Source organism: Mugil cephalus, chromosome 2 (genome assembly GCF_022458985.1).
Source record: "Mugil cephalus isolate CIBA_MC_2020 chromosome 2, CIBA_Mcephalus_1.1, whole genome shotgun sequence".
NCBI lineage: Eukaryota > Metazoa > Chordata > Actinopteri > Mugiliformes > Mugilidae > Mugil > Mugil cephalus.
In genome coordinates, this window is record NC_061771.1 from 31,535,849 (window position 1) to 31,680,027 (window position 144,179).

At 40.7% G+C, this 144,179-nt stretch overlaps 4 protein-coding genes across 9 annotated transcripts; all 4 read left to right on the forward strand.

The window, feature by feature from the left end:
- The first annotated feature begins 10,486 nt into the window (after positions 1–10,486).
- On the forward strand, positions 10,487–18,875 carry LOC125000740 (CD48 antigen-like). 3 transcript variants are annotated; one of them, XM_047576372.1, is made up of 6 exons: positions 10,487–10,714; positions 11,251–11,553; positions 14,602–14,892; positions 14,973–15,083; positions 15,435–15,496; positions 16,251–18,606. In XM_047576372.1, exons 1-6 carry the CDS (start codon positions 10,666–10,668, stop codon positions 16,350–16,352), a joined length of 918 nt encoding a protein of 305 aa, XP_047432328.1. In that variant the 5' UTR covers positions 10,487–10,665; the 3' UTR covers positions 16,353–18,606. The 3 variants fall into 3 exon arrangements, with proteins under 3 accessions (XP_047432328.1, XP_047432336.1, XP_047432345.1); XM_047576380.1 differs by lacking the exon at positions 14,973–15,083 and having other exon boundaries at positions 10,494–10,714; positions 16,251–18,604; XM_047576389.1 differs by lacking the exon at positions 11,251–11,553 and having other exon boundaries at positions 10,613–10,714; positions 16,251–18,875.
- Positions 18,876–31,285: 12,410 nt separating this feature from the next.
- Positions 31,286–50,705, forward strand: LOC125001155 (NACHT, LRR and PYD domains-containing protein 12-like). Of its 2 annotated transcripts, XM_047577044.1 has the most exons (13): positions 31,286–31,337; positions 31,833–31,949; positions 33,071–33,190; positions 33,466–33,579; positions 34,440–34,570; positions 34,923–36,720; positions 39,873–40,046; positions 40,230–40,418; positions 43,009–43,182; positions 44,541–44,714; positions 46,499–46,672; positions 49,136–49,309; positions 49,910–50,705. In XM_047577044.1, the coding sequence occupies exons 2-13, from the start codon at positions 31,837–31,839 to the stop codon at positions 50,088–50,090; spliced, it is 3,516 nt and encodes a 1,171-aa protein (XP_047433000.1). In that variant the 5' UTR covers positions 31,286–31,337; positions 31,833–31,836; the 3' UTR covers positions 50,091–50,705. The 2 variants fall into 2 exon arrangements, with proteins under 2 accessions (XP_047433000.1, XP_047433008.1); XM_047577052.1 differs by lacking the exons at positions 46,499–46,672; positions 49,136–49,309; positions 49,910–50,705 and adding an exon at positions 45,050–46,400.
- A 3,921-nt stretch (positions 50,706–54,626) lies between these two features.
- On the forward strand, positions 54,627–72,395 carry LOC125001168 (NACHT, LRR and PYD domains-containing protein 1-like). 3 transcript variants are annotated; one of them, XM_047577073.1, is made up of 11 exons: positions 54,627–55,360; positions 57,485–57,745; positions 58,663–58,836; positions 62,947–63,120; positions 67,773–67,816; positions 67,887–68,034; positions 68,337–68,551; positions 68,657–68,916; positions 70,048–70,164; positions 70,250–70,391; positions 71,172–72,395. In XM_047577073.1, the coding sequence occupies exons 2-11, from the start codon at positions 57,633–57,635 to the stop codon at positions 71,501–71,503; spliced, it is 1,719 nt and encodes a 572-aa protein (XP_047433029.1). In that variant the 5' UTR covers positions 54,627–55,360; positions 57,485–57,632; the 3' UTR covers positions 71,504–72,395. The 3 variants fall into 3 exon arrangements, with proteins under 3 accessions (XP_047433029.1, XP_047433038.1, XP_047433020.1); XM_047577082.1 differs by having other exon boundaries at positions 57,642–57,745; XM_047577064.1 differs by lacking the exon at positions 54,627–55,360 and adding an exon at positions 56,336–56,373 and having other exon boundaries at positions 57,642–57,745.
- Positions 72,396–95,482: 23,087 nt separating this feature from the next.
- Positions 95,483–122,853, forward strand: LOC125003933. The gene is made up of 26 exons (XM_047578201.1): positions 95,483–95,566; positions 95,930–96,034; positions 96,235–96,360; positions 97,008–97,171; positions 97,960–99,316; positions 99,389–99,856; positions 100,694–100,867; positions 100,967–101,140; positions 101,610–101,783; positions 105,926–106,096; positions 106,935–106,984; positions 107,055–107,202; positions 107,806–108,020; positions 108,125–108,384; positions 108,941–109,057; positions 109,142–109,283; positions 109,412–109,731; positions 111,237–111,343; positions 113,551–113,661; positions 113,845–113,952; positions 114,689–114,808; positions 115,714–115,907; positions 116,481–118,359; positions 119,476–119,649; positions 119,839–120,012; positions 121,169–122,853. Exons 2-26 carry the CDS (start codon positions 95,934–95,936, stop codon positions 121,368–121,370), a joined length of 7,230 nt encoding a protein of 2,409 aa, XP_047434157.1. The 5' UTR covers positions 95,483–95,566; positions 95,930–95,933; the 3' UTR covers positions 121,371–122,853.
- Positions 122,854–144,179: the final 21,326 nt, after the last annotated feature.

Below are 144,179 nucleotides of genomic sequence, written 5' to 3' on the forward strand. Positions count from 1 at the left end.
GACACTGCAGCACTGCTTTCATCCGCCATGTACTGGTTTAAATGGAACAGGAAGACCTATGTGGTTTTCCTCCTCTAACACAGACAGACGTCTATCAACCAGAACATTACAAAAAGCAAAAACAAGTTTATTTTCAGCCTTTTGTTTTCAAAAGACGACCTCAACTTTCGGCATATTTCTCTCTGTGTGAAGTCACTATTCTCCAGCAAAGCTGTTGTTAGCTCTCAACTGATTCAGTTACTTCCACTCCTTCCTACTTGTGCCACTGTTTTGACAGATGAGACAGGAGTAGAATAGTTTGGTTTAAATGTTTGGGCATCGTCATGTTTGGAGATGAACCAACACTGCATTCCAGTATCAGAACCTCATCCCTCCATGAAACATGGGGGCGCTAATGTCCTGGTTTGGGCCTGTTCTGCTGCATCTGCTCATCATTGATGGACCAATGAACTGTGTATTCTACCAGTGAACTCTAAAAGAAAATGTCAGGACATGAGTCCATGAGCTGAATGTGAAGAGAAACTGGGTCATGGAGGAAGACAAGGAGCCCAAGAACACCAGTAGTTCTCCATTAGAACGGTTAAAGAAGAACATGACACTGATCAGCTGTTACCACAAACATGTAGTTACAAGGAGCTCACATAGTTTACACCTCACAGATATGATCAAATCATTACTTTTCTTGAGTAATTAAATTAAAATAAATCATTTATTATATTTCTGAAAATTGTTTGAAGGGTCCATAACTTCTAAGCAGCACATATGTACAGTAAATTTTTGACAACCTTTGTGATCTAGTAACTTCTGATGGCAGCACGTAATAAGAAATGTAACTCTGCTCCTGCAGCTGATGTCATGCATCCCCTCGCCTCAATGTATATATATATCAGTTACTGTCAAACAATAACCCTAACCTAATGCTAGCCATACATTACGTGAATCTGCCCTTAACCCTAACGTAACCAACCATAACCATACTTAAAAGATGCAACACAAAGTGCTTTGCATTAAAAACAAACACCCCTAACTCTGATGCTGAGACAACGGTACCTGCCTCAATGGATTTGGTGGTGTTTGTCTTTCAGGGTTTAGACTGGGCCCACTGCTAGCCCAGTGAAGGACAACAGTTTTCAGAAGAACCATTTGTCTTCCAACACGACTGTGCCCCAGGGAACAAAGCAAGAACCATAAAGACATGGATCCATGAGTTGGTGTGTTAGATCTTGGCCTTGACCTACACAGAGTCCCAAACTCAACCCCAGTCAACACGTCTGGGATGAACTGGAACAGAGATTGTGATGCAGGACTTCTTCTCAACATCCAGTAGTTGTATCATCAGTGGATATATGTAAGTGCTCACAACTGAAAGTCCTCACCAGCCTCAATTAGCTTTTGAAAGACTTCTCATTAAACTGTGTCTGACTGTAGGTTTCCTGTTGCTGTGTAACCTCTGCACTTCTGTTCACTCTTCTGGGAAACAGCGGTCATGAACCACACGTGTCCTGTGACGGATACGTTGCAGACGTATTTGATCAACTCAGGTTTGTCAACATTTCTGCAGAAAGAATGACTCAAGCATCAGGTTTTCCTAAAATAACAAAAAGAACCCATTCAAACTCATGGAAGAGAATATTAGGCTTTTAATCGTTGGTTCATATCAGTGAGGGAGTCAAACTATGTGAAGCCTTGTTTCCATTATGAGCTGAAATAAGCTAATTCAGCTGCTAAGTACGTCTGCTTTGGATAAAATAACAGAGGAAACAGAGAAATGATGAGAACAACAAAGAGAAGTGGAAGAGACATTCTGGTCTAATGTCACCAACTTCCTACTTTGCTGTTTCATGAAAGATGTGAACAATTAAGAAGGAACCAGTTAAAAACAAAACCCAGTGAGATAAGAGGAGAAAAGAAGAAGTGGAAGACACCAAAACACGAGGACGCTCCATGTAACAGTCTGAATTAAAAGGCTTTTCATAACTCATACATAACTGCTTACTGAATAAAAATTATAGATTTTTGTTTTTTTAAATTTAAAATAGAATGTTTCAAAAGCCAGAAGTAAACCCCCCGCCCACAATGATCTAATGGTTCAGTCCTGTCTCTAAACCTGAGACCAGAGTCGTCCTCTACTGACTCCACGGATCAGCTTCACTTCACCATGTCTGTCTCCATTTAATGGTGCTTATGTCTCCAGTGATGGAGCCACGAGGACCATCATCTTCCTCTTCTTAAGTAAGTCTTCACGGAGATCTGAGACTTTCCCTGAGCTTGATGGAAGAAAACAGAGTAGAAACCCTGAGGAGCTTCTCTGGCTTTAGGATAAATATCATCACAGATCATTATCTGCTTCTCTTTACTGGGATTTGAGATCAATGACACAACTTTTCTTCATTCCAAATTTCTTCCTCTACATGTGAATGAAACATGAAGCCAGTGACTGTTAAATCTCATCAGATGATCACTGAATAAAGTTAGAGAACTTCTCTCTTTAGTCTCATCAGTTGTTTTGTTTTTAATCTTAAAGACAAAGTAACAACAAGCAACAAGACACTAGACTGATTATTAGAGGGAAGAGGCTGAAAGTAGCTCAGACTTGTCAGACCTAACAAGGACGTAGCTAAAGACAGAACCTGACAGCGCTGCAGCAGACTTCCTGTTCATGTTGATCAGAGGCTGAGACGTGATGTTTACTGTCATGTCGCTTTATGTTTTACAGTGATTAGATTGTCTGAAACTGAGGAGGTGAAGAAGAACCTGACAGGAACTGTGGGAGGAAACATCACAATACCTGACCCTGTGGTGGAGAGAGGATTTCTGTCATATGGAGGAAAGCCTATTGCTTCAGTGAGAGAAAGGAAATATGAGATAGAAGAGGACATTTACATGAACAGACTTCACTGGGACCAAACCACTGGACTCTTTACACTCACAGGTCTGAAGACTATCGACTCAGGAGTTTATTATGTTACCTCTAAGAAAGGAAGAGTTTTATCTAAATCTTATAAACTCTCAGTGTTTGGTAAGTTCCATTTCTTCTTCCAGTTTGTGTGTCTTGGTGCTGTCATTGTTCTAATAATATCCATATCCAGTTCATATGCTGCTGCTTGATCTGAGAATCCTCCACTTAGAGTCAACACTTCAGTCCTGGTTGGTTTGGTGACACCTGTAGTTTCTGGTTCTGGTTGATTGTAAAGGGCAAGTTCTACTGTGTTCTTAATAATGACTGCTGCAGAGATCTGTCTGTCTATTGTTTTTTAATCTGTGTGTTTAATGCTTTAATGATTGACAGACTTTTATTCAAATGAAATTTACTGAGAGTTTAATGTCAGTGAACACATTCAGACCAACAACAAGCGTCACTAATGAAAAACAGATGAAAACAAGAGCAACTGGACTTGTAGAGTTTCTAGAAGATGTTTCATATCCTGGACCATGAATTTAAAAATCTTTCCTCTAAAACATGTCCTGAACCAATGAACCACTGTAAAGAGAAGAGAGAAGCCACTCTGGGACAACTGTATGTAATGAAATTCTTAAGAAATAAGTGTAGTTTGGGCTCATGTCTGTCTGCTGTTTAGTCCTGAGTGTCAGTGTTGTGTTCTGTCCACTTCTCTGAATGAAACAGTGGATAAATTAGAGATAACAGTTGTTACTATGTAAATTTTTCACATTTTGTAAATTCCTGCTGTGGGCCAGATCAGATCCTCTGGAGGGCCACGTTTGGCTCGTGGGTCATTTGTTTGACATAAATTCATGCTGAATTATCAGCCAGTCTGCTGCTCACTATGTTCCCAAAGTGACTCTAAAAAGACCTTTGGAGAAAGACCAGCTCAAAACAGTCTCCTCCAACTACAGGTCAAATAAGTTTCTCTTCATATCTTAACCCAAACTCCCACCAGTCTAAGAACTGAAAACTTGGATTAAACATTTTCAAGAAACTCTCCAAATCCAGTTTGTCTTGTTTTCTGCTTGTTCTGGATAAACCACGTGTACAAAAGGCTGTGTTAGTTTCTGTATGTGTTCTGCACCACATCCCGTTGGGGCACTGTGATCACGTGATCACGCGTCCGCAGCATGTTCTATATAACGCGCGGCCGCATGGTCACGTGTCAGCGCGCGGTCATGTTCCTACAGTGTTGTGCACCCGCAGCAATCACAAATTCTGATATAAACAGTTCGTTCGTCTACGTTCATTCCCGGAACCGCTGCTTTAAAGAGTGTGTGTCTGTGTAACACGGTGATGTTACATTGAATTAGCAGCTGTATGATAAGCATGCTAAGTTAGCGGCGGCTCGTTAGCCTCATATACGCTTTGCTTCTGTAGAAGGTCTTGAGGAGTCTAGTACAGACGCCAAATGACCTCAGTCTCCTCAGGAACAACATCCTGCTTTGTCATTTACTGTAGAGGGCGTCACTATTATGAGACCAGTCCAGTTTATTGTTGATGTGGACCCCAAGGAACTTGTACGTGTCCACAATCTCCACCTCCTCACCCTGGATGGTGACTGGGACAGGACTCCTCCGGTTCCTCCTGTAGTCCACCACCACCTCCTTAGTCTTGCTGATGTTGAGTTGTAGGTGGTTCCAGGCACTCCACTCAACAAAGCTCTCGATCAGTCCTCTGTCCTCCTCCTCGTCGTCATTGGTGATACATCCGACTATGGAAGAGTCATTGGAAAACTTTTGGAGGTGGCTGGTGCCGGAGTTGTAGAAGTCGGAGGTGTAGAGGGTGAAGAAGAATGGTGCCAGTACCGTTCCTTGGGGCACCCCCGTGTTTCTCGTCAGGACCTCTGATGTGCAGCCATCCACCCTGACATACTACGGTCGTCCTGTGAGGTCGTCCAGAATCCAGGCAGCCATGTCAGGGTGAAGATGCATGTCCAGTAGCTTGTCTCTCAGGAGGATGGGTTGGTTGCTGTTGAAGGCACTGGAGAAGTCAAACAAAGTGACTCTCACAGTGCTTCCAGCACTCTCCAGATGATACAGGGCCTTATGAGTGAGGAAGATAATGGCATCCTCAACACCCATGTGTTGCCGGTTAGTAAACTGCAGAGGGTCCAGGAAAACAGACAGCAGATCCCTCAGGTGCAGGAGAACCAACCTCTCAAATGACTTCATGACGTGGGATGTTAATGCCACTGGCCTGTAGTCATTGGGAGCACTGGGACGTCCCTTCTTTGGTACTGGAACAATGCAGGAGGTCCAAAGGTCGGGTACCTTCATCAACCTCAGGGAGAGGTTAAAGAGGTGCTGAAAGATTCCAGCCAGCTGCCCAGCACACACCCTGAGGAGCCTGGGGCTGATGAAAAACTCTGTCTGTACCTGGAAAGAGGTGAGGGTGAGGCCATTGGTGGTGGGTGATGTGGGGACTGTGGTGATATGCAAGGGGGTAGGGGGACTGTCCGCTGAGACTGCTGATGGTTGGAGGGGGGGGTGTTGATGGGGAGGGAAGCAGAACCCACCGTGGTGGGAGACGGAGACATAGATCCAGATATGTTATGTTGTAGCCGTGTGCTCATTGTTATCAACTCCCTTTGTTTTCAGAACCACACAAACAAATCCTGAAAGAACCCATCATCTCTCTTCCCTGTTATTGACACCCGATCTTTTTTTAAGCATTACTACATCACCTCCAGCATTCTTCCCTCCTGCCTGAACATCCTGGCCTTGAAACGGTGTCCTGGCCGACATTCCTGATTGCATGTGGTGATAAATTTAGAACTGCCCTCCTACCGTTTCTCCCTTTGTGCCACTTACCCATCAACACTCACCCACACCATGACCTGGATGACTGAGAACCTCCAGACAACAAACATCCAGTCCAATCTGAACATACTGACATGATTCACATGTGTTTATACTCCCTGTCATTTAGAAGAAAATGCTCCTTTTAACTCAGAGCGTACCTGAGAATCATCACAGTTTGATGGTTTGTTCAGTGTCACAATAACCTGCTGATAGTTGACTGCACATCCACTTTAAAAACAGGAACCACTAAAATCTGATTCTGTTGAGTAAAGACAACTGGACTTGTAGGATTTCTTGAAGACGTTTGGACACTTACCCGAGTAGCTTCTTCAGTTTGGATAGACTAGTTGGAAATTGAGGTTTAAATATGAAAAAAAACTCTGTGGGTACAACCCACCATGAACTTGTTTGACCAGAAACTGGGGTCACTATTTCCATAATGGCTGGTACTTACCTGTCGTGAAAGGGGGGCTGTGTGCTTAGGCTAACTTATCCTATGAATAGAGCTCTAACGAGGCTATTGTCAATAGGAGCCTGGAGGCTCGAGGTGTGAATGGTGTTGAAACTTCTTGGGGATAGAAGTCAAAACTGAATTATAAATTCAAATAGATTGCAATTAGTTGCAAATACATGGTAAATTGAATCTCAGTCCACCTCCTCTGTTTGGAGAAGGTTTTTCCACTTTGACATAGATGGCCTCCTTTACTCCTCTCTCAAACTATCCGCCCTCTCTGGCCAGGACTTTGATGTTGGTATCTTCAAAGGAGTGTCCTTTGTCCTTCAGGTGAAGGTGGACTGCTGAATCATTCCCTGATGAGCTGGCTCTCCTGTGTTGGGCCATGCGTTTGTGGATAGGTTGTTTTGTTTCCCCAATGTACAAGTCTGTACATTCCTCACTGCACTGAGTAGCATACACCACATTACTCTGTTTTTGTCTGGGTGTTTTGTCTTTGGGGTGGACCAATTTCTGTCTTAGTGTGTTGCCAGTTCTGAAATAAACTGGGATGCAGTGTTTTCCGAAAATTCTCCTCAGTTTACTCAGTTTCTCTGATACACCAGCTATGTAGGGGATCCACCATGCCTTGGCTCTCAACGAAGGTGGTCGCATTTGGTCGCATCCCTCTCCTCTCCCTTATCTTCCCTGCTTTGCTACTCTCGTCTCGTCTGTCTACTGTCTATACTTTTGAGAGACTCTCTCTGCACTGCTCTCCAAACTACAAAGAATATGGATTTGATCAGCTGGTCTCACAACGCTATTGACACAATTTTTTCGACGAGAAGCCTGGGTTCGGGGGAGCCGGACTGCCCTGCCGGAATGTTCGCAGCTGGCTACACGATGGACGCGTGGGAGAGGTGGCGGGTCGTGTGTCTGGCGGCTCTTTCCGTGGAGGACATTGAAGACATCTTCCTATTCGGAACCATGATTTCAGGTCTTTTGCTGATTGGATTAGGCATTGCCCTGATGTATTGAGGAATTCAAAAAATGGTGACAGCTGTCCAAAGCCCCATAAAGCTGCCTGAAATGATTGGAGCGATGGGCAGGGCTGTTGGCGCTCAGACTGTGGCTATTCAGAACTTGAACCACAACATATATAACATTTTGGAGAAGCTTTTGGCTTTGCAAAGGGAAATGGAACGATTCAGAGGCCAGAATGGACAAATAGTGTAGTTGTGCAAAAGAATGCGTCTACTCGCACCAAAACCAACCAATCCCAATCTTATCTGGTTTTGGCGCCCTCACACAGCACTGGCCTTGGCCAAGGCCGCTGCTTGGAACCACAACTCCCCTGAAGATCATTGCAGTGAGACGCTCTTGCTTTCCTCAACTCCCACGGACACCTGCTGATAGTTGACTCTGCTTGGGACCCGATCAAGGTTGTCTCTGGACTGAGGCACCAAGATTATGATTCTAGGCGAAACGGCTCTCCAGGCCTACACAGACACACACATATGGACAGATATGCAATCACATCCCCTACCCCCACATCCAATGCCTTTGTGCTTTTACCGTCCACGGCCAGCACTCGGTGGGCTGCAGGAACGGATGGCTGCTTGGCTGCACTTGGTTTTACCTCTACCCCTACCCCGCTCCCTGATGCAAGTCCTGAGTTTTCCATGTTTGTAAAGTGTACTTATGTTGCTGAGGTTTTTTTCATGTTCCCACACTGTACTCGTCACAGGAGTATAGTATGGGGGTTGTTGTTTTTTCTCCTCCCCTCTTCTCATGTGACTCTGTATTTCTATTTACCATCTCTGTCTTCCTGTCCTGTCTACCCCCATTTTTTCAAAATGTATGTATGTTTTGTATATGTATAGACGGGTTGATGGCTAATTTCGCTGGTACTTGTACTAGTGACAATAAAAGGATCATATCATATCATGATGTTCTTCCTCCTGCGGTGCTCCTCTTCCCTGTCCTACCTGGGAGATATTTTTTTAAGCCTTTGACAAAGGCCCAGTTGGGATATCCACATGTTTTGATGTGTTGTCCCTCCTTGTCTTTGCCATCCTGTCTAGTGGGTACAGTCTGTGCTTGGTGCTGGAGGGTTCTGATGTGTCACAGAGGGTGATGTAAATCCAATAATAAGTGCTGGTCTGTGTGCTTGGGTTTGCTATTGACTTCGAGGCTTTGGTCTTCTTCAACGTGCACCCAAAAGTTCAAAAAGGCCAGACTGTCCCCGCTGATGTCCTCCATGGTGAACTTGATGTTGCTGTCCACTGCATTGATGTGTTGTGTGAAGGGTTCCACGTCCTCTGTCCTGTTTTTGACCCAGGTGTCGTCCACATACCTGTACCAGTGGGTGGGGTGTAACCTGTAAACTTGTCCAGGGCTCAGGTCTCTACTTCCTCCACGTAGAGATTGGCCACGATTGGTGTAACTGGGGACCCCATCGCACAGCCCGATTTCTGCCTGTAGAAACCTCCATTAAACTGAAAGTAGGTGGTGGTCAGGCACAGGTCGGTTCCACCAGGAACAACTGGAATGTTTTGTTGGGATGAAGGACGCCTGGACTTCTTTACTTGGCCTGTAGCCACCGAGACCAGACCTCAGATAAACAGATGGAGAATGAATGAATGAATGAATGAATGAATGTAGGAGTTTGATGAGCATTGGACCGTCTCTTACTTCCTGTGTTTTGTGTTTCTTCCTCTGCAGGGGGAGAATTTCTCAGGTTCATCTTGGACCAGTTGCTGTTATCTGACAACAGTCTATTATATGAACCCAAGGCTCCTTCAGGAACCTCTAATGATCAACTGAGTGAGTCCATTAATCTGAGTTGATTAGATTGAAACCAAGTGATCAGCTGTTGGGTGTTAAAGTACCAGCTGTTAAATATCAGATGTAAGGAGAGTGTTGGAGCTGAATGAGAGGAGATTCTACAGTCGGCACCTGAAGCTCCTTCAAGAGTTTTTGACATTGTTGTTTCATGCAATAAACTTTTTTTTAAATGTAAGAGAAGACTTGTCAGTGGTGATCACTTCTTTACATCAACACATCAACATACAACACTTTCTACAAGGTTCACTTCTATTTTTGTCTCTGTGCTGTGTTATTGAGTCACTATTTTTAAATCAATCATTGTGTTTACTTCCTGTTATAACACTGAATGAATTACAGCTCTGTAATAAAGTCCACAGCATTGTGATGTAATGTAAAATGTCTTCTCTACTTTATGTGTGTGAACCACTCAAACAAACAGGAGCTGAATAATTAAAGACCAGTCACATACAATTAAACCGGTTGTTGAACATGTTTGCTTTCGTCTTCTTTCCACGGGTGGAGGAGTGGATGCTCAAAGGTTAAAATGCACAGAGAACACGTCCTGTAAGAAAGTGACCTCTGTGGTTGGTTTCTATAGAAATATAAGACAGTTTCTAGGTCTTGTCATGAGCTAATCATGTCTCTTATAGATGCTGAGCTGTGGTCGACCAGACAGACGGACAGAGACACTGCAGCGCTGCTTTCATCCTCCATCTACTGGTTTAAATGGAACAGGAAGACCTATGTGGTTTTCCTCCTCCAACACAGACAGAAGTCTGTCAACCAGAACATTACAAAAAGCAAAAACAAGTTTATTTTCAGCCTTTTGTTTTCAAAAGACGACCTCAACTTTCAGCATATTTCTCTCTGTGCACAGTCACTATTCTCCAGCCAAGCTGTTGTTAGCTCTCAGCTGATTCAGTTACTCCCACTCCTTCCTACTTGTGCCACTGTTTTGACAGATGAGACCAGAGTAGAATAGTTTGGTTTAAATGTTTGGGCATCGTCATGTTTGGAGATGAACCAACACTGCATTCCAGCATCAGAACCTCATCCCTCCATGAAACATGGGGGCGCTAATGTCCTGGTTTGGGCCTGTTCTGCTGCATCTGCTCATCATTGATGGACCAATGAACTGTGAATTCTACCAGTGAACTCTAAAAGAAAATGTCAGGACACGAGTCCATGAGCTGCATGTGAAGAGAAACTGGGTCATGGAGGAAGACAAGGAGCCCAAGAACACCAGTGGTTCTCCAGTAGAACGGTTAAAGAAGAACAAGACACTGATCAGCTGTTACCACAAACATTTAGTTACAAGGAGCTCACATAGTTTTACACCTCACAGATATGAGCAAATCATTACTTTTCTTGAATAATTAAATACATTAAAGTCTAATATTTTCTGAAGGATCCATAAACTTCTAAGCAGCACGTATGTACAGTAAATATCTGTTGATCAAGTCTTTGTGGTATCAGCAACATTCTGATGGAGAGAAATAAGAAAATAACTCCTTCCTGCAGCTGAAGTAAACCCCCCCGCCCACAATGATCTAATGGTTCAGTCCTGTCTCTAAACCTGAGACCAGAGTCGGTCCTCTACTGTCTCCACGGATCAGCTTCACTTCACCATGTCTGTCTCCATTTAATGGTGCTTTATGTCTCCAGTGATGGAGCCACGGAGGACCATCATCTTCCTCTTCTTAGGTAAGTCTTCACGGAGGATCTGAGACTTTTCCCTGAGCTGATGGAAGAAAACAGAGTAGAAACATGAGGAGCTTCTCTGGCTTTAGAATAAATATCATCACAGATCATTCTGCTGCTTCTCTTTACTGGGGATTTGAGATCAATGATCAACTTTTCTCTTCTTCACATTTCTTCCTCTACATGTGAATGAAACATGAAGCCAGTGTCTGTTAAGTCTCATCAGATGATCACTGAATAAAATGAGAGAACTTATCTCTTTAGTCTCATCAGTTGTTTAATATTAAAGACGGAGTAACAAGAAGCAACAAGACACTAGACTGATTATTAGAACCTGGAGCTGTGCTTGTTGCTGCAGACATCGTACATCATGGTGAAATAAATAGATTCAGGAAGAGGCTGAAAGTAGCTCAGACTGGTCAGACCTAACGATGACGTAGCTAAAGACAGAACCTGACAACGCTGCAGCAGACTTCCTGTTCATGTTGATCAGAGGCTGAGACTTGATGTTTACTGTCGTGTCTCTTTATGTTTTACAGTGATTAGATTGTCTGAAACTGAGGAGGTGAAGAAGAACCTGACAGGAACTGTGGGAGGAAACATCACAATACCTGACCCTGTGGTGGAGAGAGGATTTCTGTCATATGGAGGAAAGCCTATTGCTTCAGTGAGAGAAAGGAAATATGAGATAGAAGATGAGATTTACATGAACAGACTTCACTGGGACCAAACCACTGGACTCTTTACACTCACACGTCTGAAGAAGAACGACTCAGGAGTTTATTATGTTAACTCTAAAAAAGGAAGAGTTTTATCTACATCTTATAAACTCTCAGTGTTTGGTAAGTTCCATTTCTTCTTCCACTTTGTGTGTCTTAGTGCTGTCATTGTTCTAATAACATCCATATCCAGTTCATATGCTGCTGCTTGATCTGGGAATCCTCCACTTAGAGTCAACACTTCAGTCCTGGTTGGTTTGGTGACACCTGTAGTTTCTGGTTCTGGTTGATTGTAAAGGTCACGTTCTACTGTGTTCTCAATAATGACTGCTGCAGAGATCTGTCTGTCTATTGTTTTTTAATCTGTGTGTTTAATGCTTTAATGATTCACAGACTTTTATTCAAATGAAAATCTTTGAGACTTTAATGTCAGTGATCACATTAAGACCAACAACAAGCGTCACTAATGAAAAACAGATGAAAACAAGAGCAACTGGACTTGTAGAGTTTCTAGAAGATGTTTCATATCCTGGACCATAAATTAAAAATCTTTCCTCTAAAACATGTCCTGAACCAATGAACCACTGTAAAGAGAAGAGAGGAGCCACTCTGGGACAACTGAACCAGGAGTCTCTTCAGTTTGACGTCCTGTTTTATGAACTATATGTGCCCCATGCACCACTCTCCACTGGAGATCCACACTTTGTTTCTCTAACCTGTAACTTACATTGATTAACTTAAGCACAAAAAAGAACAAGTAAATACAGAGAATGTTTGTATTTAATAAGCTGCACTATAAAAATGAAATTCTTAAGAAATAAGTGTAGTAGTCTTGGCTCATGTCTGTCTGGTGTTTAGTCCTGAGTCTCAGTGATGTGTTCTGTTCATTTCTCTGAATGAAACGGTGGATAAATTAGAGATAACAGTTGTTACTATGTAAATTTTACACATTTTGTAAATTTCTGCTGTGGGCCAGATCAGATCCTCTGGAGGGCCACGTTTGGCTCGTGGGTCGTTTGTTTGACATAAATTCATGCTGGATTATCAGCCAGTCTGCTGCTCACTATGTTCCCAAAGTGGCTCTAAAAAGACCTTTGGAGAAAGACCAGATCAAAACAGTCTCCTCCAACTACAGGTCAAATAAGTTTCTCTTCATATTTAAACCCAAACTCCCACCAGACTAAGACCTGAAGACGTGGATGAAACATTTTCAAGAAACTCTCCAAGTCCAGTTTGTCTTGTTTTCTGCTTGTTCTGGATAAACCATGTGTACAAAAGGCTGTGTTATTTTCTGTATGTGTTCTGCACCACATCCCGTTGGGGCACTGTGATCACGTGATCACGCGTCCGCAGCATGTTGAATATAACGCGCGGCCGCGTGGTCACGTGTCAGCGTGCGGTCATGTTCCCACAGTGTTGTGCACCCGCAGCAATCACAAACTCTGATATACACAGTTCGTTCGTCTACGTTCATTCGCGGAACCGGTGCTTTAAAGAGTGTGCGTCTGTGAAAGAGGTGAGTGTTTGTGTCTGTTAAAATGCATCGGTTCGCTTGTTAATGTTTATCTGTGGAAAACGGTGATGTTACATTGAATTAGCAGCTGTATGATAAGCATGCTAAGTTAACGGTGGCTCGTTAGCCTCATATACGCTTTGCTTCTCTAGAAGGTCTTGAGGAGTCTAGTACAGACGCCAAATGACCTCAGTCTCCTCAGGAACAACATCCTGCTTTGTCATTTACTGTAGAGGGCGTCACTATTATGAGACCAGTCCAGTTTATTGTTGATGTGGACCCCAAGGAACTTGTACGTGTCCACAATCTCCACCTCCTCACCCTGGATGGTGACTGGGACAGGACTCCTCCGGTTCCTCCTGTAGTCCACCACCACCTCCTTAGTCTTGCTGATGTTGAGTTGTAGGTGGTTCCAGGCACTCCACTCAACAAAGCTCTCGATTAGTCCTCTGTCCTCCTCCTCATCGACATTGGTGATACATCCAACTATGGAAGAGTCATCAGAAAACTTTTGGAGGTGGCTGGTGCCGGAGTTGTAGAAATCGGAGGTGTAGAGGGTGAAGAAGAATGGTGCCAGTACTGTTCCTTGGGGCACCCCTGTGTTGCTCGTCAGGACCTCTGATGTGCATCCATCCACCCTGACATACTACGGTCGTCCTGTGAGGTCGTCCAAAATCCAGGCAGCCATGTCAGGGTGAAGATGCATGTCCAGTAGCTTGTCTCTCAGGAGGATGGGTTGGATGCTGTTGAAGGCACTGGAGAAGTCAAACAAAGTGACTCTCACAGTGCTTCCAGCACTCTCCAGATGATACAGGGCCTTATGAGTGAGAAAGATGATGGCATCCTCATCACCCATGTGCTGCCGGTAAGAAAACTGCAGAGGGTCCAGGAAAACAGACAGCAGATCCCTCAGGTGTAGGAGAACCAATCTCTCAAATGACTTCATGACGTGGGATGTTAATGCCACTGGCCTGTAGTCATTGGGAGCACTGGGACGTCCCTTCTTTGGTACTGGAACGATGCAGGATGTCTTCCAGAGGTCGGGTACCTTCATCAACCTCAGGGAGAGGTTAAAGAGGTGCTGAAAGATTCCCGCCAGCTGCCCAGCACACACCCTGAGGAGCCTGGGGTTGATGGAAAACTCTCTCTGTACCTGGCAGGAGGTGAGGGTGAGGCCATGGGTGGTGGATGATGGGGGGACTGTGGTGATATCCAAGGGGATGGGCTGGTGGGGTGAGGGGGGACTGTTCGCTGAGACTGCTGATGGTTGGAGGCAGGGGAGGGGGAGGTGGGGTGTTGATGGGGAGGGAAGCAGAACCCACAGCAGAGGTGTGACTGGGCACCGTGGTGCATGACTGCATCACCTCCAGCTTTCTTCCTTCCTTGCCTGAACATCTTGGCCTTGAAGCGGTGTCCAGGCCGATATTCCTGATCGTGTATGGTGATACATTTCAAACTGCCCTCCTACCGTTTCCCCCTTTGTGCCACTTACCCATCAACACTCACCCACACCATGACCTGGATGACTGAGAACCTCCAGACAACAAACATCAATGTGAAAATGTTTCCTCTTGACTTTCCCTGATGAACCTGAGTAAAGGCAGTGAGTGAAGTGTAGTTTGTAAAGTCAGTAGTCTTCATGTCTCTTTCCTCTGCAGACCCTGTCCCATCTCCTGCAGTGGAAAAACTAAATTTGAGCTCTGAGAGCTGCTCCCTGCTGTGTTCTGTGGCTGAAGAGACCACACTGTCCTGGTACAAAGACGAGGAGATCATGAACCAGAGCAGCTCTGCTGTCTCTCTGCTTCTCTCTGTACACGAGCAGGACTTCAGCTCTTCATTCAGATGTGTGGCTTCCAACCCTGCAGAGAAGAAGACTCTTCCAGTCGATGTGACCATGTTCTGTGGAGGAAAGAAGAGCCAAGGATCAGACAACCCAGACCAAAGACATCGTAAGAGTCATTCTAACAAATGAAATCTCATCTTTTAATGGTTGTTGTGGTTGTGACATATTTTATTTCTTTATCAACAGATGTGATTCTCATTATAATCTGTGTTGTCGTTGCTGGTGTTGTTGGACTGGCTGCCTGGTTCATCAAATGCAAGTATCTTAACCCAAAGAAGACAATGAGTCAAACACAAGGCAGGTTTCAGCTCTGTTTCTATTTAATGCCACTGATTAGATTTTAAATGAATATGTTTGATCACGTTTTAATAACATTTCACAGTAAGATAATGCAGTTATAACTCTGGTGTCCAGACTACATTTATTCTCTGAATTTCTAAATCTTGTCACATTTATGATCTTTGTTAAACCCATCATACATGTTCACCTTTTATTACGACGTTCTTGCCTCATAGAGTCTCATTCTTCTAAATGTTTTATTGTCTTTATTGTAACTGTCAAACTCTGAGTAATCCTGATACTGAACCTACAGAAACTGCTTCATAAATAAAGTTGTACTTGTCTGACTTTATCTCTGTATCTTCACAGATTGGGCGGACATGAAGACATACGTACAGTATACCGACGTCAACGTATGCAGACGCAGTCAGGTCAGTGCCTCCTCTGGATAATCAGTCCAGTCTGAACATACTGACATGATTCACATGTGTTTACACTCAGTCATTTAGGAGAAAACATTCCTTTTAACTTAGAGCATACATGAGAATCATCAGTTTGATGGTTTGTTCAGTGTCACAATAACCTGCTGATAGTTGACTGCACATCTACTTTATAAACAAGAACCACTCAAATCTGAGTCTGTGGGAATTTGATCATTTTTTGAAGAATTTCCAGTCGTCACCTTTGATCATGACCTGTGGGTAGTGACTGATAGAATGACATCAAGGTTACAAGCAGCTGAAATGAGGCTCCTCTGAAGGGTGACTGGGCTCAGCCTTAGAGACAGGGTGAGGAGCTTGGACTTTCAGAGGGAGCTCAGAGTAGAACCACTGCTCCTTCACATTGAAAGGGTCCAGCTGAGGTGGTTCAGGCTTCTTGTTTGGATGCCTCCATGGCTGCTTCCCTTTGTTGGTTTACCAGGCAGGTCAGTCAAGAGGAGACCCCGGATCAGACCCAGAACTCAGTGGAGGGATTATATATCTCTGGCCTGGGAACGCCTCGGATCCACCAGGAACAACTGGAAGGTTTTGTTGGGATGAAAGACGTCTGGAGTTTTTTACTTGGTCTGTAGCCACCGAGACCAGACCTCAGATAAACAGATGGAGAATGAATGAGTGAATGTAGGAGTTTGAGGAGCATTGGATCGTCTCTTACTTCCTGTGTTTTGTTTTTCTTTCTCTGCAGGGGGAGAATTTCTCAGGTTCATCTTGGACCAGTTGCTGTTATCTGACAACAGTCTATTATATGAACCCAAGCCTCCTTCAGGAACCTCTAATGAGCAACTGAGTGAGTCCATTAATCTGAGCTGATTAGATTGAAACCAAGTGTTGACAACGTCATCATTACACATTTAGTTGCGCCAGCACAGTGTGACATAAACAATGGACAGCATGGATGTCAGCGAGTCGAATGTTAGAGTTGCTGTTTCATGTATTGCAATTTTGTCCCTTTTGCAAAGTATACAAACTCAGAGCAGACGGGAACAGAAAGGTCTGCCATGTCACTAGACAAGCTGTGTATATAAACACATGCGCAGTTCACATCATTATTCCTAGATCAGTGGGATTTCCGAGATCCATGACGACCCAGGAAAATGCAGGATTTTCATACACTGTGAAAGGCTTTAGCCTGTAGTGAGTCCACAGTGAACTCATAGATGCTAATATCTGCAGTTGCCATTGTACACACAAACATGTGTTGTGAAGATCAGACTGAGACAAATCCCTGATTTATTACAACCAAACCAGGAACTGAGTTTCATCACATGGACTCTAAATTTAATCCTAGAAGTTCACCTCTCTGATATGTAATATTGGCTCATTTTCTTGAGGAAACAAACACACGAGTATAATAATTCTATTCTGTTTCATGTGTTTGATTGGATTCTCTTTGTCCACTTTCAAGACCATTGATGTTTCGAGACATTTTTATGCAGAAATTTAGTAAATTCTGAAGTAGTCAGCCTTCAGATTATAAAATAATCAGCATAGTCAATATATACTTTTTTTTAATGAACTCCACAGACTCCTCAGATCTCTGTAAAAGTTTAATTAAATGGTGTTGCTTTTGAAGTATATTGTCCTCCTCCAAAGTTCATCTCATATGTTCATTGTCTGAAGGTGTTAGGGTTTGTTGGGTAGTACAAGCTGTTAAATATTAGATGTGAGGAGAGTGTTGGAGCTGAACGAGAGGAGATTCTGCAGTCGGCACCTGAAGCTCCTTCAAGAGTTTTTGACATTATTGTTTCATGCAATAAACATTTTTTAAATGTAAGAGAAGACTTGTCAGCGGTGATCACTTCTTTATATCAACGCATCAACATACAACACTTTGTACAAGATTCGCTTATATTTTAGTCTCTGTGCTGTGAAGTCATTCCTTATCAAAGTTATTAAGTCACCATTTTTAAACCAATCACCAAGTTTACTTCCTGTTAAAAGAAAAGAAAAGAAAAGAAAAGAAAAGAAAAGAAAAGAAAAGAAAAGAAAAGAAAAGAAAAGAAAAGAAAAGAAAAGATTCATACTGGACAAAAACCCATGGTTTGGCTGTCTTAATAAAGGACACAACTCAAAGGACTGCAGATACAAAGCAACCTGCAGCATATGTAAAAACAATACAAAACACCACATTCATCTTCACTTTCTTGCTCTGTAGACAAAGGTGATGGTGGGAGTACATCCATGATAGTACCTGTGTGGCTCTCATCAGTCACAACCCCTGAAACAGAGACATTAATATATGCTTTGTTAGATACTCAAAGTAGCACCACAGTAGCAAAGTAGCAGAGGTATGTGAGAAGATGGGTGCAGGTTTAGAGCCAGTCAAGTTAAGCTTACCACTATGATGGGAAAAGATTCCATCTTTCAGAGTGACAAGGTTAGTAGTCTTAGAGGGTTTTCCTCACATAGCTTTATTAACTTGCCACCTACATATACCACAGATTTCATCCCACTTGAGCACTCACACATACCTACATACATAAACACCTGAATGCTATAGCACAGGAAATACCAGAGTTGTTAGATTGTGAAGTTGGACTCATAATAGGCTATGACTGTTGTAGAGCATTATTTGCATTATTAAGTGTAAGTGCCTAATATAAGCGCAGTGGCATGCTGCGCTGCTGCTCACTCGTCTCTGCAGCAGGATGCAGCATGTGACATCTGTGGCAAAACTGTGAAGAGTTGGTACAGGTACAGAGAGAGAAAATGCAGAGCTTTAAGCACCGCTAAGCACTGTTGCTGTTGTAGTTGTAATGAGATAAGGTTAGCACTTAAACGCATCACAGAAGAATGGAGCATAACTGACAAGGTTGCTGCAGTAGTGACAGACAATGGCGCAAACATAGTTGCTGTAGTGCACAAGACTGGATGGAGGCACCATCCATGATTTGCACATACACTGAATTTGATTGTAAAGAACAGTTTAAAAACTGTCCCAGAAGTAGTGAAAGTGCTGAAAAAATGCAGTGTGATCGTGTCTTTTTTTCACCACAGTACACAGGCCACCAAGAAGCTCAGGGATTTTTAATGATTAAATCGCCGCTGAACTCTGACCTTTTGATCGATACGTCTTCGAAAGAATAAGGAGCAAGTATGTGCCGACACCAGCCTTCAGAAGCCAATGACAGTCATTGTCGGAAAGAAGTCCCTTCCCCATTCTTTCAGCCACAGACTGAGCCAATTGCAGAGAACTTGATGCCGATGATGTGTGTTTCGTGTAGCCAATAAACTGCTCTAAACAACGGTATATGGCACGCCCCGGCTGAGTAGTGTTCAGGGGGGCTCGGAGGAAGCTCAAAGAGAAAAAACTTAAGAGGATCATTTCAAATGAGAAGCAATGCAAAAAAAAAAAAAATTAGAGGGTTTCTGACTTTTGTGATATAAACTTCAGAGTCTTAGGTTTCAAAAGAGACCAAAATCATGCATGAGCTCTAAACTGTTCATGAACAGCATACAATTTACTTTGGGTATGTCCTAAATAGGCGTTTTTCTGAAAAAAAGCCGGAATGTTAAGGGACATGGTTTTAATGTAAAGATAAAGTGAAAATATCTTCATAGTGTGGCGTTCATAAACACAATTTGTACAGTCTGATCTACAGATTAACTTATTTCCTGTAAATGGGGAGAGGAGGAGCTCACCTGAGCAGTTGATCAAGTTTCATGAGAACAGCAAGATGTCATTTTGACACAACAGAGTAAGGTTGAAGAAGGAGGAAGGGTGAGTGTTAACACAATATTATTCTCATATTATTGTCAATGTATCAGAGTCAGTTTTTCCTTTCTGAACTTTTTCTTTATTTAACATTTTTATTTAGTGCATTTCTACCTATTGGTACTCAAAGCGCTTTACAGTCACAAACACATCTACCTGTTCACACACACACTGACCAGTGTCTTGCTCAAGGACACTTCAGCATGTTGCGCATTTGGAGATCGAACTGTTAACCCTCTGGTTCGTGGACAACAACCTCAAAAAAAGTTTAGGTTTACATTCTGATGAGACAAAGACATTGAAGAATTTGTGGTGTTTTCTTGCTGTTTCTGTGCGTGTCACTTGAAAGTTGTCCAGATTCATGTGTCCTGAAGTCACAGTCAGTGTTACTGGTTTATCTCTCAGACTGACGGCAGATCCAGTCAAACATGAAGGAGTGTCTTGTTTTTTATAATCTGGAGAACATTTTATTGACATGATTTTAATGGGTGGGAGTGTCAACGAATTTGTCCAGACTTTATTTTAAGTCACATAGCAGAAGAAGAGAAACTGGAGGCTGAAGTAAGGTGAATTTAATTTCCAATCTTTCAGTCATTTTGTAAACATGAAAACATAGACTTTAACAGTACGGTTTTAAAAATGTCATAAAAGTCTCAATAACTGAAATCGTGTTTCTCTGATTCTCTCCTTGTATTATGGTCACCAGGTTTCTGGTTAAATGTCAGGAAATCATCTGACTGTAACTGAAGTTCATGTAAACTCACTGAATGTTTTTGCCTGATGGAAGTCCAGAAGATGGAAGAAGAGGAGGACACATGTCCGTCTAAGAGCAACAAGTCCAGATAAATAAATCCAGACTTCAGTGAAGAACCAGGACAATCAGACGCAAAGTAAGAGAACTGCTACTGACTTGTTTATTTCACTCATTTTGAAAATACTTTGAATTGCTTTTGCAACAGCAGTTTGTGTATTTACATCTGCTTAAAGGTTTTTTATCTCAGAGTTGATCAGTGACTGATGACACTAAAAATACAGTCTTTTCTCCAGAGGCCAGTACCACAGACAGAGAGCAGAGTTTTCGGTATCCAGTGGCTTTGAGTCTATGAAGAATGATTGGTCTAAAGATCATATTCCTCCAGACTTCAGTGAAGAACCTGGACCTTCAGACACAAAGTAAGAGACAGTTTCTATTGACCTGACGAAAGAATTTAGAAAGAAGCAAAATCCTCTTCTAACAGTTTTATAGTCGAGATGCTGATGTTTTGTGCAGGTTAATAAGATTTTAGTCCAGATTTTATGACTAAGAAGGACTGATGGCACAACACTGGGGAACCTCCATTTGAGAATGTGTGTTGATGAACGCAGGAGAACCGAAATCAAAGAAAGTGGATATAAAAAAGTAGAGACTCTTTTCTGTCCTCTGTGAGAGCCTGGGCTTCTGAGCAGTTTTACCAAATGGGTCCTGAAGTATCCAGTCTCTACCAGCTGTAGACACTGGCTCTGTAGACAGTGCATCGCCTCATACTGGGACCAGTCGTTTTCAGACTCCTCCAGGAGACTCCTCCTGTCCCGAGTGTGGACAAAGATCCAGAACAAGTAAGACTGTACCTGGTGGACTCTTTACTGGAAACTGGTTGTTTTAATCCAGACATACTGTGTTAAACATCATGGCGATTTAAAACCATTATAAATATCTTTCCAAATGAACTCTCATTGAAGTTTCATTGACTTGGTTCTACTCTAGTAAATTAGCTTTTATTGGACTGGGCAGAGGGTTTGGAAAACCAAGATGTCAGTGTGGTGATTGTGCTTTCGTTCAGGGAGCTGAACTTGATCAACGATGAGCAGTACAGTCTTCTCAGGCTGCTCCATGTTTTCCATCCAACGTTACAGAAGGTCACAGCAGAGCAGCTGACTGTCTGGAAACTTTTGTTCATCTTTGACGGCCTGGATGAAAGCAGACTTTCACTGGACTTCAACAACAGTGAGGTTATGTCTGATATCACACAGAAGGCATCAGTCAACGTGCTGCTGACAAACCTCATCAAGGGGAACCTGCTTCCCTCTGCTCTGGTCTGGATCACTTCCAGACCTGCAGCAGCCAGTCAGATCCCTCCTATATGTGTCGACAGGGTAACAGAAGTACGAGGCTTCACTGACGCCCAGAAGGAGGAGTACTTCAGGAGGAGGTTCAGTGATGAAGAGCTGTCCAGCAGAATCATCACCTCCAGGAGCCTCCACATCCTGTGTGCAGTCCCAGTCTTCTGCTGGATCACTGCTGCAGTTCTGGAGCACATATTGACTACAGAGCAGAGAGGAGAGCTGCCCAAGACCCTGACTGACATGTACTCACACTTTGTGATGGTTCAGACAAAGAGGGAGAAGAACAAGTACCATGAGGGACATGAGACGAGTCCACAGGAGCTGAACGAGGCTGACAGGGAAGTTCTTCTGAAGCTGGGGAGGTCTACCAAGAAGACCTGGAGCGCTGTGGTCTGGAAGTGACAGAGGCCTCAGTGTACTCAGGAGTTTTACAGAGATCTTCAGAAGAGAGAGTGTGATCTTCCAGAAATCAGTCTACTGCTTTGTTCATCTGAGTGTTCAGGAGTTTCTGGCTGCAGTCTACATGATGCACTGTTACATCAACAGGAAGAAAGAGGTACTGGACGACTTCCTGGGGAAAGGCTTGGATGATCAAAATTAAAATTATGATGATATCGGATTATCATTATGAATAAGATTATGATTATGATGATGATGATGATTATGATGATGATGATGATGATGATGATGATGATGATGATGATGATGACAGCCTTTCTCTGGATAACTTCTTGTGTGCAGTCATGATTAAATCCCGGCAGAGTGAAAATCGCTTCCTTCATGGCCTCTCTCTGGAGTCCAACCAGAGACTCTTAGGAGGTCTGCTGGGTCAGACAGAGAACAGTCCAACAACCTGAAGGAGATGAACACTGGCAAAACCTCTCCTGACAGAAGCATCAACATCTTCCACTGTCTGATGGAGATGAACGACCACTCAGTTCATCAGGAGATCCAGGAGTTCCTGAAGTCAGAGAACAGATCAGAGAAGAAACTCTCTGTGATCCACTGTTCAGCTCTGGCCTACATGCTGCAGATGCCAGAGGAAGTTCTGGATGAGTTGGACCTGGAGATGTACAACACATCAGAGGAGGGACGATGGAGACTGATCCCAGCTGTGAGGAACTGCAGAAAGGCTCAGTGAGTCCAGATAAGAGAGAGAGATAAAGATAGACACTTTATTAATCCTGAAATAAACAGTAATTGTCGGCTTTGATCTGAATCTAAATGGAGAGAGTATTTAAGGGTATCTCGGTAAAGTCCTTACAGGTCACTTGCCACTCGACAGTCATCTTGGTCGCGCTGCAGTGATTTCTTGCTCACAATACCAGGCCCCTATTTAAATGAACAGGGAAGGAATCATACATGTAATTTCAATGTCAAGTGTCTGTACAACGCCATGGCTTTGCTTGACAAAGGAAGGACTTGACTCGAGTCAGGATTTCCCTCATTCAGTTCATTTAGTTTGGTAATCAGGAATGAAATAAGGAAGGTGAAAAGAATTAAATCAATGTAAATAAAATCCAGTATTTTCCATTACAATTTTAACTACTCATTTTTAACTTGCATGAAATAAAGTATTTTATCCAACATTTTACTGTAAATTTTAATGATTTTTAAATAGAAACATTCTGTATATTATACGCAAATTAAATAGTTTAAATTTGCATTTCAAAGTAAAATTTGCCATATCATTATACTAACTATCAATTTAACTCAAAGAAATTCAACTCAAAAATGTATTCATTATGTGCTTTTTTAAACATCAGTGAACTCAGTCTGACCACTGCTTTATTTCACATTTAAACTAAGCACAAGTTGCATGACATAAAGTTGTAACGGTAACACTTTCTATGAAGGTTGTATTTATAATGCCCTATGAATGCACTCATAATATTTTATAAGGTGTCTATAAAGCATTATAATGGTCATTATTACCATCTATACATATTCACAAGTCGTTATAACCAACTTCATGATGCACTATGACAACTGGTTATGAATGATTATAATTTTATTCTGAATAGTGCATTATAAATATGTCAATATCTGCCTAGTCGCTTGTTAATGTTATGATGCATCATAACTACTTTGCTTTGCTAAATGTGTTAGTGATGCATAATGAGTTTTGACTTCGCCTATAGTGCTTTATATCTGTAGTTATAATTTATGTAATAAAGTTATAATAATGTATACATCTCCCTACAGCACACTGTTATAAACATCTATGCAATATCATAAGTGCTATTTGTCAGCGCTAAGTAAAGTGACAAGAATACGACACTATTATTAACAGATATAAGTTACTATGAGTAATTAAAAGGTGCAATGAACTAAGTCCTGAGTCTGGCATCTTTACCCCATATGCACAATGTTAATATCAAAGGTGTTATTTGTCAGCTTTAGGTAAATTAGTGCAAATGAGGTGTTGTGGATATAAGACTATTATAAACAAATATGAGGCACAATGAAATGAGAGCCTGGACAGTAAAGACAAAAGGAATGCATTTAGTTCACTTTTTTTCATTTAAACCACCACACATAATCAGAATGATTATCAATGCTCTGAGCACATTACACAAACACATGAAACACGTGAAACAGGCCACAAAAGTGGCACGGCGTGGTCCTAGAGATGTGGATCTTAAAAGTGTCTTTGGGTTGGTGAGGTGATTCAGGGTCAGAGGTCAGGAAATGGTTTGACAGCAACTACAAGAAGAACAGAGGCAAATCTTTAGTGCTCTAGCTGGGTTTGTTTTTATGCAGAAAGTTTTGATTGAAAACACATAAGCAGATCACGTTTTTTTGTTTAAAGCAGCCTAATGAGACATTATGTTACCGCATATCATGCAGACAGCGCAGATTACCCGTAGATGGCTTAAGCTAGCTACACGAAAGTTACCAGACACGGCTAGTTTTAATTCACAAATTAGACCGTTTTCAAATTCTTGCGTTTAATGATTGAAACCATTCGAAACCATTGCTTTAATACGTAAACCATGTGCTTCATGTAAGCAAAGTAAGGCATTAGCTCACAAAACACTAGCTGGACAGAGAGACAACATACGTGTCCTGGAGAGTAGTTGCTGTCAAACCATCTCCTGACCTCTAACCCTGAATTACCTCACCAACCCAAAGGCACTTTTAAGAGCCACATCTCTAGGACCACGCCGTGCCACTTTTGTGGCCTGTTTCACGTGTTTCATGTGTTTGTGTAATGTGCTCAGAGCATTGATAATCATTCTGATTATGTGTGGTGGTTTAAATGAAAATAAAGTGAACTAAATGCATTCCTTTTGTCTTTACTGTCCAGGCTCTCATTTCATTGTGCCTCATATTTGTTTATAATAGTCTTATATCCACAACACCTCATTTGCACTAATTTACCTAAAGCTGACAAATAACACCTTTGATATTAACATTGTGCATATGGGGTAAAGATGCCAGACTCAGGACTTAGTTCATTGCACCTTTTAATTACTCATAGTAACTTATATCTGTTAATAATAATGTCATATTCTTGTCACTTTACTTAGCGCTGACAAATAGCACTTATGATATTGCATAGATGTTTATAACTGTGTGCTGTAGGGAGATATATACATTATTATAACTTTATTACATATACTTATAACTACAGATATAAAGCACTATAGGCGAAGTCAAAACTCATTATGCATCACTATACACATTTAGCAAAGCAAAGCAGTTATGATGCATCATAAAACTAACAAGTGACTAGGCAGATATTGACATATTTATAATGCACTATTCAGATTAAAATTATAATCATTCATAACCAGTTGTCATAGTGCATCATGAAGTTGGTTATAACGACTTGTGAATATGTATAGATGGTAATAATGACCATTATAATGCTTTATAGACACCTTATAAAATATTATGAGTGCATTCATAGGGCATTATAAATACAACCTTCATAGAAAGTGTTACCGTTGTAACCTCAAACAGAAGATTAGCCTGAGTTTATATTTTAAATGAGAGTCCAGTGAGGAGACCAATGACTGGTGTGTTACTTATATTGTCTTTGTTTGGAAGGTGCTGATTTCAATCAGTTGTGTCAATTAGCTGTCACTGCTGCTACCACATGCATGGAGCAGTGCACCCACTATGTGTGCAAATCACACCCCTCGGACAGATCGCCGCAACATTCAATGTCACCAGAACATGAAAGCTGCATGTATAGAATCACCAGTCAAATCACTACACATGTGCAAAGTGTAATGACACCAACTTTAATTAGGACTCTTTCAAGAGTGCCGTTATGCAACCAACGTCTCTGACTCAACAGAACACTTGGACAAATATCAGGTTAATAACATATACCAATAGACACAATAAGACAAAAATACAATAAATACATCAGCTCTTATTGTTCACTGTCCATCTGCACCAGGAAGAGTCCTGAACCTCAACCTAGATCATATGACATCAGAGGAATCTTTATTGTCCAGTGACTAGTTTCATTTCTGCAGATGTTTCCTTCACATGGACATGAACAGTTGTATCTGACAGTAATAAGGAGCAAGGAGAGTTCATCTTTACAGCTGTAACAGAGTTCATCTCTTTCTTAATGTTCTGACAGACTGTGGACAGTATGGAAGCCTAAATATAGCTTCATCTGCAAGATGGAAGTAGAACAGAGATTGTTGTTAATAGTCTGCAGCTATAAGACTGAAGAGAGTCCAGATGAGATGAGCTGTAAACTGACTCATTTTAATACAGTTTTTACATGTTTATGTTTCTAATCACAGACTTACTGGATGTGGACTCTCAGAGGCTGATTGTGAAGTTGTGGCCTCAGCTCTAAAGTCCAACCCTTCCTATCTGACAGAGCTGGACCTGAGTGATAATGACCTGAATGATTCAGGAGTGAAGCTGCTCTCTGCTGTACTGGAGAGTCCAAACTGTAGACTGGAGACTCTGAGGTCAGTTCACTGACTGTAGCTGTTATGGGTTTTCAGTATATATCCAGTTTAAATCACTAATTGTGTTAAATGTTCTTAAGTTTATAAATGTTCAATTTAAAGGTCTTTTGTGCATGATGGAAGAGACTCATAGATATATACATTAGATGCCACCTCCGCCATTTCTGTCCATTGGAACACTGAGACAAAAGGACACAGCATTAAACACAGTATTTTATCCCCGTCTTTTATTCTTTATTCAGATTGAGTTTCTGCAAGTTGTCAGAGATCAGCTGTGATTCTCTGGTCTCAGCTCTGAAGTCCAACCCCTCCCATCTGAAACATCTGGACCTGACTGAAAATGACCTGAAGGATTCAGGAGTGAAGCAGCTGTGTGGTTTTCTGGAGAGTCCAGACTGGAGACTGGAGACTCTGAGGTCAGTTCACTGACTGTCTGTTACTATTGTAGATCTGATGTGTTTAATGACCAACTAAACCTCATTTAAGTTCATCCAGAACTTTCATCCATACGATCTAAATCTGCATGGGATCAAGATCATGCCATAATCTAAAACTGTGAAAAAATGTTTTGAAAGAAAGAACTCAGTGAAAGCTTGGATAATGTTTTTAAAATGATTTTACTCTGTTTCCGTATCACATGTTCAGACTTTTGGATTCATCACTGTTCTCCTGATGTATTAGTTTGTTTCCAGGTTTTAATCTGTGATATGTAAACTGCTTTAAAATGTTTAAATGATAAGCAGTTTTCAGACCAGCATTTACAATGATTCAGACCTGGAAAACAAACTGATGCAGCAGGAGAACAGAGACACTCTGAAAACATGTTGAAGAAACACTAGAAAAAGAGTTTGCAGCAGAAACTGTAGAAAATGTCCACTGTTAGTTGTTAAAGTCAATGAAGCTGACACAGTAACGTTGAGCTGTATTTAAAACCTGAACACATCTGGCTATTCATGATTTATCTTTTATTGTCTATATAGACTGAGGAGATGCAGTTTGTCAGAGATCAGCTGTGATTCTCTGGTCTCAGCTCTGAAGTCCAACCCCTCCTATCTCAAACATCTGGACCTGAGTTACAACATCCTGAAAGATTCAGAAGTGAAGCAGCTGCATTATCTTAAGAAGAGTCTCTGTAGACTGGAGACTCTGAGGTGAGTTTCCATTTTTTGTGGTTTAGTCTATTGTAGCAGAGTCATGTTGAGTTACATGATAAACTAACATTATATTTCTTAGAAGAAGTAAAAGCCTCCAAACTTGACTTATTACTTATAGAAACTTTAAAGTCTGACTGACATTTAAGAACTAAAATCTTCATCAATAAATCTTGTGGAGTCTGATTATACTGACTGAAAGATTCTTCTCAGTTCGTCTCTGGTAAAGTAGTTTCATGCAGCTCGATGCTGCCTCATCATTCTCCTGGATGATCTCTGCTCCTCTGGGATGTTTCAGCTCCACAGCAGCACTCTGTAAACAGACATTACAACCCAACTCTGGTGGAACATCCAAAGATCTCAGATTCTACGTCAACATTCTTCTCTTTTGTCTTTGTTCTGACTTCAACACCGAATCAGTCTCAGTATTTGTTTATTGACAGCAGTACTGGAGCTGCATGGACTCCAGCAGGAAGTTAGAAGCTAATGAGCCACTGATCTGGTCATTTTGATGATGAACCAGAAATATTTCTTCTGTTATACATGTCAGATGTTGTTGTCAAACTTTGTGATAACTTCCAGTTTTATATGAAAACATGACACATTTTGATTTGATGACACTGTGCACATCTAAAGTACATTTACTATCCTGTTAACACTGTCCAAAAAGAAAAACTGCAAGTGTGAGAAAATGTCACCTCATAAAGTGCAACATGACAGTTGCATGTAGCATATATTTCTCATGCGTGGTGATTATGTTCATGTAAATGCATTAATGTCTTATTTTAAAGCTGACAACACTTTGTCACTGTATGTTCCTATACCTCAGTGTGTACCCTTCAGCAGTCAATCCACAGCTTCCTGTCAGTGGTAAGTGTCATTGAATTTCCACTCTGAAATGGTAAAAGCAATCAGAATCAGAAAAAAGCTTAATTTATCCCTGGGGTGCAATTAGGCAAAAAGAAAAACGCTCAGCACTCCAACCGGTTGACCGCAGGAGCAGTGAACCGGAACTGGAACCAGAATAAAAAAAAAAAAGAAAAAGAAACTGAACCCTTGTCATTTCTTGTCATTTCTGTCACAGATGAGACTTGAAGCTGAGTGTCACAGACAGCCTGAGAAGTAGCTTGACTTGAAGTTTTTTTATTCATTCAAAACTTTCTTATTTCTTCCCCCAGATGTATCACAATCTTCTTCAGGAGGAAATCAGCTGCTAGTGGAGAACAACTCATTGCCAGAGGAGAATGTTACAACCCTTGGCACCAATAAACACAGCGTTGAGTTCGACTGGTACGACTTTATCCGTTCAGCACCCAGTACCGTGAAACTAAAACAAATTTAAGCAAACAAAACAGTCAATTAGCACACAATAATATTTAAATATTAACATTCGATGCATCTTAACACACAACATGACATTTATAAATCACAAAAACTACTATAGTAGGCCATTTAATAGATTATCACATTTCCTTAAAACACACACACTCCGAATAACAATCAATACCACGCACCCATAGCTCTTTTACAAAAACAATAGCACACCACTAATATCTTAATAACATACATCTCTTGCCTACCAAGGGTGCAATTTTAATTCAAACAGCCTCATCAAGCGGCGACATGTACCCAACCTGGACCAATTTATTGCTTTAGTTGTCTGCGCTCCTGACGATCACCTGCTAGAGCCATGCCAACAAACTAGCGTGTGACGTCAAGTAAATGTTGACAAAGAAAAACACTTATTACATCAACCTCTTATCTCTGAGCCATGATTTTTCCACTGACTGCACAAGAGGACAGATTCCACACCACAGTAATAATGACCGCTGTGAATACAGATTCAAATCCATTCAGTGGACGATGACATTCTCATGTAAACTGTAACATCTAACAACTAACTGTGAATACACCAATACTGTGGAAGTAGCAGCAATGAAAGTTCATTGTACATTCCAAGTTTGCAAGTTTGCATTGTAATGTGTTCAGAAATAGACTCACTGCTCCTGCAAATGATTGATTTCATTCTTTCAGTTATAAACGTGTTGTTTCTTCCAGTGGTTTTTCTATCGGAGCTGATCACAATCTTTCATTTATATTGGATCAGCAGTTACCAGCAGTTACTGTTAATTATTTCTACTCTTTATAAGACAGCTGCGATGCTACATCACAAGTAACTGCTGTGTCCTTAAAATGTTATTGGAGTGAGCAAGGTTCTCCTGTTAACTGTTTCTTCTGCTATATATCTGCTATTAGATTGGTCTCATTCAGAAAAACGTCAACTGCTTGTTGACCCTGGAATTCAGCCATTTCTATTGTATCATAAGATTGTGCACTTTGTTTTCAGTAATTCCTTTAATCATTTACTTTAATGACAGCTTGATACCAGCACTGAAGGATAGAAATTGCTTTGTTGTATTGCCAGAAACAAGTTGGTTCTAGTGCCGGCACAGATCGGAAAGACTGTACGTTTTTTGCTATGTGCTATTGTGGTGAATTGTGTACACAACAGCAACAGTGGTGTCAAAGTTTCTAGATCTTTCTAGAAACCAGCTGTGGACACCGTTGTTCTTACTGTGGACCAATGTTAAACAAAGCTCTGTAATATCATTAATACTTATATAGAATTTTAGAAAGTAATTACATCCAGTTTTGGTGACAAAATATACATTTATAGCTTTTATATTCAAATTAATCTTCTTTGAGGACGAGCTATAAAGAAACTTTTCCAGGGTCAATCCTGCACACTCAGACCCATGATAAATTTAAGGCTCTGCTTACCTTTAATATTTGTTGTCAGTGTGAGTGGAAGATTTTGCGATCCGTTACTCCAGGCTGGAGTTTGTGCTCCAGGCTGGCTCACCAAATCAATGAGGTGGCAGAATTTGGTTAGAGTAAGTCAGCAATGATCCTAAGCTCTACATGATTTTGCAGTCCAAAACTTTTCAAACAATCCACAAATACCCCAAAAACTGTCTGGAGACTGAACAACTTAATGTAAAGGGTTAAATTCTGTATGCAGACAGTACAAGTAAAAACCTTGACCTGACTCTAGGAAACAACTGAAAAAATTACTGTGAGGATCTCCTGTCTTTGTAAATCCTCTCTACTCTTCTTCAGTTCTAAGAGACTGGTGGGAAGTTGCGGTTTAAATACGAACCTCTGTGGCTAAACACTCATCAGAATCTTTCACTGAAGCAGGATACTGCTGCCTGCTGGTGTACAAGCACAATGTTTTATGGCTAGGTAAACTTTGATAGGAGCTTATTAAAGATATTCTCCACTAGACACGTCTCTTTTCAAGTCTACATTGTACTTCTGTTTGTTGTGTAAACCAGAGTGAAACGCCCCATTGCAGCCCTTTAACAGGAATCCTACATCACTTGTAATGCATGACTGTTTATGGTAAAATGTCGGTACCGCTTTTTTATAAATCATATAATTTTATAAACTATAAAACAGTATCAACGAATACAGTCAGGTCAGTTTTACTGAAGTAGTCCTGGAGCTTCTTAGATGCTTCTTCCTGTCCATATCTGTATGTCTCTGCTAACTGTTTTGAAAGTGTGCATGAGGTAAAAACCAGGAGATATGGCAAACTCTGTTTTTAGACACAAAGAGCACAAGAGCGACAAAAGAAATGTATCACTGACAATCATTTACCTGGTGAGTCAGCCCTTGTGTGCAAACACACACACACACACACACACACACACACACACACACACACACACACACACACACACACACACACACACACACACGTGACATCCAGGAAATGGAGAGGGGAGGAGCAGCTGAGGACAACGTGTTCAGTGAATATGTGTCGATGGAGGAAAACTGAAAGCTGAAGCAAGGTGAGTGTTAATATTCTTCTTCTTTGTGTGAAAGGACGATAATGTCAGTCCTGTATTGTGTTGCACATGTCAGAATTGACAATGAAGTTGACTCGACTTGAAGAGGAGAACTCAATAGTTTAATTCACACATTCACATTAATTGGTGCTTGATCACTTTAATTTCCAGCTGCTTTTATTAAACTGTGTAGTAACTGTGCTTCACTTCCTGCTTTCAGTCAGATTTACTCTGATCAAACTAGTATGTTACCAGCCAATCCTCCACTTCCAGATATATATTTATATACACCTTATGTTAGAGATCACAGATAAGTATCTTCTATCAAATGAGCACATTAGGATCAGGTTTAATTTAGATTTTAATCTTTGATATTTTGATTCAATCATATATTTTGTGAATGTGAGCTCTTATATTTAAATTGTAAGATTTTATTCCTCCTGATATTAACAAAGAACTGAAGTTCATGTAAATGAATGCGTCTGGTTTACCTCTCAGCCTGATGGAAGTCCAGAAGATGGAAGAAGAGGAGGACATCTGTCTGTCTAAGAAGAGCGACAATTCTAAAGATATAATTCCAGACTTCAGCGAAGAACCTGGACCCTCAGACACAAAGTAAGAGAACTGCTACTGACTTGTTTATTTCACTCATTTTGAATGATCAGCTGTATTGGCCAAATACGGATGTAGCTCAGTGGTAGAGCGCATGCTTTCCATGTATGAGGCCCCAGGTTCAATCCCTGGCATCTTCGGCTGTAGCACACAGGTTCACCTCCCGCCCTGTCCGTGGCTGTGTTACCCCAATCAGGTGCACCCCAATATGCACCCCCTGGTGGGGCTGCAGCCCAATGCTCCAACTGTACACATTACTGTGTGTGAACAAATGGATGTGTCAAACAGCAGTACAGAAGCAGTACAGAATTTAGTACAAAGTGACCAAGACATAAAAAAAAGCGTGAAAAACAGGAAAACTGTACAACATAAATTAGATTAAATAATAAAGTAATAAAAATGTAGAAGCAGATATATACAATGGATTCGAACATTACTTATTTACAACTAATAAACACTCCTGGGTCCTGGGTAGAAGGAATGTCAGTACCAATTATCTTCTCCGCAGACCTGATTGTTATCTGCAGTCGGTCGCGTCTTGTGGCACATTCAAACCAGACCATGATGGATGTGGTCAGGACAGACTGAATTATTGCTTTGTAGAAAATGATTAGCAGCTCCTAAGGCAGGTTGAACTTATTGAGCTGATCTAACTCTGCTGGACCGTCTTTCTCACAGAGTCAGCGTGGGAGGTCCATTTCAAGTCTTGTGAGATTGTTGACCTTAGGAACCTGAAAGAGTCCATGGTAGGGATGGTCCAGTTAAGGATTGTCAGAGGAGGGGTTGATGGGGGGGCTCTTTCTGAAGTCCACTGTCATCTCCACAGTCTTGAGTGGGTTTAGCTCCAGGTGGTTCTGACTGCTCCAGAGCACCAGGCATTCCACTCCCCCCCCTGTATGCAGACTTCTTGCCATTCTGGATGAGGTGGTCATGGTGATGGTGGTGTCATCTGCAAACTTCAGGAGTTTCAAAGAAGGGTCCCACGAGGTGCAGTCATTGGTGTAAAGGGAGGAGGGTGGTGGGGTAGCTGCAGCTGTAGTTTGTGTATTTAAATCTACTTAACTTACTTCTATCTCAGAGCTAATCAGTGTTTGATGAGACTAAAAACTAATTTCTTTCTACAGAGGTCAGTACCACAGACAGAGAGCAGAGTCTCCAGTATCCAGCTGTGAGTCTATGAAGAGTGATTGGTCTAAAGAACGTTCTCCAGACTTCAGTGAAGAACCTGGACCCTCAAACGCAAAGTAAGAGAACTGCTACTAACATGTTTATTGGACTTATTTTGAACCACAATAGATTAGATCTGTCCCTGATGGTTGATTCATTTTTATTCTAATGTATTTCCTAAAGTAGTTGAGTTGTCAGTCACCTATCAAAGTTGTGAGCAAGTTGTGAGGATTGTACAACATACAAACATGACACCATCTCATTATCTACAGCTGCTGTAGTCTGTGTATTTACATCTACATAAATGAATTTATCAGAAATCAATGAGACTAAAACATATTTCTTTCTGCAGAGGTCAGTACCACGGAGCAGAGTCCACAGTATCCAGCTGTCTGTCTATGAAGAGTGACTGGTCTAAAGAACGTCCTCCAGACTTCAGTGAAGAACCTGGGCCCTCAGACACAAAGTAAGACTGTTTCTACTGTAAACTGATGTTCCCTGGTGATCGTGCAATGGCGCACTGACCCTCACTCTCTTTGTCTGGTGCAAGTCCATGACAACACCATCATTTCCCATAGACTTTGTTATTTTAGTTTGATGCAAGGTTGCAGTTTTCAGTTTTTGTTCATTTTATTGAGATTTAGTTTCTTTCTTTATGTAGGTAGTAATTTAGTAGAATGATGTCAGGGTCCTATGGCCCCAACATCTCCCTTTTTTATTTATTTATTTTTTGTTTGGCTGCTACCTGTGGTCCCTTTTGGCTCTTTAAGTTTGGTTTAACTTTTACCCTGCTCTCTTCAAGTTTAAATAAAACCATGCATCGTTTGAATCTCCTGAATTGTGGTCCGGCGTCTGTTTATATGTTATGGCTCTCTTTCTTAAGCCATTATGAATAGTTCATAAAAACTGACCTGATAAAAAAATTTTGTATGTAGAAAAAAAAGTTCCTGGTCTGGGTTTTATAACCAGGAAGTACTCAAGCGCAAAGTTTTTTTTTATTATTTAATTAACGGCTATGTATTAAACCAGTTGAAACTTTATTAACTAGAACTGCACCTCTTTGGCTGTAACTAAGCCTTTACTTAAAACTTTTATACCCGGATTCTATTTTTTGAGTTCATCATAGAACAGAAACCACACTGGTTAAAATTAAAGTCAATTGATCACGATATTTTATTACACAGTCTTGATAGTGTGATCAAGATGAAAACAAATGCAGTTCTTTTAGAGCATCCGGGCAGTTATACAAAACATAGATATTTCTCACCAACAATCAAAAATCAATCAAAAACAAATTATTTTAATGATCAAGAAATGTTTTGACAGAGAAAGGAAGGATCCAGTCTCCAGCAGCTGTGGACACTGGTTCTGTAAACAGTACATCACCCCATACTGGGACCAGTCATCTTCATCAGGACACTCCTCCTTTCCCCAGTGTGGTCAAAGATCCAGAACAAGTAAGACTGTACATCTGTCTGGTGATGGACACTTTTCTGGAAACTGGTTGATTTAATCCAAACACATTGTTGTGTTCTACATCATGGAGGATCAGTGGATAGCTGAATTTCATGGTTGGTGCTGTTAAAAAAAAGAAGAGATGAACGTATTGTAGTATGAGTCTAAAATATTCCAGCGAGAAAGGAACTCATTGAGCTATTAGGTGAAAAGCTGCAGATCAAACCCTCAAAAGTTGTTTCGTTATGAGAAGAAACAACTCTTGGCAAGGCATTTAAGTCAGTTTTCTGTGATTTCTAACATCGATGACTGAATCTTTATTTTTTTTCTTCTCATGTTTGTTCTTGTTTCCAGCTGATGTTAGTCTGCGGGATGTTTTAGATGAACATAAGATTGGTCTGAGGATCAGATGTGAACATGTGACTGAAGGAACTGATGTAAAAGGAAGAGGAACCCTCCTCAACAGGATCTACACTGAGCTCTACATCACAGAGGGACAGAGTGAAGAGGTTAATACCCAACATGAGGTGAAGCAGCTTGAGACAGCTTCCAAAATGAAGGCCCTCCATGACATTCCAATCAAGTGCCACAACATCTTTAAAGCCTTACCTGACCAACAGAAACACATCAGACTGGTTCTGACTAATGGTGTCGCTGGCGTTGGAAAAACCTTCTCAGTGCAGAAGTTCACTCTGGACTGGGCAGAGGGTTTGGAAAACCAAGATGTCAGTGTGGTGATTGTGCTTTCGTTCAGGGAGCTGAACTTGATCAAAGATGAGCAGTACAGTCTTCTCAGGCTGCTCCATGTTTTCCATCCAACGTTACAGAAGGTCACAGCAGAGCAGCTGGCTGTCTGTAAACTTTTGTTCATCTTTGACGGCTTGGATGAAAGCAGACTTCCACTGGACTTCAACAACAGTGAGGTTGTGTCTGATGTCACACAGAAGGCATCAGTCAGCGTGCTGCTGACAAACCTCATCAAGGGGAACCTGCTTCCCTCTGCTCTGGTCTGGATCACTTCCAGACCTGCAGTAGCCAGTCAGATCCCTCCTATATGTGTCGACAGGGTAACAGAAGTACGAGGCTTCACTGACGCCCAGAAGGAGGAGTACTTCAGGAGGAGGTTCAGTGATGAAGAGCTGTCCAGCAGAATCATCTCCCACATCAAGACCTCCAGGAGCCTCCACATCCTGTGTGCAATCCCAGCCTTCTGCTGGATCACTGCTACAGTTCTGGAGCACATGTTGACTACAGAGCAGAGAGGAGAGCTGCCCAAGACCCTGACTGACATGTACTCACACTTTGTGATGGTTCAGACGAAGAGGAAGAAGAACAAGTATCAAAAGGGACATGAGACGAGTCCACAGGAGCTGATGGAGGCTGACAGGGAAGTTCTTCTGAAGCTGGGGAGGCTGGCATTTGAAGAACTGGAGAAAGTAAACATCATGTTCTACCAAGAAGACCTGGAGCGCTGTGGTCTGGATGTGACAGAGGCCTCAGTGCACTCAGGAGTTTGTACAGAGATCTTCAGAAGAGAGAGTGTGATCTTCCAGAAATCAGTCTACTGCTTTGTTCATCTGAGTGTTCAGGAGTTTCTGGCTGCAGTCTACATGTTCCACTGTTACACCAACAGGAATACAAAGGCACTGATGGACTTCCTTGGGAAAGACCTCCAGTATCCCAATAAATCTCTTGATGACTTCCTGTATGGAGCCATGAAGAAATCCCTGCAGATTAAAAGTGGTCACCTTGACCTGTTTGTTCGCTTCCTTCATGGCCTCTCTCAGGAGTCCAACCAGAGACTCTTAGGAGGTCTGCTGGGTCAGACGAAAAACAGTCCAGAAATGATCCAAAGAACCATCAACAAGCTGAAGGAGATGAACACTGGCAAAATCTCTCCTGACAGAAGCATCAACATCTTCCACTGTCTGATGGAGATGAACGACCACTCAGTTCACCAGGAGATCCAAGAGTTCCTGAAGTCAGAGAACAGATCAGAGAAGAAACTCTCTGTGATCCACTGCTCAGCTCTGGCCTACATGCTGCAGATGTCAGAGGAGGTTCTGGATGAGTTGGACCTGGAGAAGTACAACACATCAGAGGAGGGAAGACGGAGACTGATCCCAGCTGTGAGGAACTGCAGAAAGGCTCGGTATGTCCAGATGTGATGTTCGACATAATAAATCAGTGGAGATTAGTATCTTAAATTCTTCAGATTAAAATGTCCATCAGTGGTATTATTTTTTGAAGTTGTTTAAAATGCATTTAGTAGATTAAGACAAGGTCTGTATAATTTTCTAAAGATCACTAGCCTGGAGGTTTGGAGAGCATCAATTTTATTGTAATTACATTACACGGAAGTCTTCCCTGGTGATTCATAAAAGGTTTTCTTGTTTTACTTGTATTTTCCCAGACCATGTGTATTAATACAGTTAATACCAAAATCACTTCAAAGTAGGTCTGTTTAGTGAAACTTGAATTAGGAAAAAAATAAAATACCTTCAAGCAACACTTGAATAGAACCTGACACCTAAATGTCCTTAGACTGCGAGACAGGCAGTTTCGCTGATAGACCCTCATTCTCCGAGGAGATCTCTTCCTCCTCAGGGAGTCCTCCCAAAGGGCTGGTGCAGAAGAAGGGCCATGTCCTCCAGTGAGGTGAGGGCAGATGATGTTGATGAAAGTTTAGAATGAGATGGAGGTCCAGGTTGTATGCAGCACAAACCCAAGATCTCTCCTCTGGGCCATAGCCAGCATCTTGGAGACATGAAAAAATTAGGTGCACCCTTGTGAACTGCAGGCTTGAACCACTGAAAGAGAGTCTTGGCGGACATCTGGGTGGTAAGAGGAGCAGCAATGGAGCTGTTGTTCTGGATAAAGCATTTGTAAAATGACAAAGCCCAGAAAATGTTGCAGCTGCTTATGTTTTCAGGCAAACAATATACCCCAAGAATGAGTTCTGCACAATACGCTGCAGGGCAATTTGGCCATGGTGGGTGTGGTCCTCAAGGGACCTGAAGTAAATGAGGATGTCATCGTGGTAGACAAAAACATATTTATCCATCATGTCCCTGAGAATGTTGCTGACCAGGTCTGAAATACTTCCATGGTATTGGTGAGGCCAAATGCCATCACCAAATTTTCATAATGTCTTGTGGGAATGTTGAACGGGAACAGAAGCCTTAGATAGTTGGCAGATGGAGCATATAGGTCAAATGCATGCAAAGTCGGAAACATGAAGACAGGCAAATGAATGGTTGAATGTCTCGCATGGCAAAGAACAATCTGGCAGAGAAGTGAGTGTGGTACTGAAGAATATATACAAACGTGTGTCTAAGTCACGTTAATAGCTGATCTTTAATTCAAAAATGGTTTGCAGTTCGTCCCTATTACTGTGTTATCCTTCACACAAAGATAATGTGTCTGTTAGGGTTATTTACTGGGCATAAGTTCCTTAGGGGTAAGAAGAGATACTGTCTAGGTGTTTGATGTCATAGAAAGGGGACTTTCCTATTTGTAAGTTGTTACAGGAATGCGATTTAGTTATGGATGTACAGTTATGACCATCTTCATGAGCATTTGTGCCAAGTGTATTCTTAATTTTGGGAAGCCAGCCAATCACATGATAAACTCTGTCTTTGAAAACACTATAAGCGATGAATGTTTCTCCATTATGTCATTTTGAGATCGTCCTTGGTCTCCTGTTGTAATTACGATATACACTCACTTGCCACTTTATTAGGTAGACCTGTTCAATTGCTTGTTAACACCAATAACTAATCAGCCGGTTACGTGGCTGCAATTCAGTGCATTTAGGCATGTAGAGGTGATGAAGACAACTTACTTAAGTTGAACGTTATATGGTTGTTGGTGCCAAGGCTGGTCTGAGTATTTCAGAAACTGCTGATCTACTGGGATTTTAACGCACAACCATCTCTAGGGTTTACAGAGAATGGTCCAAAAAGAGAAAATATCCAGTGAGCAGCAGTTGTGTGGATGAAAATGCCTCGTTGATGTGAGAGGTCATGGGAGAATGGACAGACTGGTTGGAGACAATACAAATTCAAGGAATCTAGAATACTATCTCTGAACACAGTCCAACCTTGAAGAAAATGGGTTACAGCAGCAGAAGACCACATTGGATGCCACTCCTGTCAGTTAAAAAACTGAGACTACAAGTACACACAGGCTTGCCAAAATTGGAAAATAGAAGATTGGAAAAACGTTGCCTGGTCTGACGAGTCTCGATTTTAGCTGCAACATTCGGACGGCAGCATCACAATTTGGCGTAAACAACATGAAAGCATGTAATGGTGTGGGGGATATTTTCTTGACTGGTTTCCAGAACATGACAGTGAGTTCACTGTACTCCAATGGCCTCTACAGTCACCAGATCTCAATCCAATAGAGCACCTTTGGGATGGGAGATTCTCATCATAGATGTGCAGCCGACAAATCTGCAGCACTGCATAATGCTATCATGTCAATATGGACAAAAATCTCTGAGGAATATTTCTAACACCTTGTTGAAATATGCCATGAAGCAATTAAAGCAATCTTTCAGTTTTGTGTGATTATTATTATTGTCCAGAGTGCTATCTGTCAGACAGTTTCCACCACTCCTGATTAGAGGATGAGAAACAGCTGTGTGCACAGGTGCGCTGAGTTGACTAATGAGGTTGGAGTAGCTGGAGCAGAGGTGGGATCAATGGAAAACTATTGAGAGGGATATCGATGACTGAGCTGTGACAAAATCACCCATATTCAATTTTTAAAAAATTCTTCCCACTGTTTCTGCTTCAACTGAACAAGTGCAAAATGTAATGACATCAACTTTACTCAGTCAGGAGTGTTGTAATGTGAGCAACGTCTCTGACTCATCAGAACACTTGAACAAATACCATGTTAACTAATGTTATAGACACAGCAAGCCAATAAAAAAGTACACCAAAACTGACTGTTCATAGTCCATCTGCACCAGAAAGAGCCAACTTCAGCCTAGATCTGTGACAAATATTTATTGTCTAGTGACTAGTTTAATTTCAGGAGATTTTTCCTGTGTATGAACATAAACAGTTGTATGAGGCAGTCATAAGGAGCAAAGAGAGATCATCTTTACATATGTAACTGAGTTTAACTCTCACTAAATATTCTGACAGACTGTGGAGAGCATAAATGTAACTTTGTGTTCCCCCCTGCATCTGCAAGATGAAAGTAGAACAAAGATTGTTGTTAATAGTCTGCAGTTATTATGACATAAAGTGATAGATTTTAATACAAATTTTATATGTTTTCTAAACACAGACTTTCTGGATGTGGATTCTCAGAGAATCACTGTGAAATTGTTGCCTCAGCTTTGAAGTCCAAGCCTTCCTATCTGACAGAGCTGGACCTGAGTATGAATAATCTGCAGGATTCAGGAGTGAAACTGCTGTCTGCTGGACTGGAGAGTCCACATTGTAGACTGGAGACTCTGAGGTCAGTTCACTGCCTGTAGCTGTTGTAGATTTTCTTTCTTTATCCAGTTTAAATCAATGAGTGATGTGACAAAAGTTCTTTGGTTGATAAATGTTAAGTATTTTCAAGTGTGTGAGAAAAAGTACAAAGTCGGTCTACTCATTGTAGCAAGAATTTCATCTACATCTTTTATTCTTTATTAAGATTGAATGGCTGCAGATTTGGCTGCTCCACAGAATCAAAGATCAGCTTTGATTCTCTGGTCTCAGCCCTGAAGTCCAACTCCTCCCATCTGAAATATCTGGATGTGAGTAGGAACAAGCTGCAGGATTCAGGAGTGAAGCAGCTGAGTGATCTTCTGGAGAGTCCACTCTGTAGACTGGAGACTCTGAGGTCAATTCACTGTCTATTATGGAGAAGTATTAGGGCCACCCGTGAGAAAATAAAATGCAAGGAGGTAGAGTTTTTTCCAACATGCACTTCAATCACACATGAGAAAAAAGTCCAAAATACAATGTTGAGGAAAGTGGCAAACTTTTGAGACTACCAGAGCATATGACTGTTTCTATAAAATGTTGTGCCGGCAGATAGGTGAACTTGAAAGTGCGATCAAAATAAAAGGAACCACATAGACCGCTTTGAATACTATCTGTCAGACAGATTTTAGTTTGTCAACAATGATAGTGCTAGATTACAAAAATAGATTTTGGAGTTTCTCAGGATCCTCACCCAGTTACATTTATCCATGAAACCAGATCAAAGCAACTGGTTAAACTCCAAGCACGGCTTAAAGACATAAGGCTTGGATGCCCTATAATTTTCTACTTTCAATCTCAGACCAAATAGAAGTCATTGTATTTGGCCCTAAACATTGCAGAGATTCATTATCTTAATCACCTTTGGATGGCATTTCCTTAGCCTCTAGTACTACTGTGAAAAAACGTGGTGTTATATTTGACTAAGATATGTCTTTTAATCCTTACATAAAGCAGGTGACCAGGACTGCTTTCTTTCATCTCCGTAATATCGTCAAAATTAGGAGCGTCGATCGAGCTGCATTTTTCTTATTTAAGGCAAAACTTAGGGAAGGAAGACTAATAAACAAGCAACAAGTAAAGACAGCTGCAGTAAAAGCCTGGCAAGCATCACAAAGGAGGAAACCCAGCGTATGGAGATTCAAGGGTTCCAGACTTCAGGCAGTCATTCCCTGCAAATGATTCTTAACGGAGTATTAATTAAAAATTAACATTAAGTTTATGGAAATGTTCATTTGTCCAGTAACTTTAAGCCTCTGCAATGGAGATGGTATAAAAATGGCTGTTATTCCTAAAAATTTCATAAGATATTTTTGCTCATCCCCTTGTATTAAACCTGAGAGTCTGCACTTCAGCTGTATCTTAATTGTTCAATTTATAATCTAATATGGTAGCACATAGAATTGAAATCTTGTGTCACTGTCCAAACAGACAGAGTATTTATTTGGTTCCTTCTACTCCACCTCTCCCTCTCCTCTCTCAAGGTTTCTTGCTGCTTAAGACAGTGTTAAGACAATTTGTATTGTTATTGACATTATTGCATTGAAAGTCAATGAAGCTGACACACTGATGTTGAGCTATGCCTATAAAACATGAACACATTTGACTAGACATGATTTATCAACACGTTTCACTCTTTTTTAGATTGGAGTGCTGCAATTTGTCAAAGATCAGCTGTTACTCCCTGGTCTCAGCTCTGAAGTCCAACCCCTCTCATCGCAAACATTTGGACCTGAGTAACAACATCCTGAAGGATTCAGTAGTGAAGCAGCTGTGTGGTTTTCTGGAGAGTCCACTCTGTAGACTGGAGACTCTGAGGTCAGTTCACTAACTGTCTGTTACTATTGTAGATCTGATATGTTTAATGACCAACTGAACCTCATTTATGTTCATCCAGAATGTTCATCCATAAAGCTGTAAATATCTATGGAATCAATATCGTGTCATAATCTGAAACTGTGAAAAAGGTTTGAAAATTTGAAACTAGTGTTTCTTTAGACTTCTTGAAAGATTGCATGATGTTTTAAAAAGTCTGTAAAATATTCACGTTCCTGTACATATTATTTTATATCAGAATTTTGCATTTTCTACGTGTTACACCCTGAGGTCTTATGAATGCCACATGAATCAGACACAGGAATATCCCATGGAATAAATTAACCAAAAACGCCACCACACATAGAGGGAAAAACTAGAATGAGAAATAAACACTTTTATTAACAAGGAACAGAACAGAGACACTTTGAAAACATGTTGAAGAAACACTAGAGTTATACAGCCATGGAGAAAGATGACTCAAACACAAAATAACATTAACAGACATTTGATTTTTCTCTTTCACTGCATTCTGCGAGCTTTCTGAACTTTTCACTCTTGCAAACAATTTTGAATTGATTTTAAGCTTTTTAAACATTCATGTCAGTTAATATCATGATGCTGATCGCTTAATATCATCAGCTATATCTTGTATCTGTTTCAAATTCTGCCTTTTTCTTTAGTCAGATGCATGTATTTATGACAGATGTATGATTATCTTGTTTGTCCTGCTCTTCTTTTCTCTCTTCTCTGTTTCTACCCGACTGGCCTTCGGTAAATGGGTTCCTCCATATGAGCTGGGTTATACTCAAAGTTTCTTCCTCTTAAAAGGGAGTTTTTCCTGCTACTGTCACTTTCTTGCTGGCTGCTCTGGGTGTTTCAGGCCAGATTTTGCAAAGAGTCTTGAAAAAATTTGTATTATTACTAATGCTATATGAAAAAATATTGAATTCAGTTGAACAGAACAAATGTCCTTTTGTTCAAGACGAGTGTTTGTAGCAGAATCTGTAGAAAATGTCCACTGTTTGTTGTTAAGGTCAGTGAAGCTGATACAGTAATGTTGAGCTGCACATTTAAAACCTGAACACATCTGACTATTCACAATTTATCTATATCTTTTATTCTTTATTCAGACTGACTGACTGCAGTTTATCAGAGATCAGCTGTGATTCTCTGGTCTCAGCTCTGAAGTCCAACCCCTCCCATCTCAAACATCTGGACCCGAGTAACAACAAACTTCATGTTTCAGTAGTGAATCAGCTGTGTGGTTTTCTGGAGAGTCCACTCTGTAGACTGGAGACTCTAAGGTCAGTTCACTATCTGTTTCTATTGTAGAGCTGATGACCAACCTTGAAACATCCATTTTGCAAGTGTGATTATACTGGTATGAACAGAGTCGGACAAATTCTAGTTTGTCTGAATCTTCTACTCATGCAAATGCGAGTCATCATGGTTCTGTGCTTGGACCAATACTCTTCACATCCTGAAAGATTCATTTAGACAATTTTATTAGGAAATATTACGCAATCCTCCATCACTATGCAACTAAGATTCAGTTATATTTAGCCATGAAACCAGATTAAACTAATCAACCCTAAATATCTCAGAGATTCATCATCACTTTTATCACTATTATCACTTAGTTTCTTTTGATGGCGTTACCTTGGCCTCCAGTACTACTGTGAAAGCCCTTGGTGTTATATTTGACAAGAATATGTCCTTTAATTCTCACATAAATCAAGACTTCTTTCACCTGCATAATATCATTAAAATTAGGAACATCAAGTTTCAGAGTGACGCTGAACAACAAGTTCATGCATTTGTGTCTTCCAGGCTGGATTATTACTGTTAACTCATAACTGTCTGACTACAAATAGCTCTTTAAGAAGCCTCCAATTGATTCAAAATGCTGCAGCAAGAGCACTGACAGGAATTAGCAAGAAAAATCATATTACTACAGTATTAACTTCTATTCACTATCTCCCTTTAAAATTTAGAATTGAATCTAAAATCATATTGTTTACAAGGCGCTTTCTCAGATCTCAAAGTTCAGGACAACGTGCAGTTCCTAGAGTTTCTAAAAGTAGAATGGGAGGTAGAGTCTTCAGCTACCAGGCTCCTCTCCTATGGAACCAGCTCCCAGTTTGGGTTCAGGAGGCAGACACTGTCTCTCCGTTTAAGGTCAGGCTTAAGACTTTCCTTTTTGACAAAGCTTATTGTTAGAGCTGGACTAAACCATCCCAGCGTTATGCTGCTGTAGGCCAAGGCTGCAGGGGGGACGATGCTCTGAGTACCTGTACTCATTTTTTAAATAACTTCTTCTCTATTTACTATTCATGCAATTGTTTACCACTACTGCAATGTTATGTGTCCTTATCTCGAACAACCCCAAGCACACACCCTAAAATCTTCTTGTGAGTTTCCCTGGCCTGGACTTGTGCTTCAGACCTGTTTAGCTTCACACTATATATGTTGTTATATTATGTATCTTGTCATGATATTGATTCCACGAATGTCTTTTTTGTTCACGACCAGTGTTTGTAGCAGAATCTGTAGAAAATGTCCACTGTTTCAGTGCAGCTGAAAGCAATGTTATGTTGCACATTTAAAATCTGAACACATCTGGCTATTTGTAATGTATCACCATCTTTTATTCTTTATTCAGACTGACTGGCTGCAGTTTGTCAGAGATCAGCTGTGATTCTCTGGTCTCAGCTCTGAAGTCCAACCCCTCCCACCTGAAACACCTAGACCTGAGTAACAACATCCTGCAGGATTTAGGAAAGACTCAGCTGTGTGGTTTTCTGGAGAATCCACTCTCTAGACTGGAGTCTCTGAGGTCAGTTCACTGACTGTCTGTTACTCTTGCAGATCTGATGAACTCATTTTGAAAGTTTGCATAATGTTTTAAAGTCTGTTAAACTTTCAGTTCTGTGTAAATATTATTTTCTCAGTCTCATCTCATCTTCTGTAGCCACTCTTCCTCTGGAGGTTTGTGGGGGGCTGGAGCCTATTCCAGCTTAAATATCATTCTGTGTCAGAGTTTTCCTTCTGCTTCCTGCAGTGTTTCTTCAACACATTATCAGAGTTTCAAGTTCATCACTGTTCTCATGGTGTATTAGTTTGTTTCCAGATTTTAAATTGAGATCTGAATACTGCCATTGTTATGAACAGAACCGGTGACAAAGGGCCGCCCTGGAGGAGTTCAACCCTCACTGGGAACGAGTCTGACTTACAACCGGCTACACGGACCAAACTCGTGCTCCTTTGGCCGTCCACCCCATACAACCGGTGCACCCACCACAGGATGTCCCTGGGGACACAATAGTAGGCCTTCTCCAAATCCACAAAACCCATGTGAACAGGTTGGGCAAACTCTCATTTGCCCTCCAGCGGGGTTAAGAGCTGGCCCATGGTTCCATGCCGGAATGAAAACCACATTGTCCCTCCTCGATTTGCATAGAGTGAGGAGTGTGATCCCCCTATAGTTGGAACACACTTTCTTAAAGCTGGAGACCACCCAGATAGATACCCAGAGTGGATCTTATTCTCTCATGGAGCTCTGCCACCAAGGTTCTGTTTCACCACCTCAACAACTTCTGCCCCAGAGACTGGAAGGCCCAACCCCAGGCCTTCTGGCTCTATTTCCTCTGAGGAAATCATATTGGTGAGATTAAGTAGTTCAGATCAGGCAGGCCGTTCCTCCAAATCACGCCCCTCCAGGTCACTCTGACATTGCCCATGTGAGTGTTGAAGTCCCCTAGAAGGGCAATGGAGTCCCCAGTCGGGGCGCAATCCATCATCTTACCTAGGGCCTCCAAAACGGGTGGGTACTCTGAACTGCTGTTTGGCACAACAGCATCAGGACCCATTCCCCTACCCAAAGGCACAGGGATGCAACCCTTTCATCCACCCTCCTTCTTACAGTGTTTCTTCAACACATTTTCATAGTTTCAAGTTTGTGACTGTTCTATTGGTGTATTAGCTCCTCAAACTATTCCTTACATCGCCGGGCAACAGCAGCAGGTAACGTCAGCCGCTCCCCGTCCCCACTGAAAAAGTTGTGGGCGAGTTGCCGCCTGACAACCCTGAGGTGCCAGGTGGCTTGCCAGAACCTCTTTGGAACTGATCAGTAGTGCACGAGCCCCAGGCCTGGCTCCTGGGTGGGCCCCGGTAGCCCTCTGTTCTCACGTTTATACTAGTCATTCAGGATCTTCTGAACCGTTCTTTGTCTGACCCTTCACCTAGGAGCTATCTGCCTTGGAAGACCCTACCAGGGGCAAAATTCCCCAGACAGCATAGCCCCTAGTGTCATTAGGGCGCTCAAACTTCTCCACCATGGTGAGATGACAGTTCAAGGAGGAGAAACACACAGTGTATCTTTTTCATAATAAAATGTCACTGTTTAGAAGAGGAAGATTCAAGCTCTCCAGACTGTTTTGATTGACATTTTCTCAGCACTTTTCAGGACAACATTTACGAGGATTCAGACCTGGAAAACAAAGATACCCTGAAAACATGTTAAAAGTCAGTGAAGCTGACAGAGTCATTTTGAGCTCTACATTTAAAACCTGAAAACATCTGACTGATCATCAATCATTTCATCTTTTATTCTTTACTCAGGTTGATGGACTGCAGGTTGACAGAGATCAGCTGTGATTCTCTGGTCTCAGCTCTGAAGTCCAATCCCTCCCATCTGAAACATCTGGACCTGAGTCACAACAGACTGCAGGATTCAGGAGTGAAGCGGCTATGTGATTTTCTGGAAAGTCCACTCTGTAGACTGGAGTCTCTGAGGTCAGTTCCCTAACTGTATGTTATTATTATTATAGATCCGATATGTTTAATGACCAACAACATATATATTCATCCAGAGCTTTCATCCCTAAAGCTGTAAATATCTCTGGGATTAAGATCATGCCATTATCTGAAACTATGAAAAAATACTTGGAAAGTTTGAAATTCAGTGAAATCTTGCGAAGTTTTTTAGAAGTCTGTTTTTAGAAGTGAGTTTTCCTTCTTCTTACAGTGTTTCTTGAACACATTTTCAAAGTTTCAAATTTGTCACTGTTCTCCTGGTGTATTAGTTTGTTTCCAGGTTTTAAACTCTGATCTGAATACTGCTGTGAGCGAGTGTAAAAAGGTCTGAAACTTTCAAACTTCTATTTTAATAGTGTGAGAGTTTATTTTGAAACCCTGAAACCTGAAATATAATATAATATAATCTCATCAGTTTTCAGGCCCCCTGAACATATCTGACTATTCATGATTTATAGTTTGTTTTCAGTTGGACTGGGCTTCTCAATGTGTCTTGCCTCAAATCTTGTCACTAGGGAATTGTAACATCTTATGCTGTGTATAATGAATGCTAAAGCCTAGGCTAGTGACTGCTGTGAACAGTGCAGCTGACGACTAGAAAAACTTAGTAACAGCATGGAAAGACACCTGACAGAAGGGAACATTCCCTGCCGGGGCTATAGCTGCTTAGCACCTCACTGTAGCAGTAAGACTTTGCTAAGCCATTGACTACATCCTATGTAGCTACAAATCTGAACAAATACCTACAGAGTCGGCAAGAGCAGGGACAGAAAATTACTTACTACTAGCTAATATGGTTTTTGACACTGGATTGGACTTGACAATGAGTAGGTAAAACTTGTTAGTGGAAGCTAGTAGTTTAGATGGAGATGGGAAGAAGCAGCTGATTTGTGCATGTGGCTGGCACAACAACAGTTAAGGGCCTCAGAATCCATCAATGGAAGAAAAAAGTGGTTGGTAGAGGGAATACAGGCACCCCGCATTCATAGCTGATAGTGTCAAAGGCCTAGTCAAAGGCTATTTTGCAGATATACGGCTCTGCTTTACCACAGCAGAGTACACTACAGCATGGCAGTAACTGGAGGTAGGCATCATGGCAGGGTGTACGATCTCTCCACTAGCTTTTACAATGGCAATGGAGGTGATCATTAGGGCCTCGAAATGGGTGGCAGGTGGAGAAAAGCTGTAGGGAGGGCATCACCTCTCCCCAGTTAGGGCCTACATGGATGACATGATGACTGCAACGTCAACTGCTCCATCTACGAGCAGACTGCTGGATAAGCTAAACAGCAACCTACAGTGGGCTAAAATGAAAGTGAAGTTGAGTAAATCTAGGAATATTTCAGTTAAAGGAAATGTACTAGATAATAGGTTTGTTATAAATAAAGAGGTGGAGAAGTCAGTTAAAAGGTCAGGAAGGTTGTATGATGCAAGTCTTAGTGATAAATTGCAGTTCAAATGATCGAGGCAGGAAAGTTTTCAAGACATTTCAAGTATAGACCAGTCAGGGGTCCCAGGAACCTTAAGGTTATGGTTTTTGGAGTTTGGTTTATTGCCCTGGCTAATGTGGCCACTGACAGTGTATGAGATTCCTCTTTCAAGGGTGGAGAAACTTGAGAGGATGATTAATTCATCTATCAGGAGATGGCTTGGTGTCCTACACTGCTTAAGTAGTGCAGCCTGGCATTGGAAAAGCATACTGGAACTCCCAGTAACTAGTCTAACAGAGGAGTTTAAATGTGCTAAGGCTAGACTGGAGTTGACTCTCACTCAGTTGGAAGATCCAGTAGTTAGGTGTGGAGCAGTGGCCACCAGGATTTGAATTATGATAAGAGCTGTTTGCGTACTGTGTTCTTGTGTATGTACACTTAATCAAATTCTGACAGGTTGCAGGGATAGTCTCTCCCAAGGGCGATATACCTGGCATCACAACCAGGTGCTGAAATGCTTTGCAGCTATAATTGAGGAAAACAGGTAGAATTAAATTGCTTATCTGCTAGAAAGTAGAATAGGCATATTATGTTTGTACATGAGGGGCAGTCCGGTGAGGATCAGATATAACGTAGGACAGCTAAGGGTAGGCTGAGCCTGGGAGATGAGGGCCAACTTAACCAGGTAACTGATTATCCCAGCGCAGATATTAAGCACCCAGGTGAGACTGGTCCTGCTGTTGTGGTTGGAAGTAGAGAAGGCAGTGTATTTTATCGAGCTTACTGTCCCATGGGAAAACAGTGTTGAGGAGGCTAATGAGTGCCAGAGAGCTAGATATTCAGAGATTGCTTTTAGTAGTCAGTAGTAGGGCTAATCTTATCTCTCAGTTGAAAGTCACACAGTTGTGTGGTGGCAGCATGGAGGGGGAGTGTCTCCAGGACGCTTGAACTCAGTGTTAAGTCTTCTTAAGTCTTAATCTTATGTCTGTAATAAATGTTATTCTTTATACAGGTTGGAGTGTTGCAGTTTTTCAGAGATCAGCTGTGATTCTCTGGTCTCAGCTCTGAAGTCCAACCCCTCCCATCTAAAACATCTGGACCTGAGTCTTAATGACCTGAAGGATTCAGGAGTGAAGCAGCTGTGTGGTTTTCTGGAGAGTCCACTCTGTATACTGGAGACTCTGAGGTCAGTTCACTGACTGTCTGTTACTATTGTTGATCCGAGTTTTCCTTCTTTTACAGTGTTTCCAGACATTTCTAGAGTTTCAGATTCTTTTCTACCCTGGTGTATTAGTTTGTTCCCAAGTTTTAATCTCTGATCTGAAAACTATTGTGAATGTGTGTAAAAAGTTCTGAAACCTTGAAACTTCTATTTTCAGTAGGTCAACAATATATTTCAAAACTTAATTACACAGTTAGGGCTTTTGGATCATGTGATTTTTAGCAGGAGACAAGGACATCCTCTTCATTTTGGAAAATAAGATGCCATTCTTTAAATTAGAGGTTCAAGCTCTCCAAACTGATTTGATCACATTTTCTCAGCAGTTTTCAGACCAGCATTTACAAGGATTCAGACCTGAAAAACAAACTGATGCAGCAGGAGAACAGAGACACTCTGAAAACATGTTGAAGAAACACTAGAAAAAGTTTGTCGCAGAAACCGTAGAAAATGTCCATTGTTAATTGTTGAAGTCAATGAAGCTGACACAGTAATGTTGAGCTGCATTTAACACCTGAACACATCTGACTATTCATGGTTTATCTACATCTCTAATTCTTTATTCAGATTAATTGACTGCAGTTTGTCAGAGATCAGCTGTGATTCTCTGGTCTCAGCTCTGAAGTCCAACCCCTCCCATCTAAAACATCTGGACATGAGTTACAACAAGCTGCGAGATTCAAGTGTGAAGCAACTGCACTATATTCAGAAGAGTTCACTCTCTAGACTGGAGACTCTGAATCTCTGAGAAAATACACCATTCGTTATTTTGTTCTTCTCAGATTAATATGATGTGAATGTGGTGGTCGAAGTTTGATGCTGTCACGAGGCACTAAAACATTCTTGGATATTTTTTAACTGAACTACATGATGATACATCAAGTAGAGAGAAGGTGGTAACCATCTTTACATACATCATATTGATCAGCAGCTCTGCAGCTTTAAAGCTGTTTCACAACCAGCTACACTATAAATAAAAAGCTTCTAAGGGTATTCAGATGACTATGTTACTGTCTTTGCAATCTCAGTAAATAAAATATGTCTTTATTCATAAACAAGAAAACAAAACAAAAAAACAAACAAAAACATGTTTTAATTCATCAGTAACTGCTGTTGGTGGCTCTGAGTTCAGTTCATCGAGTCATGCAAGAAAAGAGTCACACACTTGAACACATGACCTGCTGCAGGTTACACACTTGTCTAAAGTCACTGAACTTTATTTACACTTTAGCTAAAATGTCTGTATATTGAAGTATATTATCTTCTTGTTTTTCTCTTCTGTCCCTTTCCTGTGTTTGGGGCTTTGTGAAGTGTGTATAAAGTTTAAAGGTCAAAAGGTAATTTACCAGATGCCAGCTCGTAAAACTAACCAGACGTAAGGTTTTAAGTTTTGTTTGTGTATGGGGGTTCTTGGGGATGACCATCCTATATAAGGTGACTGTGGGAGCTGAACGAGAGAGGGGATTCAACGATTGGCCAGAAGCTCCCTCAGATTAGACTGAGTTTTTGACACTGATCTTTCTTGTAATAAGCCTTTTTAAATGCAAGATAAGACTGGTCAGCATTGTCTGGTCTTTCTGGTCTTTCTTCAGCACATCAATATACAACAATATCTTCCCCAGAAAATATAAAAGTACAACTGAACTGAACAACAACATGTTCAGATAAATCATGTTTCCTATTCAGTTCCTGCCAGGTTCTTCTTTGCTTCCTCAGTATCAGATAGTGATCAGACAATGAATACTGTACAAAATTATGTCCATATGTCTTTTAAATCCTGTTCTTAATAAAAATTAATTAAAATAAAGTAAGTCACTCTAATTCAGAAGAAGTCAAAAGCCTCTTGAAGCCAACAAAACTAATCAGATAAATTAATAATGCCATACCAAGAAGGACTCATGATATATTAGAAAGAATATGTAAATACCTGTTGGCTGCCATGTATATAACTTTCCGCATCAGACAGCAACAACCGGCCTCTGAATACGTCTGTGTTTCTGTCCACTTTATTTATAAATGAACACAGACTTTCCAACTCACTGTAATATACGTGTAATTAGGGCTACGGGGCAACGCCAGAGGCCCTATTGTTATACCACGTGTTTCTTCTTCTTCTTATTATTATAATTTTTCTGTTTCCTCCCCGTTTTAGCCCCTTAAGTCTTAACTCCCTTAAAGTTATATATCAAAACGTGCAGTTCGATCATGATCGATTTGCTATTACTTTACTTTTCGAAATCTGAGTTTTTTGTGACGTAAGTTGAGAAAAATGGAGACAAATCTCCCACTGAAAATGAATGGGACGACTGAAAAAAAAAAAAAAAACGCACAGAAAAGACAGTTTATCAAAGATCTACCGCTCAGGCATACTTTCACCTAGAGACTTCAACTTTAAAATGTAGACACAACCATGAAAATTCTATCGAAACTCGTTTTAGAATGTGCAAGCTCCTTAGAGTGAAGGCACACGTGTGAAATGGCTTGAAATTTTTCTCTTTCTACGCTCATCCCAGCCACAATTTACGCACTAGACACAAGATTTTTTCCACAGTTGTAGACAAACTTGTGCTGTCTCAATGTTCTTGGCACAGCAGTGAGACGTATAGAATTTTAACTGTGAGCCTCTGTTCGCGGTAAAGTATCTGTCTGCTCGCCATTCACTCCAATGCAAAGATTTTCTGATATAAGGAGAAGGGACCGCTTTTTAACATGCATGTGTGTCCAAAATATTTACTCTAGAAGGACAGAAAACATATCAAAGTCTTCAAGACGGTCTTACGATGCCCACGGTCTGCTTGTTTTTCCGATAGGGGCTACCGTTTTGTCACAGTAAGTCTAAATGTGAGACCAGCGAAAAGCAGGAAAATCAGTCTATTTCTCCACGTCTCTCTGTGTCCCGGCTCTGCGCACTTCTGTCATCATTGACAACCACCTTGGATTGCCACAGCAACCCCTGACCCCCAGGCATGAGCCACAGCTGACACCAATTCATTAATCAGGGACTCCTCTGATGTCTCTGTTGTTAATACTGCTGATCCCTGTGTCCAACACATTTCCAATCCCGGTATTAGCCCCCCTTTCAAAATGTCCCAGAGGGAATAGTCTCATTTAAGCGTTTGTCTTTTCTTATTTTTACATTTATGTAGTAATTTGACTTCTACCTACACCAAGTTCACTCACTTCATTTTTAAGAGTTTAGACACAACTCGGTTTTTAATTTAGCTTAGAGAGCACACTTTTTTAAATGTCTCCATTTCTTGATACCACCGAGTACTGTTGCATTAGATTAGTTCACATTAAACAATTAATCAACCATTTTAAGATTTTTTTATTTTTTTTTTTTTCATTACTCCCATTTACATAGGGCAAACTGGGTGGTCACAGTGTTTACAAATTGAGTTATCAGCAGCACTTTAACAGATTTAATTAAAAAAGTATATCTCAACATTGAATTATATTTCTACAAAACTCTGGTTAATGTATGTAATCTAGGTTCTTCAGCAAAGAGACATAAACATTTAACTCTACTGTTTGGAGACTCTTAATACGCTCAGAAATAAAAGGCTCTGATTGCTGTCAATATGTTTTCCCTCTGGGTTTAAGAATCAGGTTTGTTCACCTAGGCTGGACCCCTCTCTCTCTTTCTCCTGGCTGGCTCACCAGATTTAATGAAGTGGAAGAATTTGCCAGTAATAATCCTGAACTGTAAATATTTTTCTTGCTTTTTTAACTGTAGAGATTTTAATGAACACACAAAGTCAACACAACTGGTGGTGGAGACTGAAATAGGCATTTCTTCCAGTAAATATCCAGCATCTATTCCAAATGATGTAATACATGATGACTGAATAACGTCTAATGGGGTTCTGATATCTTGAATTTTCCAGACTTTACATGCTTATGTGGGCATATTTCACCTTTCAATGCAACTATATTATCACAATAAGTCAGCATGTAAAAAACCTATAAAACTCTTCTACTGTTACAGTATAGTTTTCTCATACCAATATTTAATGCAACCCTTGACACATTGAGTTTACATTACCAAAGGAATGCAGATACATCAGGACACATGAGCCAGAGCACCTCCAAATATGATCAGTGAACAATTCTCTCAAATGCGATCTCAGTGCCACCTGAGATATTCACACATTCCTTTTTGCCCAGATTGGATCTTAATGATCCAATAAATGAGTTGCTGTGCAGTAAACAGATATTTGAATAAATGTTGTGGGTTTCTTGCAAACTTAAAATGATTAATAAGTTATAGTTACGATCATAATCGATGTGTAGCTGGCTAATTAGTCTTTTAGCAGTTACTAATGTTTCTGTATGCTTTCTTTCCTCATTACCACAACTCCATTCTCCAGTCACAACTACTGTATATAAATCCCCCCAAAAAAAGCGGAAACCATGGAAACTGGAATTGTAGACATTTTTTCCATTTTTTTCCAGCAACTTCTTCTTTCTTCTTTAGTTGCTCATCTGCTCATCTTTTTTTGTTTTTTTGTTGTTACTATACCATGAGCTGGATGACTGAGAACCATTAAACTACTGTAAATAATCTGGTTGTAAATGATGTTACAAGTAAAACATGACACATTTATCATATTTTGGCTTCACTTTTGTGCAGTGGGAGGAAGTGGAAACCAAGCAGCCACCTACAAGGCTGAAAAAATGAAGCAATCATAAAACCCTCTGAAAACCTATAGGTCATCTAATGTTCTCTAAAAGGCAGTGAGTCAGTCTCCATAGACCTCCATGATAAAAACTTTCCAACAGGCACCAGACTGTATATACAAGTTTGCAGAGTCAATACATTTCGGTCTCTGAGATTTTATACAACTCATCCGTTTAAATGATCGTGGATTCTGGCTATTTTGAGTGACCTGTGGGTGTCTTCACATGTTGTTAGCTGCCACTAATGCCATTAATGAATTGGCTGGGAGTTAGATGGAGTCAGTTGCTACCAAGATTCATGTACAGGCAGTGGTTGTATACAATAAACACATAAATGTGAGGAAAAAAAAGGAGAAAGAAAAGTATCTTTGTTGCGCTTGTGTCGAGTTCATCCATTCCCACCGGGCGTGCGCCTTGTTACTGGATTTGACATCAATAATGGTGTCATGAGTGAATTTAAGAGCGGTAACTGAACTGTGAATGTCATGGTTCTGTCTTTTATTTTGTTATCACAGCTTTAAGTTTCCTGTTTTATTGTTTAGTTTCTTAACTTCCTGTCTGTCGTGCCTCATGTTTCTGTCTTGATGTCTGTCCGTGTCTTGTTTTGTGTTTCGTGTTTTATTTTGCTAAGTAGTTGATTTCTTGTCTGTTGTGTTTCCTCGTGTGTGATTGCTGATTGGTCTCACCTGTGTTGATTATCCTCATGCGTCTCCCCTGTGTCTTGTCAGCCCTTAGCCCTCTTGTGTATGTATGGCCCTGTCTTTTCCTTTGTTCTCAGTCGCGTTTTTAATGTTTTCTGGTGTTACTTCCCTGCATGTCATCCTTATGTTCCTCCTGTGAGTTTTTCCTGTATTGAGTTCTGGGTTACCTGCCTTGCCTGCAGCACCTTTTGTTGGATTTTTGTTTGTTTTCATTAAAAACTTTTTGTTTGAAAACCCGGCCTCATCTTTAGTCCCGCACTTGGGTCCTCACTTCAACACCTCCTCAAACCCTGACAGTGAAAAGATATGAAATTGTTTTTATTTATATAGAACTTTAAACAATGGCTAACAGTCACGACACAGTGCTCTAAATGGATAACATAAGAACATAAGACATAAAACACTAAAAACAATAGAAATAATACTAAATCTGTGTTGAGTGTAAAGATAAAGTGATGCTGGAGTGGTGCTCACAAACACAACATGTACAAAGTCTGATCCACAGAGATTAAGTCATCTGTTTTCATGAGAGGAGGAGGAGCTCAACTGAGCAGGGGATCAAGTTTCATGAGAACAGAGAGGAAGAAGGAAGTCAGCTCAAACGACTCGACAGAAGAGGGTTGAACAAAGAGGAAGGGTGAGTGTTAACACAACATTGTTGTCATATTACTGTCAGCGTATCACAGTCAGATTTAGATTTATCTTGTGACGATACAAAGGCACTGAAAAAGAAGGTTTCTAGTGTTGTTTTTGGTGTTTCTAGGCGTGTCTATGGAATCTAACAGTTTGATTCACACAGCCTTGTATTTATCACTTTCAGTGTGTAATGAGTGTGCTTCACTTCCTGTTTTCAGTCAGAGTGAGTCTGATCAGACGAGTCTGTTACTGACCAATTATCCACTTCCATATATATATTTATATATACTTCATATTAGAGATTGCACACTGTCTTAGTGTGTTGCCAGGTCTGAAATAAACTGGGATGTGGTGTTTTCTGAAAATTCTCCTCAGTTTCTCCGATACACCAGGTACGTAGGGGATGGTGATGTTCATCCTCCTGCTGTGCTCCTCTTCCCTGTTCTTCCTGGGATATCTTTTTTAGCCTTTGACAAAGGCCCAGTTGGGATGTCCACATGTTTTGAGGGTTTGTTTGATGTGTTGTCCCTCCTTGTCCTTTCCATCCTGTCTTGTGGGTCCAGTCTGTGCTCGGTGCTGGAGGGTTCTGATGACTCCTGGTTTGTGTTTCAGAGGGTGGTGTGAATCAAATTACAAGTGCTGGTCTGTGTGCGTAAGTTGTCTATATACTTCATTGTTGAGGCTTCGGTCTTATTCAACAATCACCAAACAGTCCAAAAAGGCCAGATTGTCCCCGCTGATGTCCTCCCTGGTGAACTTGATGTTGCTGTCCACTGCATTGATGTGTTGTGTGAAGGATTCCACCTCCTCTGTCCTGATTTTGACCCAGGTGTCGTCCACATACCTTTACTAGTGGATGGGGGTGGAACCTGCAAAGGTGTCCAGGGCTCTGGTCTCTACGTCCTCCATGTAGAGATTGGCCACGATCGGTGACACTGGAGACCCCATCGCACAGCCGTGTTTCTGCCTGTAGAAACCTCCCTAAAACTGGAAATGGGTGGTGGTCAGGCACAGGTAAGTAACACACAGACTTGTTCTGGGGTGAGGTTTGTTCCTGAGGCCAAGGGTCATCCTTTTGCAGTCTTTTCCGTACTACAGACGTGACTTCTCTGGTGGGAATGCAGGTGAACCGTGAGGTGACATCATAGGACACGATGGTTTCTTCTGGGTCCAGTGTGACGTTCTTGACTTTGTTCACAAAATCCGTGGAGTTTTCAATGTAGTGTGGGGTGTTGCCTACCAACGGAGACAGGATGGATGCCAAATGCTTGACGGTGTTGTATGTGACAGAGGTAATAGTGCTGACAATGGGTCTGAGTGGGGCTCCTTCCTTGTGTATTTTGGGGAGTGGATAAATACATGGTGTAGCTCCCCTGGGGAAAGACGGTAATAAAGGAGTCTGTCGATGGCCTTCTCCTTCTCCAGCTGTTATAGGTAGTTTATTATTCTGGTTTTGTAGATGTTGGTTGGGTAGTACGTGTCAGTGTCTCATATGTGTCCTTGACGTTGAGGAGGTTGTCCATTTTTTGTGTGGTAGTCCACTGTGTTTAAAACCATTGTGCATCTCCCTTTGTCAGCAGGAAGGATTGTGATGTTCCGGTGTTCCGGTGTTATGGTGAAGTTTAGTCCTTTGGCCAGGATCTCATTCTCTGGTTGATTGGGTTCTCTGTTCTGGACCCACTGCTTCTGGATGCCCCGCTGTGTGGTGTGGTCATCCTTCCTCCTCCACGGCAGTTCTTCCGGCTTGTGTTGTCTGTTGTGTCTAGTTTGCAAAAAAAGGAATTTGCATTTCTGTCGTTCCTTACCTTTTGTGTGTTGTGATTTGGGCGTTTTCCACAAATTTGGAGACTTCCTCCAGAATGTCCTCAGGTAGCTGTGATGTTAGTTTGTAGAAGCAGTGTTCAGCCTCGGATTTGAGAGCGTCAATGGTGAAATGGACCTGTCTCACTCTCTCGTTGAGCAGCTGGGTTTGAGCTTTCTGGAGAATTTGTTCCGCTTTGTGGCCCTATATGGAGCCTATGTGTAAGCTGGTGGGAATGCTTTAATAGCAGATGAACACTAGACATCACTGGCAGTGTCTGTCTTTGAGGCTTTGACATGTCAAATCTTTTTTCGGTACAATCAGGAAGAAGTCAACCAAAAGACAAGGCTAAATCTGCTGATCACTAGTGGCAGCAAATCTTCTAATTCCCACCTGCAGGAAAAGAGGAGGAGAGAGACATGCACAAACAAACCTTCAGTACAAGGAACAGTATGGTTTTAAAAAGTTCTACATGCTGCAGATGTCAGAGGAGGTCCTGGATGAGTTGGACTTGGGGAAGTACAAGACACCATGGGAGACACAACGGAGACTCATCCCAGCTGTAAAGAACTGCAGAAAAGCTCGGTGAGTCCAGATGTGATGTTTGACGTAGTCACTGAAGATTAGTGTCTTAATTCTTCAGATATAAACAGGATTAAATGAAACATGTCCGTTAGTTGTGATTCTCCTCTGCTCTTAATATGAGATGAAAATTAGTTTTTGTTGAATAATCTTGTTTTTATTTGTTATAACTGTTATTTCCAAGAATTCGAAGAGCCCCAAATTAAAGTTCCAAAAGGTTTGCTTCCACAGATTCCACTTCTACTACACATGTGCAAAGACAGAAACTCTTGTTCTTACTCTTACTGTTCACCATCCATCTGCACCAGAAAGAGTCCTGAACCTCAACTTAGATCATGTGACATCAGAGAACCTTTATTGTCCAGTAACTAGTTTCAGTTCAGCAGATTTTTCCTGCTCATGGATGTGAACAGTTGTATCTGACAGTAATAAAGAGCAAAGAGATCTTTACAGTTGTAACAGAGTTCAACTCATCTCATCTCATCTCATCTCATCTTCCATACCGCTTAATCCTCACTGGGCTCGCAGGGGGGTTGCTGGAGCCTATCTCAGCTGGCATCGGGCGAAGGCGGGGTACACCCGACAGGTTGCCAGTGTATCACAGGGCTAACACAGAGACAAACAACCATTCACACGCACACCTAGGGTTAATTTAGAGTCACCAGTCAGCCTAACAAGCATGTCTTTGGAGATGGGCGGAAGTAACAGAGTTCAACTCTTTCTAAATGTTCTGACAGACTGTGGACAGTATGGAAGCCTAAATGTAGCTCCATGTTCCCTCCTTCATCTGCAAGATGGAAGTAGAACAAAGATTGTTGTTAATAGTCTGCAGCTATGATGAAGACTGAAGAGAGTCATTGTGTCCAGATGAGATGAGCTGTAAAACTTTAATAGAGTTTTTATATGTTTTATAATCACAGACTTACTGGATGTGGACTGTCAGAGTCTGATTGTGATGTTGTGGCCTCAGCTCTGAAGTCCAACCCTTCCTATCTGACAGAGCTGGACCTGAGTGATAATGACCTGAAGGATTCAGGAGTGAAGCTGCTGTTCGCTGGACTGGAGAGTCCAAACTGTAGACTGGAGACTCTGAGGTCAGTTCATTGACTGTAGCTGTTGTAGGTTTTCTTTATATATCCAGTTAAAATCCTTAACTGATGTGTCAGATGTTCTTTAGCTGATAAATGTTCAGTAATTCCAAGTGTGTGAGACTGAAGGACAAAGTCAGTCTGCTCACTTCAACATTTTATCTCCATCTTTTATTCTTTATTCAGATTAGAGTACTGCAGTTTGTCAGAGATCAGCTGTGATTCTGTGGTCTCAGCTCTGAAGTCCAACCCATCCCATCTGAAAAATCTGGACCTGAGTCACAACAACCTGAAGGATTCAGGAGTGAATCAGCTGTGTGATTTTCTAGAGAGTCCACTCTGTAGACTGGAGACTGTGGGGTCAGCTCACTGACTGTAGTTGTTGTACGTTTTCGTTATTTATCCATTTTTATCTCACATCTTTTATTCTTCATTCAGATTGAAAGGCTGCAGTTTATCAAAGATCAGCTGTGATTCTCTGGTCTCAGCTCTGAAGTCCAACCCCTCCCATTTAAAACACCTGGACCTGAGTCTCAATGACCTGATGGATTCAGGAGTGAAGCAGCTGTGTGGTTTTCTGAAGAGTCCACTCTGTAGACTGGAGACTCTGAGGTCAGTTCACTGACTGTTACTATTGTAGATCTGATGTGTTTAATGACCAACTGAACCTCATTTACGTTCATCCAGAACTTTCATCCATAAATATGTGAATTTCTATGGGATCAAGATCATGAAACTGTGAAAAATGTTTTTTTCAAAGAAACCACAGTGAAAGCTTGGATAATGTTTTCAAAAGACTGTAAAACATTCAGATCCCTGTAAATATTATTTAATATCAGAGAATTCCTTCTTTTTCCTAGTGTTTTTTCAACACGTTTTCATCTCATCTTCTACTACCACTTATCCTGACTAGGGTCGCGGTTGGCTGCAGCCTATCCCAGCTGTCACTGGGTGAGAGGAGGGTACACCCTGGACAAGTCTATCGCAGGGCTAACACAGAGAGAGACAGACAATCATTCACACTCACTCCTACAGCCAATTTAGAATCACCAATTAACCTAACGACACAGGGAGAACAGGCAAACTACACAGACAAAGGCCAAGTCAGATTCGATCCAGGCAGACTCGCTGTGAGGCATCAGTGCTTACCACTACACTACTGTGCCACCCAGCCTTGAAACTTCTATTTTAAAAGGGTGACATTCTCATTTCATTTTGAAACTCTGATATCTGTAAAAAGCAGAAGGCAATCATATGCTCTTCATTTTCAAATAAAATGTCACTCTTTAGAAGAAAAAGATTGAACTTCTCCAAACTGTTTTGATCACATTTTCTCAGCAGTTTTCAGACCAGCATTTACAAGGATTCAGACCTGGAAAACAAACTGATGCAGCAGGAGAACAGAGACACTCTGAAAACATGTTGAAGAAACACTAGAAAAAGAGTTTGTAGCAGAAACTGTAGACAATGTCCACTGTTAGTTGTTGAAGTCAGTGAAGCTGACACAGTAATGTTGAGCTGCATTTAAAACCTGAACACATCTGACTATTCATGGTTTATCTACATCTTTTATTCTTTATTCAGATTGAAGGTTTGCAGTTTGTCAGAGATCAGTTGTGATTCTCTGGTCTCAGCTCTGAAGTCCAACCCCTCCCATCTCAAACATCTGGACCTGAGTCACAACGACCTGAAGGATTCAGGAGTGAAGCAGCTGTGTGGTTTTCTGGAGAGTCCATACTGTAGACTGAAGACTCTGAGGTCAGTTCACTGACTGTCTGTTACTATTGTAGATCTGATGTGTTTAATGACCAACTGAACCTCATTTATGTTTATCCAGAACTTTCATCCATAAAACTGTAAAATGGATAGTATCAAACAGATCAATCACTCTCTTTTCTTCTGAAAATCGTATTAAGCACATCACCGTCAAGACAAATGGCAACCAGCTATCGTGCAACACCAGCCTCACATTTCCACCACTGTGGTCCACTGTCTCTCTCTCTTCGGGCCGCACCTCTCCTCCACATTTTAACCATGATCAGCTGATTACCTGAGTATAACCAGCCAGAGGTTGGAGGAGAGCGGAGAGTGAAAAGAGAGACACACAAACACACCACAACAATTACAAACAGCAATCGGGTCGTACCAAGTGTAAAAACGGTTGAAACCTTGACACCTGTATTTTAAAGGGGTGACATTTTATTTTGAATCTCTGAACCAAATATATTTGCAGTCATGTTTCAAAGCTGACTTTATAACACCCACTTTTCAGAGAGTTGACCACAAAGTTAGGAGCTTTTGGATCATGTGATTTTTAGCTGCTTTCTTGCTCTGATTCATTTTGAAACTGAAGCCTGAAAAAAAGCTGGAGACAATGACATAATCTTCGATTTCAGCATTTACAAGGATTCAGACCTGGAAAACAAACTGATGCAGCAGGAGAACAGAGACACTCTGAAAACATGTTGAAGAAACACTAGTAAAAGAGTTTGTAGCAGAAACCGTAGAAAATGTCCACTGCATTTAACACCTGAACACATCTGACTACTCATGATTTATCTTTTATTCTTTATTCAGATTGGAGTACTGCAGTTTGTCAAAGATCAGCTGTGATTCTCTGGTCTCAGCTCTTAAGTCCAACCCCTCCCATCTGAAATATCTGGATCTGAGTCTCAACAACCTGAAGGATTCAGGAGTGAAGCAGCTGTGTGGTTTTCTGGAGAGTCCAGACTGTAGACTGGAGACTGTGGGGTCAGTTCTTTGACTTTATGTGTTGTAAATCTTTCATCGGTGTTAGACAGCTGAACCTGATTTATCTTCATATATAACTTAAATTTTCCTCAGGATCATGTGTTCAGATGCAGGTGTTTGAGGTGTGTTTAGTGTCTGAGATTCCTGCTGCTTCATCATCATTCAGTCACATTTCATTTGGAGTGAAACCTGCTGTGATCCATGTATCAGTCCATTCTCTCTGAACCACAGGTGCTGGAAGGAGCTCACACACCTCACACTGTCACATATAACTGTCTGTAGAAAACATGATGATGGTCCACAAGGACAAAATCAGTAAAACATGCCTTATTAGTTTTTATCCATTATCCTTTATTTAAAATGTTTACTGTTAGTTTTTAAACCTGAACACATCTGACATTCACATTCATGATTTATATTTTATTCTCTATTCAGACTGAGTGCTTGCAGTTTGTCAGAGATCAGCTGTGATTCTCTGGTCTCGGCTCTGAAGTCCAACCCCTCCCATCTCAAACATCTGGACCTGAGTTACAATAAGCTGAACGATTCAGGAGTGAAGCAGCTGTGTGGTTTTCTGGAGAGTCCAGACTGTAGACTGGAGACTCTGAGGTCAGTTCACTGACTGTTACTATTGTAGATCTGATATGTTTAACTGAACCTCATTTATGTTCATCCAGAACTTTCATCCATAAAGATGTAAATATCTATGGGATCAAGATCATACCATAATCTGAAACTGTGAAAAAAAAAGATTTTGAAAGAAACCCAGTGAAATCCTTGCTAATGTTTGAAAAGTCAGTAAAACATTCAGGTCTCTGTGAAAGTTATTTTCCTTCTTTCTCCAGTGTTTCTTTAACACGTCTCCAGAGTTTCAGATTCATCACTGTTCTCCTGGTGTATTAGTTTGTTTCCAGGTTTTAAACTGTGATCTGAAAACTGCTGTGAATGAGTGTAAAACATTCTGAAACATTAAAAGTTTTACTTTAACGGTTTAATATTGTATTTTGAAAAAAAAAATGAAGGAAGTATATTTGCAGTCATGTTTAAAACTGACTTTACAACATTCACTTTTCAGAGAGTTGACCACAAAGTTAGGAGGTTGTGATGTTTGGCTGTTTTCTTTCTCTGATCCATTTTGAAACGGAAAACTGAAAAAAGCTGGAGACAGTGACATACTCTTCATTTTCAGCATTTACAAGAACTAATGCAGCAGGAGAACAGAGACACTCTGAAAACATGTTGAAGAAACACTAGAAAAAGAGTTTGTAGCAGAAACTACAAAATGTCCACTGTTAGCTGTTGAAGTCAATGAAGCTGACACAGTAATATTGAGCTGTTTATCTGCATCTTTTATTCTTTAATCAGATTGACTGAGTGCAGTTTATCAGAGATCAGCTGTGATCCTCTGGTCTCGGCTCTGAAGTCCAACCCCTCCCATCTTAAACATCTGGACCTGAGTTACAACAAGCTGCAGTACTCAGGAGTGAAGCAGCTATATGATCTTAAGAAGAGTCCACTCTATAGCCTAAAGACTCTTAGGTCAGTTTTTATTTTCTGTCTTTGGTCTACTGTAGCACAGCAAGCTTGTTAGGCTGATTGGTGACTCTAAATTGACCCTAGGTGTGAGTGTGAGTGGTTGTTTGTCTATATGTTAGCCCTGTCCAGGGTGTATCCCGCCTCTCGCCCGATGACAGCTGGGATAGGCCGTGATCCTAGTGCAGGATAAAGCGGTATGGAAGATGAGATGAGATAAATCTTGTGGAGGCTGATTATACTGACTTAAAGATTCTTCTCAGTTTGTCTCTGGCAAAATAGTTTTATGCAACTCAATCAGACATTACAACCAAATTCTGATGAATCATCCAAAGATCTCAGATCCTACATAAATATTCTTCTCTTTTGTCTTTGTTGACTTTAACACAGAATCAGTCTCAGTATTTGTTTATTGACAGCAGTACTGGAGCTGCATGGACTCCAGCAGGAAGTCAGAAGCTAATGAGCCACTGATCTGATCAGTTTGATGATGAACCAGAAATATTTCTTCTGTTATACATGTCAGATGTTGTTGTCAGACAACCTTGTTGTTTGCAGTGGTGCACCGTCCTCCGAAACACAATAAGGAGTTCATACAGGATTCTGAAAATTTCCTCTCCGGTGTTATGGTTCACTATGAACATGTTTTAATTCAAGGTGATCGAACATCCATGTGTGTTGTGAAACCAAACCTCTGGTAAAAGACTTCATATCTCTGATTGACTCTTTTGTCCTGACCCAATGTGTTGCTGGCCCAACACATGAAAAAGGCCACACATTAGACCTGGTGCTGTCTCATGGGGTGCCTGTCTATGTAGACGTGATCTTTAGCAGTGATTGCATTTCGGATCACTTTCCTGTGTTCTCTGCTACTGTACCCTGCTCTGTTGTTGAAACTCCTCCTGCTCCTTGTCGTTACCGTGTTATAAACACTACACTGATGTTTTCCATGGTTTTGGTTGAGTTTGTAACCTCATCTATGGATGAGCTTGGTTCTGTGGGTCCTGCAGAGCTTGTAGCTCTCTTTGATTCAAAATGTACTAGCATCCTTGACTCTATCGCTCCTATCAGGAACAAATCCTCCAAGGCCCCTTCTAAACCATGCCCCCCCCCCCGATGTGCCCTGCTGTTTTTGACCACTTTAAATCTATATCACTGTCTTAGCTGCTGGATGTAGTGCAGAAACTACGCCCCACAACTTCAGATAGCATTCCCCCTCATCTCTTCAAAAAGGGTTTTAATTCTGTGGACTCATTCATTTTATTATTGTTTCATGCTTGTTTTAGCTCAGCCTGTTTTCCAGCTCCTTTTAAGCATGCTATAGTGCAGTTATTAATCAAAAGCCTAGCCGTGATCCATCTGTTCTTGCTAACTATCTCGAAACTCCCCTTTTTGTCCAAAGTGTTAAAGAAAGTTATGGCTACCCAGCTGGTATCATTTCTTAAGAAAAATGACATTTGTGAAAAGTTCCAATCTGGTTTTAGACCTCGACATAGTACAGAATCTGCCCTTTTAAGAGTGTTTGATGATCTTATTTTAACTGTTGATTCTGGGTGTGCAGCCATCATGGTGACATTCGATTTAATTGCTGCATTTCACACGGTAGATCACAGGACCCTGCTGTCCCGCCTGAGGCGGTATGTTGGTATCAAGGGTGCTGCCCTCATGCTGCTCCAGTCCTACCTTACTGACAGGAGTTTCTCAGTGCATTTGGGAGATTTTTCTTCTTGTGTGACCCCTCTTACTTGTGGGGTGCCTCAAGGGTCTATTCTGGTCCTTTACTGTTACAATGATTGTGCTGATGCTCTGCTTTCTTCCCTGGGTTCAAAAAACTGCTCTGTAATTAAGAGCATTGGTGTCATTTTTGACAGCGAGTTCAAATTTGACAGGCAAATTGGCTCTGTGGCCAAAAGTATCTTTTTCCAGTTGTGACTTCTGACCAGGGTAAAACTATACTTCTCTCCTAGTGACCTGGACCTGCTTTTATTTCCTCAAGATTAGATTATTGCAACTTGTTGTATGTAGGTTTAGACCAGCACTCATTATGACGTCTACAACTTGTGCAAAATGCTGCTGCTCAGCTTTTAACAGGCACAACAAAATGGGAACATATATCCCCAGTTCTGGCCTCTCTGCACTGGCTTCCTGTCCATTTCAGAATCAATTTTAAGATCCTGTTGCTTGTTTTTAAAATCTTAAATGGATTGGCACAGTAAGAAAAGAAAAGAAAATGCAAAAGAAAATAGTTAACAAACGAAAACTAACAAAAAACTAACAGAAAACTGTACCCTAAATAACTGGAGGGTAATATCAGCTGCCACAATAAAGCTTCTGGACAGCTGGACAAAACAAAATAAACTTCCAATTCAAATAAACAAGGACAAAAGGAAACAGGTGGATAAAACAAAATTAATCAAACTACTATATTTTAAAGAAAATATATAAATCCTAAAAAAAAACAAATCAGAAGAATAACCAAAATAAGGGGATTAAACCCCACACTAACAGCTTATATGAAATTTGATACAAAGACAAGGAAAACAAATGGATATAAATAATTATAAGCGTGGACTCGTATTACCAGTCCCGGACGAAGCAAAAGTCAACACTGGTCCAACCAGACAGGGTCGTGCAAATTCGGACAATTTGAGCCAAGCAAAGCAGCAACAGTTCTTCTCAAACAGCGTCATGCTGCGCACCCATCATTATCGAACGGCCATAGTGAAACTTGGCCCGGGAGATGAACAGAGAGGTAGCTGGTAGAAACCTACGACTGGTCACATGGATTGGGTTGGAAATCCCCAAGAGCTAGTTCCGTCAGCACCGTGTCTGACAGCCAGCTCTCTCCACACAAAGCAATATGACAACAGGCAACATCTAACTTGCATGCATAATGCCAAAAGGTAGCCACTGTGAAGGGGGATATTTTCCTCTCCTTCAGCCCAGGATCTTTATACCATTTGGAAAGGGTAGTTCACCTACGCACAAATCCCGCGACAATTACTCACATTTTGGATATTTATTTGGTACACAGAGAATAGATGTTGATTTCAGCGCTGAGGCTTCGGTCAGTTCACCTTAGGGGTAAAAAGAACCAAAAGCCCCACGTCAGGGAAGACAATGGATAGTACTGCCTCTCATGTGTTAGTGAGTTTCTATGTGTAGCCAATTAGCTTTATCTGGTTTCCAGTAAGTGAGATATCAGGGTGTGAAGTGTCCTAGTCTGTGAGCAAGCTGTAGCAAAGCGAAAGACAACTCCTTATATGGTGAGATGGCGTAAGTAACATTCTTCGTGATTCTTCCCAAGGTTATACATAGGCTGAAGGCCTTATTAACCCCTTTAAACCCAACACTACATTACCTGCACCGGTGAACGTGAAAGGAGAAAGTGAGGCGACCAGGAAGTGGGTGGATCTCCGAGCCAAAGAGCAAGAGACCGAAGAACGGAGACCACCTCCGGCCCCATGTGATACGTATCTACACGGGTGATGTTGATGAACATTATATCATATTTTACTTTGTTCTGCTGCTGGAGAAGACGACATCTCAAAAGCAGACAGGGACACGGTCTCATCCTCCCACATTTCCTGATGTGCTTGGAGACACCACACCGTGCCATCAGATGGCAGAAGGTGGCCTGGAACTATCTGGCTGAAGGAGCGTTCTTCCAGCCTCCTAAAATACAAACACCACATTTACATCCAGTTACCCGGATAATATTCATACATATTAGCAACAGGTGACAGCCGACGTTAACAGCTGTTTTGCGCAACCTCCAAACAACAACCCATAAAATCACAAATTGACATATTTAAACAAAATCATCTGCAACTACCAACAGTTCCCCCCCATTAAACTCCCTTTTCATCCTTACGTGTGAAAGATAATACAATGAGATCTGGTTTGTACTGTAAACCGGTTGTTACACTTCCACATGAAAATGAATGAAGAATCTTTTCCGATCGCTCCACTTTGCCACATCCAAGATGGCGGTGACGTTGACGTACGATTCAGGGCTCAATGCAGTATCTAGGTATCTATGTCTCGTTTAAGAGAGCAATGATGGGCCATCGCATCCTGCTACAATCGGAACAGTTTACCACTGCATTTTCGTGCGTCATAGACATTGGACATTTTTAAATCTTCTCTTTAAACTCACTTTTTCTCCCAGGCTTTTGAACCTGTGTGAAAAGAGTTGTGTACTGTATTGTATATGTACTATCATATATTACTTGCTGTAATTGATGCTTGGACTTTTTTATTCATTTATGTATTTTTGGATTTTATTGTTCCTATTCATTTATGTAAAGCACTTTGGTAAAGCTGTAATGGTACTCAATGAATAAACGTAAAATTGACCTTGATCTTGATAACATCCAGTTTTATATGAAAATATGACACATTTTGATTTGATGACACTGTGCACATATAAAGTACATTTACTATCCTGTTAACACTGTCCAAAAAGAAACACTGTAAGTGTGACAAAATGTCAATATGAAAACTCAACTCAAACTTTTTTTATTATAACACATTAAATCAGGTTTAGTTGCATGTAGCATATATTTCTCATGTCTGGTGACTATGTTCATGTAAATACAGTAATGTCTTATTTTAAAGTTGAAAACACGTTGTCACTGTGTGTTCCTCTACCTCAGGGTGGACCTTTATAAAGAGCTTTGGTTCAATCCAAAGCTTCCTGGTAAGTGTCACTAAATTTCCACTCTGAAACGGTAAAAACTCAAACTGAAGTCTTGTCATTTCTGTCACAGCTGAGGGTGATCTAACTGACGTCCCCAAAACTGAGAAGAAACACCTCCTCCTGTCTGAGGAAAACAGGAACATGAGCTTCTCCCAGGAGTCTGCTTGGTCATGTTTCAAACCTGAGGTGATAACAGAAAGAGGAGGCCTTTCATACAGGTGAGACACTTCAGGTTTGAAGGATATAAATGAGTCCAATGGAAGCACTGGTATTTTCTGTCCTCTCAAACTAATCTTTCACTTATATATGATATATAAATGAATTGGTGACTCTAAATTGACCCTAGGTGTGAATCATTTGTCTCTGGTTAGCCCTGCGATAGACTGGTGACCTGTCCAGCCTAATGAGGATAAGTGGTAGTAGAAGATAAGATGAGATAAATGAATCTGTTAAAACAGCCATATCTGAACTAAACTGTGACAAACCAGCATCTTCTTTAGAACCATTCTGTGTTGTTCAGCTTCAGGTTCCCGGGTTCAGGTGTGTTCCACTGTTCTTTGACTGGTCTGGTGTTTAAAGTGACTCATGAGGGTGAGGTCTCCTACAAGACTTTGATCTGGGACGATGCTCTTCTTCAACGGGCCGGCAAGCTGCCTGGAGGGCCACTGTTCAGCATCACCTGTCCTCAGGACTCTATCAGTCAGCTCCACCTCCCACACTGTGAACCTGAGCCTGGTAAGAAAACAGCATTTAGTTTTTAACTCTCCTCCAGTCTGCCGCAGTGCTTTAAAACAATGTGAAACTTATGGCAGAGAATCTAATTTTCCTGTGGATTCACAGCACTGGTCTCTGAAAGCCTCTCAGTCGTCCACATCACAGACGATGGCATGAGCATCATTCAGCCACTGGAGATTTCTGAAACTCATGTGATCGTGGACGTCCCTCACCTCTCTGCCTTTGGCATCGTGTGGGATCTGGTCAAGCGGTTTAAGGATTTCATTACCATACCAGTCAGAGGCCAAGTGCTGATGTTCCTGCGACACAAACCTTGTCGCATCATCCGTGTGATTCTGCTACCGAACAACGTACTTCTGCAGGAGGTAACATTTGAAGGTGCACAACTTAAATGTGACACAACGAAATGTGGTGGAATTAAAACCTCTTCAAATACAATGTCTTATTTCTATTGGTCTATTGTCAGTGAAGGTTCTCAGTCATCCAGATTATGGTATATCCAAAGTGCATTTTGAAAATGGCAACTGGACTTGGGACTATTTGTCCCTGTCCTCTTTCCCTATGAATGGTCTAGACCCATTATCAGTCAGGGGCTCTGGTCTCAACGGGTGAATGGGGTTGAAACTTCTTGGGGACCAAAGTTATGACTGTATTGTAAATTGATGGCAGATTCAATCTCAGTCCACCTCTTTGGTTTAGTGAAGGTTTTTCCAATCTGACATAGATGGCTTCCTTTACTGCTTTCTCAAACCATCTGTCTTCTCTGGCTAAGATTTGGACATTGCCACCTTCAAAGGTTTCCTTCAGGTGTAGGTGTACCACTGGAAATTAATTGCACCAGTTTCTGGCCAAGCAAGTTTTTGAGGGGTGATACCCACATAGTTTCCTATTTAAACTTCAACTGTGTTGAAGTTTAAACAGTCCCTTAAAACTGAATAAGCTACTCAGATGGGGGGTGAAATGTCTTCTCAAAAAACTCAACAAGTCCAGTTGACTATTCCAACCAATCACTTGATGAATTAACATTTTTCTATTGATGGAAGAAACTGTGAAACATAACGTGATTGGCAAAAGCTTCAGGTTGCTACAGTTTATTGATGATAGAAGATGGAAGCAGCTGGATTACTTCTGAACACAAATGTAACAATATGATGATGGTGCCTTACAGTGTAGATGGAGAAAACATAGTATGAAAGAAACCCTGGAGGCTTTGATAAAGAAGGGAACTTTTCTGCAGAGGTTGAGTCCGTCTCCTGGTCTCAACCTGGTTGTGGTACATTTCACTTGAAGACAAAACTACAGAGACACCCACAAACACACAACAACTAAAGGTAGAAAAGATAGTTGTAATTCCTCCACCTTTTGTCCAATCTGGCTTGAATATCTGCAAATTAAAGCTGAGACATTCATTTGTTTCAATGTCCATGTAGAGGCCTTACTCGACAACATTTTTAAACCTCAGAAACTTATCATGAAATGTTCTGATATCATTGAAGGTAAAAGCTCAACACACTGACTGTGAGTACATCCAGGCTCCGTCCCTTGGCCTTTTCCACAAAGGGCAACATTACAGCCTCCACAGTGACCCAGAGGTTTATAAAATACAGCCTGCTGTGAGTATCAGAGTCCTTCTACATTCAGTGAACACAAAGACAAATGCAGCTTAAACATAAATCACGTGTTTCTGTTTTATCTCAGCGTACAGAGTTTTTTGAAAACTATGGACCAAATTTCCACCCAACATTTGAGGTCATCATGAAAACGAACAGAGATGAAGTGACGCTGACCGTGCATGATCAAGACAGGACACAAGTCTGGCAGTACTGCCTTTATCTGCCTGGTAAGGACCTGGGAGCAAAGATTTTCAAATTATGTTTACTCAAATTTGTCACAGCTGTGGGAACTTGCCCTTGGTACCATCTTGTGTATATATGATCAGGTCATCAAGGGGATGTAATGCATAATCAATGTTTGAATGTAGAGCCAAACTCTATATGCATACTGACTCCTATGGATCAGACTCAGCCAGATTATCTTAGTAGAAGAGTCCAAAGTCACCAGCTGTTGGAGCTCTGAAAGACAGAGGATGTGTCCCAGCATGCCTCTGGTGCACAGGAACAAATCTTTAATAATGGCTGTTTGTGAAGATCTTTCTTTGTAAAGCTTGTGCTCTGTGGAACAGAAGAAGATCTATAAGCTTTGGACACACACTTTTATTATGCTTGGGTTGTGTTTTGTACATCTTTTTTTACCGAATTTGTATTGTCCTTATCCTCTATAACCGCTTGTCCTCTAGAGGGTTGTGGGGGGGTGAAGCGAGGTTCACCCTGGACAGGTCTACAGTCTATCTCAGGGCTAACACAGAGAGGCAAACATGAATGGATTAGACATAAAACAGAAAGTATGACTGCATCTCAAGGGTTTCTTTAACTCTGGTTTTGTTGGAGGATACCAGAGTGGTGACAGTTTAGGATCAAGACACTGAATGAAACATCATGTTCTCAAACCAGACAACAGATTGATAATGCATGCGTGTGCTGCAGCTTTTATTATTTAAAGGTAAGAGGAAGTCCAAGGAAATTGATTTGATAACCACTGCTATATCCTCCTGCCTCATTAGAAACCAGTGGACCTGAAGTTGACTCTTCTTCAGAAGTAAATCAGCTGCTAGTGGAGAACAACTCGTCACCAGAGGAGAAGCTGAAGGAAGTTCGGACCAGATTCATTGACCAAGTATCTGACACCATTCTAAACAAGCTGCTGGATGAACTGCTGCAGTGTGGAGTCATAACTGATGCTGAGGATAGAGCTGTTAGAGCCAAACAGGGAGATGAGAAAGCACGAGAACTCATCGATATGGTGCGAAAGAAAGGAGCAGAAGCAAGTTCTAAGATGATCTCCATCCTCTCTGTGTGTGATTGGTACTTGTGCAGAGAGCTCGGCTTAAACTGAAGCAGAAATCTAAAGGAGGGTCGAATCAGTAATAGAGATCATGTGTGAGGCTGGTGAAGCTTTCAGGAATTTTCAGATGTTGATAAAGAAGAACACTTGTTACAGCAAACTTTATCTGGGCTGTATGATGAGCACAGTAGAATTGAGAATTTAGTGGAGTACAGTTGTGACGTTTGTAAATAAACTGAATCTGTTGATCTGCTTTTCAAATTGAACGATGGAAACAGAGTTGCAGTTGAAAGTCTTTCTGTTTTTCTTTCTTTTTCTTTTTTTACCGTGTTTCACACATAACATGCCGCAGTATGCAGCAGCCTCAAGAAGGGAGAGGACACACTTCAAGAATGACCCAAAGAATGTAATGCTTGGTGGAACTCTGTTGAGCATGGTTTCATGTCAAGCAGTTTCCAGGTTTCTATACTGTACAGAGACTTCAGCAAAGAAAGTTAATTCACAGCAAATTGAGAAGAGTTGAATTCTTGGTGTTAAACTAGATATACACTAGTAGAGATAATTATACTCTGGGTACAGTTAATTCATTATAATTAACTATCAGTTGATAAATAGTTGGTGTCAAAACCGAGTGTAAAAAGGAAGTGTCACTTAATCAAACCTCTAGGTGTAAATGTTTAAATATTAACTCCGAACTTCTAACTCTAAACTCTGATCTTGTATTTAACACCTCAAGTGTTAACGTTACTCTTCGGGCACCCGAAGTCATTTTGAAGCGGTGAGCCACGGAAACTTTACTCGTCACGCTGTTACCAACCACCCGAACACCTGCTTAATGAGCTAGAGGTTAGCACGCATGCCTGGCCTCACTGTAACATAGAAAGTGAGTAACGGCAGTAAACAGTACGTTTGGCTTGACGTTGTAGCTGAGTGAGACGAGTCATGCACTTTGTAACCATAGATATAAAATGTGATAAGATGATGCTAATGGTTTGGAGTTGCTAGCTAGTGTGCTAAAGTGGTGCTAAAACTACATACCTACATTGTGCCTTACTGTTGCATGTTCTAATATTTGTGGTGCAAGCTTGAAAATAAATGTTTTTGAACTGCCAAACATGACTACCCTTTTATTTTAGTAAAGTTTATCTTCCAAGTATTTTTTGTAGGATTATATAAGACTTATATTGACACCTTTTAAGTGTTGGGGGGTAACACTGGGTGAAGTTAAGAAATAGTCCTCTGAGAGAGTTAATTGCTAACACTATATAAGTGTTAAAAAAACTAACTCTGGTTGGTGTAAGGCAGTGTTAAATTTAACTACAAGAAGAGTCAAATTTACACTAACTTAGTGTAAAGGTACCAACACTTGAAAAAGTGTTAAATGAAAAGAAAGAATTTCCCCATGGGGACAATAAAGTCTGAAGTCAAAAGCTAAATTTCATTAAAGTGCAACTTCTCTTTGTAAGTGTTTCCATTGAAAGGAGTTTTGTGAATGAGCTGTGACTCTCCTACAGTCTCAGTCTCGTCTGGCAAATGTCCTATAATTCATTTGAATTCTCATGACTTTGAGGAAGATGGACTTTAAAACGAACTGGTCACATGACCCCCTGCGTCATCTTCGGGGAGGTGCCAAAAAAACCCAGTTTCCATTGCATTGATATATATCTGAAAAACCACCTCATAAAAGTGTAAAAAGTTTTAGCTTTAGATATTTGAGAGGTTTTTAGAAATGGAGGTGTTTCCATTATCATTTTTTTATTGTGATATTTAGGTTTTGTGCATTTCTAGGGGGAATAGAAGTGCAGCAAGTGTTAAGCCTCACTTCTACCAACGATCTTAGGAGAAATCAAAGATTCAGCAAAGATCAGTTTGATATGTGAGACATTCACAGATCTCCACACTTCCCCAGATTAATATCAGTAATGTTTTAGATTTAGAATTTCAAATGAGTGTGGTTACTAGTAGCCTTGTTGCATTAGGGGCACATCCCCACCAGAGGGCGCTGCTGTGCCAACGAGGATTATCAGCTTTCATAAGTTTTCCTGTGTCAAAAATGTTGTGCATAAGTTAATACATAATGAACTTTGTCCGCAATTAAATGTTTGTGTGTGCGCGCCGTTCACACCATGAAACATTTTGTGTTTTTACTGTCGTCACATTATAGTTTTGATCTTAAGTATGTGAGATCTTGAACACTGCCATTTGGTGGTGCTATTGATATGTCAGGTGCTGTGGTCCCCTCTCTCACTTGCTACTGTACTTTTGTTGTGAGGGTATTGATTATGCTATTTCTGGGTTGTATTATCATAATTTATTATTTATTTATTTATATATTTTTTAAAAAAAATGTGAATTCTTTGTTCTACATGTTTCACATAGTCTTGTTTTTAGCCTTCCAAGATTATTCTTCTCATTCTTCTATCTATCTATCTATCTATCTATCTATCTATCTATCTATCTATCTATCTATCTATCTATCTATCTATCTATCTATCTATCTATCTATCTATCTATCTATCTATCTATCTATCTATCTATCTATCTATCTATCTATCTATCTGTCTACTTACTCAGTTTTTCTGTTTTTGAGCATTTGGGTCACTTTTTGGTTCAAAATGCTCTCATTATTGTAATAAGTTAATGTTTAAAATGAGAACTAGCACAGTTCTGTTTCAGATGAACGCAGATGAAAAATGACTCTGTCAATGTTACATTTCTTAAAAAACAGACTATGACCAAATGTAATTCATTGTTTTATTGTCTGTACTGAGTGTACAGTCACAACTATTGATATTGATGGACCAGTTCTGTTCATGTTCTCCTTGTATCATCATAAATCTACTTATTTTCAGTCTAAAAAAGACTTGGTCTTTAATTGGTATTGTTACCTGAGCTCAACAGCAAAACTCTCACATTAGTTCTCACAGTAACATTATTCAACTTTGTTCGACCTCAGATTTCCTGAGAAATTCAGCAGAAGCATCTGAAGAAGCTACTCAGATGAATGACGAAACGTCTTCAAGAAATCCTACAAGTCCAGCTGACCTTATTGAACGCTTTTTGGATTACCATGACTTGGATGACTGAGAACCTTCACAGACATATTTCAGCAGAAGCAGCCACTTGTGATGATGCACCATGGAGGTTTGGTCCTTTCAGTTTTCTCTTCAGGGTTCATATCGATCGTTCTGCATGGAACACATTCACGCTCGACTTCAGAGTTTGGATCGTGAATATCAGTGGGTGTGTGTGTGTGTGTGTGTGTGAGGCAACGTCAGAGGACAGGAGCAGAGATAATGCTTAAGATAATGCTTATTTTTAACTTTTTACGACCCTTGTCTTTTGTACTGTAGTGCAGTGGATTTCAGAGCAGATGGAACCAGTCCCATAAAACCAGCAGCAACAGAGCAACATTCTGCAGAGCATGCCAGGACGAAGTGCGCTGCTGTCGTATGGAGTTTACCAGTGTGACAGCCTCTGGGTAGAAGTTGCGTTTTAACCTTGTTGTTCTTGTCTTAATGCTCCGCAGACTCTTACCTGAAAGGAGGGGATCAAAGAATATGCTAGCAACGTGGGTAGGGTCCCCCATGATGCAAGCTGCAGTGCTCCTGCATATGCTAGTGTAAATGTCCTCCATGGAAAAGGTGATCATCTGGGCTGCTCTGACGGCAGCCGCAACCACCCTATGCCAGGTGGTGATGGAGAAAGTGAGAGTACTCTCCACCAGTCACCTGTAGAGGGCTGCCAGAACTGAATTGTTAAAGCCACCTGGCCTCTGAAGAAAAAAGAGGCATTGGTGGGCTTTCTTAATGACCCAAGAAATGTAAACTTCAAGGTATTTGAAACTGTAGACCACTTCGAGGGGTGTAGCCATCATTTTAGAAGTGAGTGGGACAAATTGTTCAGAGGTCTATTGAGTGATTTACTGTATCATCCTCTCACATTCAATTGCACCTCTCCCTAGCAGCTAAAGAACCACATAATCACAAACAGCACAGCACCACAAAACCGACTTTTGCCACTTTGCTGGTTTGCTGCACATGTTTACAGAAGCAGATCTGAATCAAACCAAATATCCTCAGATTTAAACCAAAGATTTAATATTTTTTAAACCGTCTCTGATGACAGCGGTGTTTTTTTGTCGCCTTTTGCCGTTTGAACGCGAGCTTAACTCCGCCTGCTCTTGATGGACTTACGTGCGGCTCGGAAAAACGTTTTTCCACGGGTTAAAAATGAATGAGTTGTTGTAATGACTGTAAAAAGTGTGATGTGTGAAAGTCATGTGACTTTGTTGTATCTATAGTACTATGATAAAAGCAGGTAAACAACATGTCTGTCATGGTTTTTACCAAAAAAAATTTAATAAAGTTATTCCTGTCCATGTTCCTGGAGACTGAATTTAAAAAGGTTACTGTATGATGTTAGATTTTTGCAGCTCAATATTACTCAGCAACCATCTATAGCTTACTTATTTTATATTTATAGAGGTATGTTTGATGTCATGTCCTTCAGTTTAGAGGACATCTCCATCATCCTTGTAGTTGGAATTGTCCAGACACTGAAATCTCAGATTTGAATAATCAGTCTGGTGTCTTGTTTCAGCCTCCACACAACCACACAGTGCATCTGCAGCATGTCATCAAGGATGGCGTAATGAAGGGTTACACCATGATGCACAATGTCTGCACCAACAAGCACAGCTCCAGTTTCTAATAATCAGTCCAGTGTCTTGTTGCTTGTTGTTACTCTATGTACTATTCACATGTAGAGGAAGAAATGTAAAAAAAGACCAAAGTTGATCATTGATCTCAAATCCCCAGTAAAGAGCAACAGCAGAATGATCTGTGATCATATTTATTCTAAAGCTAGAGAAGCTCCTCATGGTGCATAGATAATTGATAAAAACTCTACAAATTCACTGATAAAAGAGGGGGAGTGATGCGGTGGTCTGTAGACTGAGACACAGAGGATGGGTGTGCTGCTAAAAACAAAGGCGTGATACTCAAATCGAGCGTAGTTGTTAAAAAGAACTTAATTTGAGAACATATGATATGTTTTGTAATTGAAGCAGTACCTCCTCCTCTTTTGTCCCCCCTAGCAACCTAGTAATAAAAAGTTAAAATTTGGTGGGGAAGCCTCAGTGAGAACAGCAGGTGCATCAGTGCCAAGCTATGTCTCTGTAAGAAAAATACAGTCCAGGTAATTGTCTATATCAGGGCTTCTCAAACCTTTTTGGTCATACCACACTTTGAGCAAGGGGGAATTTTCAAACCCCACCTGCCCCAGGTCGCCCCAACAAAAATCCTGACAAATTATGCATTTTTAGATTTATTGAACAAATGCAAAGTAATGTTATACTTCATAACAAATCAAAAATCAATAACACCAAATAACACAACCTTCAAAAGAACATAAAAGTGCTGTTGTGCCATCTCTTGCATTAAAAAGCAAAAGTATAAGTGCAGTAGTCAAAAGTATGGAAAATAATCACACTGTTTCAGTGACTTCTCAGTAGAGCAACACAAAACGACAATAAATTTGTCAAGGCAGGTGAGCAAGTGTAAGTTGCTGCGATGGGCCTGTTTTCCACTCCGCATCTTTATAAACCAGGGCAACAAGCTTGACGTTGCTCTTAAATCATACTCAATGTTGGGGTGGGATCTGGGATTTTTTTCAATGAAACAACAGCTGAAAAGCCCATCTCACAGAGATAAGATGATCCAGGGCTACTCTCAAGAAAGAAGGCACATTAACTTTATAATTTTCTGCCTTGTGTCACGCCCCACCTGTCACATCTCCATTCCCCACCAGTGGGCCACACCCCGCAGTTTGAGAAGCACTAGGCCAAATATTTGTGCCCAGATACATACAGTTACTAATGCCAACTTGTGACAGGAGTTTCAATGGAAGATAGTCAACAAACTCTCTCTCTCCAAACTGTGGCAAAGATCAATTCAAACTAAACATATGTGCTGCAGAGGATGTGGTCAGATCATAGCTGTTAACTTGCATATATTTATGGCAACGTCCTGTGTTAGATCACTTTTGGAGCAAAATATTAAATGTAGAATTGGCAAGAGACCCTCTGATAGCAATTCTTTGGATGAAACCGGATGTAATTTGGGAAAAGGACACATTTATTACAAATATTATTAATATCAACAAAGAAAGTAATCACACTAAAATGGTTTAAAAAGGATCCCCCATTCATCCATAAGGTGAACCCATATATAACCGACGATGAGTTTTATTTATTTTATTTTTATTGATACACTGGTATTATTTGTGTTCTGTTTACTTTTGATTATTGATGGTTTGGTCTATTTGATTGTGTATTTTTTTATGTATCTAATATATTGATTTCCTGTGATTTACTCTTTTATGTACGTAAAAAAGGATTAAGTTGATACAATTATGTAAATTAAATGTAAATATAATTTGTGAAAATAACCCTTATTTATGTAAATGGCGGTAAGAACAAAAATAAACTACAAGTTACAAAACAATAAAGAAGGAAATCTCTTCAGTATTGTCTCAAGCCATCCCGGTGGGGGGAGTTGACACATTCGACTGATAACCGCTCTCTGTAGAATCTGGGATATTCTCTCCCTGCAGAGAAGGAAACACAAAACACAGGAAGCAGGTGATGTAGGAGAGTGACCTTCACTGTAAACTGATCTGATCTGTCTCTTTATTCAAAGAACAACAACACTTTTCTTTATTATTATCAACATTGTTTCCAATAATACCAATTCCTCCACAACTGCAGAATTAGACTCTAGTACATCTGGATCACCCTAATAAAACAGAAATGTTATGGAAGGACCTGAAACACGAAATTTATGAGAGGAAACCCACCAATTTACTTTGTGCAAGGATAGATAAATAAATATTGCTGCTAATAACAGTTTTTCTTAGGAGCAAGATCATTTCATTATTACTCAAACTCTTTGGGATTACTGTGAGAACAAATACTGACCTGACTCTGTCCATATATGTTCACATCAGGATACTATACTTCTGACTCTTCGTCCACCACTGCAAAGACACAGACGTTTAGTTAAGTTTCACAAAGAAAAACTATATATAGAGAGTAACATTATATCAGACAAGCAGGTGTCACTCAGGTGATAAATCCTATTGTCCATAATAGGAAGCTGAGTTCCTTCAATGTGCAGTAAGATGCTGGAGATCTTCTACCAGTCTGTTGTGGCCAGCACCCTTCTCTCTGCTGGGGGAGCAGCAACAGACTGAATAAATGATCAGGAGAGGAGGACACTAATGAAACTGTTATCAATCATGGATAATCTTGACCACCCTCTCCACCAGATGATACAGACAAAGGAGCTTCTTCTGTAAGGGAGCAGTCGGGAGGCTGAATAAGAGATCTACAGGTTGGTTTGAAATTATTTTTGGCGCTTTTATCACTTGAATAATGATTGACATTAAGCGCTTTATATGTTAACTTATAGTAGCCTTTTTGAAATGGCTGTCACATTCCTGAAACAGTCCATTGGTGCTGATATGAATTGGCTTAGTAAATCAAAGTTCCTGCAGGCTGCAGCATGGTCATCAAGGGTTCTGTCTGTGCAAATTCACTCCTAGCTGGCAAGTGTTCTTATTGAACAACTATCCACTTCATTGCCTGGAGGGTTGTGTGTAAAGAACTGTCTTGTTACCCTGTCCTGCCACGCACTCCACAGGATTCCTATCATGAGCACCAATGAATCTGACCAGAACATCACACTTTCGCCGTTGAGCATCGTTGCTGAACTCCCTGTGTTACCCAAAATTCAGACTCACAATGTCTCCATTAACACCATACAGCACAATGCAGAAGAAACCAATTTAGAGTTTTTGAGATACTCCAATTTTCTCAGACTGAAATGAAGTTGTTTCCAAACTAAAGGAGGTCCCGCAAGTATTCTTGCATCATAACCTCGACTTTGGATGTACTGATTGTGTGAAGCGGTATATCTTCCTTCACGTTGAGGGTGCATTTAAACATCAAACTCGGCGTATTCATCCTTATGACATCGAGGCAGTCTGTGACCGCCTGCAAGAGTTGTTGGAGGCGGAAGTTATAAGAAAGTCTGAATTACCCTTATCCTCACCTATCGTAGTTGTCTGTAAGAACAATGGAAATGTACGGCTGTGTACTGATTATTGCAAGCTAAGGATCCACACTGTCAATGACAACCATGCACTCCCAACTTTAGAATAGCTATTCACAGCACTTACTGGTTGATGTTGGTTCAGAGTTCTCAACCTCAAGTTAGGGTGTTACCAAATTCAAATGGCTGAAGCTGACAAATCCAAGACCACATTTGTAACTCTACTGGGCTTCTGAGTTCAACTGGATGCAGCAAGGTGTAACCAATGTGCCGATCACTTTTCAGCACCTGATGGAGAGGTGAATGGGTGACTTGCATCTCAAATAGGTTTTAGTTTTCCTGGATGACATAATCATCTTCTGTGATACCCTTGAAGTCTCAAGGACTATGACCTCAAGCTGTCACTGGAGAAGTTTTTCAAGCACCTGTGCGCTATCTCAGCCATATCGTCTCAGAGTGGGGGTGGAAACTGATCCTGGGAGTTACGTGTCAAGAGAGGCAGGTTTGTTTGTGGGTGTCTGTCCCTCTTTTCCTGCAGGTGGATGTTGGAAGATTGGCTGCCATCTGTGTGCTCCAGAATGAGGCCTATTGGCTCACTCCTCCAACTCCTTGTTATCCACTCTTGCTTCTTACCTCTTGTGGTGGGAAGGTAGAGCCTAGGTGAGGCCAGGGTACCCTATACACTTTGCACTCACATAGTTTGCACTGTTACCACACTAGTTAATGGGTTGATGCCATGTAAGTTCCATTTAAGCCCAGTTGTAAGATAGACATTTTGTTTCTTTTGTTTTCCACACCGGAAAATTATAAGCCAGGCCTTTTTTTGTTATGTTTTGTTTCATTTGTTTGACACAACCCCTCACAGCTCTTCCTTCACTCCACATTTCAGAAAACTCTTCTTTTGGCACCATATGCATTGTGGTTGTTTTACTGATCGTCAGTGTTATGGTCTCTTTTGCGAGATGTAAAGAGGAACGTAACACAGAGAACATACTTGCTTTAAAATCCTGGCCTGTTTCCCAGACACTAAAAGAACTAAGGCCCTTCTAAGGATTTGCAGGGAATCATGATGCCCTTGAATAACCTGACCAAGGGGTACTCTACAACTCGTCACCAAGGTTGCAACGAAAGTCCACTCCAAGTCACAATGCTCAACAGTCTTTCAATAAAATATTGACATTGTAGTGCCAACATGCTTTTGAATCAGTCATTGACAAGGTGATGACAGCCCCACTGCTTGGATTTTCGAATCCAAAACTGCCATACATCCTACACACAGACAAACAACAGCACTTTATCAGAAACAGGAAGGACAACTAAGTGTCATTGTGTATGTCAGATGTGAGTTGTCTGCCACCAAGTCTTGATGTCCAGCACACAAACTGGAGTTTTTGGCTTTGAAATTGTGCGCAACAGAAAGATTTCTCGATAATTTCTTTATATGCAACAAAGTTTGTCATTGTAACTGATAACAATTCATTAACATATATTTTGACATCTACCAAGCTTGACGCCACAGATGCTGATGCACTCTCCTGAAGACCCCATCACCAGTCATTTGACGCCAATGGTCAGAAAGAGTAGGACATGGTCCAACAGTTTACCCACGACCGTGTCGATGATGCTATCAGTGCAGTTGAACTCGATCCATACACTGAAGCTGCCATATGTCACAGCTGTCTGGTGAAGTCTTCCAAGTCCTGAAGGTCCCACTGAGAACTACATTATTTTGGTTGAGTCACTGAGCATTTTGGTATCTGCCATCACTGACTGCTACACCCCAGTGAGTCTGAGCATTGCCCATTGTGCCCTCATTGTCCCTTTTTGACATCCAGGAGAAGCAGAGAGCTGTCCCCAGTCTCAAAGAAGTAATCTATCAATTTGAAACTGGTCAGAGCATTCCTTCCATGGTGAAAAAGAACTTCCAGACTTGCCCCTTCTGTTGAGAGAGAAGAAACACCTTGAACTCCAAGACGGCATCTTGTACAGAAAGAAGGCAGGATGGAGAGCATTCCTGCTCATGCTGCCAGAAAATTTGCGCCAAGTGGTTCTTGAGCCTCCTTGATGATGTGGGCCATGTGGAGGTTTTTTGAACTCTTGACCTTGTACAATCTTAGTTCTTTTGACCACGCATGGCTGCAGATGTTTTAAGAAAAAACCTGCAATCACTGCATCTGAAAAAAAGCCCTTCCAGAATGAGCTGCATCACTCTCAAGGCCGATAAAAACACCAAAGACATCTTGGTTTTCACAGATCATGAGTGAATAAGTGCAGATTGAACTGGAATAGCCATTCCTTTTAATTCATATTAATTTAGATTTTCTGTACATAATTGCACTTTATTTGCTGTATGTCATTCATTATTTTCTTAATACATGGTACCTTAAGCAACTTCAGTCTCATGTCCACCCCCTCCGTGAGTAAATCCTAGATTTCTGGTTATTACATTACATTACATAGACATTTGTTAAGTATTTATACAGTACTATTTAGTCTTTGTACTATCATGTTGACACAGTTGCTACCCACGCGGCACTAAAAGTTCCTGTTAGATGACCTGAGAGGTCACACAGACTGTCAGGAATCAGTGTGACAAAGCTGGATTTAGTCCAGCAATTAGAATACAAAGCAGTCAGACGAGTCTAAATATGAGAAGTTCAAACTATGGGAGATACTTTGGTCTGATCCTTGGCTCTGCTTTTCCTTGCAGGTCCTGGTCACATTGACTGGAAGAGTCTTATTCTCTGCAGGGTTGGAAGCCACACATCTGAATGAAGAGTTGAAGTCCTGCTTGAGTACAGAGAGAAGCAGAGAGACAGCAAAGCTGTTCTGGTTCATGATCTCCTCGTCTTTGTACCAGGACAGTGTGGTCTCTTCAGCTGGGTCCACAGAACACAGCAGGGAGCAGCTCTCAGAGCTCACACGCAGTGTTTCCACTGCAGGAGATGGGACAGAGTCTGCAGAGGAAAGATACATGAAGACCACTGACTTTACAAACTACACTTCACTCACTGCATTTACTCAGGTTCATCAGGAAAAGTCAAGAGGAAATATTTCCAGATGCGTAAATTAAATTAAAAGTATTAAAGATTTCCATTTGAATAAAACTCTGTTAAAGTGAGGTATATGGCAAAGGTGAGCATGTTGTAACATTGGTATATTTGGATCATTATGAACCATTCGTAGAGACATTCCTGTATAAATGCTGTATTCATTTACTATAATCTCTATGAACACATATGTAGATGTACCTTACATTAAAAGACTTGAATATTTCAGGGAGTGCCAGTGTGACGACAGCCGCTGTGACAGTGGCGGCCATGGATGTTGCAGTATCCCAGCTACATGAAGCTATTCCCTCCCTACAGGCTAGCCAAGGTAAAGCGGCCCTCATTGTAGCCAGGACTCCAATAGTGTCAACTTGGAAAATGTGACTTTGCTCAGCACATCCACTGCCCCACCAGAGGAGAAAGGGCTCTAGACCACAGCTACTCTCCTTTCAAGGAAGACTTAAATGCGAAGCTTCTCCCCCCTCTTTGGAAAGTTGGATCATGCCACTGGTTTTCTCATTTCTAAATAATCCGAAGCAGGAAACTCCTGCAGTGATTTATAGGTGAATGAATCTGTCTGCGATGCTCTTTTTTCTGGCACCGCTGCCTACAACCCATGACTCATCTCTCACTTTAACAGAGCGTGGCATGAGGAAGTGTAAATGCCAAAGAAGCTGCTGGACTAGATGGCATTAGAAGGTGTGTCCTCAAAGTCTACCTCGATCAGGTGCCACATCCATTTCCAGTGATATTTAACCTCTCACTCAGACTGTGTGGGATTCTAACCTGTTTAACAATTGTCCCTGTCCTGAAGAAACACCTTTATGCCCGTAGCCCTTATATCTGTGGAGATGAACTTTTTTGAGACTGATCAAGAGATTCATCACCTCCACACTGCCCACCAGCCTGGATTTATTACCATACACATAGGAGTCGGACAGATCCACAGACAACACCATAACCTTCCTCCTCCACAAGACCCTCTCCCATGTGAACACTGATTGGGAAACTATGTGAGAGTTGTTGACTGAAAATCTGCTGTGTGATCTGAGTTTTTATCTCCATCTGCTAAAATCTGAGCCATAATTGGATTTTCACGTATCACTGCAATTCTGCACTTTATTGACACAACTGCAATATATTTTAAATTCATTTCACTGTTTATATTTGAATTTATTCATTTATACTGATATTTTCTACGTCGTGTGCTATGTTGAATTATTTCATTTTTTTTTTTCTACTAACTGCAGGTACTAAAATACATTTCACTGTGTATTTTTACTTCGTATAACTCTGCATGTGACAAATAAAAACTAATTACTGTTACAGCAGCAGGCAAGAGAGTGCAAAAAATACAAGTTAGATAGAAAGAGAGAAAATATATTGAAGGTGCAAGACATACTTCGAGTTTTTGTTGAGCCTGTCTAATGAAGTAGTTCACACAGTCTTGAGCTTGAACTGTTCAAGACTGCTCACATCTTAAACTTTCTACAATTTTCTGGTAAGAAACTAATGAGAGTTAAGATGAGGCATCACAAATATAGTGAATAATAACAACTCTACAAGGACTGATGCTCTTAGGAAAATAAATTCTGCACAGAAATGACATTCGGTAAGAAAAATACCTGAGAGACACAATACAAACAAACAACAGGATGATTAGTCATAAGTATAAAATGATTCCTTAACAAAAGAGAAAACATTCTGATATGAAGGTAATGAGGGAATGAGGACTACAAGGCCAGGAGGGAAAAATCATCATTAAAAATCTTTAACTGAGCTGACTTTAAGAGATTGTTTTGTGTTTCTACTGCCCTCAGAGTTCTCTGACGGTTCCATTACTCTTCTCTTCTAAATACCTCATTCTACACTCTTCTAAATACCACATTCAGCCAAAATCTCACAATGACCAAGTCCCCACCTGAAAATCACAGGGAGTCTTTCACTTTCACTTCATTCAATAAATTCACATTGGGTGGTAAAAATAAAATACAATGATTTTCTACAAAAATAGAGTCTTTATTCAAGAAGCACCGTAAAACTCGGCAAACTTCAACTTCATACAATCAATGTTTGACTCAGATCAAGTCGAGCCTGTCAGGTTTGTAGGTTTAAGGAAGGACCCAAGTGCAGGACAACAAGGTGAAGCTGGGGATTGAGGAAACAGTATTTAAAATAAAGAAATAAAGAATTTGTTTCTTTTTTATTTTTAAAAGGAATCACCATGTGTGCAACACACAGGGAACTTTGTATTTTCTTGGCAATCTCAGCAGTGGCTTACCTTAAAACAACATATGTGGCAAGTCAAAGCTGGCTCCACATCCTCCCAACACCATTCCATGCTTAGAGCTCTGTGCTGCTGTTTTGGATGTTGAGACCGCAGGCTTGATTGTAGATGAGATAGACATTGACATCCACAAAGTCAAATTCTTCACAAACAGCCGGATCGTGTTGGACTATATCCAAAATATGAGCAGAAGATTCTATGTGTATGTTACAAGCTCGTATCAGGTAGTCCACAACCCTGAGCAGTGGCATTTTGTAAGCACAGAAAACAATCCTGCAGACTATGGGACACACTCTGTACCAGCAGCCATAACACACCATTTGGTTTAAAGGTCCAGTCTTCTTGGCCAGAGAGACCTGCCCACAGCCAGAACCTTCCATTCTCATAGACCCTGACTCTGACACAGATATGCACCCACAGGTCGTAGCTTTTGCAACCAAAACTGCTGAAGATGGGCTTAGTTCATATAGATTTTAGTGTTGTTGTTGTTGTTTTTTTCAAATGGAAGACCGTAGGCCAGGCCATGGCCAAGCTCATAGTCAGGTCTTCACTAAGAACACAAACTCCAAGACAGGTGAGCTGACACAAGCAAATATAGTTATTTAAGTTGCTCAAAGGGATGCATTTCCAGAGGAAATAAGGGTGTCGTGGTCCCAAAATCAATTTCTCTCAGGAAACTGAGAGGAAGCACACAGGTACAAAAGATGGCAAGTTTACCATAGGAATGGGTCAGCCCAGGTCTTCCATTCACTGATGTTGGTGTTGATGTCATTGGTCCATGGACTGTTACCTCACGAAGAACTCGGGATGGTCTTGCAGAAAACAAACACTGGGCTGTTATCTTCACCTGCATGGTAACAAGAGCTGTACATAGGTAGTTGAGTCACTGTCTACCTCGAGCTTTGTGAATGTCCTGAGGAGATTTATGGCTATCCGTGGACCAGTTTGCCTCTTCCGTTCAGACCGAGGGACAAATTTTGTTGGAGTTTAACTACAGTTAAAATCCAGAGACCCTTACCTACAGGATCAAGACAGCTGGACCTTCAATCCTTTTCACTCGTCACATATAGGTGGAGTATGAGTACGGATGAATGATATTGGTCGAAGGATACTGGACAGCCTGCTGCTGATGACAAATGTTTCCCATCTGTCTCATGAAGTCCTGTTGTCGTGAAGTCCTGTTGTCACCCTCCTGCCTGAAGTCACAGCTACCATAAACACCAGACCTCTGGTCCCCATGTCATCTGATCCAGATATGCCAATGTTTCTCATCCCTGCCATGCGTCTAACACAGAAAGCTGAGGTCGTCTTATTAACCCCCAGAGATTATGACCTCAGAGACCTCTACAGCAAGCAGTGGAAGCAGGTTCAGTCCCTGGCTGATGTGTAACACTGGTGTCATGAGTACCTGGCATTACTTCAGCCTAAGAGGAAGTGGCAAATAGACCAACTGGACTTCTCAAGGATGCTAAAGTCAAGAGGAATGAGTGGCCCATGGGTGTTGTTGTATTTGTGCTTGTACTTGTACACTTGTATACACTTGTAGGCTAAGTGTACAAAAGTACAAATGTAGATGCACAAGAAAAAGTCAACCGAGCTGGCTTGACTGGTCTTCTGGTTCACATGACAGCATTCATCTCTTCCAAGTGTGGACCAGCACAAAAACTGACCCATACAAACTGACCAGATGACATATCGTGGACCCTTAACATGGCCCAGGTCTGCTTTTTTTGAGTATTAAAACAGCCTGCAGTATTCGGATACAGGACATGGGACCCTTCAGATCAGATCAATCCAATGGTCAGGGCTCTCGGGTTCACATGCCTCATATGACAATTCTCATGCTGAGAAATGATAAATCTCGTCACACATTAGTAACATAACCTATATATAAAAAGATTAGCAATATACATCAATGGATGAGTTTGAATCAATCAGCGACCTATCAGCCAATCAGAACATAGTATTTCTCATTGCCAGGTGAAATAGCAGTAATCATGTTTTCCACAAATGACACGCATTCTGACATATGATGTTTGCCCAAAACCTGCCCTAACTGTAATCCAAAAAAGCGTTGAATAAGGTCAGCTGGACTTGTAGAATTTCTTGAAGACGTTTCACCACTCATCCGAGTACTGAAGAAGCTACTCGGATGACTGGCGAAACATCTTCAAGAAATTCTACAAGTGCAGCTGACCTTATTCAACGCTTTTTTGGATTACCATGACCTGGATGACTGAGAACTTTCACAGACATACTGCCCTAACTGGTTTCCAGGTAGGGTAGGTAGGATTCCTGCAGAAGAATGTCACTGTCTGTTCCTGCTACAAAATCACTGGGCTTCCTGAAACTATGTCTCAGTACATAAATATTTAGTTAGCAAAACGAATTATCCAAGAACCCTTTAAGTCAGTGGGTCCACTCTGTGTGCTTTTAATTGCCGCCTCGGGTTTTCTGAATTAGAATCTTAATATTTATTCCATTTATTTATTAGATCCCCATTACCTGCTGGAACATAATTACAAACAAACAAACACAACATCTCATCTTCTAGTACTACTTAATCCTCACTAGGGTCGCGGGGATTGCTGGAGCCTAACCCAGCTGTCTTCAGGCGAGAGGCAGGGTACACCTGGGACAGGTCTCCAGTCTATTGCAGGGCTAACAAAGAGACAAACAACCATTCACACCAACAGTCACACCTAGGGTCAATTTAAACTTAAAAACTTTAAATTGGTTCTACACATTGGGACAAAACGACAACTGTTGACTCAAACTTGTGTCCGAAAAAAGTGCTAATGTACAATATTTCTGGTGTATTTGTTGTTATTAAAAGAAGCTCCCTGCGTTTCTACTCTGTTTTCTTTCATCAGCTCAGGGAAAAATCTCAGATTCTCCGTGAAGACTTACCTAAGAAGAAGAAGATGATGGTCCTCCAAGACTCCATCACTGAGACATAAAGCATCATGAAACGGAGACAGACACGGTGAAGTGAAGTTGATCCACGGAGACAGCAGAGGACTGACTCAGGTATCAGGTTTATAGACAGGAGGACTGAACCATTAGATTCTGTGAGAGTGGGGAGTCAATATTTCTACGGTTTATTTATTAAAAATATTTATTTACAAATTACAATTACATGGATTACATAAGATTGATTTTTAATTATTATTATAAATTACCAATTTTCAATTCCAAATGTTGTGAGGAACTTCCCCTTTACCTGGAGGTTGGTATTTGAATCACACAGGTGATCAAAGCAAGCCTAGATACCTTATTCAACCTCTGTTCCTTTTTTTTTGTTGTTGTTTTTCTAAAATATTCTTTTGTATTGTATATGTACATTTTTGGGAATTTTACAAACAAACTGTGATCATTCTTTAAAAAAGACAAGTATTTGTTTTGGAATTATCCTGTAATTACTATATTTTGTTGTACGTCATACTTTTTTTTTTTAACCAAGTCTACCAGATTACAGGTTGAATTTGAACCACTGTTATCCTATTTGAGCATTCAAACATTAATTTTTGTCTCTAATATGCAGATGACAGGCATCTTGCTAAAATCTTATCACTAGTTTAGCTAACTAAACTGTAATTACCATAGAGCCAATTACCAGTCGTTACAATACCACTAAAGTCATGACATTCATTCTAGTTCAAGTGCGTGTCTACTAATGTCAGTGACTAATATGAGGAAGTTTGTCCATGAAAACATGACACCTGTAAACCACTCTGTCAGACTCTGTGTTTAGATATTCAGTTCAGCTTTGGACAAAGTGCAGAAGTCAGCTATTTTATTCCGTATTGTATCACAAAATGATACCTATAGATAAATATATTTTAAATTTATATATTATATTTATATAAATGGTATTGGATCAGGGGGCATATATACTTGATCTGGACATCCCCATCTTCAAACAGGAATTATGAAATAAATAATTTCCAGTTGATTAACTGGCATTTTCTGAACTTTGCTGGACAATAAAGTTCTCAAATGGAAGACAACTCCCCAGTCATTGCCTCGTAAAGTCAGCATTCACTGTTAGTTTCAAAAACGGCAGAGGGAAGCCAAAACCAAGTAATTAAAAAGGCTTCTAGCTTCATAGGCTGACATCTGGGCACATTTTACAAACAGACTGACAAGCAGGTGTGTAAAGCCTGAAACAGAAGAATAAAGTGCGCAGCTTTGGAAGAAGTGCGCCACCTAGTTATTCCTCTGCAGACTTCATCTGGACAGACTGACATCAAACTGATTAAGACTCCTTCATGAACATCAGGTTAAATAATGAGACCTTTCATACATCTTTTAAGCCTTCTGCAGACAAGTGAGACTCATGAATGAAAATATAATTACAAACAAAGACACTCACACCTGAACACACAAACTGCTGCACTCGAAGAGTCACTAAACTACAAGATTCATTCTCATGTGAGTCGACCTTGAAGGTTTCTGTCTCTACTGTAGAAAATAAAAAGAAGAACATGTTAACAACTAAACTAGACTACGGGCCATGCAGGAGAATGCAATCCAGAAATACTATAATCAACACCCTCACAACAAAAACACAGTAGTGAGTGTGAGATAGATAGATAGATAGATAGATAGATAGATAGATAGATAGATAGATAGATAGATAGATAGATAGATAGATAGATAGATAGATAGATAGATAGATAGATAGATAGATAGATAGATAGATAGATAGATAGATAGATAGATAGATAGATAGATAGATAGATAGATAGATAGATAGATAGATAGATAGATAGATGTCACATGCAGATGAAGAGTTGAGCAGGCGTATGGCTTGAGGCAGGAAAGATTTGCTGTAGCATTCTCTTTCAAAGACCGCTTAGCCGAGCTAGCTGACATATGCAGTTTCTGCCCTTGCTACAAATCAGTCAATGACAGTCTCTCTGGGGCTCTGAACTTCAACAGTTCACTAGTCCACAACCCTGGAGGCCAGGGCCATTTCAGCTGAGTAGTTGTGTGTGGGCCTGTGCCCCTAATGGAAAGACAGTTTCCATTGATAAAAATCACAGTTGTTTCTTCAGGGCTTGATCATGTGGCATCAGGTCAGCCAATCACATACATCTACAAAGTCAAGAGTTGCTGTGTAGCATTCACAGACAACAAAAAGTGAACAATCCACCTTTTCAGTTTGATGATGCTAAGAGGACCACATCATCCGCAAAAAGCAGGGACGAGATTCTCTGATGACCAAACTCGACACCCTCCACCACCCGGCTGCGGCTAGAAATTCTGTCCATAAAGGTTATGAACAGAACCAGTGACAAAGGGCAGCCCTGTCAGAGTCCAACCCTCACTGGGAACAAGTCCGACTTACAGCTGGCTACACGGACCAAACTCGCGCTCCTTTGGTACAGGGACTGAATGGCCCTTAGCAAGGGGCCATCCACCCCATACCCCTGGAGCACCCCCCACAGGATGCCCCAGGGGACATGGTCGTAAGCCTTCTCCAAATCCACAAAACATGTGGGCAAACTCCCATTTCCCCTCCAGCACCCTAGTGAGGGTAAAGAGCTGGTCCATGGTTCCACGCCAGCACAAAAACCGCATTGTTCCTCCTGGATCTGAGGTTCAACTATCGATTGGACCCTCTTTTCCAGCACCCTGGCGTAGACTTTCCCGGGGAGGCTGAGGAGTGTGATCCCCCTATGGTCCCCTTTCTTAAAGATGGGAACCACCACCAAAGACAATGCCATCGATGGCCAATGTTGCAGAGGAGTATCAGCCCTACAACATCCAGAGCCTTGAGAAACCCAGGGCAGATCTCATCCTCTCCCGGGGCTCCACCGCCAGGTAGTTGCTTCACCACCTCAGCAACTTCTGCCCCAGAGTTTGGACGGTCCAACCCCAGGCCCTCCAGCTCTGTTTCCCCTAAGGAATGCATGCTGGTCAGATTGAGGAGCTCCTCAAAGTATTCCTTCCACCGCTGGACAATAGTCCCATGAGACGTCAGCAGCTCCCCGCCCCCACTGAAAACGGTGTGGGCAAGTTGATGTCTTCCACCCCTGAGAAGCCGGACGGTTTGCCAAAACCTCTTTGGAGCCGATCGATAGTCTTCTTCCATGGCCTCACCGAACTCCTCCCATGCCCTAGTTTTTGCCTCAGCAACTGCCCTGGCCGCAGACTGTTTACTCATCCGGCACTGGTCAGCTGCTTCCGGAGACCCACAAACCAACCGACCATATCCTGTAGGCCTCCTTCTTCAGCCTGATGGCTCCCTTCACCACTGGTGTCCACCAGCATGTTCGGGGGTTACCACCACGACCAGCACCAGTGACCTTGCGGCCGCAACTCACAACAGCCGCCTCGACAATGGCGGAGCGGAACATGGCCCATTTGGACTCAATGTCCCCCACCACCCCCGGGACACAGTTGAAGCTCTGTTGGAGGTGGCAGTTAAAGACCATCTTGACAGGTTCTTCCACCAGGCATTCCCAGCAGACCCTCACTATTCGTTTGGGCCTACCAGGTCTGCGCGGCGTCTTCCTCTGCCATCTGATCCAACTCACCACCAGGTGGTGATCAGTTGACAGCTCTGCTCCTCTCTTCACCCAAGTGTCCAGAACATACGGTCGCAGATCAGATGACACGACTACAAAGTCGATCATCGACATACGAACTAGGCCGTCATGGTGCCAAGAGCACCAATGAACAACCTTATGTTCGAACATGCTGTTAGTTATGAACAAACTGCGACTTGCACAGAGGTCCAATAACTGGACACTGCTCCTCCCAATCACGCCCCTCCAGGTCACGCTGTCATTGCCCACATGAGCGATGAAGTCCCCCGGAAGGACAATGGAGTCCCCAGTCAGGACACAGTCCAGCGCCCGACCTAAGGTCTCCAAAAAGGGTGGGTACTCTGAACTGCCGTTCAGCACGTATGCGCAAACAACAGTCAGGTCACGTTCCCTGACCCGAAGGTGCAGGGAAGCAACCCTTTCGTCCATCTGGGTGAACTCCAACATACAGGCAGAGAGTCTTGGGGCAAGCAAGAAACCCACCCCAGCCCTCCACCTCACACCCGGAGCAACTTCAACAAAGAAGAAAGTCCAACCCCTCTCAATTACTTGGGTTCTGGAGCCGACGCTGTGTCTCGAGGTGAGGCCGACTATATCTAGTGGATAGCGCTCCACCTCTTCCACAAGCTCCGGCTCCTTCCCTGCCAGAGAAGTGATGTTCCATGTCCCAAAAGCCAGTCGTTTGACGTTCTCTCTACATGCTGGTCTGTTGACAATATCACATGATGGTGGTGACCGACGCTGCACGTTAAATTATCCAACGTTTCATCAAGTTGTTTTCTTTTTGCTCAGGTCACTGTGTGCCACTGGTTCCAGTTCATTTTCCTATAGCTTCATTTGATTTTCTCTACAGCAGATGGTAACTGGAAATGCATACAAAGGCATTACATGTTTCCACTTCAAACTTGCTGTGGAGCCAAATGAAGCTACAGTAAAGTTAAGTGGTACACGAAACAGGTTCCTAAGTTTACCTAAGTGGTAAAATACAATGAATAAAATTACAGCTCTTGGGTCTGTACTACAAGAATAGGGTTAGCCCTGAGACACACTGAGGACAGCAGCTACGTGTCATATACACATGTAAAACAACACTATTTGTAAAAAATAACTGAGCATAGTTTCTTCAAACAAAATCAGCCCTGAGTGACTGTGAAGCCCCTGTCTCCACTCTGTTGCGGTGCATGCTTTAAATGCTCTGAAGAATGTGTCCATTAATTTCAGACAACGGACATCTCGAAGAGCGTTAACCCGCTTATACCAGGGTCAAGTACGAAATAAATAAATATTACGTCAATTATTAATGCGTTAATGTTGTTTTTTACCGTTTAAATCATAAGTTGTTTTTTTTTCATAAGTGGCTGAGTTGACTATTTAACATCTCCCGTCCGCAGGCATTGCAGCAGCAGTTACTCATCCTCATCAGGATCATGCGAAATTTCCACAGAGTCCACAGACAGTCTCTGAAATCATTTTTATTGCAAGAAATATTATCCACCATTCACTCTATTGTCCAGTTCCTCTGGTGTCACCTCGTCGTGTCGCATCTCCTTCTTCTTTTCATATCCTCTTTTCTGCTGCATCCCAGTCTTCAAAATGACCAAATTCACCAAATAGGTTACACTTAAGTATAAAATCACAAATTTTTCGTCAACTGTATTGCCGCTGTGATAAATAAACTGTGAAATAACCTATGTTCTGTGTTTCTGTTCCCACGGTTACCAAAGCCTTTGAGCCAGTGTTTTAGAACTGTCATCAGGCATTTTGACCTGAACATCTTTATGTGTGTCCATAATCCCCTTTTAATGTACACCCCGCAGCGTAGTGTAAATGACGTCATGGCAGTATCGCACAGCCCTGTTGAGACTACCGTGCCGTGCCGTGCCGTGCCATGCCATGCCGTGCTAGTGGAAATGGCGCCATTAGAGAAACACCTGGGCCAATCGGAGTGGCTCTTAAGATGTAGCTACTTGTGATGGCGCAATACCTCAGCCAATTACAATGGAATTTACTGTTTTCCCCCAATACACTTTATTCATTTTGTTGTATTAACACTATTTTAGAAAAAAAAAACAGGAAATAAAAACAAACGAAAAGATTACTTTTATTCAGAAATAATGTTTAATCGCAAATAATCATGTTCATACTACTACTACTACTGCTACTACTACTACTACTACTAATAATAATAATAATAATAATAATCACATTTATCATTTCTGTAAGAACAATATTGGTGTTTTACATTTATTTTACCCATATATAGCCTATACTACTACTACTGGTACTACTACTACTACTACTACTACTACTACTAATAATAATAATAATAATAATAATAATAATAATAGCCTACATCATGTCAATTCCCTACACCTGTCTTAGACTTCTAAAACAGTGACGTAGCCCGACGGTGAAGTGTTCAACTGCATATTGACGTCCAAAAATGGTCACAATTAGACGTCCAAAAAGCGGATCTTGTTTGCACGTCGTGTAGAAGTCGTAAATGGGTCTTAGACCGATGGACGCAATATAGACATGATTTACACGTCCATCAGATGTCTAATGTTTAGTGGGTTACTTTAATATTTGTTGATTTTCAAATCAATGAAGTGGCAGAATTTGGTCAGAATTAGTCAGTAATGATCCTGAACTGTGTATTTTATGTTTTACTTACTTACTTTTATTTTTTAAGTTGTCTCTTAAGGTGATTTTGGAGTCCAAAGCTCTTCAAAGAATCCCCAAATGCCCCCAAAGGGTTCTGGAGACCGTTAATGTAAATGGTTATATTCTGCAGGCAGACAGTACAAGTAAAAACTTGAAGCTGACTCCAGGAGACAACTGAATAAACTTCTTTGGGGAGCTAAAATCTTTCCAAATGCCTTCCAAATGCTTCTTCAATTCTAAGAGACTGGTGGGAAGTTGAGGTTTAAATAGGAACCTCTGTAGGTAAACACACTTTTTTGAGTGGGACCAAAACCTGGAGCTGCTAATTCCATTAATGGTGGAATACTTTAGATACTGACATTCAGTGGTGCTATAGCAGGGTGTACAGTTAAAGGTATAGATTCCAGGTATAGATGTATAGATGCTTGTATCCACATCCAGATGTTTTCCTGCAGGCCTATGTCAGACATATTGGTGAACTGTCTGTTGTGGTCTGGTGTAATCATTTGTAGCCATATTGAGAAGGTTGTGGGTGGGGGAGCAGCCTTCATGTACTCCAAGACCTGTCTTTAGAGACACTTCAGGATTACTGGTGTAAACTCCATGGGCCTGTAACCATTGAGGCAGGATACTGCTGACTGCTGGTGTACATGCAAAATGATTCATGCCTTCAAGTTTGTAGGTAACTCTGACAGGAGCTTATTGAGGGTATTCTCCACTTGATGTCTTTTTTCACTGTACTGCTGTTTGTTGTCTAAACCAGAGAGAAAGGCCCCATTAAAAGCCCTTAAACAGAAATCCTATATCACTTCATGCCACATGCATGGCATTTTATGGTAAAAAAATTTTAATACATTTTTTTTTTTTGTAATAAAACATTATTGTGAAGGTGTCAACATAAATTAATATAGCCAGGTCAGTTTTACTGAAGCAGTCCTCAGATGCTTCTTCTGGCCATATCTGTATGTGACTGACAACTGGTCTCTGGTTCACCAGACGGTTGATGAGATAAAACCAGGGAGATGTGGTTCAGCGTGGCCCAGATGTCGGAGAGGTGGTGCTCTGAACCAATGATTGACGTCACTATAAACATGGTCCAATGCATTTTTTCCTCTCATGGCACACTGGAAATGCTGCTGGAATTTGGGGAGCACGGTCTTTCGATTTGAACAGTTCAAATCTCCTGCTTTTACAAACCTCCCATGATTAAGTATGGGCATTTTCTGCAGCAAACAAACTCCACTGTTAGACATAAACAGCAACATAAAACATATCATTAACAATCATTTACCTAGTGAGTCAGCCCTCCTATGCAAGTACACACACACACACATGCACATGCACACTTGTGACATCCAGGAAATGGAGGCGGGAGCAACTGAAGGAGGACAGTTTGTTCGATGTGATTGAGCAGAAGGAGGAAAACTGAAGGCTGAAGCCAGGTGAGTGTTAATGTGTTAACTGTGAAGGGAAGAAGAGGCAAAACTCAACAGTTTGATTCACACGTGAACTTTTGCTTGATCACTTTCAGTTCTGGCTGCTTTTGATAAACTGTGTAGTGAGTGTGCTTCACTTCCTGTTTTCAGTCAGACTCTGATCAGACTCGACTGTTACCGCCCGATCCTCCACTTCTAGATATATCCTTTATGTTAGAGATCACTGTAGGTAAAGTCCGTCAAAGGAGCACAGTAGACTCATGTGTAATTTAGATTTTAATCTTTAATAGAATGGTTTTATTGCTCCTTGTATTAACAAAGAACTGAAGTTCATGTAAATTCACTGAATGTTTTTGTTTTTCGTCTCAGCCTGATGGAAGTCCAGAAGATGGAAGAAGAGGACGACACATGTCTGTCTAAGAGCAACAAGTCTAAAGATATAAATCCAGAAAAAACTGGGCAATCAGACACAAAGTAAGAAAACTTCTACTAACATGTTTATTTAACTCATTTTGAATCATAGTGTAATTTGTGCCTCTGATGGTTGATTCAGTTTTATTAAAGTACTCCTGAATCATAAAGCTGCCGCAGCTGTAGTTTGTGTATTTACCTAATGACTGTTATCTAAGAACTGATCAGTTTATGATGCAAATAAAACTCATTTCGTTCTGCAGAGGCCAGTACCACAGACAGAGAGCAGAGTCTCCAGTATCCAGTGGTTATGAATCTATGAAGAGTGATAGGTATAAAGATCATATTCCTCCAGACTTCAGTGAAGAACCTGGACCCTCAGACACAAAGTAAGAGACTGATTCTACAGCAAACTGACCTGATGGAAGAATTTAGGATGAAGCAAAAATGTTCTTTTAAAAGATTTATAGTCATGATACATATGTACATACTGCAGGTAGAAACGGTCCTAGTCTGGGTTTAGAACCAGGAAGTACTGAGTTAATTAACATAAATGTATTAAACCAGATGCAACTTTATTAACTAGACCTGCACCTCTTTTCTTGTAACAAAAGTTATTTAAAACATCCACTTTATACTCAGATTATTTTTTAGAACAGAAACCACACTGGTTAATGTTAGCTGATCATCAATTGATCAAAATATTTTTTTTTACAGAGATGTAATCAAGATTAAATAACTGGATTAAGCTTGTTTGAGTTCCATCTCTCAGATAGAATTCAGTTTGTCCATGTCAACAATGATTCTTCCATTTACTATTGCAAATCAGCTGATTAAAAGAGTGTTTAATATGACAGCCAGATAGAAAAATCAGAGTTGAAGAACACAGGAGAGTTGAAATCAAAGAAAGTGAATTCAAATAATAACTAGCCAGTATTTTCTGTTCTCTGTGACAGTCTGAGCTTCTGAGCAGTTTTACCAAATATTGATATTTCACCAACACATTTTTTTTAATGGTCAAGAAATGTGTTGACAGAGAGAAGAAGAGGAGTCATGTTTCTGTAGAGGAGCTCCTGAAGGATCCAGTCTCTACCAGCTGTGGACACTGGTTCTGTAGACAGTGCATCACCTCATACTGGGACCAATCATCTTCATCAGGACACTCCTCCTGTCCCCAGTGTGGCAAAAGATCCAGAACATGTAAGACTGTATCTGATGGACTCTTTACTGGAAACCTGTTGATTTAATCCAGACACATTGTTGTGTTCTACATGGAGATTTAAAGGCCACACATTAAGCAAAATACACTTTATAAAGGTTTTCTAACAATAATATGTGTCTCCATAGCCTGTGTATGAGTCCCCAGAAGTGAAAAAATTCTGGAGACCACCATACATGACAAACTGTTTCATGGTTGCAGTTTTTTTTCCAAAAAAATAAGCTTTTAAAAATGGCGCGGCACAGTGGCTTGGTTGCTAGTGCTGATGCCTCCCAGCGACAAGGTCCAGGTTCGAGTCCAGCTCCTGGGTACTCCGGCTTCCTGACTGACTAATGCATGCGAGTGTGAATGGTTGCCCTGCGATAGACTGTACAATGCCTCTCGCCCAATGACAGCTGGGATAAGCTCCAGCAACCCTAGTGAGGATTAAGCGGTATGGATGATGAGATGGATGTATAATACAGGGCCTTTATAAATATCGTTCTAAATGAATTCCCAATGGAATTTCACTGCATTGGTTGTGCTCCAGTAACCAGGTTTTTATTGTGGTTATCAGTATTTCACAGTTGGTGCTGTTAAAAACAAAAGATGAACATATTGTGGACAATTTTTTTGGTGGATCAGTCTTTAATGTTCCATTGAGAAATGAAGAATGTTCATGGGAAGAAACAACTCTTTACAAATTATTTAAGAGCAATCTGTTATCTGTTCTTTCTAACTTCTACGGGGATGACTGAATTATTCTTTGTCGGATTTGGTATTTTTCCAGCTGATATTGACCTCCAGGAGGTTTTAGATGAACATAAAATCAGTCTGAGGAGGAGATGTGAACATGTGACTGAAGGAACTGATGTAACAGGAAGAGGAACCCTCCTCAACAGGATCTACACTGAGCTCTACATCACAGAGGGACAGAGTGAAGAGGTTAATACCCAACATGAGGTGAAGCAGCTTGAGATAGCTTCCAAAATGAAGGCCCTCCATGACACTCCAATTAAGAGCCATGACATCTTTAAAGCCTTACCTGACCAACAGAGAAACATCAGAGTGGTTCTGACTTACGGCGTCGCTGGTGTTGGAAAAACCTTCTCAGTGCAGAAGTTCACTCTGGACTGGGCAGAGGGTTTGGAAAACCAAGATATCAGTGTGGTGATTGTGCTTTCGTTCAGGGAGCTGAACTTGATCAAAGATGAGCAGAACAGTCTTCTCAGGCTGCTCCATGTTTTCCATCCAACATTACAGAAGGTCACAGCAGAGCAGCTGACTGTCTGTAAACTTTTGTTCATCTTTGACGGCCTGGATGAAAGCAGACTTCCACTGGACTTCAACAACAGTGAGGTTGTGTCTGATGTCACACAGAAGGCATCAGCCAACGTGCTGCTGACAAACCTCATCAAGGGGAACCTGCTTCCCTCGGCTCTGGTCTGGATCACTTCCAGACCTGCAGCATCCAATCAGATCCCTCTTACATGTGTTGACAGGGTAACAGAAGTACGAGGCTTCACTGACGCCCAGAAGGAGGAGTACTTCAGGAGGAGGTTCAGTGATGAAGAGCTGTCCAACAGAATCATCTCCCACATCAAGACCTCCAGGAGCCTCCACATCCTGTGTGCAGTCCCAGTCTTCTGCTGGATCACTGCTGCAGTTCTGGAGCACATATTGACTACAGAGCAGAGAGGAGAGCTGCCCAAGACCCTGACTAATATGTACTCACACTTTGTGATGGTTCAGACAAAGAGGAAGAAGAACAAGTACCATGAGGGACATGAGACGAGTCCACAGGAGCTGATGGAGGCTGACAGGGAAGTTCTTCTGAAGCTGGGGAGGCTGGCGTTTGAAGAGCTGGAGAAAGGAAACATCATGTTCTACCAAGAAGACCTGGAGCGCTGTGGTATGGATGTGACAGAGGCCTCAGTGTACTCAGGAGTTTGTACAGAGATCTTCAAAAGAGAGAGTGTGATCTTCCAGAAATCAGTCTACTGCTTTGTTCATCTGAGCATTCAGGAGTTTCTGGCTGCAGTCTACATGTTCCACTGCTACACCAACAGGAAGAAAGAGAAAGAGGTGCTGGACAACTTCCTGGGGATAAAATACCAAATGAAAAAATGTGCGTCTACCTGGAATGAGTTCCTTTGGAAATACGATGATGGTGATGATGATTCTGATTCTGATTATGGTTGTGATGATGGTGATGATAGCCTGTCTCTGGATGACTTCCTATTTGGAGCCATGAAGAAATCCCTGCAGAGTAAAAATGGTCACCTGGACCTGTTTGTTCGCTTCCTCCATGGCCTCTCTCTGGAGTCCAACCAGAGATTCTTAGGAGGTCTGCTGGGTCAGACAGAGAACAGTCCACAAATCATCCAGAGAACCATCAACAAGCTGAAGAAGATGAACACTTTTAACATCTCTCCTGACAGAAGCATCAACATCTTCCACTGTCTGATGGAGATGAACGACCTCTCAGTTCATCAGGAGATCCAAGAGTTCCTGAGGTCAGAGAACACATCAGAGAAGAAACTCTCTGTGATCCACTGCTCAGCTCTGGCCTACATGCTGCAGATGTCAGAGGAGGTTCTGGATGAGTTGGACTTAAAGAAGTACAACACATCAGAGGAGGGACGACGGAGACTGATTCCAGCTGTGAGGAACTGCAGAAAGGCTCAGTGAGTCCAGATGTGATGTTTGACATAATCAGTCAGTCGAGATTAGCCATTTAGTTCTTCAGATATAAACAGAATGAAATGATTGTTAATTTTGTTACTTTAACTTAAAAAAATGTCCATCAGTTTTATTTCTTCTCTGTTCTCAGTATAAGATGAGAATCTACATTTTGCTTTCAAGTTGAATAATCTTGTTTTCATTTACTATAACTGCTACATTTTAAAAGTCACCCAATGACCCCCAAAATACAGCTTAAAACGTTATCTTTCCATACATTCTACTTCTACTACTAATTTTTAATGACACCAACTTTATTTAGGACTCATTCAGGACTACTGTGACGTGACCAATGTTTCCGACTCATCAGAACACTTGAACAAATACCATGTTAACTCATGTTATAGACACAGTAAGCGATAAGTACAACAACTCTTACTGTTCACCATCCATCTGCACCAGAAAGAGTCCTGAACCTCAACCTAGATCATATGACATCAGAGGAATCTTTATTGTCCAGTGACTAGTTTCATTTCAGCGGATTTTTTCCTGCACATGGACGTGAACAGTTGTATCTGACAGTAATAAGGAGCAAAGAGAGTTCATCTTTACAGCTGTAACAGAGTTCATCTCTTTCTAAATGTTCTGACAGACTGTGGACTGTATGGAAGCCTAAATGTAGCTTCATGTTCCCCCCTTCATCTGCAAGATGGAAGTAGAACAATTATTGTTACTAATAGTCTGCAGCTATGATGAAGACTGAAGAGAGTCATTGTGTCCAGATGAGATGAGCTGTAAACTGACTGATTTTAATACAGTTTTTATATGTTTTCTGATCACAGATTTACTGGATGTCGGCTCTCAGAGGCTGATTATGAAGTTGTGGCCTCAGCTCTGAAGTCCAACCCTTCCTATCTGACAGAGCTGGACCTGAGTGAAAATGACCTGAAATATTTCAGAGTGAAGCTGCTGTTTGCTGGACTGGAGAGTCCAAACTGCAGACTGGAGACTCTGAGGTTAGTTCACTGACTGTAGGGGTTGTAGTTTTTCTTCTTATTATTATTATTTTTATCCCCTTTTATCCCCCTCATCCACATCTTTTATTCTCCATTCAGATTGACTGATTGCAGTTTATCAAATATCAGCTGTGATTCTCTGGTCTCAGCTCTGAAGTCCAACCCCTCCCATCTGAAACATCTGGACCTGAGTTACAACATCCTGAAGGATTCAGTAGTGAAGCAGCTGTGTGGTTTTCTGGAGAGTCCGCTCTGTAGACTGGAGACTCTGAGGTCAGTTCACTGACTGTCTGTTACTATTGTAGATCTGATATGTTTAATGACCAACTGAACCTCCTTTATGTTCATGCAGACCTTTCATTCATAAAGATGTGTGATTTTTAGCAGCATTCTCTCTGATCCATTTTGAAACTGAAACGTGAAGAAGAAAAAAACAGAAGATGAAGACGCTCTTTAAAATTTTTGGATTCAAGATTCAAGCTCTTCAAACTGTTTTGGTCACATTTTCGAGCAGTTTACAAGGATTCAGACCTGGAAAACAGACTGATGTAGCAGGAGAACAAAGACACTCTGAAAACATGTTTAAGAAACACTAGTAAAGAGTTTGTAGCAGAAACTGTAGAAAATGTCCACTGTTAGTTGTTAAAATCAATGAAGCTGATACAGTAATGTTGAGCTGCATTTAAAACTTGAACACATCTGACTATGCATGGTTTATCTACATCTTTTATTCTTTATTCAGACTGAGTGGCTGCAGTTTATCAAAGATCAGTTGTAATTCTCTGGTCTCAGCTCTGAAGTCCAACCCCTCCCATCTCAAATATCTGGACCTGAGTGACAACACCCTGAAGGATTCAGGAGTGAAGCAGCTGTGTGGTTTTCTGGAGAGTCCAGACTGTAGACTGGAGACTCTGAGGTCAGTTCACTGTCTGTTACTATTGTAGATCTGATATGTTTAATGACCAACTGAACCTTATGTTCATCCAGAACTTTTATCCAGACAGATGTACATTTATAAATGATCATGATAGTTTGACAGTTTGACACGTTTTAACAATTATATAAAACATTCAGGTCCCTGTAAATATCATTCAATATCAGAATCGTCCTTCTCCTTTTTACAGTGTTTCTTCAACAGTTTTTCAGGATTTCAGATTCTTTTCACTTCTTCTGGTTTATTAGCTTGTTTCAAGATTTAAAACGGTGATCTGAAAAATGCTTTAAAATGTGTAAATGAATAAATCTAGAATAAATAAATAAATCTATCTCTAGATTTCAGATTTTCAGAACAGCATTTACAGGGATTCAGACCAGGGAAACAAACTGATGCAGCAGGAGAACAGAGACACTCTGAAAACATGTTGAAGAAACACTAGAAAAAGAGTTTGTAGCAGAAACTATAGAAAATGTCCACTGTTAGTTGTTAAAGTCAATGAAGCTGACACAGTAATGTTTTCACCTTCTACTCTGCAATAATCCAGTCTGTTCTTATTGCATCCATCACGGTCTTGTTTGGATCAGCCACCAGACAAGACAGGGAAAGACTGCAGAGGACAATCAGGTCTGCAGAGAGAATTATTGGCACAGACCAGGGGGCTAGAGCATTAAAAACTTTGAAGATGAGACAGGTATCCATAAAGATTTGATAGCCATTAAGATCAAGAATATTACACCTTTTTAGGATATTACACTGATGAAAATGAAGAGGTATCCTGTTGTGAGAAAAGGTTGTATGTGTTTGAAGTTTGATAGATTGAATTTAATGGTGTTCGTGATTTTTTTAACATGTACTTCAACTGATAGGATAAGTCTCTACATTGACCTTTACAGATGGTTGATCGCCCTCTGCTGACTGATGTGAGAAGAACATGCAAACAGTTGTTTTAGTATTGAGGCGAAAACAAGATTGATTAAGCCAATGGGATATAGGTGTCAGTGCAGCTGATAATTTGGAATGTGTTATGCCCATTACTGAGATGATCTGTTAACTGCAGTGTAATCCACTTCTCTGCCATTTTTGAAATGACTGGCAAAACACTTATTGGCTGATAATTCTCTAATTGAGTTTTGTCACCGGTCTTTAGAATTGGAGTAACCTTAGCAGTCTTCCAGGTTGATGGAACTCTACCCTGATTTATGGACAGCAGAGTGTGCAGAGTGTCTTGCTGTGTACTTACTGGGATGCTGCCTGGCGTATGGAAGCGGTTCAGTGGGTAGGGGGCGCTATAAGGGGGTTGGATGGGGCTGATGATGGTCCATGACGCAGCGAGTCAGGAAGGACAGGAGCGAAAGGTCAGTGCAATGTTTGATGATAGGCGTGACCCTTTCAAGTTTGGGTGTAAGCTGTCTCTTTTGAAAAATGTAGGCCTGTGTAGGAATGCAGCGAAGTTGTCCACAAAGGGGATGCCTTTTGTGTACAGTGTTCTGTTCCCTGATAATGTTATTGCTACTTTATAATGATAGGTGCCAGTGTTTTAAAGAAGTTACGGTTGAGTCGTTGTGAGAATGTAGAAGAAGAAGACTGAAGTGGGCGACATCTGAATACCATGTTGTGTCGTACTGCCAACTAATCTGTTAAGTAAACAGTAGTTTTTTGTTCTACACTCTGGCCTTATCATTCGTGTGTCAACACTACATTTTCGCAACGAGGATGGGATCCTGAGATCCTGACAGACTTTCTACTCATTACCAGATATAGGGACTCTGCTGTCGCTGCTCTAGAAAAACACTATACACCCAAGGTAAATGTTGTTGTGGAAAGAAATGCCTTTAAACAGCGAAGACAAGCACCTCATGAGACCATTGCACAGTATGTGGCCATGCTGCGTGATCTTGCTTTAAAATGCAAATTTGATGACAAAATGGATGAAATGATCCGTGATCGGTTGATTGAACATGTCTTTAACCCAAACATAAGACAGAGGCTCCTGCTCGAACCAGATCTGACACTGGACAAAGCCTTAACAATTGCATCACAAGTAGAACCCGCTGTTCAACAAGCCAAAGCAATTGCAGCAAATGACAGTGTTCCAGTGCAAACTGTGCAGCCCCGTTCACAGTTCACTAAAAAGAAATACAAACAGCACATTCGTCCAAAAAAGCCATCCAATGCCATTACTACACCTTCTCACAGCAAACATCTGGCTAATTCTTCTCCTTGCCCTGCAGCCAAAGCAACTTGCAAGTCTCGCCATAAAGTTGGACATTTTGCTCGTGTCTGTCGCTCATCCAAGACAAGTGATGTAGGTGAGATCCAGCTACCTAAACTGACTATTATATTTAAACAACCCTTGCCATGCATCAGACATACAAAATCAATATGGAGGCTACGGAGAAATGGAGAATGTACCCGTGGGGACGCTGTTTTACACTCTGCACAGACCACTAGGCATTGACAACACTGCTCAGCACAAAAGGGATTGGTCAGGCTAGAATGCGGGTTGCCCGCTGGTCTGCACGACTGCCCTGTTTTGACTATGATATCATCTATCGACCAGGCTCCCAGAACTACAGGGCTGACTGCCTCTCACGTCGTCCCTTGCCTTTGCCTTCTGACTCTATCCCAGATGCAGAACCAGAGATGGTGGCACAGATTTTCTGCTACCTTGAGCTCCCTTCCAGTGGCCCTGAGAGTGGTTGGCCTGCCTCCGTTAAACCAGTTTGTGGTGTACTGGGCCCATACTACATAATCAGAGATGAGCTCTCAGTCAAGGTTAACTACATCCTCAGAGGCTCAAGACTCGCACCACTCTCCTTACATCACACACTGATCACGCTTGCACATGAGAGCCATCAAGGGATTTTCCGCACAAAACAACGCCTGTGCAACCTCTACTGGTGGCCAAGAATGAACTCAGAAGTACAGTCTTGCATTGCTTCATGTATCTGCCAGGCTAATGATAAAAAAGTCTCTACTCGCCCTGCTCCTTTGCAACCAGTTCCACTGCCTGATGGGCCATGGAAGAAACTTGGGGTTGATGTCGTTGGATCCTTTGACGCAGCAGTTTCTGCCTGCAGGTACGCCATCACACTGACAGACTATTATTCTAAGTGGCCTGAGTTGGCCTTTTCACATACCGCCACTAATCTGGATGTTATTCACTTCCTGACATCTGTCTTCTGTCGTCATGGTAACCCAGAGAGCATAGTCACAGATAATGGGCCACAGTTCCCTTCTTCAGCTTCCTTGCCTTGCCTTCCTTGCCTCATTCCTGCACATCCAAGGTATCTCCCACAGTAGAACATCAGTCTACTATCCAGCTGCTAACGGAGCTGTCGAGAGATTCCATCGTGCTCTGAGAAGCTGCATTCAAACTGCCATTCAACAGTCACAACCATGGAAAGAGACTGTTATGAACTGGCTCCAGGTGTATCGTGCAACGCCATATGCTGCAACTTCCACCTCACCATATGAACCTCTTCATGGCAGGAAGATGTGCACCAAATTGGATATGCGACATTACACTGATGCTAAACGTGGCGCACGCATGCCTTCTCTCCGAGAAGTAGACAGAGTGAGGATAAGGACGCCGCATCACGTTCCTAGAGCTCATCCCAGATTCACTTCCCCAGCAATTGTGAGGAAGAGAATAGATCCAAACTTTCTTACTGAGTGACGGAAAGACTTGGAATGCCTCACATCTTGCCCACACTCCTCCATTGGCTGGACAAGACTGTACACATCTGGACACAGGTGTTAGTCATTCCCCCTCTCACAAACAGCCACATGTTAAACACAAGCCTAAGTGGCATAAGGCTGGTGTTGCACCTCGGAGTGCACAGCTGACCTCCGTGGCAATGAGCGGCAAGTGCTGTGAGCCTTGACCTTCTGTGGTGATGGACGACCAGAGCTGAGAGTATCGGACCTCCACCAGGGCAGGAGTAAATATGGGCTGGGATTTCCTGCGAATGTTGCTGAGAGGGAAGGGTCCACGAGCCGGTGGTGGGGAGGCTTGTGACCTGGCATCCAGTGGGGGGAAATCCTTGATGCTGAGGATGTCACATTTATTGATGAGGCGGATGTTCATCACTTATCTACATCTTTTACTCTTTATTTAGATTGAGTTTCTGCAGTTTGTCAGAGATCAGCTGTGATTCTCTGGTCTCAGCTCTGAAGTCCAACCCCTCCCATCTGAAACATCTGGACCTGAGTCACAACATCCTGAAGGATTCAGGAGTGAAGCAGCTGTATGATCTTAAGAAGAGTCTCTGTAGGCTGGAGACTCTGAGGTCAGTTTTCATTTTGTGTGGTTTGGTCTATTGTAGCAGAGTCATTTTGAGTTACATTATAAACTAACATTATATTTCTTAGAAGAAGTAAAATGCTCCAAACTTGACTTATTACTTATAGAGACGTTAAAGTCTGTCTGACATTTAAGTCAGGACTAAAATCTTAATAAATAAATCTTGTGGAGTCTGATTATGCCGACTGAAAGATTCTTCTCAGTTTGTCTCTGGTAAAGTAGTTTCATGCAGCTTGATGCTGCCTCATCATTCTCCTGGATGATCTCTGCTCCTCTGGGATGTTTCAGCTCCACAGCAGCACTCTGAAATCAGACATTACAACCAAACTCTGATGAAGCATCCAAAGATCTCAGACCCTACATCAACATTCTTCTCTTTTGTCTTTGTTCTGACTTTAACACAGAATCAGTCTCAGTATTTGTTTATTGACAGCAGTACTGGAGCTGCATGGACTCCAGCAGGAAGTTACAAGCTAACGAGCCACTGATCTGATCAGTTTGATGATGAATGAGAAATATTTCTTCTGTTATACATGTCAGATGTTGTTGTCAAACTTTGTGATAACTTCCAGTTTTATATGAAAACATGACACATTTTTGATTTAATGACACTGTGCACACATAAGGTACATTTACTATCCTGTTAGCACTGTCCAAAAAGAAAAACTCTATGTGTGAGAAAATGTCACCTCATGAGGTAACATGAAAACTCAATTTGCATGTAGCATATATTTCTCATGTCTGGTGACTATGTTCATGTAAATACATTAATGTCTTATTTTAAAGCTGAAACCACTTTGTCACTGTGTGTTCCTTTACCTCAGGGTGGACTCTTGTAGAGAGGACTCAGTCAATCCACAGCTTCCTGTCAATGGTAAGTGTCACTGAATTTCCTCTCTGAAACAGTAGAAACTGAAACTGAACTCTTGTCATTTCTGTCACAGATGAGAGTGATCTTACTGTTGACTCCAATACTGTGAACAAACACCTCCTCATGTCTGAGGAAAACAGGAACATGAGCTTCTCCCAGGAGTCTGCTCGGTCATGTTTCACACCTGAGGTGATAACAGAAAGAGGAGGCCTTTCATACAGGTGAGACACTTCAGGTTTGAAGGATATAAATGTGTCCAATGGAAGCACTGGTATTTTCTGTCTTTTCAAACGGATCTTTCACTTATATATTATATATAAATGAATGAGCACACTCAGCAGGTTATGAAAAAACAAGAGGCTAGTCAAATTTATTTGGAAGAAGAATCAAAAGTAAATGTTAAACACCTGTCAAGCTCATGCTTGCGTGTGCATGTTTTGTATGTACATTACTGTACTACACTTTATCTGCAAATAAAGTGATTTAACTCTTTACTAGTTTGAACCTGCTGTCAAAAGGTTACAGTAATTTCCAGCATCCTCCAAAGACATGCTTGTTAGGCTAATTGGTGACTCTAAATTGATCCTAGGCGTGAATCGTTGTTTGTCTCTGCAGTAGCCCTGTGATATGCTGGTGACCTGTTCAGGTTGTACCCTGCCTCTCGCCTAATGACAGCTGGGATAGTCTAGAGCATCCCCCCAAGCCTAATGAGGATAAGTGGTAGTAGAAGATAAGATGAGATAAATGAATCTGTTAAAACAGCCATATCTGAACTAAACTGTGACAAAGCAGCATCTTCTTTAGAACCATTCTGTGTTGTTCAGGTTCAGGTTCCCGGGTTCAGGTGTGTTCCACTGTTCTTTGACTGGTCTGGTGTTTAAAGTGACTCATGAGGGTGAGGTCTCCTACAAGACTTTGATCTGGGATGATGCTCTTCTTCAACCGGCTGGTAAGCTGCCTGGAGGGCCACTGTTCAGCATCACCTGTCCTCAGGACTCTATCAGTCAGCTCCACCTCCCACACTGTGAACCTGAGCCTGGTAAGAAAACAGCATTTAGTTTGTAACTCTCCTCCAGTCTGCCGCAGTGCTTTAAAACTATGTGAAACTTAGGCAGAGAATCTAATTTTCCTGTGGATTCACAGCACTGGTCTCTGAAAGCCTCTCAGTCGTCCACATCACAGACGATGGCATGAGCATCATTCAGCCAGTGGAGATTTCTGAAACTCATGTGATCGTGGACATCCCTCACCTCTCTGCCTTTGGCATCGTGTGGGATCTGGTCAAGCGGTTTAAGAATTTCATCACCAAACCAGTCAAAGGCCAAGTGCTGATGTTCCTGCAACACGAACCTTGTCGCATCATCCATGTGATTCTGCTACCGAACAACGTGCCTCTGCAGGAGGTAACATTTGAAGGGTTTAACAACTTGCATTAAATGTGGTGGAATTAAAACCTCTTCAAATACAATGTCTTATTTCAGGGACTCAGAAGTGATTGGACTGTTTTAATGGACAGGTGTAGGATATTCTACATATTTCATGTGCTTCACAGTACAGATGGAGAAAATATAGTGGAGTCTTTGATAAAGAAGGGAACTTTTCTGCAGAGGTTGAGTCCGTCTCCTGGTCTCAACCTGGTTGAGGTACTACAGAGACACCCACAAAAATCAACAACTAAAGACATCTTTACTCCACCTGACTTCACACCTGGCAAAGTGTTTGGAGACCTGTTCCCAGTAATGTCTATGACTTCCTGGCTTTATGCAGTCACTGTGGAGCAGAAAACAATGTGGGACTTTAAGGCTTTGTATAAAAATGGTTGTAATTCCTCTATCTTACCTCCAGTCTGGATGCGAATATCCTCAAATTAAAGCTGAGAAACGCAAGTCCACACATGGACCTTACTCAATATTTCTAAATCCCAGAAACTTATCATGAAATGTTCTGATATCATTGAAGGTAAAAGCCCAACACACTGACTGTGAGTACATCAAGGCTCCGTCCCTCGGCCTTTTCCACAAAGGGCAACATTACAGCCTCCACAGTGACCCAGAGGTTTATAAAATCCAGCCTGCTGTGAGTATCAGAGTCCTTCTACATTCAGTGAACACAAAGACGAATGCAGCTTAACATAAATCACGTGTTTCTGTTTTATCTCAGCGTACAGAGTTTTTTGAAAACTACGGACCAAATTTCCACCCAACATTTGAGGTCATCATGAAAACAAACAGAGATGAAGTGACGCTGATGGTGCATGATCAAGGCGGGACACAGGTGTGGGAGTACTGGCTTTATCTGCCTGGTAAGGACAAAGACGAAGAGAGAAATATTGGAGTGTTCTAAAACTTTTGACCAGTAGTGTGTGTGTGTGTGTGTGTATATATATATATATATGCCTCATTCTAACCATTGTGATTTTTTTTCCTCCAGATCTGTCCTCACAATCTTCTTCTGAAGGAAATCCGCCTCTAGTGGAGAACAACTCGTCGCCGGAGGAAAAGCTGAAGAATGCTCGGACCAAATTCGTTGAACGAGCATCTGACCCTTCTCTGAACAAGCTGCTGGATGAACTGCTGCACTGTGGAGTCATAACTGATGCTGAGGGTGAAGCTGCTAGATCCAAACCCAGAGATGACAAAGCACGAGACCTGATCGACACGGTGCGAAAGAAAGGAGCAGAAGCAAGTTCAAAGATGATCAACATCTTCTCTGCCAATGATCCATACTTGTGCAGAGAGCTCGGCTTCAACTGAGAAATCTAAAGGAGGGTTGAACCAAAAATAAAAATTTTAGTGCGAGACTGATGAAGCTTTGAACTAATTATTAGATGTCAACAAAGAACACTTGTTACATCAACCTCTTATCTCTGGGCCGTGTTGTTTCCACTGACTGTACAAGAAGAGAGATTCCACACCGCAGTAATAATGGGTTCTGTTTTTATGTGATGTGAGTACACACTTTCAGTTATAAACTTGTTGTTTCTTTCTGTGTTTTTTCTATCAGAGCTGATCACGATCTATCATTTGTATTAGAGCAGCAGTTACCAAGTGTCAGGTGTTCTTATTATTAATATTCTTATTATTTCAACTCTTTATAAGACAGCTGCGATGCTACATCACAAGTAACTTCTGTGTCTTCAGAATGTTGTTGGAGTGACCAAGCTCTTCCTGTTATCTGTTTCTTCTGTGATATATCTGCTGTTAGATCGGTCTCAAGTTCTTAGATCTTTGAAACGAGCTGTGGACAACTTTATTCCTGCTGTGGACCAATGTTAAACGAACCTCTGTAATGTCATTAATACTTAGTAATAATTTAATTACATAGAGTTAGTTGTTTATTTCATTTTTTTTTTAACTTTTTATATTCCAATTAATGTTATTTGAGGAAAAGCTATAGAGGCACATTTCCAGGGTCCAGCCTGTGAATTCAGACCCATAATAAATGTAAGCCTCTGCTAACCTTTAATATTGTCAGTGTGAAGCAGATTTGTCCACCCAGGCTGGATTTCATTCTCTGTTACACCTGGCTGGCTCATCAAATCAATGAAGTGGTAGAATTTGGTCCGAATAAGTCAGCAATGATCCTGAACTCTACGTATTTTGTTAAGTTTTCTCGTAGGATGAATTTGCAGTCCAAAGCTCTTCAAAGAATCTGCAAATACCCCCAAGAGGTTCTGCAGACTGAAAGAATTTTAAGGTAAAGGGTTCTATTCTGCAGGCAGACAGTACAAGTACAAGAAACATCCTTGAGCTAACTCCAGGAGAGAACTGTAGAAACTGCTCTGAAGGTCTCCTGTCTTTCTAAATCCCCAAGTAGCTTCTTCAGTTTTAAGAGACTGGTGGGAATTTGAGGTTTAAATAGGAACCTCTGTTGGTAAACATTCATCAGAAACATCAGAACCAGAAACCAGAGCCGCTATTTTCCACAAATGGCTGGATACTTACATGTCCCTAAGGGTGTACTGTTGTGCTTAAAGCACTTTAGACACTGACATTCAGTGGTGCTATAGGAGGGTTTACAATTAAAGGTACAGGTGATTTGTGTAAGCCCATTCTAAATGACTGTGACTGGTTTGTGATGAGTGCTTGTATCTACCACCAGATGTTTTCCAGGCCTAGGTCAGACATATGAGTGAACTGTCTGCTGGTAGTAAATAAAGAGCTATAATCCAAAAACGTCTGTGCATATGTATATCTCTCAGCATTTCAGGTGAGACAGAACAGTGTGGATGATGACATTGTTTTTGTCCTGTTAGATGTGTAACCACATTGAGAAGGTTGTGGGTGGGGGAGCAGCCTTCATGTACTCAAAGACCAGTCTTCAGAGACACTTCAGGATTACTGGTGTAAGCTCCATGGGCCTGTAACCACTGAGGCAGGATACTGCTGCCTGCTGGTGTACAGGCAATTTTTATTTTATTTTTTTATAAAACATTACAGCAAAAGTATCAATGAATACAGTCAAGTCAGTTTTAATGGAGCAGTCCTGGAGCTTCTCAGATGCTTCCTCTGGCCATATCTATATGTCTCTGACATCTCTGTCTCCGGGCATTTAAAAATCCTGTTGTTAGACACAACGAGCAACATAAAATCATTATCACTGGCAACATTTAATAATAATAATAATAATATAATAATAATAATAATAATAATAATAATAATAATAATACAGAACCTCAAGGTCACTTTACTATGAAATTAAATGACAGAATTAAGTGAGGAAAGTGGTTTTCTATGAAATAGCAAAGAGAAAACTGAAACATGAAGCAAGTGATTATAATCAGGTCAGCCTAAAAAGAATGATACATGAAATAAACAAGAATTCGGTAATATATAGCCAACGTAATTAAAACTTTGGGGAGGTCGGAACCCTCATTAGCAACACTAAGACAGCACCACCACACAGTCAGGACGAGTAAAAATTTCCAGAAAAAGAACGGTGAAAGAGTAGCAGACCTAAAGTAGTTTAGTTGCGATTCACTAACTGAAACTGGTTAGCATATAATATAAACTGTAATATGAAGCAAGTAGTGTTAATATTTCGATTGTGTCTTTAGACATGTGACTGGAGATAGAGTGATGGTACTTAACTTGATTTTTAAAACTAAATTTCTATAACAGGCGAAGAATTTAACTGCGTCACTACACGAAAAAACGTCGTTAAACGTTATGTTGTAACATGTAAAAATGTTGGTATCGTTACAACACTACCTACCACCCATTTCGAGGCCCTAATTATCACCTCCATTGCCACTGTAAAGGCTAGTGGAGAGATCGTACACCCTGCCATGATGCCTACCTCCAGCTGCTGCTATGCTGGTAAAGCAGAGCTGTATATCTGCAAAATAGGCTTTGAGAAGACCTTTGATACTGCCTGGAGCTGTAAAAAAATAAATAAAAAAAAGCTTCTCATAACGAGCAGTGAGGTACTGAACTAAATGCATTAGCCAGGTGTAGAAATACAACATGCAGGTCTCTATTCTCTCGCTTTGCTAACTAAATTTGGTGCCAGATCATGGTGGTGTGCTCTAAGCATCGAGAAAAGCCGGGGATTCCAGCCTTTTGCACTGACGTATCAATCAATCCATGTTTGTCCAAGAACTGGACAGCCTCTGTGCCACAACACTGAAGAACATCAGCCCTTGACATTAAGTCGACTAATCGGTCTATACTGACTTATGTCAAACGAGCCCCTCTCTTTGGGAATGAAAATCCCCCCTGCTCTACGCCATGCCTTGAGAATGACCTGTTTCTTACAAACTACCTTCATCAATTTCCAAAGAAATCTCAATATATCTGGTGCACTTTTATGAGGCCGATACGGGACTCCATTAGGTCCAGGGGCTGAAGAGGCTCCACCTCCGGAATCTCTTTCCACCTTCATGGGTTGTCACCACACTGACTACCTATCTCCCCATTAGATGGAATATCAGAGGGGAGTGCCATCTTCCTAAACCTTTCCTCATCGTTATGTACCTCCTCCAAGTACTCCTCCAGTTCCTGCTTCGGCACCATCAGGCTCCTCCTCTAAGCATTCTCCTCTCCTGTATAAGTCCATCAGTTTCCTGCTGACACCTAGACCTAACTACCTCTCTCTCTGGTTTCTTCCATTTCTCGCTAATGCCAAATCTTTCCTTACCATAATGATAGATTATATCTCCCATCCTCTCCAAGTTATTCTCTGCCGTCCTCTTTTAGCTTACCTAAAGTTAGGCTTACTGGCCAAATCATTGTTGATATCCTCCCACTTCCTAGTTTCCGCTGCGCCTGGCCCCTTTACCCTTGGTTTCTGACCACAGATCTTCTCCCTCCTTGGTTGGCTGCGCTCTTGTTCCTCCTCCTGCTTCAACGTTAGGGATGCTGATATCCTGAGTTGTGTTGGTTACTTCCTGATGCTGGACTGCAACCGGCTGACTTGATATACTTCTTAAAAAATAACTATCAATACGGCAGTACAGTCAAAGTACAGTCAAAGGAGCACATTAGACTCACGTTTAATCTTTAATATTTCCATTTTATCAGAACTGAAGTTAATGTAACCTCACTGAATGTTTCTGGTTTACCTCTCAGACCGATGGAAGTCCAGAAAATGGAGGAGGACGTCCGACTGTCTCAGAAGAGCAACAAGTCTGAAGATATAAATCCAGGCTTCAGTGAAGAACCTGGACCCTCAGACAAACAGTAAGACAACTGCTACTATTTAACTTATTTAACTTTTCTGTCTGTGATGGCTGATTCAATGGCTGAGTGTGTTTTGTTTTATTTTGCAGCTGCCGCTGTAGTTGGTGTATTTACATCTAGTTAAATGACATTTATCTCAGAGTTGTTGAGAGTTTGAGAATAAAAACGAATTTCTTTCTCCAGAAGTCAGAGAGCAGAGTCTCCAGTATCTAGCTGTCTGTCTATGAAGAGTGACTGGTCTAAAGAACGTTCTCCAGACTTCAGTGAGCAACCTCGACCCTCAGACACAAAGTAAGAGAAGTGGTACAAACTCACATTATTTTCTGACCCTGATGGTTGATTAATTTTTACTCTGTTACAACCCGGCTTGTGTGGGAGGGCAGTAACATATAATTGTGATTGGAAAATGAGGTGGAGTGACAACTTGTGAGGCTCAGGTTAAAGTAAGTGTTCAATTAAATACAGAGAGTGCTCTTACACAAAGAAATATAATAAAAGGAGGCCACACTGGGGCTGACAATAACCAATACACAGAACTAGGTTTTAAAGGATTTCTATACAAGCATGCTAAGTACAATCTACAAGTACGCAATCAACAGCGAGGGGACTGGTCAGTGCTTCACAGCTGTGCCGAACTGTGGTCACACACGCTATTTAAAGCAGGCTGGGGTTGATTGATGATTCCCGGTTGGCAGGTCTGGTTGAATCCCGCCACCCCAATCACAGACACCAGAAACAGCACCCAGGAAGTAGGCAGTTTCAGACTGACCAATCCTCGCCGGGGGATCCCACAGCCTATTTTGCGTAGACGACAGAACAACAAAACACAGCATAACCCGCTACAACTCTCACAGATTTTCTACAATACTTTAGCTGTCACTTGGTCTAATTTCAGAGGATTGTTACAAACATGAAACAATCTCATTATCTGTAGCTGCTGTAGTTTGTGTATTTACATCTATATAAATGACTTTTAGTTCAGAATTTATCAGATATTAATGAGACTAAAACTCATTTATTTCTGCAGAGGTCAGTACCACAGACAGAGAGCAGAGTCTCCAGTATCCAGCTGTGAGTCTATGAAGAGTGATTGGTCTAAAGAACGTTCTCCAGACTTCAGTGAAGAACCTGGACCCTCAGACTCAAAGTAAGAGACTGTTTTATGTTAAACTGACCTGATGGAAGAATTTGGGATGAAGTAAAAATGTTCAGACAAAAGATTTATAGTCATGATATATATGAGTTATTGCAGGTAGAAACATTTCTAGTGAAGTTCCTAGTCTGGGTTTTAAAACCAGGAAGTACTCAAGCTCAAACAGTTTTTTCAGTTAACTAACACCTACGTATTAAATCAAATATGACTTTATTGACAAGGGTTTACTCAAAACATGTATACCCACATTCTGTTTTTGTTCCATTTTTACAAACTTCTGTGATGGTAATTGCAGGGGTGTGGACATAAATGCAGGACAAATAGATGAGGCTGGGGTACAAACCAAAAAGGAATTTAATAAAGTCAACTAGACTCAACTGCAGAGATGGCAGGATAATAAAAATATGGCAAGAAGGCAAAAAGACAGACATGAGAATAGAGAAACATGGATAAGGGACAAAAAACACAAGACAGTATAATAAGCAATCAATGGAAAACACAGGGAGCAAAACAAAACAGGAAACTAAGAAACATGACAAAATAAAACAGGAAACTCAGAACATGGAACGGACAGACGTAATCTAGATAACTTCCCTTCAGTCAATAACGTATTTCCATTGCTATGTAGATGACACCCTGCTATATTTATCCATGAAAACAGATGATACAAATCATCTGGTTAAAACAGTGTTCCATAAAACAGCCAGATGTGAAAAGCAGTTCACTGGTGTTGATGAAAGCTGGAGAGTTGAAATCAAAGGAAGTGGATACAAACAGCAAAGTAGCCGCTCTCTTCCTGTTCCCTGTGACCGTCTGAGCCTCTGCTCAGTTTTGCCAAATGTTGATATTTCTCCCCAATAATCTGCAAATGATTTTAATGATGAAAAATTTATTGACAGAGGGAGAAAGAGGAGTCCTGTTTCTGTGGAGGAGCCGCTGTCCTGCTGTGCTTTGTGTCAGCACGTCTTGAAGGATCCAGTCTCTACCAGCTGTGGACACTGGTTCTGTAGACAGTGTATCACCTCATACTGGGACCAGTCGTCTTCATCGGGAGACTCCTCCTGTCCCCAGTGTGGACAAAGATCCAGAACAAGTAAGACTGTACATCTGTCTGCTGATGGAGTCTTTTCTGAAAACCAATTGATTTCATTGAAGCTGGGCTGTTATGAGAAGTAGCAACTGTTTACAAAACATTTAAAAGTCATTTTTCTTTCTTTCTTTTTTTTGATGATGATGGTGATTTCCAACATCAGTGACTGGATTATTTATTTTCTCATATTTGTTCCTTTTTTAGGTGAACATAGATCAGTTGGACATCTGACACCTATATGAAATTGTTGAAAAAGTTTATAACTTTTAAGATCATAATAGGTATAATTATAAATATCATTATAAATGAACCAGGCTTTTATTGTACCAGAGGAAAATGCAATGTGTTCATCATGTGATTATCAGTATTTCACAGTTGGTGCTGTTAAAAACAAAAGATGAACATATTGTGCACAATTGTACTGGTGGATCAGTCTTTAATCCAGTGGGAAATGAAGTATGTTTCATGAGAAGAAATGACTCTTCACAACTCATTTAAAAGTCTGTTATTTATTCTTTTTAATTTCTACAGGAATGACTGAACTGTTTTTTTCTCTAATTTGTTATTTTTTTCCAGCTGATGTTGGTCTGCAAGAGGTTTTAGATGAACATAAGATCAGTCTGAGGAGGAGATGTGAACATGTGATTGAAGGAACTGATGTAACAGGAAGAGGAACCCTCCTCAACAGGATCTACACTGAGCTCTACATCACAGAGGGACAGAGTGAAGAGGTTAATACCCAACATGAGGTGAAGCAGCTTGAGACAGCTTCCAAGATGAAGGCCCTCCATGACACTCCAATTAGGTGCCAGGACATCTTTAAAGCCTTACCTGACCAACAGAGACACATCAGAGTGGCTCTGACTAACGGTGTCGCTGGCGTTGGAAAAACCTTCTCAGTGCAGAAGTTCACTCTGGACTGGGCAGAGGGTTTGGAAAACCAAGATGTCAATGTGGTGATTGTGCTTTCGTTCAGGGAGCTGAACCTGGTCAAAGATGAGCAGTACAGTCTTCTCAGGCTGCTCCATATTTTCCATCCAACATTACAGAAGGTCACAGCAGAGCAGCTGGCTGTCTGTAAACCTTTGTTCATCTTTGACGGCCTGGATGAAAGCAGACTTTCACTGAAGTTCAATAACAGTGAGGTTGTGTCTGATGTCACACAGAAGGCATCAGTCAATGTGCTGCTGACAAACCTCATCAAGGGGAACCTGCTTCCCTCAGCTCTGGTCTGGATCACTTCCAGACCTGCAGCAGCCAGTCAGATCCCTCCTACAAGTGTTGACAGGGTAACAGAAGTACGAGGCTTCACTGATGCCCAGAAGGAGGAGTACTTCAGGAGGAGGTTCGGTAATGAAGAGCTGTCCAACAGAATCATCTCCCACATCAAGACATCCAGGAGCCTCCACATCCTGTGTGCAGTCCCAGTCTTCTGCTGGATCACTGCTACAGTTCTGGAGCACATGTTGACTACAGAGCAGAGAGGAGAGCTGCCCAAGACCCTGACTGACATGTACTCACACTTTGTGATGGTTCAGACAAAGAGGAAGAAGAACAAGTACCATGAGGGACATGAGACGAGTCCACAGGAGCTGATGGAGGGTGACAGGGAAGTTCTTCTGAAGCTGGGGAGGCTGGCGTTTGAACATCTGGAGGAAGGAAACATCATGTTCTACCAAGAAGACCTGGAGCGCTGTGGTCTGGGTGTAGCAGAGGCCTCAGTGTACTCAGGAGTTTGTACAGAGATCTTCAAAAGAGAGAGTGTGATCTTCCAGAAATCAGTCTACTGCTTTGTTCATCTGAGCGTTCAGGAGTTTCTGGCTGCAGTCTACATGTTCCACTGTTACACCAACAGGAAGAAAGAGAAAGAGGTGCTGGACGATTTCCTGGGGATAAAAGACCATCAGGAGGATGAAGAAGATGATGATGATGATGATGATGAAAATGAGGATGATGATGATGATAATGATGATGATTACATGGGTAACCTATCTCTGGATGACTTCTTGTGTGGAGCCATGGAAAAATCCCTGGCGAGTAAAAATGGTCACCTGGACCTGTTTGTTCGCTTCCTTCATGGCCTCTCTCTGGAGTCCAACCAGAGATTCTTAGGAGGTCTGCTGGGTCAGACAGAGAACAGTCCACAAATCATCCAGAGAACCATCAACAAGCTGAAAAAGATGAACACTTATAAAATCTCTCCTGACAGAAGCATCAACATCTTCCACTGTCTGATGGAGATGAACGACCTCTCAGTTCACCAGGAGATCCAAGAGTTCCTGAAATCAGAGAACAGATCAGAGAAGGAACTCTCTGAGATCCAGTGCTCAGCTCTGGCCTACATGCTGCAGATGTCAGAGGAGGTTCTGGATGAGCTGGACCTGAAGAAGTACAACACATCATTGGAGGGGCGACGAAGACTTATCCCAGCTGTGAGGAACTGCAGAAAGGCTCAGTGAGTCCAGATGTGATGTTTGACACAAAACATTTGTAGAGATTAGTAGTTTAGTTCTTCAGATATAAACAAGATTAATCAATGTATTATTGTTAAGTATTCCTTGCATGAATTTGCCATCAAAAAAAGTCAAACTGGAAAAGTTTGTTCACTTTTCCCCAAAAGAAGTTTAAAATGTTTTGTTTCCAGCTTGTTCCAGCAACGTTGTAGCTCTTTCTGTGGCCTAAGTAATGAAATGTATGTCTACCCTTTTTACTGATACCATCACTCATGATGGCATTGCAGCAAGTCTTCCACCCTCAACATCTGCACTCTTCCACGAGTTCTTGGCATTTGCTTATATTCCTCCCACACATATGGTGGAGTCCGAGTAGTTGACCATATCAGGTCAGTGTGAGTAATGTGCTCTAGGAACTGATGTTGTCTGCTGCCAGTCCAGAGCAGTAGAGAGCAGTCTTGTCTGCCATTATAGGGGATTCTCACAAGCTTTGTGGAAGAAGGTGGAATTTGAATTGCTCACTTTACGGATCTCTTCCACAGTTGGCACCGGCGATATCATCCACCAGTCAGGGCTATAGGGAAGGTGCTGAGAAGGTGCTGCAGGGTTTCTCTCCCCTGTGGACAGCAAGGTGCTATGTGTGGAGGTTATGGCTTGCCTAGACCAGGAATATTAACTGAAACTGCGAAAGGTATAACTAGGTGATCTTAAATTGTGCCACATTTTCCGACATTGTCCAGGCTCCTTGTTGTCTGAGTTCCATTATCCTGCAGAACGGTGCTTCTTCTACCCATTCATGTACCTATCTCCGAAGGAAAAGCTGATGTTGCACCTTGGAATGTGGCCCAGTACTGTCCTTCCTGTCGAGATGGTTCCAAACAGGGCCCCCTTTTTCAGCCATGACTATACCATTGATAGCTTTCTGAAAGCAGTTCACTTCTTGCCAGTGCAGAAATTGATCCAGGGTGAAGCTATATTTGGGTCCTTGCAGTTAGTTTGTGTAATGCATGGCCTCCATTTTTCATGTCAACACAGCTTTTTCTGTGAAGCCTGTGACTGGATAATGAGATGAGCTGTAAACTGTCATATTTAACTACAGATATGTTTCGTAATCACAGACTTTCTGAATGTGGACTCTCAGTGACTGATTGTGAAGTTGTGGCCTCAGCTCTGAAGTCCAACACGTCCCATCTGACAGAGCTGGACATGAGTGAAAATTACCTCCAGGATTCAGGAGTGAAGCTGCTGTCTGCTGGACTGGAGAGTCCAAACTGTAAACTGGAGACTCTGAGGTCAGTTCACTGACTGTAGCTGTTATAATTATTCATCCAGTTCAGATCATTGACTGATGTGTCAGATGTTCTTAGGTTCATATATGTGCAGTATTTTCAAATGTTTGAGATAGTAGGACACACTCGGTCTGCTCATTTCAACAAAATATGTTTATCAGGTCTCATCTGCAACTTTTATTCTTTATTCAGATTGAAGAGCTGCCATTTATCAGAGAGCAGCTATTATTCTCTGGTCTCAGCTCTGAAGTCCAACCCCTCCCATCTCAAACATCTGGACCTGAGTCTCAACAACCTGAAGGATTCAGTAGCAAAGCAGCTGTGTGGTTTTCTGGAAAGTCCACTCTGTATACTGGAGACTCTGAGGTCAGTTCACTGACTGTGAATCTCATTTTATGTTCATCTAGAACTTCTGTTCATAAAGCTTTTGTCTATTATGAGTATTTGTATCAGAAACTGTAGAGAATTTTAAAACCAGAACACATCTAACTGTTCAGGATTTATCTACATATTTTGTTCTTTATTTAGATTGAATGGCTGCAGTTTGTCAGAGAGTATTGTTTATTCTCTGGTCTCAGTTCTGAAGTCCAACCCCTCCCATCTGAAACATTTGGACCTGAGTAAGAGCATCCTGCAGGATTCAGGAGTAAATCAGCTGTGTGGTTTTCTGGAGAGTCCACTCTGTAGACTGGAGACTCTCAGGTGTGTTCACTGATATTTTTAATGACCAACTGAACCTCATTTATGTTCATCCAGAACTTTCATGTATAAAGATATACATTTCTATGGGATTAACATCATGCCATGATCTGAAACAGTGATCTTTTTTTTCTGAAAGTTTGAAATACCCACTTTTCAGAGACTTAACCACACAGTTGGGAGCTTTCAGATCATATGATTTTTAGCAGCTTTCGCTCTCTGATCTGTTTTGAAACTTTGAAACCTAATAAAAAGAAGAAGACATTCTCTTTATTCATCAAAGTAAAATGACACTCTTTTGAAAAGGATGATTCAAGCTCTCCAAACTGTTTTGATAACATTTCCTCTGCAGAGACACTCGGAAAACATGTTGAAGAAACACTAGAAAAAGAGTTTGTAGCAGAAACTGTAGAAAATGTCCACTGTTAGTTGTTAAAGTCAATGAAGCTGACGCAGTAATGTTGAGCTGCATTTAAAACCTGAACACATCTGACTATTCATGATTTATCTGCATATTTTATTCTTTATTCAGGTTGAATGATTGCAGTTTGTCAGAGATCAGCTGTGATTCTCTGGTCTCAGCTCTGAAGTCCAACCCCTCCCATCTGAAACATCTGGACCTGAGTAGAAATAAGATGGTGCAGGATTCAGGAGTGAAGCAGCTGTGTGGTTTCCTAGAGAGTCCACTCTGTAGACTGGAGACTCTGGAGTCAGTTCATTGACTTTGCTATTTTAAATCTTACAGCTTAACAATAACGCCAGGACAAAGTTAGTCAAAAATGTCTGATGAGATTTAATCTACTATCGTTTATTCTTTATTCAGGTTGAGTAACTGCAGTTTGTCAGAGATCAGTTGTGATTCTCTGGTCTCAGCTCTGAAGTCCAACCCCTCTCATCTCAAACATCTGGACCTGAGTCATAACAAGCTGCACGATTCAGGAGTGAAGCAGCTGTGTGGTTTTCTGGAGAGTCCACTTTGTAGACTGGAGACTCTGAGGTCAGTTCACTGTCTAATACTATTGTAGATCTGATATGTTTAATGACCAACAGAACCTCATTCATGATCATCCAGAACTTTCATGCATAAAACTGTAAAATTCTTTGGGATGAAGCTAGCTTGAAAGCTTGCATAATGGTTTAAACAATCTGTAAATCATTCAGGTCTGTAAATATTATTTTACATGATTTCCTTCTTCTTTTACATTTTTCTTTAACAAAAGTTTTTTTTCCTGGTGTTTTTTGTTTGTTTGTTTGTTTGTTTCCAGGTTTTAAAATATGATCTGAAAACTGCTGTGAATGAGTAAAAAGAAGAAAATGAGTTCTGCAACACAAAATAACATTTACAGACAGACAGACCGCGATTTTAGTCAAGATTGTGGTGGGGCCATGCAGGAAAATCTTATAATGCAATCCAAAGATACCACAATGAATACCCTCACAACAAAAACACAGTAGTGAGTGATGAAGGTTAAGGTTTGGATTAGACCATAGTTCCTGATAACAAACAGATGACAACAAAATTCCAGCTGACTAATACATTCATTCAATGTCAATCTGCCCACATCTATTATCATATCAATAGTGCCGTCAAACGGTGTTCAAAACCTCACTATAACAATTAGTCAAGGTTAAAACAACAACAGGACAACAATAAAAAACACAATGCACAACTCATGGTGTGAATGGCGCTCACCCAATACACAGCAATCAATATATAAAGTCACCACAGACAATATACCACAGCCAAACAGTCATTTCAGCACCACAGACAGGTGAACAGCTCCACACATGTATCCCCAGTTATGCAAAATTCCACTATAATTGAAGCAATACATAAACTACTTTATCAATTTAATTTCCATAAATTAGACTCACCAGTCTCTTTTTATGAGCTCCCATTTTGTGTTCAAACTACTCCTGGTTGAATTACCTAGTTTTGTCTTTTACCTCTAGAAATTATTTGATCCTCCGGTCGATGTGGTGCCAAAGGCAAAGATGGCATTGTTTACAGACATTTGATGACTTTTAATTCATTCTGCAAGATTTGAACATTTGTTTTCCACCTTGTATTGTTTAATGTGATTCCAAACTTTCAAACCACTTTTTGGCAAATTAGGTCATGATATTGATCTCATAAATGTCATTTTGTTCAGGTTGAGTGTTTGTAGCGGAAACTGTAGAAAATGTCCACAGTTCATTGTGAAAACCAATGAAGCTGACACCGTAATATTAAGCTGCAAATTTATGGCAAAGGCTCATTATATTATTGTAGCAATTTTCTATAAATGAAAAGTGCTATGTAAATAAAGTTTGATTTAAATTGATGATTGGTTATTTAAAACCTAAACACATCCGTCTTGTCATGATTAATCTACATCATTTATTCTTTATTCAGATTGAGTTTGTGCAGTTTGTCAGAGATCAGCTGTGAGTCTCTGGTCTCAGCTCTGAAGTCCAACCCCTCCCATCTGAAGCATCTGGACCTGAGTCTCAACAACCTGAAGGATTCTGTAGCACAGCAGTTGTGTGGTTTTCTGGAGAGTCATGTTACAGACTGGAGTATCTGATTCGCTGAGGTCAGACACCATGTTTTTTTTTTTTTCGTATGCTGTGATTAATTTAATGTGAATACAGTGGTGGCATTCAACTAGCAGTCAAAGTTAACTGAACTGAAGTGATGACACATCAAAGTGGAGAGAAGGTGGTGAATCCGTTTAAATTCACTATTATTAATCAGCTATTCGGATGACTATGTTCGTCTTCAGTCTCCACAATCTCAGCAAATAAAATATGTTTTTATTCCTTAATTAAAAAGAAAACATGTTTTAATTCATCAGTACTTTCTGTCAGTGGGTCTGAGCTCCAGGTTGGCTGGGAAGGCAGCCAATAACATGATGAACTCCTTCTGTGATTACAACATAGTTTAATGTTACTGCCATCTGTCAAAAACACTTCGTATCAACATCAGCACCACACACTGAAACATTCTGCTTTACTGACAACAACAAAACAAGGTCCAGTCTTACCTGTGCTGTCTCTGTGCTTTTCTCTGCAGGCCCTGGTCACGTTGACTGGGAGAGTGTTTTCCTCTTCAGGGTCCGAAACCACACATCTGAGGGGTATTGCACAAAACCAGGACAAGGGATTAATCCTGGATATATTGGTTATCCTGGATGAAATTAGCCTAAAGTTGGTTGCACAAAAGCAAGTTAATTTTAACCGTGGTGATTTATCCTCTGTAGTTAGCCTGCTCCAGACCAGGATAACAACCAGGATAAGATCAATCTCATTTTTCATCTGCTGTCAGTACTGTGAGAAATGAATGTTGTTTTACAGCATTTCCATGGTCTTTCTACACATGTTCCATGATTCCAATCATGTTGAATCGAAATATCAAAAATAATTTCATTTGCTGTTTGACTTTTAGTTTTAGTAGTATTTATCAGCACAGATTATATATGAAGACACTATTTGAGAAAGAAAATTAAGAAGCCAGAAGGTTTATTTGAAACCCTTTTCCTTATTAAAACAACACTAACATTGAAAGCTTATTGAATGGAGAAAAAAAAAAGAGACCTTACTTAAATAGGTACACTACAATACAATTGTAAAAAATAAAATAAATAATAATACACAGTAAAGAAAGAGGAAAATAAGGGGAAAGAATTATATATCACTACTTAAATGTTTGGGCTTAAATGTAACTGACAGAAAAGAATTTGAATATAATTGTCTCCTAAAAAGAGGCAAAGAAAGTGGTGACTTTTCTGACTTTTCAACTTCAACAATCTTTCTGTTCATTGATTTGGTCTTATTACTGTCAGGCCTAGTTATATTATATTGAAATGTTAATAAAGGCTGTTTGTCAAATTGCTGTCAGAGGTTTGATTAACATTTGTACCACTGAAGTTAATTAGATTATTATTTTTAAAGATTACTCGAGTTGCAAAGACAATTTCAATGACATCTGACAAGGGCAACATAGTATAGTTGTTGTATATATACAACTCCTCATTCACCTGTTTCTTCCTCATGAACTAAATGTTTACAAGTCGTGTTCAATAAAAACATGAAACAACATGTAATCTTTTTTGCAGTATTAATTCAAGCAGACTGTGTTTGTCTATTCTTCTTGTGACGTGAAGGTAACTTATGCAGAAATCCAAGTAATTCCAAAGGGTACTTTCCTTAAAACTACCTGCACACTGATTGGACAAAAGTACTGGTCCATCCTGAAACCAGAAAAGACGTTTTTTTTTTTTTTTTTTTTTTTTTTTTTTTATATACATGTTTTGAAAACGTGAGCGCCACAAATGAGCAGGTACAAGCTACTATTAAGGAATACTTTGATGCCGGACATGAATATGACCTGATACTGGATATGCTTTTATAAACGTAAACATGCCGTTGTGTTTAGTAATTTGTCATTGTGTTTTCTCTTTTTGTCGTGTTTTCTCTTTTGTTGTTGTGTTTTCTCTTTTTGTCGTGTTTTCTCTTTTGTTGTTGTGTTTTCTGATTTGCTGTTGTGATTTGCACCTCAGGGCCACCGTACACTGGAGTACAAGGCTTAGTGAATTTGTCCAGACTCAATTTTGAGTTACATAGCAGAAGACAGAAAACCAGAGGCTGTAGCAAAGTGAATATCAACAACAACAGTTTGATTCTGTCAAAAGGACACATAAGACTCATGTTTAATTTAGATTTCAATCTTTAGCATTTTCATTCTATGATACAATTTGTGAATGTGAGCTCTTATATTTCAATAATATGGTTTTATTGCTCATTGTAATAGATAAAGCAGGTTTCTGGTCAATACATGATCATCTGACTGTAAATGAAGTTCAAGGTTCTTGGTCCTTCATTGTCATTAATATGTTGAACATCAAATAAATGTGCTTTCTCTGGTGCAGGATGATGCAACATAAGAATATAGAAATGTGTCTGCACATTGCAACTCTGTAAGAACTGTGCTGAAGCCTTGAGTCTCGGTCCTATGCAGCAGAGTTCTTTTTGCTGATGGAGAGGCTGATAGTTTCTTGCCGGTGGAAATCACTATGTATTGCTGCTCCTGATCAGTGTGTAATTCCTCTATGGGTCAAGCGCAGTGGGATTCGTGCAATGGACAGCAGTGTTCCTGTACCAGAGATATTGAGAGTCAGAGTATCTCCCACGCACTGTAGGCTGAGGGAGTTTAAAACTTAGTCTGGTTTAAACCAGAAGGACGATGGAAAAGAATCTGAAACCCTAAAGGAAGTTTTGAAATCAAATGAAGTGGATATAAAAAAAAAAAAGTAACCACTCCGTTCCTATTCTCTGTGAGAGTCTGGGCTTTTGACAGTTTTATGTTGACATTTCACCAACACATCATTTTAATGATCAAGAAATGTGTTGACAGAGAGAGCGATCTGTTTCTGTAAGAGCAGCATCCTGCTGTACTTTGTGTCAGGAGCCTGAAGGATCCCGTCTCTACTACTGTGAAACAGGTTAGTAGACAGTGCATCACCTTACTGGACCATCGTCTCACAGAGGGCTCTCCTGTCCCCGTGGACAAAGATCCAGAACAAGAAGACGTTCATCTTTTGCTGAGGGCTCTGGAAATCTGTAATTTACATCCAGGAGGGTTGTGTGTTAATCTGGAGATTAAGATCGTTGTAAATGGACAACCAGTGGCATGTAACTGGTTCGATCCATAAACAGACTTTTAAATTGTAAACATCAAGAAAATGTTGTATAATTATATCGAAACACTGGAGCACCACTCAAGGCTGAAGAATAAAACATTTATTAGGAAATTCCCTAAAAACGTTATGAAATAAACAAGTCCCTTTTTTCAAACATAAGTTTTCTGTTCTTTGCAATTTCTAGCAGAGTTGATATAATATCATTATAAATGAATTCCCAGTGGAATTTCGCTGCATTGGTTCAGTAACCAGGCTTTTATTGTACCAGAGGAAAATGCAATGTGTTCATCATGTGGTTATCAGTATTTCACAGTTGGTGCTGTTAAAAACAAAGTGACATATGTGCACAATTGACTGGTGGATCAGCTTAATTCCCGTGGATATAAGTATGTTCATGAGAATATGACTTTCACAACTCATTTAAAAGTCTGTTATTTATTCTTTGTAATTTCTACAGGATGACTGAATAGTTTTATTACAAATCTCATGTCTTGTTTTTTCCAGTTGATGTGGGCTGCAGGAGATTTTAATAACATAAGATCATCTAGGAGGAGATGTGAACATTAGATTGAAGGAACTGATGTAACAGAAAGAACCTCCTCAACAGGATCTACACTGACTCTACATCATAGAGAGACAGAGTGAAGAGTTAAATACCAACATGAGGTGAAGCAGCTTTGAGAAATTCCAGATGAAGGGCCCCTCATGACACTCCAATCAGTGCCAGACATCTTAAAGCCTTCCTAACAACATAGAACATCATGAGTGGTTCTGACCCACGGCGTCGCTGGCATTGGAAAAAACCTTTCATGCAGAAGTTCCTTATGACGCAGAGTTGAAAACAAGATTCATGGGTGAGTGCATTTCGTCAGGAGCTAACTTGATCAAAGATGACATACAGTCTTCTCAGTGCTGCTCCATATTTTCCATCAATATTACAGAAGGTCACAGCAACACTGCTGTCTCAACCTTTTTCATTTGACGGCCTGGATGAAACAGACTTTCACTGGCTCAACAAAGTGAGGTTGTTTTCTGATGTACACAGAAGCTCAATCAACGCTGCTGACAAACCTCATCAAGGAACCTGCTTCCTCGGTTCTGTCTGGGTCACTTCCAGAAACCCGCAGCAGCCAATCAGATCCCTCCTACATGTGTTGACAGTGTAACAGAAGTACGAGCTTCACTGACGCCCAGAAGTGTGGATACTTCAGGAGGAGGTCAGTGATGAGAGGTCCAGCAGAATCATTCCCAATCAAAACCTCCAGGGTCTTTCCACATCCTTGCATCCATCTTCTGTGGATCACTGTACAGTTCTGGCACATGTGACTACAAGCAGAGATGTAGCTGCAGACCTACTGACATGTATCCACTTGATGGTTCAGACAACAGAGAAGAAAAGTCCATGAGGAATGAACGAGTCACAGAGCTGATGGAGGACAGTGAAGTCTTAAGCTGGAGAGGCTGGCGTTGAATCTGGAGGAAGAAACTCATGTTTACCAAGAGCTGAGCGCTGGGTCATGGATTGACAGAGGCTCAGTGTACTTCAGGATTTGTACAAGATCTCAAAGAGAGAGTGTGATCTTCCAGAATCATCTACTGCTTTGTTCATCTGACTCTCAGGAGTTTGGCTGCAGTCTACATTTCCACTGTACACAAGGAAGAAAGAGGCTGGATGAATTCCCTTGGACAGATGGGATAGTATGTATGTGATTTGAAAGTAGACAAGGGTATCCTTTCTCAATAAATTCCTGTATGGAGCCATGAAGAAATCCTGCGAGTTAAAATGGTCACCTGGAACTGTTGTACGCTTCCTTCATGCTCTTCTGAGTCCAACCACAACTCTTATGGTCTGCTGTCAGACAGAGATCAGTCCAAATTACCAAGAACTCACAATCTGAAGAAATGAACTTATAACATTCTTCCTACAAAGCACACTCTTCCACTCTGATGGAGATGACGACCTCTCAGTTCTTCAGAGTCCAAAAGTTTCTAATCAAGAACAGTCAAGAAGAACTCTCTGAGATCCACTGCTCAGCTCTGCCTACATGTGCAGTTTTCAGAGGAGTCTGATGGTGGACTTAACAAGTTCAACACGTCTGAGGGACGACAAGACTGATACCCACTGTGAGGAACTGCAGAAAGGCTCAGTGAGTCCAGATGTATAACAAAGTGAAAGTGTAAGAAAATAGAAAAAACTGTACACTGTTTTTACCATTCCAATTTTTGACAAACTAGGTTGTCGTTAACTGGAAAGAGACAAATAAATATAAGTCAATCAGTAAAGAGAGAGATGGAATGTCTTCTACTAATCGTAGAGATGATCATTTGTATTTCAGTTGATCATGATCATGACATAAGGTCAAAGGTCAAAGTTCAGCATACTGTAAATGAAGTTGAGTCATTATTTTTAAAGTGATTTTCCTCCACATTGCTACAGTAAAATGTTACCAAAATGATACCTGAAGCAGAGTAAGAAACCAACAGGGGTGAAAGTAGTTTTAAATTCTTGCTGGTACTATTAAAAAAGCCTTCATCTCTCTTTCACTTCATGCATTTTAAAATAGCAAAGTCAAACCAAATCATAAAAACGTTCAATTGCTAACCTTCATCGTTTATTTAAAGTGATAACTGACGATATTTAAAATCATGTTGAAAGTTTTCAAACCAACACAATAATTTGTGAATTTTTTGTACATTTATTGTTTCGATACATGTCCGGCGCAAGCGGTTTTCTGACGCTGTGACATTGCGGAAAATGTCCCAGTGCATTGATCAAACGCACCGATCCCCATAGCACCGCTTGCTTCGGTAGATCAGATGCGCATTGCGCACTCACTACTGCTGCGAAATCTCTCGGCCGTTAGCTCATAAGTCATTTCTTGTCGAGTTTTCTGTGAACAAAATCCTGCATACTCTCCTATCTGATTTTTAATTTGGTACTTTTACAACACATAAAGACTTAAACGTGTGGTTCACGTTTCGAACGCTGGCGCAGAGGAGACCACCCGGGCTCCTCAGTGGAGGCAGAGAGGGAGATGCCCGCCGAGACCGTCCCCATGACTAAAACACAGCACGGAAGAAAACATTCGGAATGATATAAATTAATTTTAAACAGACAAAGTAGTTTTCATGCTGCAAGCTAAGGGATTATCTTTTGACCCAGTGCGGCGTGACAGGTTTGAATGTGTGACGTAAGGTGAAAGTTTCAGCTATTACTGTATGGAGTGGGTGTTTTTAAAAACGGATTTTTCTCCAATTGCTACATGAAATTACAAAACGATACAGAAGTAGAGTAAGACCAAGGAACAATTGCAACGGAAACGAGAGCACAAGTATGAATTTACTTATTTAATTACATAGGTCAGCAAATGTAAATGAAATCAGATTTTTCTCTAAAATATGGGAAATGAAATATAACTAATAATATATAACATATAAAATATAACTAATATAACTTGACTCATCTTTGAGGTGATTTTGTCCACATTTCTCCAGTAAAAGCACGTAGGCTTTATGTATCTTTTAGGACCTTCACTTTGCTCAAGAACCTGGTCTGCCGTAGTTACTTGCCTATCGTAGTTTCGGGCGCAACGGAAATCAAACAACGGCTCACTTTAAAAAAAAAAAAAAAAAGTAAATAAATAAATAAATAAAAAATGGTTAGAGCCAGCCGACGGTTAAAAGAAGAAAAGGAAAAAAATCTCCGACAGGCAGAGAAGCAACGTGAGTCGCATTAATCTGCACCACGTGCGGACGAACCCACGTTAATCAATCGCTGCTAAATTGTATGTCCAGGCAGTGGTTGTATACAATAAACACATAAATGTTTAAAGGAGAAAGAAGAGTGTCTTTGTTGGATAGCTGTGCACCTTGGTACTGGATTTGAGATATATGATGGTGTCATGAGTGAATTTAAGGATGGTAACTGAACTGTGAAGGGATGTGAAATTGTGAAAAAAAAAGTCTAGAAAAGAACATTTTATTGATATGGTTTTAATAAAGTGACCACATCTTTACAGAGTGGTGTTCATAAACACAACATGTACAAAGTCTGATCCACAGAGATTACCTCCCCTGATTTCCTGTAAATCGAGAGAGGAGGAGCTCAACTGAGCAGGGATCAAGTTACATGAGAGCAGAGAGGAAGAAGGAAGTCAGCTCAGACATTTTGACTTGACAGAAGAAGGCTGAACAAAGAGGAAGGATACGTTAACATTATTATCATATTACTGTCAGCATATCAGAGTCAGTTTTCTTTTTCTGGGTTTTGGAGGGAAGATTTAGATTTATATTGTGACAATACAAAGGCACTGAAAGAAAATGGTGTGTAGTGTTTTTTATTTTTAGTGTTTTTATAGAGATGGATAAGACACAAGTAGGTTAAATAAAGACTGCCTTATTGTTGATTTTGGAACGGAATCACGATTTATTTCTTTGAAGTTGCTTTAATAGCAATAAAACTAGATGAACTGCATGTTGTCTTTGAGGTTGACACGCAAATCTATCTGGTAGATCATGAAGTCAACTAAAGACAAGGCTAATTGCTATCACAAATTGCAGCAATCTCTAATTCCCAGTGCAGGAAAACACACACAAAACGTCTCTTTTATACAGGAATCAGTATACATAAAGTCACATCGAGATGTCAAAGAGTTCTGGATAGTTGGACTTGGGGAAGTACAAGACACCATGGGAGACACTACGGAGACTGATCCCAACTGTGAAAAACTGCAGAAAAGCTCGGTGAGTCCAGATGTGAAGCTCAGCTCTTCAGATATAAACAGGATTAAATAAAACATCTGCATCAGTTGTGTTTTTTTCTCTGCTCTCAATATAAGATCAGAATCTACAATGATATTGTCAGATTTCATTTGTACAATAAAATAACTGTTTTTTGTAACTGCTATTTCATTATAACAGTTGTATACTAGTTATAAATATCCCAACTGAAGTTTCAAAAGTTACTCCACATATTGCGAGGGCTGAACAGTTTAAACGACAGTAATAAGGAGCAAAGAATCTTAAGTTGTAAAAATCATCTCTATTCTAATAGTTATACAACTGTGGACTAAGAAGCCTAAAGAGCTCCATCTTCATCTGCAAGATAATAAAAGAAGTTTATATGCAAATGAGACAGGAAATCAGTGTCCAATGAATGAGCAGTAAATGACCATTTGCATTTTTATGTTTATACACAGGACTACTGATGTCACTCTAGAGGCGATTTAAATCCTCAAGTACTAATCAACCCCACACAGATGACTATATATACTAATGATTCAGAGAAATGCTCTGTGACTGAGAGTCCAAACTGAGAGAATCTGGGGTTAACTTAGCTGGAGGTTTCCTTTCTTTGTTCATCCATGTTCTTCTAAAATCTCCATTCAGATTGACTGATGCAGTTTGTAGGACACTGGTTCTGTCTCAGCTGAAGTCCAACCTCCATTAAAACCTGGACCAGTCACATACCCGATTCAAGGAAGCACTTTGGTCCAATCTGGAAAAGTCCATTATGTACAATGAAGATCTAGTATCCTGATGTCTGTTATATTGAGACTGTATGATTTAATGACAACGAACTCATTTACTGATGAGCATTACATCACTAATCTGTATGGTAACCAACGAATTAATGATCTGTATCATGGAAAAAACGAATGGCAGTTTTGTTGATGCGGTCTAAACCAGTATTTATTTGAACAGCCAATGATATGGTACAGAATTGTGGTTTTATCAGGCATGAAAATATACTAAAACATATTTGCAAAATGAATAAACAAATGCTTCAATTAAGTAAAAGAATACAAATTTACAAAACATTTTTTTAACATTTTTTTTCACAGATGATTTATTTTTTATGTTTTGTTCTTTTTTATCCACACCAGGATGTTAGGTGTGTAGGTTGTGTGTGTTGTAGATGAAAAGAGATCAGTGAGAAGGAGAGAGAAAAGGGGGGGAGTGTAACAACTATGTAAATTAACATTGCTACCTTTTTTAAAAATCAACAAATGCAGACACTCCGTACAAAAACGGGAGACAGAGGTAAAGGAAAAAAAAACCGACAGGCAGGGGAAGCAAGTTGAGTCGCATTAATCTGCCCAGCAGAAGGCCCTCTATGGACCTAAACGAGGGATCCTACGGACGAGCACTTTTAGCGAGCTCAACTTAATCATACATCACAAACTTTCATCTAAAGATGTAAATTCTGTGGGATAAGATCATGCCCTAATTGAACGAAAAAACCTTTTAAGTTTAAACTTCACTTTGAGCTGAGGTAAAGGAATGCGAACAAAAGCATAAGAATTTATTTATTATTCATTTTAGTTAATTAGGATGACCCTAAACTTTGTTCAAATGATGAAGCAGAATTTGTTGAAGTCCACTGTTTTTCAATCCAAAAGCTATACAGAAGTCGACTGCAAAATGAGCATCGGCTTAATGATTAAACAATTTTCTTCATCAATTGTGATGCGCTTGAGAGATCAGCGATCTTTCACCCGAGCCAATCCACAAACATGAGCCTGAGTCTCAATGACCATGAAGGATCAGAAGTAACGCTGTGTGACTAAACCATTCATGAGACGAAGACTCTGATCAGTCCTGACTGAGTTCATGTGATCACTTGATTACTGACCAATAATCCTCATTATGTTAACCGAGTAACAAGAATACATGCATAATAGAAACGCAAAAAATATTCAAAGTAACTCAGTGAAGCTTCAATATATTAAAGATGTAAAACATATGCCCTGAATTCATTTCACATCAAACCTCAGAGCCTCCAATCCGTGTCCATTCTTTCTACAATGCTAACAATTTTCAGACATCATGTTCCTACGTTTCAGACCGAGAATGAAAATGCGGAATCAGTATAAAAAGCTGACCAAGAACTCATTCACTTGACATGTATCCTCACTAGGGTTAGATGAGTATCCAGACAATAGGGAAGACAGGTCAACCAATGTACAATGATAGGCTCATAGGATAATCCCTAGGACTGATGAGCAGACAGAATTCACTCACACCTGACAGTTGAGTCACCATTGAACATAACACACATGGAGAAAACAAATACACAGCACCAAGATAAAATGAGACGCTCGCTATGAGGATCAGATCCTCTGATTACCTATTTTTTCCCGGATTTTACAGAGAATTTTCAAACGAGGTGACAAGTATTTTCGTGGACAAAAGTCATGATTATCACATCTTATCTTATTCAGGTTAGTCTGGCTGCAGTTTATCAAGATCACTGTGTTCTCTGTTAGTCAATCCAACCATCGGAAAAACTGGACCTGGGGCCAACTTCCTGAAAGATTCAGGAGGATGAAGATGTGTGTTTTCGAGAGTCGATTTATGACTGGAGATGAGGCAGTCATGACTGACTGTTACTATGAGATGATGTGTTTAAAACCACTGAACCTCATTAATGTATTTATGATGACTGATGAGCGTAACGCGAAAATCCCAAAGTGTGTAAACATTTGTCTGCCAATCCAAACTAATGAGAGGAATTTATCATCAGCAAGATTAATACCCCATAGCCACACTGAGCACAAACAAAGGACTTCATCAGGAAAGTGAGGAAAGTTTTAGACGGACAACAGTCCACCCACTAACGCAGAGCAGCATTCAACACTTGAAGAAGAACACTGGAAGAAACCCTCCCGAAAGAAGCACAAACTGAAGAACTGCACTGAAAAAAATAAATCGTACAAATACTAATTCATCAGCAGATGGCGCATTTAAATACAGAAAAAATCAGAAAAAACTTCTGTACAATCACAGATATGTTACTTGTAATTGTAACAAGATGCGTTTTCAGGTATTTAATGATAGAAACATATCACATTTTAAAATAAGACACCTAGAAATATGTAAATCAATGTTGGATTACGAAAAAGTGCAATTTCAGAAAGTCTGATTAAACGGTTTAATGACATTATTTTATGTGAGAGATGTATATAATTATTTTGATGTAAACAACAGTATGACCAAAAATGGATTAAATTTCAAAACATTCAAAAACGCAAAACTAGATATTGTTAGCATTCAGAATTTACTGTTAATTTTAGAAACATCAATGGAATTTAATGTTTACGTTTAACGTTAATTAACACATTTACATTTCAAAATAATGAATTACATAACAGACGGCAAATAACATGTATATGAATAATAATGCTTAAATACAAAATGTGCATTACTTGTTTAAGCATATTATTCAAAATTTAGCTATTAATAATAAATAACAGTAACACCATATGACATTTTAAAAATAGAACATGAGAAAAAATGAACATAGTGAACAAAACAGTACAATTTCCATATTCAATTATCAACTGTAGCCCTTATAACACAAACAAAAAGCATGTTCAATTAAAATAGTCGTATCTATAACAAAACAAAACCATACAAAATTCATGAAGGGATGACAGACAAAAGTTAAAAAAAATAATAGTTATATACAAATTATAAAGTACATCATCACAACACTGATTAGAATTGTAAATCAGGAAATAAATCATATCTACAGTAACTAAACTGTAAGAGCATATTGAAGAAAACACTAAGAGCCACAAATACCTTTGAATACTAATAAATGCTACAGAGAAAACGAAAATGCAATTATCATACATAACATTAATCCACTGTTGGCTAATGGGTCGAAAATTCATAAACATTGAACCTAGCGGTTTACAGTCGCAGTGTGGCGTATATGTGAACCAAAAATTAATATCAATTAATTTAATGGTACAAAATCACCAGTCAATTCAAATTTAAATTAACATCTAAAACTACTGCACTAAAACAAATACATTGAATTACATACTCGTACAATAGTAATGAGTCATCACTGGAGCCGTATTTGTTTGATTTACTAACATATTTTCATATCAGTCATTAGTAATAGTAGTAATCTCGCACATCACAAACAGTTACACTAATAGATGCATTTATTTGCTGAAAAAGTAAAACTTAGATACAACCTGCTCCAACATCTCCATGCAGAAGTGAACAGAAATGAAATGACTTTCATGCGGCGAGGCGGTGGACCCAAATTGACAGTGTGTATACTGACTACTTTGATCGTGTATTGTTTCTATGTACCATACCGAAAGAGACTGAAAACATTAGCGGTAAAAAATATCACTGAAAGTTTAGAGACAGCCAGTGTAAATGAAGAATATACAGTCTTTTCCAACATCACAGATCGAACGAGATGCACTATAGACACCGATTTGGTTGTGGCAGACAAGCTTGCAAGATCCAAACACAAAAAAATACAACCTACCTAACTATACAGGGAACCTAAATAAACAACATATGGTTGATTGAAAGTTGCTGACTGCTGGACAAAGTCAAATTTTAATTTCTGAACTGTGAAAGTTCCTGTTCACATATCCATCATCATTTAGTTTTGTCATTTCTATCAATCAAATCTAGAGAAGACAAAAGATATACTGATTTCATAAATGCACACTGTATTCAGTGCTGCTGATGACTATAGACCAAGACATAGTTAGTATTTTCACCCATCATGCCAAAAAATATTGTGTGCAACAAGATGCATGTACCACCAGAGAGGGCATCTGTCAAAACGTGTACTGACTTCTACTGGTACTGACTCTGATCCAACCGTGTCATCTGGAAACATCTGGACTCTGTTCCAAACAATGTTCCGTATCAAAGGAAGACAGTAGTATATTTTAAACACAGACATCACATAGCTCATGTGTAATGATTACTAACTAATTCATATCCTCAGTGCCTTATATATTTTAACGTCTCTCATATAATGGACCCACCACTAAACCCATTATGTAAATCAGATGAACAGTTTGTTTTAAGTTGTTACCACTATTATGTATCAAATTCATGCCTAATTGAAAACATAGTAAAAATTTTTATTGATAAGAAGGAATGATGAAAAGTTATATAAAATAATGTATTTATTCACCTTTGACACTCGTCCAGGGTGGCTCCAATTCATCTGAATACAGAGCGTTTCATACCACTTGTACACCATGCAGTTGTCTCTAACCATTCTCATTTGAATCACCACTCTGTCTCTTCAGTAGATCACTCTCATTGACTCAGAATCTTTCCAGAAAGTGAGTAGATATTGTCCGCAAATGATCAAGAAGGCAACTATGAAAATTGTAAAAAATTTATTCTCACTTTGGGATTGTCTGGCATCGAAGACATTTCCATCTCACATCTACAGCTTCGGATAGTTTGGTCAACTTCCATTAATCAGTTTGGTATTCATAGCTCCTGACCAAGATGAGATTTAATTAAGCCCACTTCTTTGGTGTTTAGTTGCACATCTTTTCACCTGTTTGCCAGGACCATCGCTCATCAATCTGAGTTCTCACAGAATGGAGATCAATCATCAGTGAGTGACCCGAGACGTAGAGACGGATCTCTCTTGAACACTGGTTTGAGGAGGACATCTGAGAATCTCATCTGTGAGTCATTAACTGTCTGCAACATTGCCACTCAATGGTTTGTTCAGAACTCAGAGCTCAGTTTGAGTTGCAGGTACATGATGGGCTGTGTGCATTTCATCTTGAGAGACATCATCTTTACTATCATTTAATCTCCTTATCAGAGCTCTTATTCTTTCTTTCAAAGAATGAATAAGGATATCAGATATATTATACAAAAGACTCAGCAGTGCATGCCGTGCACACTCGCACGCTACTGACGCAAACCCCAAACCACACACCACATCTGAACTCACTGACCCTGAGTCACAAACAAACTGAAGGATTCCAAAGTCCAAGTCACTGTGAAAGTCATTTTCTGATGAGAGTCCTAACTGCACATTACCTAGGTGCCTCCGAGAAGTTTTTATGACCTGTATATACAATAGATTGTAAAGTAAACAAATGACCATGATCTATAAATAACAAACACATTTAACAACTCATATGTATGCATTATTTGCCTAACAAATAATGGAACTCCAGTGTTCATGATGGCAACGATGAAATTAGCAGTGTTTAATGTTAAATAACTTTCAAAAAATAAATAACAAACAATATCTCAGGGATATTCATGAACATGCAAGTATCTTTATAACATATTTCATTAAACAGTAATGGTGAACACACCTCAATGATGCTCTATTATGTCTGAGAAAGCCCTCCCCGCTCAAATCAGTCACCATTAATACATTATGGACAAAGTATACAACAATATTATTATTATTTTTTTTAGATTACTTTGATTACTTTATTCAGATTGAGTTTCTGCAGTTTGTCAGAGATCAGCTGTGATTCTCTGGTCTCAGCTCTGAAGTCCAAACCCCTCCCATCAAACATTGGACCTGAGTTCAACAACCTGGAGCATTCAGAAGTGAAGCAGCTGTGTGGTCTTCTGGAGAGTCCAACTGTAAACTGGAGATCTGGGTCAGTCTTTATTTTACCAATTCTTTACATTTGTAACATGAATGATTTAATCTTCATATACAACATAATTATCCTCAAATGAACAAATACAAACACTTTAAATAACTCATACTGTGATTCTTCCTGGTCAACACACACAGATGAGATCATGTGTTCAGATGCAGGTGTTTGAGGTGTGTTTAATGTCTGAGCTTCCTGCTCTTTCATCATCATTCAGTCGCATTATATTTGGAGTGAAACCTGCTGTGATCCATGTATCAGTCCATTCTCTCTGAACCACATCTGCTGGAAGGAGCTCACACACCTCACACTGTCACATATTACTGTCTGTAGAAGACTTAATGATGGTCCACAATAACACAAGGACAAAAATCGTGACTGCTGATAGATTCTTATCAGTTCATTCTCATTCAAATGGCTGCTGCAATAAAGATCAGCGTGACTTGTTAGAAATTCTGAAATCTGACCTAGTTATCAATCAAGCTGAAGGATCAGGAGGAACAGTTGTGGTTTTGAGATCCAATTAGAGAGACTCTGAGGTCGTTATGACTGTCTGTTAACTTTGTGAATCAAATGTTTAACTGACCAAATGAGAACCGCATATGCACACCGAACTGTCATCCAGAAATGTAAATATCATGGACAGAGCAAGTCCAAATCAAAACTGTGAAAAGATGTTTTAGAAAGAAACCATGAACTCGCATGTAACCTGAACAGATTCAGTAAAACATATCACGCACCACGGACAAATTTTCCTACTTTTCCAGATGTTATTTAAACTTTCAGACTGATCAATTACATCACTGTCTCCATGGTGTAAATAGTTGTCCAGTTTAAACATATCTGAAAACTCTGTGAATGCCTAAGTTGAACCTTGAAGTACTTAAGGTTTACATCTTATGTAACTCAAGGGGTATATTGCAGTCATGTTTTAAAACAGATTACAACACCAATTTTGATGAGCAAACGTTAAGGACAAGGATTTAGCTGGATTCTCTGAATTTTGAAACTGCAACCTGAAAAAGACAAAGACATGCTCTTCATCATTTTCCAAAAAAAACTTTAAAGGCACGGTATCAAGCTCTTAAACTGTCTTGGTCCATCTGCAGCAGTTCAGACCTGTCATTTACAATGATTCAACTGAAAACAAACTGAGAGCAAGGAGAACAGAGACATTGAAAACATGTTGAAGAAACACAGAAAAGAGGTAGCAGAAACATACAAATGTCCAGTTATTTTGAAGTCAATGAACTGATACGAAGTTGAGCTGCATTAAACCTGAACACATCTGACAATTCAGGATTTATCTACACATTATCAATGAAAGCGCAGATTGATCAGAGATCCAGTTGTGATTCGATCTGGATCTCACTCTGATCCAACCCATCCCACTGAAACGGCGATCTAGTCCAACAATAGAATCAGAGTGAGCACTGTGGCGAGATCCAGACTGAACTAACTCATGCATCTAACCTTACTGTGTAAATCTCTCATTCCACAGCTGACCTGATACACATATATAATTAAAATTTCCTCAAACTGAAGATAATACAACACATAAAAACTCATACTGCTGATGCTTCATTCCTGTGTCATACCGATGGCAATCTCTACATGGAGGGTGAGCCGAGCCTGAGCACCTGCAGTTCACTCATTCAGACACCTGATCAGAGTAGACATGAGTGATCCTTACACCACTCTCAGTGGAACAACACAAGTCTCGGAAGGACTCAGCGAGCCAACAGTGTCCCAACTGGCTGTAAAGCCAAAGATCCAATGACAGAAGAAAATAAACGCTTCTGTACAGTTATCGAAACTGGAGTATTATGCTGTCAGTTGTAGAGACAGACTGTACTTGGGAAACTACAACACCTCCACAATGCATGGCCAACACAAAGCCAGCATCAAGGAACAACTCGAGTCACTCCTAGGAAAAGATCTTTGAAGAAACACTGTAAGTCCTTAGAAGCAGATGGTTAGAGAGAGTTAAGAAACCATCTATTCAAGTGAGACCCTAAACAGGAGGTTTAATTTACATCATTTCAATCAGTTTTGAACTGATCAAGAGTTTCAAAATATCTTGAGACTGGAGTCACTGCAATACCTCGTAGACTTTGGAAGTAGCCTAGGCAACACATTTTCACAACAGTAAGTACACCATATGGAAAAGTCATCAGTTCTGTCAAGTAGTTCTGTGTGTAACACAGAATTTTTCCCATTAGACTCACAATATTTACAGAATAAACACTTGATGAGTGCAAATCTCAGAAGCATTGCTTACTCAACGCTTGTGGATAAAGCAAAGTCAGTAAACAGTTGACAGATATAATATTATCTTATCAGAGATACGCATTTTCAGAGATCAGGATTTGTTCACTCTGAATCAACTCCCATTGAAACACTGACTAGTAAAATACCTGAGATTAGAGAAGAGCTGTGGTTTTGAGAGTCACTCTGTAGACTGGAGACTCTAGTTTTCACTGATGTTACTATTTAATCTGTTGTTAAGACATGAACCATTTATGTCATCAGAACTTTCATCAAAACTTAATTTTTTTTAAATTCATCGCATGTTTCATATTTTTCTCAGGACCTTCTGCACAAAAAATAATTAAAAATAAAGAATATTTTTAACTACCACTCAGTTTCACGTAAAACAAGGAAAAAGATCCTGTAATACACTGTCCAAATAACATACAAACAGGATGATCACGAAATATAGCTGCAGCAGCAATGTGGTCCAAGCATGTCGCCACTGGCATGAGCCTTGACGAGATTCGAGTGAATCCAAGTTGGCGAATCTTGATCTGTAGGCAAAGATTATCAATGAAATGCACTAAGTAAGTTTTGTGCTGCTACAATAGTTCATTTTCGTGAAAATCAGACTAGCAGCCGAACGACACCAAATTTTTTTTGTGCATTTCAGGATCCGAAGGTCAACAAGTTTGTCTTTTAAAGTCAAGCAAATAAGCAAGCGAGCAAACTTCTGTTTGCGACAACATTGCTGACACAAAAGTTGCATGAACTATCAATGGGGCACCAGCACTTGTGTACAAAGCATTTAAATATAACCATCAAGAGATATCAGCAAAAACCATGTTTTTCTAATTACAGCGCCCCCTAGAGGCCAAACAACACCAAATTCATGGTGTTCACATGGGACCAGGCCAGGACCCATATTGCCAAATATGATGTTAATATGTCACACCGTTGCCAAGATATAAGCTCACATCAAAAACGACGCCTTGGCCACCACTTTTGATTGGCTGTGGCGGGCGTACAAATGTGAAACTTAGAACAGCAATAAGTAACTTTTGTGTGCATTGGTCTGAAAATAGTCTGTTAAAGGTTTTTGACAAAATCCAAAATGGCAGAAAATCTATCGGGACACATCATGATGTCATAGGGTCGGCTGAACTCAGCATGATACAAGGATCACAAGGATACCTTGTTTGTAAATGTCGGGTGTACGGTTCAAAAGTTACATGCACAAATGTACCTTCAACTTTGGCCCGTTGGTGGTGCTAGAGCATATTGACTGGCAACATGTTACTCAGGGAAATTAAAGATCCGACTGTCCTTAAAATTTCACAACTTTTTACCATACGGTTGTATGGGCTGCCAATGGCAGAAAAAGGAAGAATAATAACTAAAAAAATCCCTCTGGGAAATTTTGAAAGTTACGGGGGGCTAATGCCAGGGGTACCGTCTCTGTCAACATGGGAGTTGGCACAGTTAGCCTACATTTAGCACAATTATCTTACAGTTAGCACGGTTAACCCACAGTTAGCACAGTTGACTTACAGTTAGCATTGTTAGCCTACATTTAGCACAGTTAGCCTACATTTAGTACAGTTAACCCACATGTCGCACACTTGACCCACATGTCGCACAGTTCGCACACTTAACCCACATTTAGCACAGTTAGCATACAGTTAGCGCAGTTAATTCAATTCAATTCAATTCAGTTTTATTTATATAGCGCCAATAACAATACAAATCGTCTCAAGACGCTTCACAAAAACCAGCCTGCAACCTCCAGAGCAAGCCTGAGGGCGTCGGTGGCAAGGAAAAATCCCTTTAACAGGAAGAAACTTGAGCAGAACAGCTCATATGGAGGGACCCATCTGCCGAAGGCAGCCGGTTAGAAACAGAGAAGATAGAGAGAAAAGAAGAGCATGGAGAAACAAGATAAAACAAATCTGTCATAGATACATACATCAAGCGGAAGGAAAACATGTAGGGTCTGTAATATAACACATAGCTGATGATCTGTGACAGTTTGTGAGTTAACAGGAATTATGGCCAGGTTGGTGAATTGTTCATCTAGGTAGGAGTGGACAATGGAGGAGGCCCTGATGACTGGGAACAGATGTAGTTTATGGAGCTCCACAGGTCTGATACACAGCACTCCAGACCATGAAGAATGGGCTGGTTGATGAGGCCACGGCAGCAGATGTAGCTTAGAACTCCAAAGGTCAGATATTCAGCACTCCAGACCAAAGACCCTACAAGATGATGGAGAGGGGAGGGGAGGGGAGTGGAGGGGAAGAGAGTAAGACACAGTGGTTAGTAAATTATAAGAGATAGAAAATAAAATGATAAGATATTAGAGGACAGAGCCAGAGAAGAAAGAGGAGAGGACATGTCCTCAGTGCATCGTCCCCCTGCAGCCTAGGCCTATAGCACATAACTAAGGGATGGTTAAGTCCAGCCCTAGCTATAAGCTTTTTCAAAAAGGAAAGTCTTAAGCCTGACCTTAAACGTAGAGACTGTGTCTGCCTCCCGAACCCAAACTGGGAGCTGGTTCCATAGGAGAGGAGCCTGATAGCTGAAGGCTCTACCTCCCATTCTACTTTTAGAAACTCTAGGAACCACAAGTAGACCTGCACTTAGAGATTGTAGTGATCTGTTGGGACAGTATGGTTCTATGAGGGCTTTCAGATATGATGGAGCTAGGCCTTTCAGGGCCTTGTATGTAAGGAGGAGAATTTTAAATTCAATTCTAGATTTTAAAGGGAGCCAATGAAGAGAAGCTAACACTGGAGTAATATGATCTCTCTTGATAATTCCTGTCAGTGCTCTTGCTGCAGTGTTTTGAATCAATTGGAGGCTTTTTAAAGAGCTACTTGGACAGCCAGACAGTAACGAGTTACAATAATCCAGCCTGGAAGACACAAATGCATGAACTAGTTTTTCCGCATCACTCTGAGAAAGGATGTTCCTAGTTTTGATGATATTACGTAGTTAGTTAGCTTACAGTTAGCACAGTTAGCCTGTGTGTGAGAGAGTAATGCGCGCTTTCGCGCGTTTGTACATCCTACTACTCTTCCCAAGTGAATCTGTAACTGTAATAGCATGTATGTGTGTGTAACTGCAATCACAAAGTTACCTGTGTAGTGTGTGTGTGTGTGAGGAGGGCGCAGTTGTGCGCGCATGTGTGTGTGTTACTGCAATCACAAAGTTACCTATGCAGTGTGTGTGTTGTTGTTGTAAGTAAGCACAGTTAGCCTACATTTAGCACAGTTAGCTTACGGTAAGCACATTTAGCCTGTTTGTGAGAGATTAATGCGCACTTTTGCGCGCATGTTTGTGTATCCTACTATTCTTCCTGTGTGTATTTGTAACTGTGATAACATAAAGGTACCTGTGTGCTTGTGCGTGCATGTGTGTGGCGTGCTTGCGTGCGCCTGTGTGTACAAAGTTACCTGTGTGGGTGGGGAAGTGTGTGTGTGTGTTGGTGTGTGTTGTTGTAACATAAATGTATGAGACACAGGAATCAGCTGTATTAACAGCAGAGACAAGTGATTAATGAATTGGTCTCAGCTGTGGCCCAGGCCTGAGTGTCAGGGGTTGCCGTGGTAACTCACAGTGGTCATCAATGATGACGGAAGCGCGCGGAGCCGGGACACGGAAAAGAGCGAGATTTCCCCCCTTTTCGCTGGTCTCACATTTGGGCTTACTGTGACAAATAGAGGGGGACGTGTGATGACGTAACCGACAATTATCGACAATTAAATACATCGGCAACTAATTATGTTATCGATTTTTGTCGAATCGTTGCACCCTTACTTCTCACGGGGAGTAGTTATTCTCTTGAGGAAAGGGGTACCCTTCCAGCTGGAATACTTAGAGAGGGATAGGAGGGGCCGATATGTCTTAGGTTAGAGGCTTTTATCAGGTTTATGGACCAAATCAAGATTAAGCTGATTTCTATGTAAATCTTTTTTAAAAAATAAATTGCTCCCCCACCAAACTAATCATTGGGGCGACATTAATTTGGTATTGGACCCACACATGGATAGGTTTCCAATATCCTCTAAGCCTTTATCCTCAGCAGCCATGGTCCTTAAAAAAGAGCTGACAGATCTCAATCTGATCGAGTAGTGGAGGGAGAAGCACACACACCTGCGCGAATACTCTTTTCACTCACATGCACACAAAAGCTATTCCCGAATTGATAAACTAATTGCCAAAAGAGTGGAATATGATGCGATTATAACATGTGAGGTACAAAATGCAATAGCTAGGCAGCGCTATTATGAACAAAGTGACAAGTCAGGGAGGTTACTGGCCTGGCAGATTAGAAGAGAGGAGGCCGCCAGATACATTTCAGCTATTAAATCACCAAGTGATAATGATGTGGCCCGCAATCTTCAACACATTAATCAGTCTTTCACAGAATTCTACCAAAAGGGTGAGAAGAATCGTATCCAAACTAGAGGTGCTAGATACT

Coding starts and splice junctions, on each gene's coding strand:
- LOC125000740 (XM_047576372.1), top strand. CDS start 10,666: ATGTCTCCAGTGATGGAGCCACGGAGGACCATCATCTTCCTCTTCTTA. Junction 14,893..14,972: donor CAACCCAGACCAAAGACATC/GTAAGAGTCATT, acceptor CTTTATCAACAG/ATGTGATTCTCATTATAATC. Junction 15,497..16,250: donor ACGTATGCAGACGCAGTCAG/GTCAGTGCCTCC, acceptor CTTTCTCTGCAG/GGGGAGAATTTCTCAGGTTC.
- LOC125001155 (XM_047577044.1), top strand. CDS start 31,837: ATGGAAGTCCAGAAGATGGAAGAAGAGGAGGACATCTGTCTGTCTAAG. Junction 34,571..34,922: donor TGGTCAAAGATCCAGAACAA/GTAAGACTGTAC, acceptor TCTTGTTTCCAG/CTGATGTTAGTCTGCGGGAT. Junction 40,419..43,008: donor TGTAGACTGGAGACTCTGAG/GTCAATTCACTG, acceptor TTCTTTATTCAG/ACTGACTGACTGCAGTTTAT.
- LOC125001168 (XM_047577064.1), top strand. CDS start 56,353: ATGGGTGGTGGTCAGGCACAG. Junction 56,374..57,641: donor TGGGTGGTGGTCAGGCACAG/GTAAGTAACACA, acceptor TACATGCTGCAG/ATGTCAGAGGAGGTCCTGGA. Junction 63,121..67,772: donor TATAGCCTAAAGACTCTTAG/GTCAGTTTTTAT, acceptor CCTCTACCTCAG/GGTGGACCTTTATAAAGAGC.
- LOC125003933 (XM_047578201.1), top strand. CDS start 95,934: ATGGAAGTCCAGAAGATGGAAGAAGAGGACGACACATGTCTGTCTAAG. Junction 96,035..96,234: donor ACTGGGCAATCAGACACAAA/GTAAGAAAACTT, acceptor TTCGTTCTGCAG/AGGCCAGTACCACAGACAGA. Junction 108,021..108,124: donor ACACTGTGAACCTGAGCCTG/GTAAGAAAACAG, acceptor GTGGATTCACAG/CACTGGTCTCTGAAAGCCTC.